The 143681-nt window shown below is 39.6% G+C and overlaps 8 protein-coding genes across 14 annotated transcripts; 5 read left to right on the top strand and 3 right to left on the bottom strand.

Moving 5' to 3' along the window:
- The first annotated feature begins 63129 nt into the window (after positions 1-63129).
- Positions 63130-74970, top strand: sncb (synuclein, beta). 2 transcript variants are annotated; one of them, XM_085177099.1, is made up of 6 exons: positions 63130-63289; positions 64297-64430; positions 68649-68678; positions 68923-69008; positions 72705-72791; positions 74247-74970. In XM_085177099.1, the coding sequence occupies exons 2-6, from the start codon at positions 64310-64312 to the stop codon at positions 74274-74276; spliced, it is 354 nt and encodes a 117-aa protein (XP_085033225.1). In that variant the 5' UTR covers positions 63130-63289; positions 64297-64309; the 3' UTR covers positions 74277-74970. The 2 variants fall into 2 exon arrangements, with proteins under 2 accessions (XP_085033225.1, XP_085033234.1); XM_085177108.1 differs by having other exon boundaries at positions 63131-63289; positions 64300-64430.
- Positions 74971-75088: 118 nt separating this feature from the next.
- On the top strand, positions 75089-76692 carry adirf (adipogenesis regulatory factor). Of its 2 annotated transcripts, none has more exons than XM_085177124.1 (3): positions 75089-75560; positions 75725-75787; positions 76238-76692. In XM_085177124.1, exons 1-3 carry the CDS (start codon positions 75482-75484, stop codon positions 76339-76341), a joined length of 246 nt encoding a protein of 81 aa, XP_085033250.1. In that variant the 5' UTR covers positions 75089-75481; the 3' UTR covers positions 76342-76692. The 2 variants fall into 2 exon arrangements, with proteins under 2 accessions (XP_085033250.1, XP_085033242.1); XM_085177116.1 differs by having other exon boundaries at positions 75089-75581.
- A 1079-nt stretch (positions 76693-77771) lies between these two features.
- On the top strand, positions 77772-83155 carry gprin1 (G protein regulated inducer of neurite outgrowth 1). Its single transcript, XM_085177020.1, has 2 exons — positions 77772-79030; positions 79433-83155. The coding sequence occupies exon 2, from the start codon at positions 79463-79465 to the stop codon at positions 81803-81805; it is 2343 nt and encodes a 780-aa protein (XP_085033146.1). The 5' UTR covers positions 77772-79030; positions 79433-79462; the 3' UTR covers positions 81806-83155.
- cdhr2 (cadherin related family member 2) lies at positions 82840-97886 on the bottom strand. Of its 2 annotated transcripts, none has more exons than XM_085176996.1 (31): positions 97623-97886; positions 96970-97015; positions 96632-96688; positions 96490-96549; positions 96250-96389; positions 96113-96166; positions 95940-96029; positions 94402-94491; positions 94188-94310; positions 92984-93130; positions 92659-92734; positions 92476-92585; positions 91360-91575; positions 91083-91232; positions 90809-90970; positions 90648-90709; positions 90300-90543; positions 88004-88243; positions 87830-87899; positions 87164-87748; positions 87000-87074; positions 86824-86873; positions 86581-86732; positions 86283-86379; positions 86095-86183; positions 85910-85981; positions 85593-85728; positions 84477-84598; positions 84278-84391; positions 84108-84185; positions 82840-83777 (listed from the first exon to the last, which is right to left on the bottom strand). In XM_085176996.1, the coding sequence occupies exons 1-31, from the start codon at positions 97731-97733 to the stop codon at positions 83594-83596; spliced, it is 4002 nt and encodes a 1333-aa protein (XP_085033122.1). In that variant the 5' UTR covers positions 97734-97886; the 3' UTR covers positions 82840-83593. The 2 variants fall into 2 exon arrangements, with proteins under 2 accessions (XP_085033122.1, XP_085033132.1); XM_085177006.1 differs by having other exon boundaries at positions 96970-97095; positions 97623-97714.
- A 6105-nt stretch (positions 97887-103991) lies between these two features.
- Positions 103992-126107, top strand: rnf44 (ring finger protein 44). 4 transcript variants are annotated; one of them, XM_085177062.1, is made up of 11 exons: positions 103992-104230; positions 108450-108642; positions 108828-109050; positions 109246-109413; positions 109834-110007; positions 110126-110287; positions 112281-112396; positions 113119-113206; positions 113451-113572; positions 113657-113756; positions 113851-126107. In XM_085177062.1, exons 2-11 carry the CDS (start codon positions 108536-108538, stop codon positions 113911-113913), a joined length of 1323 nt encoding a protein of 440 aa, XP_085033188.1. In that variant the 5' UTR covers positions 103992-104230; positions 108450-108535; the 3' UTR covers positions 113914-126107. The 4 variants fall into 4 exon arrangements, with proteins under 4 accessions (XP_085033188.1, XP_085033182.1, XP_085033173.1 ...); XM_085177056.1 differs by lacking the exon at positions 103992-104230 and adding an exon at positions 105315-105829; XM_085177047.1 differs by lacking the exon at positions 103992-104230 and having other exon boundaries at positions 108274-108642.
- Positions 118023-124134, bottom strand: faf2 (Fas associated factor family member 2). The gene is made up of 11 exons (XM_085177033.1): positions 124019-124134; positions 123114-123182; positions 122883-123017; positions 122530-122606; positions 122296-122434; positions 122099-122184; positions 121782-121873; positions 120925-121102; positions 119769-119940; positions 119539-119682; positions 118023-119276 (listed from the first exon to the last, which is right to left on the bottom strand). The coding sequence occupies exons 1-11, from the start codon at positions 124079-124081 to the stop codon at positions 119094-119096; spliced, it is 1338 nt and encodes a 445-aa protein (XP_085033159.1). The 5' UTR covers positions 124082-124134; the 3' UTR covers positions 118023-119093.
- pin4 (protein (peptidylprolyl cis/trans isomerase) NIMA-interacting, 4 (parvulin)) lies at positions 125302-128075 on the bottom strand. Its single transcript, XM_085177089.1, has 4 exons — positions 127916-128075; positions 127675-127742; positions 126493-126612; positions 125302-125840 (listed from the first exon to the last, which is right to left on the bottom strand). The coding sequence occupies exons 1-4, from the start codon at positions 127950-127952 to the stop codon at positions 125682-125684; spliced, it is 384 nt and encodes a 127-aa protein (XP_085033215.1). The 5' UTR covers positions 127953-128075; the 3' UTR covers positions 125302-125681.
- Positions 128076-128523: 448 nt separating this feature from the next.
- On the top strand, positions 128524-135417 carry nek12 (NIMA-related kinase 12). Its single transcript, XM_085177079.1, has 2 exons — positions 128524-129712; positions 131745-135417. The coding sequence occupies exons 1-2, from the start codon at positions 128614-128616 to the stop codon at positions 131939-131941; spliced, it is 1296 nt and encodes a 431-aa protein (XP_085033205.1). The 5' UTR covers positions 128524-128613; the 3' UTR covers positions 131942-135417.
- Positions 135418-143681: the final 8264 nt, after the last annotated feature.

The raw sequence follows: 143681 nt of genomic DNA, 5'->3' as shown, positions 1-143681 counted from the left end.
CTACTCCAAACATTTTTATCATTGATGAAGATAAGGAATAAATGAGGGACAGCATTCTAGGCCAGAGGGTGTATTTTGTAGACGCTCTTATCACTGTGGCTCACAGGGCTGGAAGATACCTGTGATATCTATGTGTGAAGATGATGAAGAGAGGCTGAACGAGTGGCAGGCAAGCATTTATATGGTTACAAAGGGGGAATGCGCCCACTCCTGAATTTCCCCAATAAGTAATAATGCTGTTATACACACAGCTTTATGCATAATGTACACAAAAACTAGTGTTTTTAAGTATGCCATGTACTTAATGTTGTTTTTGAACGTGACCCCCGTCAAAAGAGACATTTCTGGATTATATATTAATACCTTGAATCCTCTGTGAAAATGGCTAATATCCACCAGTGTGCCAAAAGCCATCTTACAGTTTTTACAAGATTCTCACTTTCAAAACCGTGACTTTATTTATAAAGCGTTAAATGAAATGTAACTCACAGAACAAAGGAGATGTTTGTTTATCAAGCATCCTTTGTTGGAGATAAATTTCCCTAACTTGTTACAGTCTGTAGCACTAAAAGGACCGCTGGCTGCTCATCTACTCATCTACTCATCTATACACCATCTGTTGATTCTGGGGAAACAGCTACCAGGTTATCGCTCTCTTTTGGGCCGGGGATTTGTGGAGCTTTACTGACTGCAGGTTTTTGACAGTTTGTATAGCTTTATGGTTTGTGTATTCATTTTTTGGTGAGTGAAGAGATACATGTTAGCTCACACTATCGGCAAGCTGTAGCTTGTTTGCAGAGATCGGTGTCAACACACAGCCACATTCATACTGTACATATATACACACAGCCTCAAGTCTAGTTGCAGATTATGTGATCCTACTCAGTGCATAAGCCCCCAAGTGGCACCTTGTATTAAAAGCATTCCTGGCACTGCCAGTGAGCGTTGTCAGATGTTCCATAAACTGGAAAAGTTAATGTTCCCCAAAGACACATCAGAACAGCTTCACGAGGTAACAGAAAACCGCTTTCCTGGGATCTTAACAGTGTGAATAGAAGCAGGATATGAAGTATGGAGATGGTACCTTTTATCTCCATCGGCAGGAGCAGAGTTATTAGGTAAAATGATGAGCATGGTGAAACAAAATTGCTGGTCACAGTGCATACGCTGTGCACTGTCTGTTCACTGCAAAAGGGCCATTGAACCTTAACAAACATGGACAGTGGATGTTGGCTCAAAACCTCTCCCCACCACAAAATCCCTTAAGCATATACTGTTTGCAGTGTGTGTGTGTGTGTGTGTGTGTGTGTGTGTGTGTGTGTGTGTGTGTGTGTGTCTACAGTGGGCTCAGATGTTGAACTATAAGTGCGCACAGATTTTCCAGTGAACCCAAACAAATCCCAGTACTAAACAAAAATCATACCACGCCTGCTGCCCTATCTTCTATTCATGGTCTTTAAACATCAGATTGAAATGCTGTCACTAGTCAGACTAAAAGAAGCCCATGTTCTTGTATAATCACCTCATCAGCAGGAATTTCACAAACATTGCGATAGAAAGTAGCAAAAGCTGGAGGCAGTGTACTGTTTCCAGATCCATGTCTCTACTCCTTTTAGCTCGCCTCCACAGGGAGTGGAAGTGTGACAACATTGTGTTTGTTGTTCCTCCCCACCTTACAGCCTACACAAGCTTCCTATGTTACTTTTGGGAGGTTCGCTAGGCTCTTTTAACTTTACCAGACTTTATTTTACTTTAATTGTCCTGTCCCTGAGCACAGAAAATGTTCCCTTTCTTCTCCCAGATGCAATCTCAGTTGGTTTTATAGTTTTCATTGTGCAGGCTACAGTGGCTTCCACTCCAGAGGATGATTAAAGAAAACACTGTCTTTAATAGCGTTTAAAACTACTTCTGACACAGCATCTTTTTGAGGAGAGCAGCCAAATATCAGTAATTTAAGCTGCCTCACTTTATTAATGTAATATATAGAAGGTTGGAAATATACACAGAGGAAACAAAACGTCTAAAACGAAAAGTCTTATTAACCTTTTGTGTGTTTTAATTTAACACTTACAAGATGTACTAGTCTTAAACCGGAGTCCCTCTAATGGGATAGAGTTTCTACAGTCTAATCATGAAATCTTTGCATGATTACATACTTTAGTACGCCCAGGAAATAAAACTGATAGTCGTTTAGTCTTTTAGCCGTTTACGGTCTGCCTCCTATACATCCTGAGAGCTTGAATTGCACAGGTAAAATGCCAATTGTCTCTTTCCGCCTCCTGCCTCAGAACACAGTTAAAGTTTAGCCATTTGTTTCCACACATGACCTTTCTTTTTAATTGGCTAAATTAGAGGAGAATGAGGAAGACTGGCTGGCTGCTCGCTCCTGTCCAATTCTAATATTGAAGAAACAAATGTTATTTACAGTGACAAATAGCACTGGGGAGCTATGTCTGTGTCAGCTGCTTTCCACCTGGCCATGTTGAACACCTGCCCAGAACCAGTTTGGTTCACTGCAGATGGCTAAGGTGAGCGTCCCACCTTCAACAACCTTTCCTGCAGGCAGGATTAATTCCTGCTCTCTGATAATAACTTCCTGGAATAATCAGATATGAGTATCTTCAGAGTTTAATGAGAAACAGAGTTGATGACGATAAACAGAGAACATTAGATTCATCAGCAACACTGTTATGTGCTTGCATGGCTAAAAGGCAGGATTTGTTGCCTGATGTTGCTTATTTGTTGTTTCAAATAATAGCTTATTTCTTGCAGTAATAATAAAAACAAACACATGGTCTTGATGGAACCTATATAATCCTACTTCATTCAGGCTTCTGTGCTGTTTCCACAGAGGTGCTGTGCTTGCTGTGGCAGCTAATCATGCGGCTTTGTATTCACTGCTAAATCACTCTGGAGTTGTCAATGCGACTTTTGTGATTTAAAAAGAATCAAGGATAATGCTCTCACACTGAAAATCATTTGGTGTCTTTCAGTCCTCTAATTAAGGCACTGTTAGGGTAGCATTAATGCACAAACAGATAGGCAGCTATTTATTATAAACTATTCATCTGATAAGCTTGTTACTGTACACAGGAGATTACGTCACAGCGATCGTGCTTTTTAACCAGAAATTTGTGTTTAAATGGTTCTCAGCAAAACACAGACACATTTACAAAATGCAGTAATTACATATCATGGTGGGAATTGGTTCTATTATTGACACCCCCCCCCCCCCCCCCCCCCCCCAAAAAAAAAAAAAAAAAAAATCAGCATGGGCTTAAAAATTTAAGGTTGCTGTCTGTGGTTGACCTAGTGATTAATCCATTTGTATGTAATATATTTAATTGTCTATTACAGTAAATGATCTATTTTTATATTAAATTAGTTAATCGTAGGTCAAAAATTCTCAAAGCAAACCTGGTTAGAAAAGTTTGTAAGCATTTATAACCTCAGACTTCACTCCATATGGCTTGCCATTTATAGTTTAAATTCTGATGTATTTTCATCATGTTTGAAGGAAGAGGAATCCGGGGAAATGCCAGGAGCCACTGTTCTTTTGATAACCAGACAGCAACAAAGCTAAGACAAACTCGGTAACAAAGCAGAGCATCTCCTGTGTTCCTTCTTGTTGTTCTCCTTTCATTTGAAACAAGCTGAACCTTATGAAAAAACATGGGGCTTGCAAAACAAGTGTGACACCTTCGAGGAGGCTTCATGAAATACTCAAAGACAAAAAGCTGCCGCCAAAATTCCGATCTCATTATTTTATTGCCAACAACTGTACTTGGCTCAGAAGAGGTTGTACCGTTGTTATGACTGTGGCTCGGGACTTAGCTACTATGTGTTGCTAGTGGGCAGAGGTTTCAGGGTCACGCATGGACATGCCTCAAGGAAGGTGCGCACTGAAGCATTAGACACAGCTGGTGCTTGCCAGGGCACGCCTCAAGTTACAAGCAGGAATGAGAGGTCATTTTTGGACTAAAACTGGTGGAGATTAAATGTGTTTTCCGGTGCTTTGGAGGAGGTGCGTGCGCTAGCGACTGGTAAGTATACTGTAGATTAACCTTGGTTCGCAGGCTAAAGACTAAGAAAGGATGACAAATGACTTTGAAAGACTGCTCTTGACCACCAAACCCTCTGTCAATGTATCCCCTCAGAGCACCAACGAGAAATACAGTGGAAAGCATGGCAAATCAGATCTCATCAAGTAATGTATAGCAGCAATACAATGAACGATGAAGGGTAGCCCAGGGGTAATCGATAATTTGAGCCACCAATCTGTTCCAGGTGCTTTATGATGTGACTGAGGTAATTATCACCAGATCAATGAAAGAGTTTGTTGTACACACGAGCTGGAGAGGAAGGCATAATTGCTTTCTGCTACTGAACTGATTTTATTTATGTATTTTTCCAACCTGGGGGAAAGGGGTTAAAAATGATTCTCTCTAGAAGCAGGAAGATAGTGTTTGCCCCTTGCTATTTGTTCCCTCAGGGTTCAGGAGCAATATTCTGCGATATCTGTGGTTTTATTTGCATTTGCATGCATCATTAAGCACTCACAAAGTGGCCTTTGGTGATTCTTGGAGCAAAGAAAAATGCCCAGAGTAAAAAAACGAAGGAAAAAGAGAAAAGGGAGTGAAAGGAGAGGATGTCCAAAGAATAGGCAGTTCATTTAAGAGAGGGAGAGTGAAGCTCGTTCTTTCAACTTGTATGTCTTTAAAAGAAAGAAACATTTCCAGCCAAACTATACAGGGTTTAAGAAAATGAACAATTTGTGAATTGTGAATAAAAAACACAATGTAGAGAGACTGGATCAGCTAAGGGATTGTTTTATTGTGACTGACTGTTTCTCTGTAAGGCAACTGATGACTCTGGGCATTTGAAAGGTCATGCAGCAGCTTAATGGGTCAGTTGTGAACTTGCTGTTTGTTGTTTAGCAGGCTGGGGATCAGTAAATCCCAATCAAGGGGTCCAAGAACCAACACAGGAGCTCCTTTTGCATATGCCAGAGGGAACGTGAAAAGATTAGCTCAACTGAAAGAAAAAAAAAAAAAGAAGAACAGAAAAACTGAAATTTTCAGTGAACTTTCAGCAGAAAGGTTAATTAGGGGTAATGGATAACTAGCAGAAACAGACAGCCTGAAGATATGCATAAATGATTAAAATAGATAAGCTGAATGTGGTCCAGAAATGGTTAAATAGCAGTTTAGAAGGTGGCTAGAAGTAATTTAATGGACATTTTTAAACCTGCATTAACAAATAAATAGCTCCGCTCAATGCAGCCTAAACAATTCAAGGAGATAGGTGTTTTAACGATGTCTGCTTTTATAGAGGAACGTGTTAAATAGGGACTATTTTAGTTCAAAAGAACATTAGAGTTGGTGTTAATGGAGGGCCCATCTGACAGGCCTGTGCGAGCACATAAAAATGAAAAAGGTTTGGTGCCACTGTGTTAGACGGTTGGGTGAGCATTTTCAGATGCTCCTAATAACTTAATAACGAATCATAGTAAACAGTCTTTCAGCCCAGCCAATCTTGTGCTCATCACGCAACAAGCTGTAAACACAATACTGACATTAAATCACCGCAGTGACACTGCTGATTAAGTGAAAGTGTTAGCAAAAAAAAGAAAAAATACAGAGTTTGTCTATGATGCCTACATCCTGGAGAAATATCTGGCTCATGAGTAGTTAAATGTTCCATTATGTTCATCATCTAGTGACAAACTGTCTGTGCAGATTGTGATTTTTTTCTACTTTTTTCTCTCTCCTTCTCTATTTTTTTTTTTTACTTTTTTTAAACAGCTCCCTGTTGTGGAAGGAAATTAGGTTAATGAGAGCAGTGAGAGTGAACCAAATCATCCCATTCAAAACAATGAGGTGAAAAAAGTAAAATGGTTCATATAGCTGAGAGGAACTCTAGTCTATCATGTGGTCCAACTACCACAAAAGACCTGTTTCATGTCGTATTGACACTGAATCAGTTGTTTATGTAAAATACAGATTACTGCAGCATTGAAGCACTGAAACTCTCGACTTCACTGGAGAAATTAAAGTTGGCTACTGTGTGGACTTAATTTGAGGTTATGTGCGGGCTAGATATTTAAAAAAAAAAAAAATTTCTGAAAGGAAGGATGAAAGATGACAGGAGCCATGATGAGCTCAGAAGGCGTTGACTTAGAGGTGAGAGATCGGTAATAGAGGTATTTGGGTGGTGGATGACCCTGAATGGGTGAAAACATCTGAATTTTTTTTCTGTCAGACTTCCTCTAGATCAGGATTTTCATCAGGTAAAAACATATTCCCTTTGATGTGCATTTCTAATGCTGACTGACCTTTTATACCTTTACCTAATAATGTTCTGTGACACCACAGCTCCCCAGCATCATACTGCTTTGTTGCAGATGATTCCCTCTGCAACTTACCCTCCTGTCTGTCCTCAACACTAATTCTTCTGTTGTTAATATTGATAAGAGCTTTAATGTCTTGCCTGAGCCAGAGTTCTCTAATATATATCATTCATTATTGGATCCTGCCAGTGCTCACATTAATATTTAAATAAGCTTATTATACACCAGGTGGCATCTAAAGTATGCTTATGATGTAACCTATGGAACACATCTGCTTACTTGAGTGGAGCCATGCGAAGGTGAGTGACCATATATATATATATATACATATATATAATTTAACCTGTTAATATCCAACAGGTCAGTGGGAGCCCATGTAGGGTTTGCTTTATGCCAAGCACTAAATAGGTAAATTTTCAGAAACTGGAAGATGTTACTTTTCAAATGATGTTTTAAATGTTCCTTTTGATCTTGAAGTTTTTGTTTTTTTAATTGCAAAATAGCAAACACTCTGTAATTATAGGATCGTTAACCTCAAAGGTCAGCAATTCAATTCAATTCAATTTTATTTATATAGCGCCAAATCACAACAAATGTCGCCTCAAGGCGCTTCATAGATACAGAGAAAAGCCCAACAATCATATGACCCCCTATGAGCAAGCACTTTGGCGACAGTGGGAAGGAAAAACTCCCTTTTAACAGGAAGAAACCTCCGGCAGAACCAGGCTCAGGGAGGGGCGGCCATCTGCTGCGACCGGTTGGGGTGAGAGAAGGAAGACAGGATAAAAGACATGCTGTGGAAGAGAGACAGAGATTAATAACAGATATGATTCAATGCAGAGAGGTCTATTAATACATAGTGAGTGAGAAAGGTGACTGGAAAGGAAAAACTCAATGCATCATGGGAATCCCCCGGCAGCCTACATCTATTGCAGCATAACTAAGGGAGGATTCAGGGTCACCTGGTCCAGCCCTAACTATATGCTTTAGCAAAAAGAAAATTTTAAGCCTAATCTTAAAAGTAGAGATAGTGTCTGTCTCACGAATCCAAACTGGAAGCTGGTTCCACAGAAGAGGGGCCTGAAAACTGAAGGCTCTCCCTCCCATTCTACTTTTAAATACTCTAGGAACAACAAGTAGGCCTGCAGAGCGAGAGCGAAGTGCTCTAATAGGATAATATGGTACTACAAGGTCATTAAGATAAGATGGGGCCTGATTATTTAAGACCTTGTATGTGAGGAGCAGGATTTTGAATTCAATTCTGGATTTAACAGGAAGCCAATGAAGGGAAGCCAAAACAGGAGAAATATGCTCTCTCTTTCTAGTCCCTGTCAGTACTCTTGCTGCAGCATTTTGGATTAACTGAAGGCTTTTCAGTGAGTTTTTTGGACATCCTGATAATAATGAATTGCAGTAGTCCAGCCTGGAAGTAATAAATGCATGAACTAGTTTTTCAGCGTCACTCTGAGACAGGATATTTCTAATTTTAGCGATGTTGCGCAAATGGAAGAACGCAGTCTTACATATTTGTTTAATATGTGCGTTGAAGGACATATCCTGGTCAAAAATGACTCCAAGGTTCCTCACAGTGTTACTGGAGGCCAAGGTAATGCCATCCAGAGTAAGAATCTGGTTAGATACCATATTTCTAAGCTTTTCAGCGCCGAGTACAATGACCTCAGTTTTATCTGAGTTAAGAAGCAGAAAGTTAGTGGCCATCCAAGTCTTTATGTCTTTAAGACATTCCTGCAGTTTAACTAATTGGTGTGTGTTATCTGGCTTCATGGACAATTTATGGTTGCCTGGTTTACATCTACCAGGCAACCAGCAGTTGCCTGGTAGATGTAAACAGGTTAAAGCACTTAACCTAACTCAAATCCATAAAACTTAAAAAGACGTTAAACAATATCCTGATGGGCCAATATTACTGGGCCCTATTACCTTTTCGCCCATATATCCGTATCTGCATTTATAACAGCCAGTAGGGGAGGACTCTGCAAACTCCCTTTTTGCAGCACACCTGTATGCCACAAACACAACAATCAGCTCGTCCAAGCAGTGGTGCAGAGTGTCACAAAGTAATTAATGACCTATTGCTATCAAAAAAGGTGTCTATTTAAAGTGCATTGTTATATTAGTGAGGACTCAAAAATAACTACACCTAACAAATGTATCTGACAGAAAAAATAGATATTGACCAACATATCTGATTTTGAAATCACCAAACAATTCACACATGTTTCCCAAAAGCAAAAAACCTGAGAAATCTTCATATATATGCTTGTTAATTTCAAAGGGTGCAGAAGTCCAAGCATTAACTATTTCGCACATGTCCCCACAAACCATCAACATCCACATCCCCCAGTGATGGTGACATTGTCTAATTGGTGAACATGGAAAAACAGTTTAATAATTTCACTCCAAAATATTTGAGTTTTATGAAGCAAATATGCCAGAATAGAATAACTAATGTTAGCTTAGAGTTTAAGTCATCAACAACAAGATGGAACCACAACACAAACTCCAACAAACCCCATGTAAGCACGGGAAATACAGAAAAGTGTATTTAGTTTAACAGCCACAGGTTGCAGAACAAATCCACTGTGACTATGCAAATTAAATGTGTTTTCATTTCTCACACGGTGTAAGACTTGTAATGTTTATGTAACAGCGCTATTTTATTTACTTTTTTTGTAGCACATAAGAACACTAACACTGACTGACACTTTTGCAACATATCTGCCCAATCTGATGATTTTCATTTTATTCCTCACATTTTTTTTTTAAATCTGAAATTGATGAACAGTCCTTATGTTGTTTACCTTAACAGTCCCAAACACAACAATATAATTTCAGTTGTTGTGATGAGTCCATCTCTGTCTGCTCTGCGTGGTAGAAATTTGCAGCAGTCCCTGTAATACATTGTAAATGTGATTGATGCTCACAAAAGCCTTCTAAGACAGTAGTGCAATCAATTATGCTTGATTTATTGTCTTTGAAGTTTCAGTATGCATTGTGTAGCATTTGTAACAACAAAAACTTTCTTTGCAGACTTACACACAGAAACATAATCATTCTTCAGCCATACACCCCCCCCAACACACACACACACACACACACACACACACACACACACACACAGTAGAATCAACGCTCCCAAGCTGCACTCATCATATTTCATTACTATAATTCACAATGAAGTCATTCTTTTGAATTGAGTGAGGAAAGGCCGGTTTTTGTCCTAACTTAATTAAAACTCCGGCATATCTTTCTGGGCAAGGCCTTTTTTTTTCTTCCTCCATGACTCAATAATCAACAGAAGTAAATCACCTACAGTCTATTGCATCAGTCGCCAGCAGGCTGGAACAAATGCAAAAAATAAATAGACCTACTCTGGCATGCCCTGAGTTACTGGCAGGAGCTGCAAGGTTACTCTGTGACACACTCAGAGGCACCTTTAGACTACACGGCTAAAATTATCAGAGAGAAAGTCTGTTTAAAGCGCTATGATCTATGGCGGGCTGGTCAAATGTTGATGCTAGCTGGTATATATTATTGTGATGGCAACAGCTGTGGCCAGAGAAATTATGTTTTTGATTTTTCCTTCTGTCAGCTGGTCCCATTCTCCTGAATGTCGTATCACTTTAATGTCTTGTGGGACTTTCTTCTAATCTGGCACTAAAATTCACTTGGACTCAAGGATGAAGTGATTGCATTTTGCTAGTCAAAGGCCAATATTACCACACATAGCCCCCCAAAATATGACCATGACTCAAAACCTTGCTCTATAATTATGGCAAATTTTCATATAAATTTCTAAAAAAAATTATTTGAAAACATCTGAGCTGATGAAAGTGTAATGGAAGTGTGCACATTACAGGTGAGGTAATATAAGAATTATATGCCAAAAATGGCAATTTCATAAAATGAATGTGTAATATGTAAAATATACATGAGATCTCAAACTTTGTATCCAGCCGTTATAGCCATTACTCAGTGCTATAACTCATGAAAACAAGGAGAGACTGACGACATTTCACATTTTTTTGGGGTGAATTGCCGACACTAATCTGAGTTACCCATCAATTAAATTGATTCAAAGTCTTCCCCAAACATATTATAGGAGTCTGGACAGACATGAATGTAAATTGCAACTTAATATGTTGGCAAAGGCAAGCAAACATGAGGCAATAATTGTAGTTTCTTCCTATGTCCTCCTATGATTATATATACAATGTCCTCCGTGCTGCCAGCTACAGTAATTGCTGAAGGTGATTTAATGGAACAATGTGACCATTTCCTCTCCTGTGCAGGTCCCATTCCTACAATGTTGTCCTTGTAAATTAGGTGTGCACCCGAGATTAATGGTTAACAGCAACTATTCCAAGAGAAGCATCATCAGTAAAGCATGTAATTAAATGGTTGTCTCATTTACTTAGCAAACTAATGTAGCTGAAACACAAGCTAACTTCATTAAACCATACGAAATGTCAGCCCTTCTGATTTTACAGAGGTTTTTCACCAATATTCAGATACTAATGTGTGCAGGTGTAAAGTCACATTAATTCCAGATGTGAAAGGTGTTGTTAGGCAATCTAGACTTATTTTACATATAGATATATATTTCCTCTAAAGTAGCACGTACTGTACAGTTTGATGGCAAAACAATCTTGGATATTTTTAGAACCTGTTTTTTCTGAAATAAAAAAAAAAAACAATCCTCAAATTAATTGCTTCTATCAGCTGGTTCAATTCCTGAGCTGCACTGCAAAAGACAAAGTGCCGAGCCAAACACGGTGCCCTGTTCCATCAATCATCGCTCTGTATTAACTACCCCACCTCCCATCGCAAAGAAAACAATTAAAGTTAAACTTGTTGATTTGTTATGGAAGGCCATAAATCACGCTGGTCTGTGGAACCCACCATCTCCTGGGGCCCCTTTTCAAGTTCCTCGATCAGCGAGCCGAGGTTAGAAAGCAACGCTTTGAACTAGTCTGATGGCGTTTGGTTATTTATTTATTTCCTTGTTTGTTTTGAATAAAACTATTGTTGCTTCAGTCACCTTAAAATATGCTGAATTAAAGCTCCTTACGTGAGCTCATAAGTACTGTACGTGCACATATAGATAAAAAGCTTACATTTTGAGGGGGGGGGGGGGCAAAAAAAAGACACTTTTCAGAGAGACACTGAAGTTTTGAAGATTATGGCATCTCTATAGCTTTCTGCTTCTCCTAACTAAAGCACGGTGACAGGGGAGAAATGTCTGTTTGTCTCAGCAGGTTGTCATTTTGAGAAGTATAGTGACACATTGTTTTGAAGAACCAAAACTACTGCGGCTAATGAGCTGTTCTCTTTTCATAATGTTTGATCTTTTCATGGCTGGCTATTGTTGTTTTTGTGACCCTGTATTTAATCATTTTTTTTATGTACAAACACACTGTTCATGTGAGATTTTTCCATCAATTTTGGACATTTATCAATGAGCTAGTCTGGTCGTATTGGTGTCTTTGTCTGCCAGGATAAAAGTGGTGAGCACTGTGATAACGTCTGTATATCAGATGCATGACTTGAAGTGAGTCACAATTTCCAGCGCTTTGTCTTGAAAACGTTTATTCTTTGGCTACTACGACTCGCTGCATGCATTATTAAGAAAGGAAATGAGAGGGATCCTTTACCTCTTAGAAAAAGTGGCAGGCTTGAATCACAGAGCCTGTGCCATTCAGCGATCCTGCGGGGAGCAGAGAAACTCTCTGTCTGTAATTTTAGAAAAAGAGCAAGAAAAGCCAGTTTGATAATGAGATACAGGACAGAGGTTGTCCGTGGGTACTCAGCTTCAGCTGCACAGGAGACCTTGTTATTGTCCGGGGCAGGCAAGGGGTCAGACAGTCTCTGTTGGAATTTTTTATGGATGGAAATTTGTCTGAATAATATCAAGTGCACTGAGTCTGCACAAGTAATGAGGCTTTACACGTGTTTTGTCATCTTAAAATACATCAGAATCAAAGTCTGACCTTGTTGAATTGTCAACAAATTAAGTGGATTCAGTAAATTACAAGACCCCAGTAGCTTTATAAATTACCGTATCATTTTAAAATCAATCCATGATGCTGTATGCTTCTTCTGGTGTTAAATCTGCTGTCTTATGGAGTTCCTTTTCAACTCGTAATTGAATAAAAACATTAAGCTCATTATCGTTCTGGTCTCCAAAACTAATCTAACACTGACACATTTAGGACTCTGTGGATGAAAAAACAAATTAAGTCGCTGATGCTGTATATTCATTACAGCCAGCCATTAAAAAAAAAAGTCACTGGTGTGGATTATAATTGTTTTGCTTCTAACTATTAATCGTAAGGTTAACTTTTGAAATAAATTAAGTTCTGTGCAACGAATTTCTTTGCGCTGAGAAGAAACAAGATAGGGAAATCATGTCCATTAAAAAGTCATTCATTCTGCTGTTCCACCTAATTAAGGAAGCACTGCTATTTTCTGTTTAGATAACTTTACAGTGGGTACAATCACTACAGAATGAGTGCTGGCAAACTGACCAAAGAGACATGTAATGTATCTAAAAAAGTTCCCAGTGTTAAGAAAACCAGAGTGAACGAAAGACAGAGAGGTCACAGAGGTGGTCAGAAGTCTTTGCTGTCATCAGTCAAACTGCTGGTTGAGGTACTGACATGCTGGATACATTAGAAAATAATCTGAACCTGGAAATTATGCCCACAGGAAATGAGCATGATGTAATAATAATGGTGTAATAATGCTACTAAAAAGGAAATGAGCATAATGTATTTTCAGTTATCCTTTTAAAGTAAATCATTTAGCTTGAAGGAGATTCATCTAGTGGTTGAACACAAACACAGCTTCCACATCTAAGCCAACTACCATGGTGTGAACATATACTGAATAGCCGGTTGCCAATAAAGTCACTTTAGCTGGTCCTGACTTTGATTTTTGGCGTGTTTTCAGAGCTCTTGCTCTGTCTGGCAGAAGCATCTTAACTAATGAGCTAACCATGAGAAGTGTAAAAGCCTACCTGCTGGCTTCAGAGCCCAGACTTTCAACTAAGAGCTAAGAGCCCCGCTGAAATGCATTTCTTTCAATTAGACTTTGAAGACGCCCCAACTCTCTTTCACTCAGCCTCGCTGTTCATATGGCTCAGTGCAACGTGCATTAATATCATGAATAAGCCCAGGTTTGTTATTTGAAAGATGACAAATCAAACCCGACTAGACTTTTGTTTCAGGACTTTGATTTATTTCGCACCTACTCACTGTTCAGAATGATTAGCAGCTAATCGCATTTGTGTGCCAACATTGCTTTGGTTTTATCAGTTGTACATCAACTGAAGTGTTTTGTTTGCTCCGGATTTTACACAAAGTAAAATCCAAGCGACTAACTTCTGAAAGTTTAAGAGCTCCACAAACAGTTGAGATGAGTAAATGTGTTGATGTAAAGCCATAAAAGCTTTGATTTGTGGGGAGACATTGGCACAATCTTTATGTACTTTTGCCTCATTGATTCACTGTGCTGCAGGGGTCTACAGAGAATGTTGATTATTTGGAGCTGCGCAGCACTCCACAATAATAGGGACTGACTATCAGATTTTGTGTGAGTACTTCTGTTGGTTCTGAGAGTGTATTTGAGCTGGCCACATTCAAACAATGTTACCCAGAAGGCTTTTTTGTCTCGGTACAAAAAAACAAATGACAGTATAGTATGGCTGCTCCAATTTTAGTAAAGAGATGAGGCGGAGGATGGGGGGAAGGCTGGTCAGCCTTTTATGGTGGAGCAGTGATTATAGCATCTTATGACAGACATGGGGTGAACTCAAAGAGGGCCATTACACTGCGTGGGGAGAAACATGCCACATAAGTATGATGAGCTTGAAACGTGTGTGTGGTTTTTTTTCTTTTTTCTTACACGATTTTGGGACTGCAGCACAGAAATGTGAAGCTGTGTGTCTCCGTGCAGCACAAATATCTCCACTCTCTCTCTCCTCTCTGTGCTGTAGCTTTCCCTGTTCTATTGGTATTCCACCAGATTCATCACCAGAAGGATGGCATTCTGCCATCTCTTCTCAAAAATAGCTGACAGATAATTCTAAATCACCTCCTGCTTTAGGGACTGCTGGGTGCTGGATTGTTTTAATCACAGATAATTGATTTTATTTTAACAAAGCATATGAGAGAAGAAATCCTAACGCTAATAGATGAAACTGGGAGCGCTGAACAAGATGACAATTAGTTAAACGTTGTGCTACAGTGTTCTGAAGAATCGACAGTGCTGGGAACATGTGTCGGCTCCATTCTTGTTTTCGTTTTTTGCATATTTGTCACACTCATATAATTCAGATGATCAAGCTAACCTGAGTATATACAAATGCAATGCAGTTTTTTAAATGGTGACTTAATTTATTAAGAGAAAAAAAATGAAAAAACGCCATCCAAACTTACCTGGCCCCACCTGGGAAAAAGTAACTGCCCCCTAAAATCTAAAAAACTGCCTGTGCAACCATTGGCAGCACGAACTGCAATCAACCATTTGCAATAACTGGCAATGTGTCTTTCACATAGCTGTGGAGGAATTTTGGCCTACTCTTCATTGCAGGATTATTTTACCCACACTGGAGGCTTTTCACTGGTCTTTTTAAGGTCAATGCCTAACATCTCAATTAAATTTAAGTCCAGACTTTTACTTGGCCATTCGAGAACCTTCATTTTGGGGATTTTTAACCATTCAGAGAAGGTCCTGCTGGTGTCCTATTGTTAAATCATGAACACTGACTTTAACTGAGGCAAGTGAGGCATGCAGTTCTTTAGCTGTTGCGCTCAGTTCTTTTGTGATCTCCTGGATGAGTCATAAATGCATTCATGGAATACTTTTGGTTCTCCAGCCCCTCCTGGGAAGGTTGACCGCTGTTCCAGACTTCCTCCATATGTGGATAATAGCTCTCAAATAGCTCCCAAAACCTTAGAAATAGCTTTGTAACCCTTTCGAGACTAATAAATGTCAGTGACTTTGTATCTTATCTGTTCTTGAGTTTCTTTAGATCATAACATGATGCTTTGCTAGTTAAGTGATTTCTTGATTTAAGACATTTGGGGTGTGGATAACGCCACACTTCCAAAACTGCTTAATCAAAGTTATTTCATGGTTTAACAAGGGAGGGAGGCAGTTACTTTTTCACAGTGGGCCAGGTCGATTGTTTCCCTTTATAAAAGAAATCATCTTTTTAAAACGTCTACTTACTTGGGTTATCGTTGTCTAATTTTAAAACTTGTTTGATTATCAGAAACACCTACGTCTGACTAATATGTAAAAAACTATGAGGAGGATATCAGGAAGGGGGCAAATACTTTTTATAGCACTGTGTATTCAAAGGCATGTGACTTCCTTTTTCTGTGTATGCTGCCCTTATGCTCTGTGAAGGAATGAAGGATTTTAAAAAGTTAGTGAAGATTAAATCAAAATGAATAGACGCATTGAACATGGGCTTAAAAAGACTTGGAAATTCCATTTAAAGTGACAGAAAAACCGTTTCATTACCCTCCATGTGGTTCAATTTATAAGAAAAATGCTTTAAATATCCCCAAGAGGGTTATTTGAACAAATGGCCTCCCAGGAGCTAGGGTCCCCTGTTTTTATCATTCATTTTGTCATTCATTTAATGGGAGGTTCTGCTGACCTTGGTCACCTCAGTAATTTCTACTCCCACTTGAATTGCATATAATTGTCGCAAATGCTACACATGACAAAAAGCTGTGTTTTGCTAAATGTAATGTTTGCTTTGTGGCATGTTGTTTGTACAATATCCTCCTACTCACGAGGCTGGTCTCTGGATAAGCTCCTCGGAGCAGAATGGCTGTGCTACAGATTTACAGAAAAGATTTTCCAGCACCTCTTACCCATCCGCTCAAAATATGTATGCATTTGGTGTTTTATATTCTCTTTACAATGCATGCACATTCAATAACACAAATTCTTATGTGAGTGGATGAAATAAATGCATCTAACTAATTGCTGCATTATTGGGAAAATATTGATAAAGAGCCTGAAATAAAGCAGATTGATAACCTGTCTCTGTGCTTTTGTTAAGCCTCGCACCATGTGGGCACAGGCCTGTGTATTGGCAGGCAGTCCATGCTTTGACAAGATAATCCCTCACTGCATAGCGGACATTATCCACCTCTGATGCTTTCACCAGTTGATCCGTATTCTGGGACTCGGCCATGTTAACCACCATGGAGGATTGCCCCTCTCCCCATTTTTGGTCTGCTTTATTCTGCAATTTGAGCATTGCATGTGGTTAATGATCATTTCTATATTAGCCTATAAATGATGAATATTCCTTTTCTTTTCTGTTTTTCTTTAGGGAATAGATTGATGATAGATGACTGTGTATCAAATCAGCAGATACAGATTTGTTAAATCTCATTAATTAAATGACAGGCCCATTGTGAGTTTGTCTAAATTAGCAGAGGAGTAAAGTCTCCAAATTACTTATGCTGTCTTGTTCTTAATTGCATGAACTACTGTATACATTATGAATTATCCTCATAACTAGACCCCAAAGTGCTGATATTACAAAACCGCCTCTGATGAAACTCTAAACTCTAATCCAATATTTGGATTGTCAGTTTATCCTAGCAAATCTTATCTTATAATAATACTGACTAAGGATGCAAATTCAGGGAATTAACTAGTCAGTGATTAAACAGACTGAAGTACTGTTTTTGCAATTGTGCTTGAACTAATGTCTGTTACCCCAAATCACCTCAAATTCCAAATACATTCGGTATTTCAGCGATATAATGTATAAAAATCTAAAAAGAATGTAAAAAAAAAAAAAAAAAAGATAAAATAAAGAAAAAATATATAAATGTATTGTATATGACAGCGACTGGGTAACATTGCTTTTAACCCGACCTGTTGCACTCAGGTACTGCTACTACAGTGTATTGCCCCTGACCACTCCATTGCCTGCTTAGAAAAGCAAGCTGTTAGAGAACTTTTTTGCTTTCCAGTATAAACGCCACTTTGCAGTTTCTTCCACATGTCAGTTATAACTTCCAGAGAGTTTGGAGGCGATTATACATCAACCTTTGAATGTATTGATTCACCCTGACTACACAGCGGTTTGGTGTTCTTAGCTTCTCTTCCACCATATAACCAACAGCAAGCTGGTTAATTTCCCACTGAGTGACAGCTACCCAAGCTAAAAATGAACCCCAAAAAACTAGCTGTTGCTGTAGTATGGTAAGAACTCATGCCATAACAGCTTAACTACCCAGGATTTAGTCCTATCCCAGCTTACACTCGGCAAGTGACAGGGTACACTCTGAACAGGTTTTTGCTCCATTACAAGGCTGGTAAATGTCCACTCAGTGTATACAGGCTATTATTACTGGACTGTGTTCATTGTGTGTGTGTGTGTGTGTGGGGGGGGGGGGGGGGGGGTTGCATTGTAGTTTAAGGTTAAAACCCTTCCCCTCTGCCATTTCTATGAAGGCAATTCAAAACATCTCCATGTGTCTGTGTATATACACTGCACTGATGCTGCACACTGTGATGGGTTTGTTCAATTCCACCTGGGATTGGATCCTGTCCTGCTGGCCTTATTTAATCAGCATATTTGCCAGATTGTTGATTTTGGTCATCTGGGTGCAGGGTTCTGGGACTGAACCTCCAGAGTCTTAAGAAGTTGCAGAGAGCACATTTTGTCCCATTTAAAAAGCTACGTCCAGACGAACAGAATCAAACTTTCTAGGATTTTCTTACGTGTAAGGCTGAGCATTCACCAAGACAAAGGTATATTTATTTGCTGTCCAAACAGTTTTCACTCTAAAGAAGCTGCTCAGGAATACTAATACTATTAAATCTTGATAGAAAGTGTTTCTTGGCCAAACTATTTCAGCACTATAATGCAAGTGTTCTAGTTTTCTGACTGACATGCAGCTATTAAAAGGTTTTTCCACTGAAGCATGAAGTTTATTATTATATTGCATTATGCCATTTGAAGCTGCTGTTGCTGTATATCATTCATGTAAACACATACATTATAATTACATTTGACAAGCTCATTAATGAAGTAAATGTGAATGTTTTACTTCGGCTGAATACTGTCAGGGTCCCTGTGCCTACCCGGTCGGCTCAGTATGGCTACAAATGTTTTTATATTCTTTTTTGTTCCTGCTCTCTCCCTTCCCCTCTTTCCCTCCTCCCTCTGCCTGGGCGGAGCTCACCTGTGGGCTCCTGCCCTTGGCCCACGCACCTGGTCGCAATCACGCACCTGTGGCTTATCACGAGCGTTCCAGCTCCTTTATAAGATGGCAGCTCTGTGTTTCTCGTCGCTGGACCGTTGCCGACCCTCGTCAGTGTAACCCCAGCTCAGTTACTTCTAGAGTGTTTTCACAGCGATTTGCCTTATAATCCCTTCGTGTCTCTGTGTACAGATTCCCTGGACCAACCCCTGTGTTACCTGAGTGATTTGAGTGTGAGGAGTGGACGGAGTGTGTGTGTGTGTGTGTGACTTTCGGCGTCTTTCCCGTTCGTGTGTGGACCCCCGGAACCCGGCTTTCCCCTCACTTTTGTAAATAATCACCTGGTGTATCATAATAAAGACTCTTGTGCTTTCAAGACCTAGAGCCTGCGCGTGAGTCCGTTCAGTCCCGTTGTGACAAATACTGCCATTCAGTGTCATTAAAAACCTGCGTCTCCATGTGTGAACGCAGCCTAAGCACATTCAACACCTAAATAAACCAAACCAGCTGTAAGACAACAACTTAATGATGTTTTTATCATGCTGCTTTATGTTCAAGGTGCCAGTGGAACATACCAGCTGTTACCTAGTTAGTTTGGTTAGCTAGCTCTCAGAACAGCCACTGAAAACACCAAAGTGATTAAATTTAGCTTTAAAATAGGGCCACTCATTTATTTAAAGTGCGCAGCCCCCACAAGTGGTTATAATACAATTACCTACACCTCCATGTCACTAAACGGATAGATGCCACTTTTCAATTTACCACGAAAGCAAATGAAGTCATTAACAGCAAATGAATTATCCCTTGAATCCTTAATATTACCTCATCCACAGAGAGTTGTAAGAAAAAATCCACTAGTCTATGGATTCAGCTAAAAAAAAAAAAGAAATGAATAAACCTAAAAAAGTGCCTGAAAATGTTCTGTGTGTTCTTGCAGCTTGAAGCCACGAACCATGGATGGACTATAACTCAATCATTAAGAAATGGCTGCTTCATGCACCCTATTTCCTTGGTCTGCCCCTTCACTGGCAATTATCCCTGTCAAGGTCATGGCCATCAGCCTTCAAGCAGCTATCAGTCATTTCCAGACAGAGTTAAAGATATAATAGCTAATCATTGATTATCGTCTCTTGACACTGCTTCTTTTTATTATAATTTGTGACAAAGGAGAAACCGATACTGTTTTAATGGAATACACTGAATTCTCGATGTATGGCTGACAGTCCGTTTGCACTAAGGAGAGACTTTAAAATGGCTCTTGTTATCCACAGGCAGTGAGGTTCACTATGTTTTGCCCAATCCATCCCATCGTTTTGCTGTTCTTTCACTTAATCTGCAGGTGCAGATACTGTCAACACGATTGTAACTCCTGGCACGAGCGAATACTCTTGACACTGACATTTTTTAGATAAATATCTGTCTACTTGAGAAAACACTTTTAAGCCTGAAGCTCCGGCGAGATTAAATGGCCGGGCAATTATTTGTGAATCTGCAAATGATCTGAAATAAAAGAGCAAAAGATCAAATATTTATATATTTGCCTCTTCCTCGCAAAGAGAGAGGTGGATTTACTCGAGGAAAAGATCGAAACATGGGCTTCTGCTTTAACAAGTCTCAGAACATCTAGCACATTTCATGCCTCTGCCAGTTTGACATACCTGTTCCCTTATTTTGATGGCCAGTTATCTTTCCAATGCAGCCAGATAAATTAACACGTTGAATGAAGGAGAATCTGTGCCGTGACTGATGAGCTGACTATTTCGTGCCAGAAAAAATGAACGTCCCGTGTCATCACACTACTGTCATTATCCCCCCCCCCTTTTCCCCATTATCAAGATGCTTTAACAGCATCTTGATAATTATCAAGATGCTTTAACAGCATCTTGATAATACTCTTGTATGGCAGGCCATACTAATTACGCTCAACCTGTTCTCATTTCCAGAGTGTCAAACACTGCCATTTTGTCAAACTGCCGGTGTCTCAAACATGCATTGAGGTGTCTCTTTGGTGTTGGTGACATCATGTGCTGCCATGGCAATACAGACGCAGAGGAGTAAATCACAACAACATCCCTCAGAAGACTGCAGCTCATGTCATATTAGAGATTGTTTTCTTCAAGTTCTTTAACTAAAAAGCTTCAATTTAAAATGATCACCCTGCATATTTGGGGAAAAAAAACTGACATAAAAGGTAACCTAGTGTGTGATATGCTGTGCACTTATACCCCGCCGCATTTTGTAAGTGCAGAGAAATAGGTGCGACAGAAAGAAGGTCAGCCTGCCTTATGCCTCATTGCCAATGTGCGTACATTTTATTTCATTTGGACGAGACGGAAGAGGAGGGAGTGAAGGATTTGGTATCGATTAAAAAATCCACAACAAAAAGTGGCAGACGGGCGATAGAAATGAGCATGAGGGATTGGAGAAGAAAGAGGGAGTGAACTAGAGAAAATGGGCGCCCACCAAAAGTGAAAGAGTGGAGCGGGAGGAGGACGAACTCGAGAGAGGGTGTGTGTGCGTTAGAGGGAGCGAGCAAAGAGGAGAAGCAGTGATGAGAGAGCACATTAGTACAAGAAAGAGAGAGAGGAAGACTGAGGAGTGATAGAGTCGCAGAACAAAAGGAAGACAGAAAATGAGGATGGAGAGCTGGGAAAAAAGTGGAGATGGAGGGAAAGAGAGCGACAGATGATGGGTGAAAGTGCTGGAGTGCCCCCCACAGGCCTGCTGACACAGCAGCAGTGCAGCACCCACTGATCTATGTATCATTGTAATGCATTGCATGTGTAAATTGAAACATTACACACTGATCACCTGAATGGCTGCAGTCATTTCCTAATAAGATAAGTGCAGTGAGTGAAATGAATGCAATTTATTTTTCTGACAGACTTGTTTTCTCATTACATAAACTATTAGAGTTCTTCAGAGTCATATGCAGGCAGAGAAAATTAACTAACAAAAACGGCATTTGATGGTCTGTGTTCCCAAACGGCAAGACTGTTTCCTTGCAGACGCCCAGAACCTCTCACCTTGCAGCCAGATTCACGTAGGAAAAGGAAACTCCACATCCCCAAGGTCAATCAGCACATCACATTCTGCTACTGTTACCATGAGAACAAGAGGCCTAGCAGACTCATTTATATTCACAGTCACACAGATGTACATTTGCAATAGCAATTAAATGCCATTTTGCCTTTGTTGGCAGAAAAAAAAAAAACAGCGGTGTGATTACAAAAACCACTGCAATGCATCTGCAGCAAATTGTGATTTCATTTTAAGTAACTCTGCTTTTCATAGATTTTTCATGCAACCCTCAGAAAAGCGCATTTGAGTTGCTGTGACAATATGCAAGTTTTATTATTGCCATTCATTTACAAAAGTGTAGTCAAATTCAAATTGAAAGTGGGTGTTAAAATGCCAGGAGCACATTTTAAATAATTTTATGAGTGAGCACGAGTTGAATCAAGCTAAAAGCAAAGGAGGCTCTCTTTTGAGTGTGCAGACAGTAAGTGCCCTCCATCTCTGTCCCCTGTCTGTGAAGTTTGCTCAGCACCGTGGGGTTGCTGGTAAACCTGAATATACTGGGGAGTGAGGTCTAAACCTAAGGTTCAGACAAAGGCAGTAATACAAACACACGCCTCAGTGGGTGTTGCAGTTTCCAGTGAACGAGCTCTGCCAGGAGTTGGTGGACCTTCAGGGAGAAAAAAGGTATTGTTGAAAGAGTGAGAATGTTATAAAAAAGACTGATAAAGAAAAGGGAAAGGTGAAGGACACTTTTGCCCTTTTAAAATGTACATTTTACTCACCTTATCTGTATGAATTTTACTGGCCTAATGCTGCTGCTGTTTCAAAAATAAAAAAAATTTAAAAAAAAAGATACCAGCAAATTTTCCATCCTCAACTCAGTAGGCTATGATTTGAAGGGTCAGGTTTTTCATGACTAAACATGCTGGGACTCTTTATAAATAGTGCAGAGCAAATGTTCATAATGGCCTGGGAGAGCTGGGGAAGCATGACTGACATTTAGCATGTCCATATATAACAGAAAATCCCCAGACCTGGCCATAAGTTGGTTGTGCGGCAGGGTACTTATTGATCCGGAATTGCAAACGCTTTTCTCAGCAAATAACGAGCGCAGCATAAACGCCTGTGCATTTATTCATCCCGCTCGTGACCCGGCTCACCCAGAGCGCAGCGAAAACAGGGCTTTTGATCCAGTGATCAGACAGATCTCTGTAATGCATACTAAGCACACCTTGTGCGTTGATCTTGACTTGTGCTTAAACATTTTCTATAATCTAGCTAGCTTCATCTGTAATTGAGCCACACTCTTGCTATTCAGAGTGAGTTTTCAAGGAGACTCAACAAACTGCTACCATCTGCAAGGTGAGGGTTACACATCGGCGTAGGTTTGGTTTGAGTGCTGGGGGAACACATTATGCGGGGTTGTTCGGGTCTTCTTTCAGGACATTTTGACACTTTATTTCCTGAATTTTATGGTTGGTTTTATGCATCAGTTTGTGGTAGAAATGGCTTTATTTATGTAAAGGAAACACAAATTCAAACACACCTGATTAAGAGGCACTGGAATATAATGCAATGAGACAGTTGGACATTCTGTACTGTTTTCCAAATTATTATTGTCAGTTTTTCTTATTCAATACTGAGTCAACACAAATATTGACATTATGTACTCTCCTGTTAGTTTTTGTCTGGGTAAAGACAACTGGAAATTCTATCTGATATCTGCTCTATCTACTCTAAAAGCTCAGATTTCTGCTCATACCCTACCACATCGTGTCTAACTGTGTTTTGGGATGATTTTTAGAAATCATATACCTCAGCTGTATTACAGAGGCTAAAAATAATAAAGGCAGGCAACATGTTCTTGAGATTAGTTAAACTAGAGTTTCAAATTTCTTTGAACAAAAGCTATTTCCAGAAACTTCCTTTTCAGGCTTTTAACCAAAAAAAGTTAGATATCAGACTTCAAATCAAAACTACACAAATATTTGGATTAGAGGGTGGAATGCTGTGTTCTTATTTATTAAGGTTTTGCATGTGACATCAGGCTGATGTGGCTTCAAGAGTAGTTTGCCATATTGAACTTGATAGAAACACCAGTCATGAGGAGAAATTATTATTACCGGACTGGTTGGTGAGTATTTCTTGATGGCTGTCGCTGGATAAAATGGATTGCAAAGCTTAGTTTGGGGTGGCTGTAACTCAGAAGGTAGAGCTCATCAACTAGTAATCGGAAGGTTGGTGGTTTGGTTCCAGTCTGGATGCAAAATATCCTTGAGCAAGATATTAACCCCAAGTCTGAATATGTGTTAATGTTAGATAGAAAACACTTAAAAACATAGGGGAAAGTGCTTGTATGAATGAGGCATGTTATATAAAGTGCTTTGAGTGCTCTTACCAAGAGGGCGCTGCACCAAAAGTTTCCTTATGATTGCATTTGTATAGAGGAATCTGACACGTCTGCAGACACTCACTAACAATTCTCTAAACTGGAGATGTAGCTGAAGCCAAAATGTTGTAAAAAACATATTTACTTGGACAATAACAGCCCTCAAAATAACTCAGTTAGCAGTTTCTGTTGCTCTTTTCTAGGGCTGCCACGAACGATTATTTTGATAGTCGACTAGTCATCTATTATTTTTGCGATTAGTCGACTAATCAGATGATGCATCCATTGGACGTAAAATGTACAACTTATTGCACCAGCAGCATCTGCTCTTATATAACTATCATTAGCTTACAGCTTTAAGTGTTTAAGGTATGTGCTAACGAAAAATAAAGACAAGATGAGAGTTTATTAAATTTTAATGAAATTTGCAGATTGTTTTGGTGGAGTTTAATAAACTCAGCCATCTGCTCCTTGCTATCTAAAATATAACAGGACACTGGAGTATATTCTTGAGCATCCCACACTTCTGATAATCAGTTGTCTGCTTGACATTTATTCAGCTGTGTAAAAACTATAATTTTAATTTCAGCCAAACAGATTTACTCAGGAACAAATAAAATTATAATAATTTCAAGTTATCTAAGTGACTTATATATCATGTTTAACCTGAGTAGCAAAAGACGGCAGTGGGGTTGAAAACGATTTGCCGGGAGTCTGGTGTTCTCACCAGCTCTAGTGAGCATTGAACCCCGGTTAGCTAAAGAGCTGGTGGGTAACAGACGTCTCCGAAAACGTCGGAGCGCTTTTGAAAATATGTGGTGTCTTGATAAACTGAGCAGATATTTGAGGTTTACACAGCTACATTCTTGCCTGAAAATATGTTAAACGTTTATTTTGTGACCCAGAAAAAATAATAAGAGTAATATTAAAACTAATTAGCGTCCGCCATTGTTGGAAACTGAGCTGGGCTGCGCTAGGAATTCTGGGACACAGCTTCTTCTTCTTCTGGGTTTAACGGCAGCTGGCATCCTTGTACATGCAGTGCTGGCATCTTCTGTTTCAGACCGTTATTACATGCTTAAATCCTACTACATATTCTTACAAAGCTTCAAACGAGGCGTCGACTATTAAATTAGTCCTCGGCAATTTTGATAGTCGACGTAACCGTGACTAGTCGACTAATCGTGGCAGCCCTACTCATTTCACAGTTCCACTTTCGCACAGACAGTAGTTGTCGAGTGTTTGCAGAATTGGAGGTTTTTGCCAAGGGAATACACATCTTCTTTCATTATGTCACATGGCTACAAAACATTATCAAACTGTTTTGTTGCATTGCAGAGACAGATACCTGCTAACAGTGCTAACATATACATTATAATAGAATCTCACTAAAACTGTCTGAATTTGTAAAGCAGTTTTATTGTATGAAGCCTGACTGGCTGTTTGAGCCAGTCTCAAGTGGCTATTCCGGAACTGCAGTTTTAATTGTAGCACTAGCATTAGCTCTAATAAACTAATAACTACTATTAGCTATGCTATCTAACAACACTACCTGTTGTTTTGAAAGGTTTGCTGTTTTTTAAATTGGAAAAATTAGTAATTGGTAACAGATTCTTAAATATGGTTTTAAAAACGTGTGTGAACGCAGCAGCATGGTGGCACTGATGCCGCATAACAAGAAGGTCCTGAGTTCAATTCCGCCATCAGGCTGGGGTCTTTCTGTGTGGAGTTTGCATGCTCTCCCCGTGTTTGCGTGGGTTCTCCCCGGGTACTCCGGCTTCCTCCTGAATGTGAGAGTGAATGTGAGAGCGAATCGTTGTGTGTGTCTATGTGTAAGCCCTGTGACAGACTGGTGACCTGTCCAGGATGTACCCCGCCTCTTGCCCTATGACAGCTGGGATAGGCTCCAGCCCCCCTCCACGACCCTGAAAAGGATAAGCAAATTGATGGATGGTTTCAAAAACGTATTAACTTGTGCATGTTAATGTTGTTTATGGTCACATATTCTATTGTGTAAGTATTTTGAAGGAATGTTAGCTTTCTAGAATATATGTATTTCCCACGAAGAACCTGCCATATACAGTTGTTCTTCTACAAACTACAAACAGACAAGGTTAATGTTTCATTATGACACATATACACACACCAAAAATTCAATACTGTTTGTCACTTAAATGTTACTGATAAGTGTCTACAAGCATTGTTTAATGTAAAGCATTAATGCCTTAAAAGGTGCTGCCAGTCATCAGTAATAATACATAGAAAAATAAATCGTTTCAAAGTAGCTGCTGCTTCCACCCAAATGATTAAGTCTGCAAAAATGGCACATCCATGACTCTATATCAGTTGCCCCAGCAAGGACTTGACAACAATAGCCCACCTGGACTCTGCCATTCCAGCTCAATGTAATCAAACGCTGTATGCTCAGAAAATGCAGACATGTTAAAATCTGAAAGGATGACATTAAGGATGAGAGATGAACAGGATGACAGAGGGCTGTGTGAGACAATAAAATCAAGGCCATCCAAGAACCAAGATGGATTGATGAGTCCATTGAGTGAAGATGGCAGTCAGCCAGCTAGCACAGAGGTCAGTGCAGAAGGATATCTCTTGGAAGAAATGATGCATTTAAGAGGGCCAAGGCTGCCAGGGTGGGCTCACTGGTGGGGAGAGAAGAAGGAGATATGAAGTGAGCGATGGATGGGGAGGCGGGCAGAGGAGGTTGGTATGTAGATGAAGTGGGGACGTGAGAAATATTTAAAATGAGAACGAAAAATGATGGAGGGCAAGATCGATTAGAGAGAATACGGAATCAGTAACTATAGAAGCAGCAGTGAAAGAGAATAATGAGGGGTTAAGTTGAAGACAAAAGGCGAAAGGTGGAGAAAACATCATGTGGGGAGCCAAGTTAATCTGAATTAAAGCTCTGAGCATTAATGATGAATTTGTCACATTATTCGTAGCGGTGTTAGAGAGCCGGAAAAACAAAAAGAATTCATCCAGCACATGAACACATAGTGTACCACAGAGGCTCCCCCCTTACTACAGAAACACTCATGTGAGCCAAATACATTATGCCTACGGTGACTGGTTTTATTAATCAAACTGATTATTCAATGAGTCAGGCACTCACAAACAAGGAAAAATAATGGGTTTGAGCCTTAGCCACCAAAAATGAAAAATATCACCCTTCTGCCTATTGTGATTTGCTGCAATGGATCCGACTAAGTGTCTGCTAACACCCCGGCTGGCTAATTGAGTTAGGTTTATAACGGTGAGTTCCGCGATGAAATTTATGCAACCCATCTGCCACATAAATAAACAATGTCGATCGAGATGAAGTGAATCAGTCAGAAGTTAACTGTCTGACTTTTCAAAAGGTCTCAGCTCTATTCACTATTTGGCATGCCGTCTCAAGACCCTGCCTTTATTCCTTTCACTCTCTGCTCCTTTCAAAGTCTCCCCCTCCTCGACACCCCCCTCCTTCTTAGCCTGAGGGCTGCGGAAATCCATGGTGTAATGTGAGCAGCTCTACAGGTTGTCGGCCTTCATCATTTCTCTCCTCACTTTCCTGACACGGAGATAAATGCTTCTCAAGTTATTAGTCGACTATGGCATTTTAGAGTCTCCTCTGTGGAGATCCTGAAATGTTACTCTTTTCTTCCCGTCGGAATTCAAGGTTACCAGGCTAATAAACAGCGCTATTTTCATAGTGTTGTCACACATAAAGCTGTCATACGCATGCAATAATAGTGATTAAAAAGACTTGTGTATATTAAACTTGATATTTAAAGGTGCAAGAAAGGGAGTCTCATTTGATGGGGAACAGGAGATCAACATGTGCTACAGTATGAATGGCTTCACTGAAAAGGGTTCAGCAAAACTTCAAACCATAGAGGTAAACATAAAGAGCTTAACTCTGCTTTTAGCCCTCCATGATAATGTTTGATGTGTCAGCTCATTGCATTTCTCTCTATTTAGAAATGCAGTCATAGAATAAAATGTATTCCCTTAAGATGTCCCCAAGGGAAGTTCTTCATTTTTTTTTTCCTCCTCCTCCATCTGTCAAACTCATAATCTCACTCCAATACACAGCCTGCGGAGTATATGAAGCAAGAAGGTTGTCGTAATTGTATATCGAGCTTTTTAGAAAAACAGTTGACAACTACCAAGGGCTAAATTGCTCAGCTGAAGCAGAACCTGTTCTCAAGCAGGACGCAACATCCTCATAATCCAGGTCATGGACAAGAACAAATTCTGATCCACGGGGGCCGCAGACACAAATGCATGCATTCAATGGAAAAAAGAGAAAAATAAGATTTTGCTAAAGTAATTACTTTCCCTTGCAATCAAGGTATCCTACAGGCATATTGCTAGAAAGAAAAAATAAATTTACATGGTTAAAACACAAACTGATTACATCTGGACTAATTGCTGACTAATGCAAACATATTTACCACCTACTAATATAAAAAATAGACAAAATTCTATTTTGGTCTGTTTTTGCTAATGTAAGACTTTTCTGTTGTTCAAGTTTTAGCATCATGAGCTCATAATCTCTGTTGAGTTTTTGCACATTTATAAGAAAATCTGAAGACATCACCTTTACTTGTGGGAAGCTATAGCTTTGATACTTATTTTGGAAAACTTTAATGACCAAATGAAAAATAACTAATCATGAAAGTGATTAAATTATACAATTAGGCATCCAGTGCAAGCCTTATTTAAAGATTAAGCTTTTTATTGTGAGCTAAACTGTTGGTGTACTTTGGGAGAGTTACTAGGCCTGGACTTACTAGCAAGAGTTGGATTTCTTTAGCTGACCTTTTGTTTCTCTGCTGTGCTTAGATGTTTGCTACCAGCCAGCAATGTCATTTTTGATGACTTGCCGGGTAGGCATTGCTAGTAAGTTTTGGCAGGTTGTGTTTTGGTTGTTACTTCAACCTCTCTTCATTGGGCGCACGCTCAATCTGCCTCGTCTATCAGCTTGGCAAATGTCCAACAAACCGTGGGTAAACACTGCTTTTGCTGCCGCTGCATCCATGTGGGAAAGACATACCTACAGCTGTGCTTTGATATTTTCCTTAAGGCACTACATCGACTTTCTTAGGATGTGAAGTATGATAGAGATGATGCACAAAGAGCTTGCTTCCCTTGTAGTAAATGCTGGACAAGGTATACTCACCTCGTTTGACCACACTATCCTCTGTGCAGTCATCAGCCTCCTTTCACTGTGACAGTCTCATCCCAATTCAGCTGACAGGCCTGTTTGCATCAGGTTGCGATCTATTCGAGGAGAGAGCTTTAACCTATCTCGCTCAAAGAAACGTCAAACTCCAGCTCTGACCCCATCTTTCTCACTGAGTTGTAGAGGTGTGAATTCCCTTAAGGTAGCTTGGCCTGCTGCCCCATCCAGGGCACAGTGCTTTCTTCCTTCCATTGCAGCTCAACTCTTTGTTGAACCCTTCTAAGATCCAACTATTACAGACAAGCAGATTTTACTAGGACGCTAAATTCTTCCAATATTCCATGTCCTGATTCAGTCAGGTGTATTGGTTAATGATCATATAGTTATCAGCTGAATCTGTCAGCTTTTATAACCCAGGTAAGCTTGTCAACATGAGAGGCCAACATTATTCATACAAACACTGCAACACCTTAACAGGATTCCTGCTCACAGCACCATGGAGACAACATCCCTTATTATCACCTGCAGGGGAAGTAGTTTAGATGCCTGTACTCTAATAAAAATATCTAAACCTCAATGCAAAATCCTTCACTTTTAATGCTCTTTCCATCAAAACCATAAAAACAGTATAACTAGATTGTTAAAAATATAAATACTGATGTATCAGTGTGTAAGCAGCATCCTCCCTATGTTTTGGATCATGGCTAATTAACTTTTTTTGTTAAATGTTGGATAATTTTACCTCTCTGGCTACACACAGTTTAAATATAAATGTTCTGATGGTGTGAGTTGGATTTATTTACAAGTCTCACACGACAATATGTACTAAATTAGTCTTTGAACAATGAATTGTTCTTTAGAGAATCTATTTTAAAATGAAATTATGGTCCGTAAAGTGCTGTAACTAGTCACAGATACAATTTATTAGGTTAAGGTACTACAATATTTCCCTCTGTAATGTGGATCAGAGGCAGAGAATAGTAAACATGAGCATGCTGAATCAGTAGGGGAAGGATGCGTGAAAATGGTGAAATGAGCAACACGCTCAGACAAAAACTGGTTCACCCGAAAGACAAAACTCCAAAACACAGACTTAACAATGTGGTGTATGCTGTACAGTGCAGTGAGGAATGCCCAGACCTCTACATTGGAGAGACCAAACAGCCACTTCACAAGCGCATGGCACAACACAGAAGAGCCACCTCCACAGGACAAGACTCAGCAGTTCATCTGCATCTTAAGGATAAAGGTCACTCTTTCGAGGATGCCAATGTTCACATTTTGGACAGAGAGGACAGATGGTTTGAAAGAGGAGTGAAAGAAGCCATCTATGGCCACTGTGAGCGACCATCTTTGAACAGAGGCGGTGGTTTACGACACCAACTGTCTGCCATCTATAATCCAGTTTTGAGTTCCCTCCCCAGACGCCTGAACGCCCACTCACATCCTGGGCCATCTGACCTCAGAAATTTGCATGATAAGGTGGGGCCAGGTTTCACAATGAGCTCACCCGAAACTCTGGCTGATTGGGACCCACGCCCAGCTTCACACCTTGGCTCAGGCGATTAGAGGATCATTAGGGGGTCCATTTGTCCCTCTGTGGGGGGATACTCCCACTAGGTTTAAATCTGGGACTCCCCACCATTTGACCTTAGAACTGATGAAGCTTCTCGGATGAGAGGTGAAACGTCTTCAAGTAACTTAAAGAAGTCCAGACGCTTTTCTTTGCAAGCTCCTTTGACTACGATGACCTGGATGACTGAGAACCTTCACAGACATACTGATTTAAAATAAACTTGAAACTCCAGTGCTTTAACTTGAAATGTCATTAATAACTTAATATTAGGAAATCAATGATCTAAAAACCATATTATAAAATTAGGTTTCCTAGCCATCCTCACAGTTTAGTTGGCAGCTATCTATGTTTACCGCATCATGTTTTATCGGTGATCCCAGCTGAGTGTCTCCAGACTCTCTGGGGGTCTGTCCTTATTGAGTCACAATATGAACCCCCTTTTGAACCACTGGATGCGGCAGGTCTGCTTGAAGTATCTTAAAAATGCCCTGTTCTTGGCTCGCTGCTTTGCCAAGACAATATTTAACTTTCATGCACTGTCAGTTCATACTTTCTCTACCAGTTCCCAGCTGGGGTATATGTTATGTTATACCCTAAATTGAGTGTATGAGTGTACTCATAAGGCTCTTAACCTGTCTCTTGCTTTTGATGTAGATGCTTTTTTCTCTCTTGTGTCTTTAAAGAGCCGAGGAAACTGACTGCATGGTGCACGGATTACACGTGAGGCACATATCAAGGCCCTCAACCCATGCAATCAGCTGTTTACTTGCTTTGTAAATCCGGCTCAAGGCAGCACACGGCTGAAACAGTCTTTGTCCCTTTGGATCATGCATACTATTACCCCAGCCTTCAGTGCTAGGAGGGCTGATTGCCTGGCAACTCACATTTGCTCTTTTGGGAGGAAAACGACATCTCGGAATTATTTAAATGACTTTCATTGAGAGATGCCACTGATAAACTAATAACTGTGTTTCTGTCTAACACATTTATTAGATACTGGCATATGAATGTGAGGGGTCCCATTAACCTCTTTTTTTCCCTGCTAAGCTGCTGTCAGCATTTGTCAGGGTATTACTTAATATCCTGCACGCACTCTGTGCTACACTGAACTGACCAAAATGGAGCATGAGCTTATCTGCATAACCCCACTTTGCAGAGACAAAGAAGTTAAGATACAACAAGTGTTGGCCTTCCACCATCCCAGAGGACTTGTAGCACTGAATTAAATTAAGAAATAGGCCCGAAGTAAATATGCAGTGCGAAAAGACATTGCTTATGCCAGATGTATTCATCAATTCAGGAAAAATCCCAAAGGATTTAACTTGCAAGAGCAGATATTGTATACCGTGTAAATTACTTCATGGTATTTACGGAGTTACAGCAAGAGGATCTTGCACATGAAATAATCTGAGAAGATTAATGTATAGCCTAATGCTAACCCTGTAAAATGAAATTGGTTTAAGTGCGCTTGTCAGGTTGTCCTAGGTTTCAAGGATTATTAAGTGAATTTGCACTGTCGGGGCCATGCTGTACTGAGGCTGTTATAAATGGTGTGTTTCACTCACACCCCAAGTATCCTATCAATCTAACACTATAGACTATCATCAGTACAGCAGACCTTGGTGTGTTCATCAGCGCAAAAGAATTGAGTGTCTTCCCTGCTGTTGGATCATAACGGTGCTTCTTTTCTTAGCCATCCATTCATTATATTTCTTTAGAAGTGCCGTGCTGTTTTGTCATATGTTTTCCCATCCCAGAATAGCTATTGTTGAATTACTCATGTAATTTTCCACCACGGCAATCCATTGACTAATGTCTTAATGTATAATACGTGATTTCTATGCTGCTGTTCAGAAAGGCAAAATACTTGTGTTTACTGCTGTAGAATCGGTTTAGTGTTGGATCTCAAAATAGATATTTCCTTTGAAATCCAACAGCAGTGCCTTCTGCAACTCTCCTCTGGTGAGGAGGAACATGTAGTGTGTATCCTGAGCTTAAACATGGCCTTGTGAAGATTTACAGTGATGTCAAGGTTGTTTTAATTCACTGACCACTGCTGCATAAAAGGGCCATTTGCATCATTACTGCAAGAATAATGAATTAAATATGCAATAACTTAAACAAATACAAATTACAAATGTAAAACAGGAAAACTGCTCTAAATAGAGGATTCCTGCATGGAATTATCTGACTGAGACATTTGATCTTCCAGCTGAGCTTTGAGCTGGTATCTCTTTGTACAATGACACTTAAGAGCGTATTCGTCTCTAGTGCCAGCACTTCCTGATACTGTTTTTTTTTTTTTTTTTTTGGATTAGCGATGTCCTCTGAGTGTTAATTAGATGAGCTCCTGATCAATTGTGAGTGAATTGTAATAAAATATGTGAGTGGTGAGCGTGCCCACACACTGGCTACCGCACTTTGTATCTCCCTTTAGATTGATTTCTGTTCTGTGCAGCAGCAGCAGAGGCAGCTAAATCTCACTGTAATGATCATAGTGTATGAATGTATGTCTCTTCCCTAACTCCTACTAGACATGTTAATCAATCTACATGAAACTTACCATATAAACTGCCTAGAGTACCAAGATTATTAGCATCTATATAGCTTTTGGGAATTGTTTTTATGACACTCAAATCCTTATAAATTATATATATTGTGTGTAGTGGCTGATATCAAATCAAAAAGTGATGTTACGTGTATGTTACATGAACTTTGTGACATTACATGTTTTGTACATGTACGTTGTTGTTCGTAAATACGTTTTGCTCAACAGTTTTTAGTGAAATGTTGTCATGCATGCCTGTAGTGTAGTTATAAGTGCCAATAGTACCTGTAATTGATCATTTTGTCTTGTCACAATAAACATATAGCTTATAAAGTCAAATCATGAAAATCAAAAGAATAACATGTTAAATTAACAAACAAGTCAGTTGTTCAGCGAAGCGAATAAGTACCGCAGGCCTGATAAAAATCACCAGAGCTGTAGATATCTGCACAAGTACGGGAAATCGTGAATGGATATGTGATGAGAAGACTGGATTTCAAGCTGTCACTGCAGGACGCGCACATCTGTGCAATCCAGAAATTTCCTAAAGAAATTTTAGCCAAAAGTGAAAGACAAAAGTTTAGTAATTACTACAAAGGAGAAGTTAGAGTAGTTTTGTACATACTCAGATACAAAGGTGGAGCCTTACAGAGAGAACTCTGTCGACAATGGTTGTGTTGCTGACAACACTTTTATCTCATAATGAAACAAAAACACAATCTGTGTTGTACTTGTTAGCGTGTTTCTGCACACAAGGTTTCAGTTCCCATGAGTTCACGATCAGATCGCTGCTGTTCATTAATGATAATTAACTGTTTGAGTTGGTATTCATGACACTTCTATGTGAAGCTGCATTACTGTAGTTGTTGCATGGATGGTAGCACAGCTGTGCGGGGGGGGGGGGGGGGGGTCAGTGAAAGAAAGGAAAAAAATATGGCTCTGCTGCATGTGCACATAGTGTGATGTACATAACTTCTCAGTGAAGTGAAGCGCAGAACTTGGAAAAACGCGGCCCTGCTTTATGACAGACCTTATTGATACAACGTTATGAATATCGATTTTTTGACTCCCTAAAGATGCAGTTCTTTGTTACACGCTTGAGAAACATGGACTCTGTTCCTTAACTGGCAAAAGTCCGAAAGAAGGCTGCAATATCAAAGGCAGACCGAGGTGTTTTGTGAATTCCTCCTCCACACTCAAGTGCTTTCCCTTGTTGCTGAATAGAAATGCTTTTGATCTAAAACTTGAGGCTGCAGTGTTCTCAGATGACAATGAATATTACATGGAAACAGCCTTGAGATGCAATCCGGCTTCCTGTCCTCTACAGTGATGTAGCATTTGTCAACAGGAGCCTAGACCACAAGCAGGTCTGCAAAAAAAAAAAAGAAAGAGATTGCAAGAGTTTCACAAGATTAGCACTGCTAATGGTTTAACTAGCCTCAGTGACAGCTGCTGTCATCTAATTGAATTCTGTAATTCATCATTCATTCTTGTTTACTGTTGGCACAACAGGTGACAGGCTGGTGAGACATCTCCAAAGAATTAAATGATAAATGAAACCTGGAAATCTCAGTGTGTGTATAGGCCCCCTGCCTACCAAAAGACAGGATGTCTGTGGAGTCGCTTACATCAAAGTCACACTGGAAGTAACAGGTGAAATTACACAAATCTTTTGAAGCTGCTAAACACCTTATACATCCCTTTCTGCACAGTTCTCCATTAGGTACCATGCCGACACAAAAAAGAAGTAAGGGGGAAGAAAAAACCATTGTGAAATGCAATTGCAAGGTGCTCAGGGGTCCGAACACAAACAAATTGCGTAGCATTAGGGTAAATTTTATTTTGCCACGGTAAGTGGTTGCTTATACATATTGCACTAAAGAGATAATATGTTGATACATTTTCTACAGGCTTTGACATTAGTTCACAGCAAGTGATAATGCTCAAAATCATTCATGCACTTTGACTCAGCCAAATCTAACACCAAAGAACTTTCTCAGAGTGTCAAAGTTCAAGTTAAAGATTAAAAAGAAGTATTATATATGAGCAACAGCGCTGCACCACCTACACACTAAACCTATGGGAACTGCTCAGCCATTGGAAACCCATGCCATGAAGCTAACGGTGCTGATGTTAATGCCAGGAGTTATTTACTCAGCAGACCACAGGCAGTTCTTACACACCAGTGTTAATTTCTTTAACCTATATAGACATCATTTTCGTCAGTGACCTTTTTTTCTGACGAAGAAAAAATGACAAAAATGATGCACAAGGACAAATGTTCATGATCTTATTAAAGTCAGATAATAATATTCTAGAGAGACAAGAGCCAATTAGAAATAATTAAGTATAGAAACAGTAGGGGGTGTAACAGCAGAAGTAGCTTCCATGCTCTCTGAAAACTCAACAAACTGTCAACGCTTGGTATAAAGAGTAGTAGAGGAGATGGGTGCATTTCACTGTTGATGTCAAGGAAAATAATGTAAACTTTGTGGATCAACTCTCGCAAGTAAAAAGCAACAAGCTTTAACACTTTACATTTTAGACACTGTCTTGTTGCAATGGTGACATATTTTAATGAATGTTTGCAAACTGAATAGCTAGGCCAGGCAAAAGGCCTGAAAACACCTGAATTCAAAGAATTCAGTGGGAAGAAGTGGTATTTCCCAATATTTTTGTCTATATAGTATACACAGAGACATGGATTACAAAGTTCACACAGAGATGTACAGAGCAGTGAGACTGACTGCTCTGTGTTCCAGCTAGCTATAGATGTATATTAATAAATAAAGAGATGTGATATTTGTATAATAGTATATGAAGCATGCTGGCACTTATTTAAATAGCTGCTCAAATTAGCTCACTGTGCTGTAATTAGCTTTTAATGTTGAAATGACTATTTGAAGAGCTTGTAAGGAATGCATTCAGTGTCTGAGCTCCACCTTAAATTCTAAATATAGACTCATTAATAGCACGCCTCCTCTTAGGCTTTATTCTTCCCTCTAAAGCTGTGAAGATACAGTTCCAGCATCTTGAACGCATCTGCAAATGCAGTGGCACCTGATTACTTTCATCAACTCTTCATTAGTTATGCCTTAATCAGAGATCATAGCAGCTGATGCACCTGGGAGTGGAATGGTTCTAATATGGCTGCTGGCAGAGACGAGCTCTCCAGCTGTTTGCTGCCCTCCAAAGCTGTCAGCCCTCATTTGAGCCAATTGCCCTGTGGAACTCAATAATCAAACCTGTAATAACCTCACACAACCTGAAATGCACTCGTGTGCAGGGCCAGCCAGAGCACATCCCCTCCCCCCCCTCCCCCCCGCCCTCTTTCTCCCTCTCACTCGCTCTGTCTCACTTTGTCCAAATGTACATGTGCATACTGAGCGTGATTAATTTCAGCCTCAGTTATTTGACTTCAAAGTGTGCACACCTGCAACTATAATTTTCAAGTTAGTTCACATGGCAGTTCAATGCAGCAAGGTATGTTGCCAAGTCATTAAAAGTAAGCTATTATGTAAAATAGAGTTCATTTGTGTCATCGGAGGCCAAAAGATACCTTTCAGCTTGCCCACTTTGGTGTACAGAAACAATTTTACACAAAAACATCTTTGTGAAAACCGACACTGTACACAATCTCAGTAAGACACGGGTAACTTTTTATGAACCTGTTTGTGTACCTACCCTGAATAAACATCTGTTGTAAATCACGCACTAAAAGGATTTGTTTATCTCCAGAATGGTTTCCAGTAAAAATGTTATCATCAGCCTCAAAGCAGATGCTATAATGTGTATGAATGTGCTTTTAAGCACTAAATTTGACTGATTTCGCTGTCTGTAACTTTTCAGTGCTTCGGATAGAGAGAGAATTTATTGCTGCGAAGAAATAAAATGTCATAGTGTAAAAGTAAAATCATGCGCAAGGACTGCTGTGGGGGAGATAACTTTGAAGATTTCGCATCGTGCTCCTTTTTAAGGAGCGTCTCATTATGGTGATTTTGATGCTTTATGCAGCCATTACAGTATATACGTGCAGGGATGCTGTAATTCACATAGGAATTCTTGTAAAAGTTGAATGAAAAAAAGAATAACGAATAACTTGGTGCTGTTTTCTTTCTCTGTCCATTTCCCGCGTGGCTCCATGACTCGGAGGCTCCCTGCCTTGTCCTGTAGAATTCTTAATGAAAAGAGTTTAAAGCTAAAACTTTTCTGGACAGCTTCCCTTTTCTACTTTGCTTAACAAGCTAGGTATTCCATTTCACCTGGGAGCTTTCAGATACATTTTAGTCTCTGCAGTGTGATGAGGTGCCAAAACTACCAGGGGAAGGTAACTCTGTGGAGAGTCTGTCAGTATGCTGAGGATCAAAGCCATTTGCAAAGAGCACACACACATCAAACACTGCCATGCAACGTGTTACCTAGCAACCCAAACCAGGTGTTGCAGAGAGTAGGAAATATTAAAGCCTACATTCTTCCTGTTTACTGCAAATACAATTTTAAAGGAAATCGATAATGCTGCGAATGTGTACTGCATGCGAGAGGAGTGGGGAGGCTTTCTTTTTTTCTTCTTCTTCCTTTTTTTCCCCCTGAACTACGGCAGACAACAGGCGCGAGGAGAAGATAAGAGTGTAATATCAAAACATGAGAGGGTTGGAAAGAAGATATGAAGTAGTGACGCATATCCTCTGATGGATAACACTAATAATGCCCAGTCTGTCCATTTAAGGACATATTCTTCAAGCACACTGAAGTGAATGCTGTAAAATTGTGAGAGACACACACCACGCCAAGAAGAGGAAGGTGATACGTGAAGCTAAAAAAGGTCTAATTCCACTGAGTGGCCATGTCAGAATAGAGTAAGGCAATTATGTGTGATGCAGCATAGCTGAAAAAGGAAAGAGTGCTTTAAGCACTAAGGTAAGACCAGTGGGTCTTCACACAGCTAAGCCAGCTCTTTATCATGATTAGAACGCATCTGTCATATTAGCAGGGAATTAAGTAGTGCTATAGCCTACTGTACAAGACTGAGCAGAAGACATCCATGCCTGCTGCTGCTGCTGGCAACAACTTTACGAAACCGCTGGCAGTGTGTGAGGTCACACCCTCCCTCTCCACAGCACAAGTCAACTATAACAACATCATGCTATAATGTTGTTCTGGACCACATCATCGCTGCAGGTGCGGCTGAATTTATGATATAAGGACATTAGAAACAACAGTTTCCTCGTTTACTCGCTCCACTGTCACACCGAGTCAGGTTAGCTTTATTTACCCATAAGTGGCGATGGTCATTGCAGGGTGCTAATGTGAAAAACATCAGGAACAATATGTGTGGGTAGCCCACACAGGAACACTTGAGAGAGAGAGAGCGCAGAGAGTGATGTGGCACAACAACCGTCCCAGCTTGCCTGTCTTAGCCAGCAGAAACAGGTGTAAGCTGCGAAAGTGCTTGATGAATGTTCTCTTTAGTGCCGGTGACTGACTGCCCTTATTCAAACAGCAGACAGCTCCTCTGGCTAAGTACTCCGGGAGCAGATACTGTACATGGCTCACACAGGCATATTGTGCAACCGGGCAGATGCACTCACAGATACACGAACACGTGCGCGAACAGACACGTAAATACATTTTTGGAGCGCTGCTGTGTCAGGCTGTTTAGCCTGCTTCGATAAGAGAGACGCGTGATCATTAATTGATTTTTGTTTGTTGATGATAAGTGACAAGAGCGACCCACCTGTAGCCTCGTGTGTATGCATGTGTCCTGATAATTATTGCTCTGCAAGGTTGAATACGCCGTGAGAGACTACAAGCACCTTCACATGACAACTTAACAAAGCCTCAGAAGGACAAAAATAGGTTTAAAGAAGGCAAAAGACAAGCGCACAACATCTCTCTTTTCATGATCTATGAATAGAGTCTGAAACAAAAGGACAGCAGTAGATGGAAGGCTTGGATGATGAAGACAGACTGTTCCCCTCCGGGCTGAAGAGATGACTGACAGAAGCACGGGGTCGCGATCTGACTCCCCCTTGACAAAGGAAATCAAGAATTACATTTAAACAAAGAGCACATCCAAACACGGCTTTCATCTCGTTTACTCCGACTATGAGATGCATGAAAGGAAAATGTGAACACACACTTGCATGCACTCCAAAAGCACAGGCAAACAAGTCAGTAAACACCCTCCTTTAGAGCTGTGCATCCTTTATTATTTTTGCATTATTGCTGGCTTCTGAATCCATCTGCCCCAAACTTTTATCCTGTTTCCTTTTGATCTTTTTGATGCCACACGCAATTATTTCAGATGTAAGAGCTAAAAGTGAACTGGCTGCAAAGTTGCCGCATTAAAGGAAAGTTTCCGCACGGAGGGCATCTGAAGGCATTGGCTTCTCTCGAGTCACCTGTGGTGATATTGATGAAGTGATCAACATGATGTGAATGGGAGATGATGAGGGCTTCTTAAAAACTGTCACTCGTGTGCTGGTCTGGGGAGTTGCATGTCTGATGGCCGCTTTTAACCTTTCAGTTGACACCCTGCCACATGTCCCAAAGAAACCAATTAGTCCCTTGTCTGAAGCTTCTCCCCAGCTCGATATGCCAACTCTCATCCAAGCACGCTTTGGTCCGAGCCAGTAGTTATTCACTATTAAACTTTTTATTTCTGATTTCTCCACTTTATTTCTGACACTTTTTCTGGATTGTACTGTACATAACAAAATGAAGCTTGCGTTCATTTTCCCTCATGTACTAACAAATATAAAATCTTTCAAGACAAGAAAAAAGACATTAAAAATAATAAGCAAAACACAAAATAACCGTCGAGTGCTTTACAATAAAAATAACGAACTGTGGGACAACTGAAGCACAGATAATCTACTAGCACTGATATATAACTGGTTCACTTGGCCCAGCAGGACTGACATCGTGCACAACAAACCAGAGACTATGTTGTCATCGTACATATGGTGTATACGTTCAGCATTCTTACGCTATGTGCATCCATGCAGCACTTCAAATAACAGGGTGGTGAGTATGCAGCAGCACAACTACGCACCATTAATCACACTTATGTCAAACTCATTCCTGACACACAGAAGTGTTTTCCCTGTGGGGTAGCATGAAAAATACTATAACAGTAGTTTTTGCAGCAAATAAAGAGCTGCACATCACAAACAGAACACGATACACGCACTAAATTTCATTGCAGTCAAACGCTTCTTGAGGCTGCAACACTAAGCCCTTTTGAGGAAAGAAATCTTCTTGATCTGTCTTCATTCAGTTAGCGTTGCACTGGGGAAAGCTCTGTATGCAAATTTAGCTTCGGTTGTCACAGATTTAAGAATTTTCAACCAACTGGCAGCATGCTGTTTGGCAGGATGGTCTCAGTGGGTGTATGTGGGTGACTTTGATTGTAAGCAATCTTTATAACTTGAAGAGGAACCAATACAGGTGGGGCTCAGGAAACTAGGTATAAAATGAACACAAGCTGAGTGAATATTTGCTGATGTTACTGCCACAGCTTTGAAGGAAGAGTCAACCGGAGTCCTTTTTTGTTGTTTGGTGTGTGGTTTGTGAACCTATTCAGCTTCTAAAGTAGTAGTAGTTTCAGGAATTCCAGAAAGAAAAAAATGGGAACTACTAATATATATGCATACTTGTATTTTTCATGATGTCATTACATAATTAACACATCATGGAAAAAACAGTAAAACAGTTTCTTGTTTAGTTCTAATGTTTGTTTGTTTTTTATCTAGTAAGTTTGCATATGTGTATGTCTCACTTTAAACCTGTTACAGCAGACCTGGACATCATATAGCAGGCCACATCCAGCCCATTGGTTTTTACTGATTAGCCTGTGTGTGATCAATACAAAATTAGGATTTAACAATAAATAATTATACATCATTCAGTTTGTCCCATTTCAGTCTTCAGACAAACTCTATCAGAGAATGGCTTAATGGGTTTCTTTGCCATTTTGTGGGAATTCGCAATACAAGATTTTTGTGTTTACTTTGAAGAGGACTGCTATTTTTTGTTAAATGTACAAATGCTCTTGTGTGCAACTGAATGCAGCTTCCCATTCAGTGCAGCCAACATGAGGAGGTTGCTAGACCTGATAGATGTCAGCTGACATTCAAAACAGAAAGACTGATACAGAATGTGGAGTTTCTAGCAGGACATGGTTTTCTATGTATTTATTTGCTGAGGTCAGAGGTAAAGCTGTGTGCTTAGTTTGTGGAGAGCAGTTTGGTGTGTTTGAGGATTACAATTTGAATCCTTTGAATCCTCACCTTTATAAGACTAAACATGCAGAGAAATACAAGAACCTGACTGTTACAGAGAGGGAGTATCTGAACCTTTGCTAGGAAAGCTTCAAAAGCAGCAGGACTTTTTACCAAGCTTTACACATCCAAGCAGTCAGGACCAGCTTTGTAATTTCCCACAAAATCACAAACAAACAGTAAGCCATTCTTTGATGGGGAGTTTTGGTGGACACTGCTGTGCTAATATTCCCGGAGAAAAAAGAAACGTTTGAGAATATGCCCCTCTAGCTAACCATGATGGATCAAGGACATTGTGGGAAATCTGCAATTTAAGTTGAAACAAAGTGGAAATTTTGTGTTTTTTCTTCTTGACTTTCAACAAGAGCTACGATGTCCACAGCACAGCCCCGTTTTCTTTGTATGTGGGATAGCGAAAGAGTTTGAGATTACAGAGGAGCTGGCAGCAATGAAAGGGACTACGACAGGGAGTATTTTGTTCACAAGGGTAACAAACCACTCCCTGTTGCCCCATTTTACCCCCATTTACCCCTATAGGTTGGGCAGAAATGGGGGAAACTGGCAGGTGGTGCAACCAATGGCCATCCAAATCTGCCAGAGAAATATACTGGATTTTTCAAGCAGCTGCAAAATAAAGTGACTGAAATGAACCCAGAACTGTAATTGGTATTTTTCCAATGTATCATACACCAAGGGAGTGTGGTGTAAGTCACTTCTAAAAATGAACCCTTTTGTTGTTGCTCAAATAGTTAACTTCATCAGGGAAAGAGCACTGAATCACAAACAGTTTGTTGCACTTTTAATTCACTAAGCAGAGCACTTCAAATCAGCTTCACTGCTAGAATTTTATTCTTTTCTCAAAGAGGAGAACTTTCCACTCATATGAGACATACTCAGAAGCCTAGATTTCTCCCTGAATAAGAAAAATGAATTTAAAAACTGCAGATGAGTTACACTACAAGCAACATAGCAACAGCACTTTGTTAAAAGTTAAAAGTCTTTGAAATTTTGCAAATAGTTATAAAATATTCAAATTTTTACTTAACTGTAACATCTACTCATACCAGAAAGAGTTTTTAAACTGTATTTGGTATGAGTTTATAGGACAAAATACGTGAGCCAACATTACACTGTGAAACCAAAATGTTGATATAAAATCAAAAATATATTTCAGGTAAACAGATTTTTGTTTTTTGCTGGGTTTTTTTACTTGTTGACCTTTCAAACATTACAATTGTTCATTACTTCAGTCTTGCTAAAATCTGTGAGGCTTCAAAAGAAGAACATCACTCCTGTCTGTGCCGTCACAGGAATTGACCTGCACTCCTGGTGTCACAGATTCATTGATTTAATATGAAGCAACCTCTGAAACAAGAAGACTTTGGCTGCATCTGAAACTCATGATCATCTGCCAAACATGTCATATATAGCTGTTTTTTATGGAGGACCAGAAGTCTTTATGTATATTTTATGTACGCTTAATCCGATTACTTTTTTCAAGTATCGAGTAAAGTAAGGGATTACGATTGCAAAAAAGGTCATTAGATTACTGTTATTTTCTCGTAAGCTCACTGGGTTACTGCATTACTAAATCGTGATTTTGTTTGCGAGAGTGTCTCATGACAATGACGCAAGCGTGTGCGATGTTCGTGGTAACAGACGTGTGCAGATCAACAATGGATGATATATCGAGTGTGGGAGAGAGCATGACCGTGCAGCATTTAAAGCATTACTTACTTTGAGTTTGATTCTGTAAAAAGTGACAACAACATTAGCGTCCGCTGTATACTGCAAGAGATAAAACTTCTTTTTACAGTGAAAAAAAACCCTAAACATCCGAGCGAGTACCTAGCAAGCAAATAGACATTTCTGTTGTATGAATAAAGATTTTTGCCAATGCAAGTATTGCGTTTCTGTATTTCTGTGTCACTTGGGCAGAAGCACCAGTGCAACAACCCCAAAACAACTGTGAGCAGATGCATGCTTCATCAAACTTTAATCACTCCCAAGTGCTGCGCTCTTTTAATCGAATACACTCAAGCCAAATGTCCTATTTGTCACTGAGGTAGTGGATAAAGTATAAGTGTGATGTTTGACCCTCGTGGAATCAATTGTTCCTATATACTGCAAGCAATTTACAATTGATTTAATCAGTAATGTCTCTCATGACTCCTTTATCATACTCTCTGTTTTCCATGATAAGCTCTCACCACCATTTGACTCAAAAGCGAACACAGCTTATGCTACAAAAGCACACTGAAAACCAGAGGGATTTTATTTCTTCTGAGTGACCATGTGATTTATTGTCCAACACAGAAGCCAACTGGCAACTTCATTACAAGCTAAGCTTTTCAGCTGGGTGAGACACAAAGCAACACAATGCAGATGTGCACAATTTTTCATATTTTATTGTATAAAAGCTTTACTTTTTCCACATTTCTGCAATATCCAAGCCTATAATGTATATTTAGCATTAAACCTTCATCTCACACTGCAAGAAGAAATGTTTGTTTTTTTTTACCTTTTTTTAAATTTATCATGATTTGTACAGGATGTACTATACCTACAGGCAACGATTTCAGAAACTCTGGGTAGCAGAATGATATAGAAGAAGGAAGGATGTTAGAAATCCATGTGCATTAATTTGATATGTATCAGTCACATCTTAAATGCAGTCATACCTGATGGAGACTACATCATTCATTGATCGGTTTTAAGTAATGTTACATTATTCAGTTGCTCTCCAGAAAAAGTAATTTGCAGCACTATTTGTTTTGTCACTTTTGCATTACTCTATAACATGCCCCCGAAAGACACTGTCACGTAATTACCACTTTACAATATAAGCCTTAGGTTACACACTGACAAATCCCTAATGAAGGTTCTAATGAGGACATGCATACAATCTTTCTAATGCAAAGCAAAGCAAAGTTTTTTTTTTAAAAAAACAAGCCTATAAAAGCCCACGAAGCAATCACCACCACAATTCTTTGTAGAAAGACAGGTAGAAACCAGTTATAGATCAGGCTGTGACTGCTGGGATGGGGTCAGCATAGACTCAGCTTTAACATCACCCTGGGCTCTTGGCTAGCTTTGTGTTAGCATGCTAGTATATGTACATGCTTATAAAGAGCAGTATAATGCAGTTATTTCAATCCTGGAAGCACTCTGCGCTTTACTGTCGCACTGCAATAAAAATAAAGGTGAAAAATAACAAAAATAAAAATAAAGATCATTCGTTCAATGCGAATAAACAAGATGTAAGCCACATCACCATTTTCCTCCTTCCTGTACATAAACTGATTGTAGTGCAGGTTTTTCTTTCAATCCACCCAGCCTGCAGATAACTGAATACAAGTAATTGCATATTTGTAACTGTAATCAAATTTTTACTGAATTACCAATTTTGGCACGATAATATGTTACATAACTGTGTTACAAAAAAATCTAGCGCGACTGCTCTGCGTCTTCCTTAGTTTCAACATCATAAGAGGTAAGTCTGTTAACTTTGCTAATACTTCGAAAGAACCGATGCTGTTAGGTCCCGTTTGCGTTTTACCTTCTTGTCCTTTTGTGCGATAAAAAATTAAAAAATGTGCAATGTTCATGTCTTCATATCGGCTCAAAAGTTTTAAAACACTTTATATTTTATTAAGTGATGTGATTATAGTACAGGAAAAGGGAACATTTGATGAGATTTTTTTTTGCCCATCAGTGAGATAACTGAAGAGCTCATGTAACACAAGGCATGAATCAAACAGTCGTTTGATTAGTAGATTTATGTGTGATTACTGAACTTAGTAGAGTGATGTGTTAGATTTGCTGCACTGGAGAAAAACTCACTTTGGAAAGTGTTACACACAATATCAGTCCAGGATCATATATGCAGTGAAAACTTTGTATTAAATGTATTTATTTGTAAACAGTAAATCTAATTTTGATGAAACACAAATATATTGCTATGACAATAGTATCAGACCAAATATTCCCATATATTATCATAAATTCCTTTCTTATCTATTTAAGCAGTTATAAAACTGAAAAAATGTCCATAAATCGTGGCCAGAAAGTGTTCTTGTGAGGTCACAGTGACCTTTGGCCTCTGATCACCAAATGTTAACAGCTTTTCATTAGGTCAAAGTCAACATTTAGCCCCAAAACAAAATGCCTTTCACCGTGGTCCTCAAAAGCGGCAGATGCTACTGACCCCCAAAACTAATTGTTGTCAGTCTTCATTGCAACCTTCTCTGAAAATATTGAGGAGGAAATAAGAGACACTTGCAACTGTAGAGCGGTGAGTGGGCTTCATGTGGCTAGTTGATTAAGAATGGTATTGTAATCTCTTTTGATGGTGGTTAATTGTGCATCGGTGCTAACTGTAAATAGATGAGCCACTCAGAACACAAAGACACACAATGGACATATGTGTGCCTCCCCAAGCCAAAAAAAAGCCCAGCTTCTTGACACTCGGGCTACGCGAAGGAAAATAACCCAAATGGCCACTTGTGACCGTGCAGCGACACCGTACAATGTCAACAATCACGTCTGCATTATGCAAAAAGTGGGTAAACAACAGACTGAGGGACACAAATTGGCTCAGCACCAGCTGTCTAATTATCTTTGTGCTGCTCTTGAAAAGCAAACAAACAGTGAAAGCGGGACGGTCTGAAAGCCAGCCAGGCATCGGTTCTAAGTGCTCTGTTTCCCCCAAATCAGATGGGGCGCTCCAATTCTGCTTGCATAGAGAAAGAAGGAGGTTTCAGATAAGACATTAGATTAGATCATAAGTTAAGTCCCCAGAAGGCCTTCGCGCAGTTATTTTGGAAGCACTGTAAAGACTCACAAGAGGCCTAGATAGAATTTACATTTTAATGAATCCTTAGCTGATTGCTGTTATGCAGAGTATCTTGTAAGCGCCTTGTTTAGGCTAACATACATGCATGCACATATACACAGAAAAACCTGCCTGATGCTCTAGCACAAGCCTGCAGATACAGGTTTGTATCCTTGTGCCCACTAATTTCCTGCTGAGAGGCTGATGCAGAAACACACTGTCCTGTACACATAGCAAGGGAGCAGAGGGGACACAGGGGTGCATTACACGACAAAAACACATTCACACTCATGTGAGAATGTGTTTTTGTGGCTGAAAAATAATACAAAAATTGCAATATTCTTACCTGCTTTAGAAAATGTACAAAGCAGAGGCCTGAAGCGTCATGTTTTTCAATGTTGCCTGTTCATTCTGATGTATTTTCATGAACAGGATATCTACTGAAAGCCTCGAGGGATTTATTTAAATTCGACACAAAAATGTCCAGTTGGACTCGAGAATGAACTGCTTAGATTTTGGTGAAATGGAACTATGATAAATGATCTGCACTTATACTGCTCTTTCTAATTTCTGCTAGGTCCCACAGAGGGCTTTTAAACATTCGACCATTCGGGATTCAGGACTGCGTAATTAGAGAACACCCCACTCGACTACATGAGCCCATCAAGGTCAAAGGTTAAGGTCACAGGAACTTTATGTCTTCACCTCAAATCCACATTCATGTGAACATGAAATCTCTGTAGCACCTTTAGGGAATTTCTTAAAATATGAAAACTTTATTAGATGTTAGTTGTCACAGGTCACTGTTATGTGTGACACCTATAAAATTGTTGGCTATGCATAATAGCCTATATGTATGGCATGTGCTGCCTGACTGGTTGATGTAGGTATGTCAGAATGGTACAACATTTTTGTATATTACACAGAACATTAGGTGATACAGTGAACTATATATACGTGGAGCAGGGAATGGGGTCGTCTTTTTATGTTGCAACATCACAGTGACAGGCACAGCGCTGAGTAGCAGGAGCACAGTGACAAGTGGCACTGTGATGGGTGTTACTGACGAATTTGGCTCGGTGAAAGACGACATGTATCATGTCAGAATCGTCAGGACTCGTCACTTCACTGTCATTTAGCACCAGCCTGTGTGGGAGTGAAGACAAATCCACATTCCTGCGTCGTTATCAGGCACACTGCAGTCGGAGGCGTGAGTAACGATTAGTCACGTACAGTGGTGGCTGCTATTCACTAGTCAATACTAAAAAAGATGCCAGCAATGGCAGCTCCTGCCGTTAATGACATTTTTGGTGAGTGACATCAAACGCGCTACAAAAGGCTGATCCTGGCTGTGAAAAACAAATCCAGCTTGTGCCGTGGGACCCGGAGTGAAACAGAGTCCTGGCAGTTCTTACACTGCTTTAAAAATGATCAGTTCCCTCCCTTGTAAATGGCAGGGGCTCCTGGCATATCCAGAATAGGAAGCATCTTATCTGCAGCACCCCTCTTATCGCTCAGCCCCAGTGGAAACTATTGCCAGGTAGCGGGTTGTCATATGACACACAGCTCTGTGACAAGCCACAGCTCAACATAGTTTGCCACACCACTGGCAGCACCCATGTGATAAAACACAACACAACAGTACTGCAGGGTCTTGATAGCACTGAGGGGAAATATGAACTCAGTGATGATTTATATCTGTCTTATTAAAGAGCTGACCTTGACCATGGGGAAAACTGGATTAGTTGGATTTATTTTTAACAAAGAGATGGGATGGTGTTATGCAGAGCCTCTTCTTTTTCACATTCTCTATTATTTGCCTCACTCTTTCCCTGTCTTGTTTTTACTAGCATCCAAAAGCATGTTCATTGTCCTGTTAAACAAAAGGAAAGGCTGATGCAACAGTCCGTGGCCAGGCGTCTCTCTCTGGCACAACATTAACACAGCAGACACTGACTCGGCACTCGCTCTGGGGTAACACTGCTTGAGCAAACAGCACACACAATGCCAGCACGCTGCTTCATAGACACAGCCCGATGAAAGGATCCTGGAGGTGATTGAAAGGATGAGTGCACGCTCCACCTGCAACTGCAGGTATACATCCTGCTTTTTTCTTTCTTTGACAGAAATGTAAAAGCAGGTCATTTCTTATACTGCTATGCATGGCCTTTATTAGCTGAGACTATAATCATTTAGATGCACCCGAAGAGGCATTTTACAAACATAAAGTAAACTTTAAATGCCACTTGCGACACCTTTTGGTGTTCCTGAGCTCACAGAAACAAACCCTTGCTAACATTAACCTTGGCGGTCGTGACCGGGTACAGTTAAAATCCATTTGGAACACTAGTATGTCCGAAATGAGAAATGATAGTCTCTGAGGATGAAGACCAGTTCTTGAATAAATGAACCGCAAGGTATTTACATCGCTGAATTGGCTGGGGGACATTGAACTGACCTTACATTATAAGGTCACTTCTCCCCTCTCACTTTTCCCACACTCAACATTAGTGCTCCTTAATCTCCTCCTTCCTTTTTCATTCCCATTTTCTCCTCTGCCGTCTACGCAGCTCGCTCCTTTTCCCTTACCGTTAGACGTTATCTCAAAGACCAGATCACCATGGCAACAATTAGTCACATCGTCATCACCCACACTTGCGTTTGATGGCTGTTTTTATTTTTGAGGGTTCGTCGATGCACCCCTACCTCACTGGCAGATCGCCAAGTAACCTGTTCTGGTGAAGAAGGAACAATGTTGCCATCTGTTGGATCCGTGTGTTTGCACACAGTCAGTGACACTGAAAAACACCCAGCATTTCCCGTGATGACTCATGACAGGCAATCACATGCCAATTAAGACCTTCGGCTCCAACCAGGAGCTGTGTGGCTCAACCGTATTTAACAAGTGTGAAACACATCTAGTTCCTCTTCAAAAAGGTCAGCAGACGTTGTAGTATTTTTTTTTTCTGCCTTAAAAATAAGAGAAAAGAAAAACAAAGGCTCTCTCTCTCTCTCTCTCTCTCTGGTGTTCTGTTATATATTCTGCAGGCAGCCACACGTAATGGTGGTATGATACAAGTCTGACTCAGGTTAAAGTAGAGCATGAGTAGCCTGATGACAGCTTGGTTAATTAAACACAGAAGATATTCAGGCTTACGACCAGGACTCATATTTATTTGTCAGGGCCTGCCATATTGTATATCTCTAAAAGAGCGCTCTCCTGCAGCAGGGTACCAGCTAATGTGAGAGATAATGTATTGGCTGATATTTTGGCTGAGTGTTACCCTTGAAATCTTGGATCTGTTTCTGCTCTCTGGAGGCGCTAATTAAGTTTTTTTTTTCTTCTTCCTCTTTTTTCCCCGAGTCTCACCGTTAAGTGATGTAATACTTCATAGTCACAAATAATTTTCCATGTGGGACAGATCATTGCTCTTGTTATTTATTCTGCTTTCTCAAATCCTTGCCAGGGAAATCTTTACCTCCATATCAGGATTTCTTCAGCAGACAGTGCTAAGGAACATGCTTCTGAGAGCTAAAGAAAGAGGAAAGAGCTGATTGTTTGGGTTGTAGATCATCCAATATTGGAGGTGGCTGAACTTGTGTCTGCTGGGGGCATTTCTACACTCACACAATAGGTGGGGACCCCTGCTGAGACACGAGCCCAGAGCTACATTTTAATTATTATCCAGCAGAGCTGTCTTTGCAGCGGGTTAGAATAGTGCTTGTGCACCAAAGATGAATTTTTGCGTCTCTCTCTGACCAGTCACTGGCACACACGTCTCTCTGTTTTCAAGTTTGCATCAAGAAAAGACAACAGCTTTCCTGTTCTTGGACCGTAAAGCTCTTCTATGGCATGCCAGACTCTAGATGATAAAAGAGACAATTGGTCTGCAGATGCTCAGTGATATTCTGTAAAAGTGACTCACTATTGTCTTAAGCAGATTTGCTCAGTGAATTTTTAGCAAAGTTGGCAAACAGCTCTACATCCATCAGCCACAACATTAAAACCACCGACAGGTGAAGTGCAGAGCGTCTGTCATCTCGTTACAGTTTTAGTGTTCTGCTGGGAAAGTCTCAGGTCCCGGCATTTATGTGGATGTTACACTGACATGAGCCACCCACAAGAACATTGCTGTAGGCCGAGAACACTCCAACATACTGTTGAACAGTGGCACGAGGAACACAACAAAGACCCCAGTGCCTCCAAACGCTCTTAGATTCCAATGCAGTCGTGCAGCCAAAAAAGATATGCAGGAACAAACTCCATTGACCCTGCGAGCTATAAGATTCACTTGCCAACCCCCTGCTGCTAGACCCCCCTGACAAGTTCTGGTTACACAGGGGGCACCTACACAAAATTAGGCAAGTTGTTTTGATGTCGCAGCTTTGAAGTTCAAATTTTTTGAGAATGAATACTCAGAAAATGGATATTGGATGCACAGATGAAAAAATAAAATGTGCACATTTCCAAAAACCTTTTTACTCGCACTTTAGATTCTGCATCCTTCAACTCAAAGCACACTCAGCTATTCATCTTAGTTTACATTTGGATTCAGCACTGCTCCTTTTAAAATAAAAAGGTTGTAGAATGCTTTCCATTTCATTTAATGTCAAAGTACGCTGCATTTTTAAAGTTTCCAAAGTGCTGCTATTTTTGGCTGCATATTGTAACACCCCGCTGCGAGGATAATGATCCCACCCAAAAACCTTGGCTTAAAAACTGTGTGAAATATTTTCGCATTTTATGCTTTGCAAATTAATGCAAGCACCTCATTTCCTTTCATTATTTATTCATTGGGAGCAAATGTTTTCCTCTGTATCCATGCGGATGCTTTTTTCCCCTTCAGAGGACAAAGATACAGTAACCTAGGTAGCATTTCACAAAATTTAAAAAGATTCTAAAGAAAGACTTTTTCATGTTTCCTGTAACAACATAACCTTCCTTTAAATACCAAACTGAAAGAATTATCTTGACAGAGAGGGATAAAAAATTGTTTTTCAATTATTGCTGAGTTTTCCATGTGAGGCCTCTTTTTTCTCCAAAGAGATTTGCATAAAGTTTTATGGAGATTACAAGTACAAACATGCTTCAGCTGTTGATCTCTTGCCAGCCTTGCCAGATATCTTCAAACATCCTGAATATCACTGTGACATTATATAACTGATAGAAATCCACATCAAGACAGCTTTGAGTTAAACCTTATTTCGGTCCCCGAAGGTTGCAGACATTCATTACTGTGCCTGTTTTTTGGGGGAGGGGGGGTTCAAAGTATTGAACTGAAGCTGATCTGAAGAATGAGTTTCCAAAACAAACATGTAGAAAATGTTTATGTGATTTTAATGAGCTTCCAGTCAAATTTGCATTCTCTGGAATTGCTGTGCTTGCCAATTATCTACAGTAGCTCGTCACACCAGTCACCAGACCTCACACAACTCCATTTAATTAAGTTGTATTCAGATCCTAACATAGCCAGACTGCGCTCATTGTTAAGCCTTTGCCAAACCTTTGAATGTCTGTTGTACTAGACGTCCTCGAGACTGCATTGATCCTCTCGGGTACATTAACCTATCAATGCAGTAGGCACTGTGCATTATGATTAAGCACATGGAAAGGATCCACGTTCCTCACTCAGAGGTCACAGAGAGGCAGGTATCACAATGTCCTGGCAGCAATATCGATGTGATGGAGTTCATGCTATGCCATATCTATCATGGAGTAAGTATACTGTGATTAACTGTGGCCAGCAGTATCGTGGGGGCTGTTAAACCTATATGGCAAATATGGTAAGTGGGTCTGAGGTATTGATAGGAACACATGGTTATATAAGGGGGGCGAGAGGACAAGGAAATGGCCATCCATCGAGATGCAGAGTAATTAAAGTGCAGGGAGGTGCTTGTGGTTATGACGGGCTCCTTGCCACGTTTCCCACTGACTTTCAACTGGATGAGGAAGGTCAGCACTAAGGTGTTTAGAGCAGTCCCCACAAATTGTTGGACTGAGGCTTGATAATCTCCAAGGCTTTAATGGATCTGAGATCTGTTTACCAAGTGAGTGCACCTTACAAAGTCGTTTGGCAATTGTTTTACCCTCTAACACAATAATAGAACTGGAATTGGCTTCTTGATCAATGACATCAGTGGTTAAGTTGATATATTCAATAAGCGCAACAACCTTGAGCTGCATAGAATCGCCACCCGTGTGTGTGTGCGTGCGTGTGCTTGTCTCTGTGTGTGAGTGAATCCATCGCGCGCCTGATCTGTGCAGAAGAAATCATAATATTTTACGGGACATATTTGTTATAATTTCTCTTCAAAATGGCTTTAAATGATTTTTGAGGGTGCCTCTCTTCAGTAGATTGACCCGTAGGATATTATATTTGTGAATGAGCATTTATTTGCATTCACAACAAAGTGCATAGTGCTGAGTAACTACTGTGTGTTTATCTAACGCCCCCCCCCAACAGCTGTTTATTTCATCAAAACAAATCTGTATTTCTGTGGGTGCAGGAGATTCCTGTAGTGAATCTAGTGTATAAAGAGGATATGAAAAATGTTCTGCACTGTTTTTTTCACTACTAAAGCTGGGGAAAGGAAGCAGTTAGCATGAGGAGGAGAAGGAACCCTAGCCTATCTGCCTGAGAGTGGATCTAAGGGCTGTAATGTTTCCTCCGGTCTACTCTTGGGCATTAATGGTTGAATGGATAGGATTGGACATGCCTGAAGACTCAACCAGCCTCTAGTTCCGCTCCCAGCAAATCTCAACAGCCCCCATCTTAAGCTCAGATAAGCACTGTGGTCACTGCCCTCCGTAGACTTTGAACAACTCTCGAGTGTAAAAGCCCTTTCTAATTTGTAGCTCATTTAGAAGATACAGCAGTTATGTGGTCTGCTAAGGCACCAAGAGACCAAAACGTGAGAGGAGGGAGCGAGGGAGGGAGAGCTTTTATGACAATAATTTTGTTACTGATATACGCAATATTAGAGCAAACTAATAACTAATAGTTATAGGTAATTATTGTGTATAAGACTGTATGTTTTCAGGCTCTCTGTCTAACATAAAGTGAGAACAACGGTGAAATGTCTATATGGTTTTATTAGTCTTTAACAAGAACTACTTGTCACTTGTTATGCCGCATTGCAGCTCAGATGCAGTTGCAAAGTGTCCACTCTTTAGAGCCGTTAAGACAGATTCTTTTTTTTGCATGCCATTTCTTTGTCATCTTAATTTCACTGCAGTAATATCCATAATTCACAGAGAATGTCTCCTTGTCTTTCCCATAAGAAATGAAGAAAAAAATTCAGAGATGGATTCCCCCTAAGTTTCATGAAAAAAGTGTCAGATTCTCAGGCGAACAATGAGAACACTATTACAAGACTTGGCACAGAAAAGCCTCAAAGGCCTTGGCACAAAAGCCTGTACAAATTGAGAAGATAGAAGTGCAAACTCATTAGCTTACCAGGTTTCCAATCACAGCATGTTTTTATGTGCTGTATGGCTCCGTCTGCAGAGCTCTCATCTGATGAGAGCCACTTTGCATGACTTCAAAGGACACAGTTATGCCTCAGAACGTAAAGGCTGATGTTTCTGTATTGTGTCAGAACATACAGGGCAAGATATGTTTCACCTTAATGAAAACTTCCATCAACAGACCTTGACATCTTATTTCCATTTATGTGTGGGGTGGAGGGGAGCACAGAAAATGTCACATTGTCATGTACGAGCACTCCTTGCTCTAAGTCGAGTTTTTTTTTTCTTTCTTTCTTTTTTGTGCTTCTGCTACAGTGTGATAAACTTCCTTCACCACACTTTCTTCAAGCACCTATGAGAGGGTGAATCTATCTGCTCCTGTTTGATATTTCCCAAATGGAATACAATACAGCGCAGAAACAATACTTGACTTTGTGTATAGGGGCAGAGACTATCGGAATCTCAGATGAATCAGGCAGGTTGATCTCACTTCTGCATCATGCACTTACGTTGTGGCAATTTTGAAAAGGCCAACTCGCAAATAGTAATGCGCTTCAGGCTTACTTTATATTTGACTACATAATGCTTGTAATACCACAAGCAATACTCCAGCAAAGCAAAGTGTTTGATGACACAGAAGTCGCAGTTGCAACAAAACAAAAACTCTTTGTTATGCAAATGAAGCCATTATGGAGATTTTTTTTTGGGGGGGTGGGCTCATCACGTCTGAGCATACTTGATATTTGCTCTGGTCCTAGTTTGGTTTTGGGTTTACTTTCTGCTCCTGCCGAATCAAGTATTTTATCTGCTGTTTGAATATCTTGCTTGCACTCAGTCAGAGATTCATTTGCGTAAGTGAGCGGATACAAAGCTACAGCAACACACACACACCCTGTCTCCACTTTTAACCTTTACGTACTGTTGACACTAAATTAATTTTTGCCACAAATAAATCTATTATCACCCACTATCATGTCCCATTATGTCTAAGACATGAAAATATATCAGCCACATTGATTTAACTACATGAAAATGAAAATGAAAATCACATTCTGGAACTTCTAGCATCCATTATGTAACCATGTGTAAACATTACAGCTGTTATCAACACTGTGCTCTCTGATGTATGATTTTAAAAAACCCTTCTCATATCTAACATGTAAAACACAAAACATAAGAATCTGTGTATTGCAAACAAGGCTGTGTGTTCACAGTGGATGCGTGTGTGGGACTTGTGCATGTATTTTTCTCACTCACTGAAAAGGCAGCTTAGGTGGTTTTATAATCTTATAAAACAACCCCTCTTTTGATCTCTGCTTTAATCTCAGTTAGCGCTCAGTGAGTTTAATCTCAATTAGCTTAAAATAAATCTCAGTTACATCAGAATAAATGGATTTGGTTTGTTTGGGGGGTTTTTTCCATGTCAGATCGACAGGGCTTCAGCTTCCTGATCCACAAAAGCACAGAACCACTACAACTCCTCCTGGGAGTGTTGGTCCATCTTGTAGCTTTTATGGTTGGGCCCAGTCAAGGTCCACTGGCTAAAGCGTGGCCACCAGGTGCTGTCCCTTGAGCACCCCACCAAGGCATATCATAAGAGGGAGGCCATGCCCAGTAATCTTCTCTTCTTCATATGTTTTGTGAATACAAGTTAATACAAGCAAGATATGGACATTCAGGAGAATCTCAGAGATGGGACTCTACTCCTGCACATTAAAAGGAGCTGGTTGAGGTGGTTCAGGCTTTTGACCAGGACACTGGACCCCACCTTGGTTAAGGTTTTCAAATATGTCCTACTGTCAGGAGACACCAGATCAGACACAGAGCAAGCTGGAGACATTATATATCTTGGCTAGGTTGGGAACAACTCAGTGTCTCCCGCGATGGATGGATGGATGGATGGATGGATGGATGGATGGATGGATGGATGGATGGATGGAAGGATGGAAGGATGGATGGATGGATGGATGAAAGGATGGATGGAAGGATGGATGGATGGATGGATGGATGGATGGATGGATGGATGGCAGGATGGAAGGATGGATGGATGGATGGATGGATGGATGGATGGATGGAAGGATGGATGGATGGATGGATGGAAGGATGGAAGGATGGATGGATGGATGGATGGATGGAAGGATGGATGGATGGAGGAAATTTGTTTATTTTTAGGTTATTTAACGACATTGTCGGTGCTTGTGCTTGCAGGTACAGATGTTGTGTCTGTGTTGAGTCACCTACTGACCTCCGTGTGACCTCTGTTCCTCATGTGCACCATAAATGATCACTCCTGAGCTGTGTTACTGTCTCTTTCGGGATACCCCATGACCCCGCAAAGGCCATTCTCTGCAAAACCTGGACAAACACAGAGGGAACACAAACACTTCTTATGTCAAGGTTCCCCATGACCTCTGCCACCACTGTCTCACAAAAAATACACACAAATCCATAAAACCACCATTTTCCTTTATTTGACTTCAAACTGGTGGATTTAAAATCCATATCAAAAGATGCAAATTATCAAATTCAGTCCAGAACAGCCTCAGTGTACAAAAGTCTGTAGCATCTAGACAAAAGTATACAATCTTTAATTCTTTTCATTTTTGTGAAATTTGAGTGACTTTGGGAAAAAGCCAAAAAAAGAAGAGATTTAAGATATTTTTGCTGCCGTCAAATATCAAAACATGTCAAATATGACCTGAACAATATGTAAGGGTTAATCTTCCCCTTGGGTACACCATATGGGAGATACTGAAAGATACACTGCTGTCACTCGTGAGTCTGTCTATTTTTGTACAAATATGCCATCTTGCAGGGTGTGTGGGTAAGACATGATCCTATTGACATCATGTCTTACCCACATGATGTCAATAATGAGACATGACATTATCCCATTAATGTCCATGCCTCAGAATCTTTAGCATTCATTTGCAGACTGCTCATCTCCCTACACCACTTTCATGCTGTTCTGAGAGCAGCTCCTCCATGATGCTGCACTACCATCTGCTGGGGGAACCTACAGGCAGAGTCGATCGCCGCTCACTGTCCCTCTTCCACATCTCTCTCTCTCTTTCTATAACAGAGATTGATTTCTCTGTCTGTCACTGATGACATTGTACGACTGCTGTGTTTAAATTAGCAGCAGTCTGATAAGAGAATGTAAATGAATCAAATCTCCTCGGACTCAAAATCTTACAATTCATTGACATAATATATTGAAGTGCTGCAGGAGTTACAAAAGACCTATTGATATGGTTTGAGACTGACAATGACCTGTGACAGCTTCCATTTATGATCAGACTGTTGTCTGGGACTGTATTCAAGGAGAGAGCTTGACTCTATGCACAGCAGAGACAGCCAATAGCCACAGCTGTTCGAGTCTTTTTAAAAGGCAGCATAACACATTATGTAATGCAATTATGCATCACAATTAATAGCAGGCAATTGTGCAAGCAACCAGCCAGCTGTGATGGGTTTATATAACTGCCCAAAATTGACAAGTCAAAAAAGGAAAGTGAGCAATGTTTTTCCAGTCAGGAGGAAAATTCCTTCCTTACTGGAGGCAGTAAGGCACGCACGAGACACAAGTTCTCCTTTGCCGCTCATGTGGTCAGCCTGGAGACAGTTTAATAAATTGCTATGACATAATATTGCTTCCAGTATGTCACATCGTTAATCTGTATAGCTTGGCTTACGTTCAGGTGCTGTATATGGAGTTCAATCATTGGTGAAAGTGCTCTCACACAGATTCATCGAGCCTGGGCGCATAAAGAAGATGGAGAATTGCTTTGAGCACTTTGTATGTATAATTTGCATAATGCCTTTAATTTTAGCACGCATGCTATTACACCCAAAGGATAGTTCAATCAGCCGACTATAGGCAGCGTGTGTGTAATGTACATAGTGAATGGAGGCTCGTCAATACAAATATATCATGTTACATAAATTAACACACATTATCAAAAGCATGGGTGTATTCTTAAGAGATATGGACAGCTATAGGTGATTACTGGCACAGTTTTTGTATAACAAATACAAACCTGTGTGATAAAAACAAATAGAACATAAACCCTATCCAAGAGCTGTAAACATGCCACAGTGTTACACTATGTGTGATATAAACAAAGCCATTCGAGCCGAAGGATGTGCTTTCCTCTTTCCGTCCATCTTGACTGTGAGGCAAGAGTTTATCTTGTGCCATTTTGGATGTTGACGCTAAACTTGCTGCTCTTACACATGCAGATGTGAGACACAGAGAGCCAAGGCTTTTCAAGGTGATGTCAGCAGCATCGCCGCCACATCTAACAGCTGCGCATCCTGGCTGCTGAGGACGAGTGGCAGATACAAGGAAATATTTCATTCCTTGCAACGGTGCATATACATTAGAATGAATCGATTCATGCATGTCCTGAGCTGATATGCTCCCTGGTTAGTGCCGGGAATAGTAATCACAGCCCTTGAGAAGACAAACAGTCTCTGCTGCCACCTAGAGGTGTTGCCACTCTGCTTCGTGGATTTATTCATCATTGTTAAAAACATCAAGCTTTTTTTTCTCGACTCAGAGACCCACAGCAAACACTCCTACTTTTTTTTACTGACAGTTTGTGGCAGACTACAAAATATCCAATGCGGTAAATGTACACAGTCATTCACAGCTGCTTCAAAGAAGGAGTAAAACTCAGAATTGAAGACTTTCACATGCAGTCTTTTATTTTCACTCAGCTTGAGAAGGCAGATGCAGCATGTAGGCGCATGCCATAGGGAAATGACTTGCAGTCTAAACAGCTGTAAATTTCAACTGCATGGTGGCCTCAGTCTATGTCAACATTTTATTACTTAGATTGATTAGAATTATATAATGCTTGCCGTGACTGACTGACTCTACTCAATGGCTCTGTAAAAGGAAAAGCATCGTGCAGGAGCTGGAGTCGTAAAGAAGCCGGGTTCACTGGGGGCTGAAAGGCCCGCTGCCCACTGAGGCTGAGAAATCTGACTGAGCTAGCGATTTTGGAGCTGCACACAGCGAACATTTTATGTCACAATTTATTTCGCAGGATATAACGCATGGTGAGTCACCTTTATTTTTGGCCTGCTGGGTCTGTAGAGCTTGCACAGTCTACTTCAAACACGGCCTGCTACTCATTCACATAAACTTGTGGGCACTAAAGCTGTACAAACACAATGTTCTGCGAGCAATGAGCATGTCTTCTGCAACATTTACAGGCTAAGGAGCAGATATTATTCAATTTCCATGATTCTGAATTCAGATAAACTGCAGCGAAGGATGAGAGCTGTTTTCTTGAAAGTGTCGTGCGAGGTAATGTGGTGTAGTAAAGGGGCATTTGTTAAATGGATTGGGAAAAAAACATGTTAACAAAAGCTGAACACTGGAACCTTATTATCAACAAACAGCAAGCTCCTCCTATTTAAATAAGGTAAACCTACCGAGAGGAGACTTTACATGCTGCTGTTCATTAAAGTGCAGTTAACTGGAAGGGTTTTCAGAAGTTTTCACTGAGGGGAGCCAATCAGGAGTATATCCAACCGTGATGTGTTTACTGGGATAACTGAGCAAAGCTGGATTAACAAAAAAGCAAAACAGACACCTTCCCAGGGAACCCAGATCTTCAGGTTTCACTCCAGATCACAGATGTACAACCCCTCATACTCAGTCTTTAATTGGTTCAATTTTCAGAAATCTAATTTTAATAATACATTCGTCATTTAGGAAGTTGCATCAGTTTTGCTATCAAGTAATCAAAACACGGAAAAACTCAGGTAAGGTCCTACATCGGGTAATTATTTTCTTTTATATGTTCCATTGTTTTGTCTTGTTTTGTTTTTTGCTTGGTTGATTGGGGTTTTTCATGTGTGTGTGTGGGGGGGGGGGGGGGGGTTTGGGATGATCAGTCAATAACAAAACAAGTAAAAATTGTGGAAGAAAAACATGTTAAAAGTTAATATTTACATTTAAAAAAAAAGAAATTAACTGAAATTAACAAGTTCTTAATGTCATTGTGCCTACCTTATTGTGAGCTTAAACGACAGGGGCATCTGTGTCTTTTCCTGTATGGTTGAGTGGCAGGTCTTAAATCTCAGCATCCGTTTTAACAGTACGCCTACAGTCATTAGTCACCACGACCACAGATGTGAAATCTGTTCACAGTCCCAGTCTGACTGTATCTGTTAGCATCACAGCTCAAGTGGCACTGATTAGCTTTTGTATTTAAAAATAATTAATTATTGCAACAACAGACCAAATCTGTCAAGTCAGCATGAAATAACAGTTGCTGGATGCTAATACCCATGAACCAAACATGTTAGATTGATGATGAGTCATTTTAGAAGGTATATGAGTGTATATGAATCACTAAATGATCAGTACTGACATACATAGTTAGTAATGATCACCTCCATTGTTATAAGAAACATGTATCAGCCATATGACCTGACTTAAATCCTCTCTGTGCATTTTATTGACTGTGTCAGTTGATTTGGTAACTTTTATAAAGCCTTCAGGGACTTTAAAAAAAGGAGCCTTGCCTCAAATCTGCCAACTCCAACAAGACCGTCTTCTCTTTGAAGAGATGAATCTCAAGTTGTGCTGCTCTCTGTGTTTGGGGGCTCAGCTGTGTCCAGTGGCTGTGATGCATGAAGCCAGTCCGATAGAAACAGATGTAACTACATAAATTGTATTATGAAAACAACATGTTCACTTGTTATAAACACTTAGTGTAAAAAAAAAAGCCACCTTAATTCTTTGGTTTGATTTACCTGAAAGAACTGGATTTCTTTCTTTCTTTCTTTCTTTCTTTCTTTCCTTCTTTCTTTCTTTCTTTCTTTCTTTCTTTCTTTCTTTCTTTCTTTCTTTCTTTCTTTCTTTCTTTCTTGTTGTGGATATTTGGACATGAACTGCAAAATCTAAGCTTTTATTTTTACACACCACAGAGTGACATCTATTTTACCAGAACACTTTTTAAAAAACTGTCTCCCAGTGATCTGTAACGAACTGTTAATGCTGAATGTAACTTGCTTACATACTTTTATTTTTAAGTGTACATGCTAATTATTCCTACAGTCTAGATGTTTGCTGCTGAAAATATCCTTAAGACCACAAGAGGGCAGATGTGGCTTACATTTACAAACAGCCATGTGCTGAAACCAACATGTGAGTTCCTCTGCTCAGCCTCTGAGGCTGAAAGCAAAATGGAGAAAAAGACATCTGGGCTGACTGTATGTAAAAATTATTGAAGTGTGTTTGTGGATGATTGGAAGGGGGGTTATGTCCTCTTTTATGTTGCACCAAGTCCTCCGGGATGGGTCAATACTGACTGAAGCAGCTCAGCACCATGGACAGAGATTCCCTTCAGCACCACGGACAGCACCGTCCCGTGACTCTTGAACATAAGGACAGGATTTTATTTATTTGTTTGTTTTTTAAAACTGAGGAGTAGATCGCACATTAAATGGTGTGGTTTGTAAGTTGTGGGAGGAGATAACCTTACTGTTTGATTATGCGTTGCGGGCTCTGTATGGGTCACCTTCTCACACAAGCCACAGCCGAGAACAAACGTGAGAGAGCTGGACGATTCAAAGAGATGCGGCTATGTGGGATTTCCTCAGAATGGGGGTGGGGGGTTCTCGGGATGAAGAAGGGGGGAGGAGGATTTCGCAATCTTTCTCCCATTACAACATGAATCGCGTCAGCGCAAATACGTCAGAAAGGGGGTAAAAGGGGAGGGGTGGTGTTTAACCCCTTCCCCCCTAAATTGTGCCTGTGAATTGCCTAAATATAATATACTGCTCGAGGAAAATCATGAGTCCATCTGAGGTCATCGTGACTCTGATTGGCTGAGGATCTTTTGCTGTAGTCATAAAATCCGAAGATCCATGATCAAATAAAAAATAATTGAATTAAATGAAAAAAAAAAAACAGTTACACTAAGACACACGTGATAGTCGTCCTGTTGAGTTACTTTTCACAGTAATTAGTTCTACATTAAAAATGTTTTACTTATGAGAATATCATTAACTTTATTCTTTATGTTTCTGGTAAATAGGGCACGATCTCATTAAGCATCACCACGAATCAGTCCACCCCTACCTCTCGCACAAAGTGGTATCACCCTGATATCACACTCGTGTTGCACATAGCATGCCAATATGCCAAAGAAATGGTTAGATTACAGACAAGAGTCTAGTCTTATCTATCTGAGATCATCTGAGATTACTGTAAGTGAGCTGAATGCAGAAAACAGTTACAGCTGAAGTTACAGAAATCCATAAAGCACAATATGTGGTTACATTTGTCACTTAAGGCATTTTAAATGGTTATATGCCAGACTGTGGTGTGTAGTACAGCAAATAAAACACTTGAGGTACATGTTATAGTTTAAACAGTACAAATAAGAGTACAAAGGCATGCACATTGCATAAAAATATTTTGACATATTATATATAAAGCTCATATATTAAAATGGGTCAAACCTACCATTTTCCGGTAAGATTATGGCAGATTTTTAAATTTGCAGGTTAATTGCATCCAAAATATACAAGCCAATGGTTCCTCTGCTTAACATGTAGAAAAAACAACAGATAAGCAAAGGTTTTATTTATTTATTTTACATATAACAATTTTTTAATATTCAAATTGTATTTGATTAGCCATGTTATTATTTAATCCACTGAAATTTGCATCATATTGTCTTGTTCTTTATGTTAAATATGTGTAATTTATAGGGAATTAAAAACATATTCTGGCGATTATTAACTGGGTATTAATACAAGTCAGAATGGCTCTTGGATAAGTGGAAGGTGAGATATTCCAGCAGTTAAATTAAAAACGGAGACCAGCTATAGAAAAACTGAGTTCTAGCAGTTTTTAATTTAATTAATTAATTTATTTATTTATTTTAAAAATAAAAACAGATAGATAGATAGATAGATAGATAGATAGATAGATAGATAGATAGACATGCTCAGCAGAGTATGTAGTATGTCCAGAGAAGAAACGTAGATTTTCATATATTTATAGTCCTAATGACACATGGTGTAACTATTGCAAAAAAAAAAAAAAAAAAAAGTGGGCGAGGTGACGTGGAGTGGCCCTTTTTTCCTTGCTGTGACATATGAGGGGATCAATAGGCAATGGTGGAGAGAGGAGAGGGGGAGGGGTGTGTGTGTGGGGAGGGGGGGGGGGCGTGATCGTCTCAGCCGCACTGTGAAGGGGGCCGTCCCTGTTGGTGGAGATCTGCCCGAGGAAGGCCCACCTAGTGATCATTTGAAGATATCTCCCATTTAGACGGTAGTTTGACTCGACTGTGGTGACTGCAACGGAAGGGGACAAGTCGAAGGCTATTTGTAAATAGGTAAGAACACGTTCTTCTACTGCTTAATCCAGTATTATTATTATTCCTGAACATATAGAGGTCACCTCCGTTTGAGAGCCATGTATGTGAGCGTCGTCACTGGAATGTTTTCACCCTGCTTGAAATACTATTAAATGCATTAAAAAAAAAAAAAAAAAAAAAAGAATACTAGTAATGATCGTCATGTTGTTGTTTGTTTGTACGTGGAAGATAATGCAAACGCAAAGACACAAAAGCCAGGGGCGGAATGTAAACGTGGGAATCGGTCGACGTGAACTGGTGCATATTTTAAATCATGGATGTTGCATCCTTAACCTGCAGCATCCAGGATGGGACTCGGAGGGACGTGTTTAATGCCAGAATGAAGAATGCCAGCTGTTAGTCTTCTTCTTCGCGATGTGCCCCCCGCGTGTAATCGGGCAGCCTCGTATCGCTTCCACACCACACAATTCGTCGCTAAAACCGTTATTCGTGCAGAAATCCTATCTTACACCGCGTTTCCCTTCCCCCAGCAACGCCATGTAGCTCTTGAAAATAGATGCCACCTTCTATCGTAATACGCCGTGCAGTCATTTAAAAAAAGGGGGCCTGGCGCAGTCATCCTGTCATCTTTCTGCCACTAAGAGTAGCGTTACAGACGAGAAATAATTAATGAGCTGCCTGCTGGGTTAACCATTTCATTGAAATATTTTTACCTCTGAATATTTCATGCATCGAGGAGGGTGTGAGGGGGAGAAAAATGGGGTTGAATGCATGAGTGAACAGAAGGTTTTTACTACAGCCTGATGGCTGGAGTGTGGCTGTCACGATCCACCACAGGAGGCGGTGCTGCCTTCTCTTCTCATAATGTATGCTCTAATATTAGACTGGAATATATAAAGGTTCATAAAAAATGGATGGGAATAAAATAATGACCCTCCCATATTAATAATGAGGCTTTGAATGTATATAAATAAGACAAAGGCTGCACATTGACTGACATCAGCTAATGGTGCTTCTCTCCACAGTAGCTTGGCCAAGATGGATGTGTTTATGAAGGGTTTGTCTAAAGCGAAAGAGGGGATGGCTGTGGCTGCAGAGAAGACCAAGGAAGGAGTTGCAGTTGCTGCTGAAAAGACAAAGGAAGGAGTCATGTTTGTAGGTAAGATGATCACAAATGTGCTTTCAGATTATTTGCATGCAAATTGTACACACGCCCGTTATCGTCCCGCTACATGCAGGAGCAGTGGTAGAAAAGCTCAAGGAATATTTTATGACTTAGATCGTGCAGTATACATCCTGAAACAGATGCTTGAATTATACAGTAGCTCTTACTAGCTGTGTAAATCTCTCATACAGGAAACAAACAAGCAGGAGGCTGAACACATTGTTTGCCTATATATGTTTGTCTTTGTTTGTTCTCAGTTCACAGTTAGGGGACAATATTACAGCTATTCATAGCTCATTGTGTGCAGAAAGTGCATCCAAGTGCCTTCCTATGATAAATCCAGTGTTGTTCACTTGAGTGGCGGCAGTATCATGAACCAGCCAGCCTGTGAGCTGATCAATATTTTTGTTCTAATGTTGCAACCCGATTTGGTGTAAAATACCACAGTGTATCAAAAATGAGTAATCCAGCCCTGACTCTCAATTTCAGCAGAATAATAGTAGTGAACTCGGTTTCAAAGTATTTCGTTGTGACGTAGAAGTGTGTGATACAAGGAATCTGGGTGTCCTTGTGTCCTGTCTAGGTTATGGGAAGGAGATAGAAATAGGAGTGGGGGTGGGGCAGCTGATGGTGGGAGCAGCTCCTGCAACATGCCTGTGGATTGGATAGCAGCAGATTGTAAAACAGTGTCAGCAGTCTCCTCCTAGGGACAAACAGACCAAAGGTCTCTGCTTTTTGTGCTTTTCAGTGCTGGCTAACTTGTCATTGACAGCCTGCAACTAATGAGCAAATCTGTCTGCTGTTTTAAAGTGTAGTTGTCAGATATGCAGCTTGCATCATTAACCCAATCTATATCACTTGGTTTCGATCATTAATTAAATAGATGTAGCAATGGAGGATGATAATACGGTATTTCTCAACATTTAAAACATTTAAATCATTTTCTGTTATGCTGTTATGAATTACACTGATTACTTGAGTAATTTATTAGCACTACCTGCTAATAAATTACTCAAGTAATCAGTGTAATTCATTATGTACTGGTGTCGGTTAAGATTTAATATCCCAGCATTTTTGCTGATTATCTGATGATTTGATGTCTCAAAAAAATGTATCAAAAGTCACATTTTCAGCAGTTGTTCTTATTTTACTCATTTGAGTTGTACAGTTTCTATGATCTTTTATTCTAAAATTTACATTGGTGTCTTCAGATTGGCTGCTTTCTTTTAATCAACATACCAAAAACCAGAAAGTGTTCTCTGTGTGAATACATAAGATGAGAAGAGCAGCAAATCCTCACGACTGGTAGAGGATGCCACAAGTGACTCGCGCTGTTAATCAAAAGAGTTGCTGATGAGTTTCCATTGATCTACAAACTGATTTATCAGGTGCACTTCAGCAGTCTTCATTTGCAACTTTCCCCGTCTTGTTTGTGATGACAAATAGTTACTTACGTATTAGTCGGGAGATCAGTGTGACTCAGGAGACCCGGAGCAGGCCTGCTTGGAATTTATTTTGTCAGCTGCTGAGTTGTTGTGAGAGGAACCAAATTTCAAGTGACAGGCCTGCTGCTTGTTTTACAGTCACCAGCTTGTATAATTGATTCCGCAACAATATGATGGGTTACAGCATCGAGCACACATCCAGCACAGGTTGTCAAATGTGTTCGCATTTTGGTGGAATCTCATTATCTTACACATTTAGCATAGTGTCCCTGTCACTGATCAGCACCACCAAACGTATCAGGCTGTAGTCAAAACATGTGCAGAACCAATTTCATCATGTCCTTGTTAACGCAATGGCAGGAAAGGCTCACTTCTGTGGTGTCTCCGTGGTTCTACATGCTGCTGTTGAATATGGTGGTGCCCTAGAAAGCTGTATGTGATATGCTTGACAGTCCCTCATGGAGGAGGGGTAAGAGTGATCTAATAGGACTGTGGCCCACCTTTTGACAGCTGCTACTGCTGCTGCAGCTGCAAACCACCCAACCACCTGAACTGAGCAGTCAGGCTGAGAAAGGCAAGCAGAGTTGGGAAAGAGAAACCCCTATAGTATAGGATGCTATTCATAATGCATCTGTTTCCTATTTCTTTTATGACAAAGGAGTATATTTTTACAGCATCACATTAAAAACTGTTTTTATTTTGCAGACCCTTGCAGTCACACAGCATCAGTCCGACCATATGGAAATTTAGTTTACACAGTTATCGCTTTTGCTAACATTTGCAGTTCAAAAAAATAGCGTTTATCTGTAATCGGTTTCAATTATATCATCTCATTAGTGCTAATTTGTTCCATCCTTCTTTTCTTTTTTTTACTTAAACACTACAAGAAATCATTATCAACCCTTTTTTTCTGATGATGGAAAATGTTGCAGATGTTTTGTTGAATCCGTAGTCTAAAAATATCCAAAGTCAGTTTGTGAAGAAGAATAATTCTAATATCTTTTGGCAATCACACCTGCAGCTATCTTCCATTTGAGCTCCATTGTGCAATAGCTGCAATTTACCAAAGCCAAACTTAAATGGAGGCATCACTCAGATGTACTGTATGCTTTGCTTTGAGGCTCGCCTTTTGAAGAGTGGCTTCTGTACTTCATTATTTCTTCTCTTTTTTGTTGGTTTTTAAAGGCCCTCGGGGACCAATAAGTCCACTGACTGTTGCACAATAAAGAGGATGACAGGGCTTGAGTGATCAGAACTGGATGGGGCCTGCAGTAGATTGCCCCAATAGCATGATGGAGTACAGCGTGTAGATGGATGACAACTGCCAAAGAATATGGATCAGAGGACTGAACAGTGGCTTGGTTGTGGTTTAATAAGTCCTTACAATAAACCAAGAAGCCCGACTACTGTAGCCAGCACTGTTCTCCAGGACCTGAGACAAACAGTGAAAGATAAACAAAAATGATATTACAGTATTTATGAAAAGTAATTGGTTGGCAGTGATGGTCCAAATGTAATCATGTTAATTCAATTTCAGTTTATCACAAGAGGTTTTCTGGACTTTTTGTCATGTCGACATATAGCACTGGAGCAACAGTATATTAGGAACTGTGCTATCAGGTGGATGCTACAGTCACAGTTGGAAAACAGTGGCTGGAGACTGCAGTGTGACCAAATTAGTGCAAGCATGTGCAGTGAACCTGGGATCTCTTTGCCTTTGCAACAGTTGCGTTGACGACCAGGAGCAGGTCTGCGACCAGCTGCAGTCAGTTGCTGTCTTCAAAGGGATCTTGGTGCATCAAGATGCAATAAAAAGAGAACAGGATGGAGTCAGTGTGCTGTTAGTTCGCAAATGTGGTCAAGTTAGCAACTGTGTGCAATTTATTTGTTATAATATGGCAATTAAATCAAATAAACAATCAAAATCACACCTCTGTTGCCATGTACAAACACAGAGACTCAGAATCTTCCACAAATAGTGATTTAATTGCTGTAAAACCGCGATTTAATTGCAAAATGATACGAATGATTGTTTCTCTATAGGAATATATACAGAGTACGGTCAGCTGGGTTGAGTGCCCTACTGAAAAGAGATGTGTTGCAGATGAGTTGCGCTCATCAGTGCAGACTGATTGCAGCATGTTGCTTATCTGCCTGCTTTTATTAAATAGGTAAAAATGATTTGCAAACAATTGCCAATCTGTCTGAGAGTGATTGCAGCCAATCTGAGTCACACCACAACTGTTTGGAGGGAGGTTGTTTACCACCAGCTGATCTGTGCAATCGCTATGTTATCAAAAGTTAAGGGTTTTCACACAAATACAGTTTAACAGTTGGTCACCATTTTTTTTATTTTGCCAAATGCAAAAAGAAAAAAAAAAAACAATGCAATCACTGGGCAAACACTGAGCTTACCTAGTTGCAGAGACATTGCCCTCTTCGTTTTTGTTGTTTTTTGTTGTTGTTGCTTTGTTTTTTTAACTTTTCAGTAGTAAAGAAAAGTACATCACTTAAAAATGACAAATTTTAACAAATAATAAGGGCAGTCAGATTCAGACTTGACAATCATTTTGATCATTTCAATTAAAGCCATTTGTTGCATTGCTTTTGTCATTAGCATCAGAGAAGTGTAAAGTTATAGCACCTACACACGCATACGCACACACACATTCACAGGAAGAAAACTAATCTCCAAATTTCAAATAGTTAATTATTTGTTAAAGAATCTGTGCCTTTTCTGACTACAGTTTGCTTTTTCTCAATTCAGGTAGCAAGGCCAAAGACAGCGTGGGCACAGGTGAGTTTCCCATCTGCTCGTTACCTCTTTAAATTTCTGTTAACTGGAGTTCGAAGCCTGGTTTCATTACAGTAGTAAAATACTACTGATAACTGGAAAACGGCTAATTTGTCATGTGTAAGTGGTTGTTATGTCCAGTAGTGACATAAGAAGCAATGGGGGACCACGGTCATGCATCTTTTTAATCTATCTGCATTTGTCTCTCTCTCACTATGTGTATGTGTGTTTGTGTGTGTGTCTGCAGTGGCTGAAAAGACCACCGGAGCTGTCGGGAACATCGTCGCTGCTACCGGCTTGGTGAAGAAGGACGAGTTCCCAGCTGACATGAACGTATGTGCTGCACGTCCTTATAGTGTAACACATTGCTTTGTTGCCTGCAGTGAGGCAGAATAGCAGCACTGCATAGTGTTTAGACACACAGGAAATAAATTACCTGTGAACTTGAATTAGGAGTACAGCATTGTTGCCTTATTTGGGATCAGTATTGCATTACAACGAGTGCTGGAAAAAAAATTAAACTATTATATGAATGTCATAAGTCTTTAAATTAATTTTTTTTTCATTAAAACAAAAAAAAACTTCAGCTTACACAATTCCTGCAAAATAAAGCATAAAATTTAAAAAAGAAAATAACATTTGCATTTAGAAGGCATCCATTATAAGATTAATAGGACACACTTAAAACATTTATTTATGATATGCCTTACTTTTTATGTTATTCTTTATCAAGCTTTATTGTTGCAATACAGCAGTGCATTTCTACAATATTGGTGGACTTAAGAGACTTGGACTTAAAAAGGAAAATAAAAGCAGAAGACATCATTCTAGTGTCCAAAAGTACGGAAGCCTCAATTTTCCTATGATGCATTCTCTTATCCATGTATGTCTGCCAACTTAACTTTGCTTGGAAAAACTGACTTTTTATGGAAATTTGACCTTTGAGCACAAGCTGAGATTTGATATCTTTAGAAGGAATTCTGTACAGTTTTTACAGGTTGTTTGGCATTCAATGAGTAAATCAAACTGAACGTGCATTACTAGTGGGGTGCACTCTTAAAGATATTCATATTATGACAAACTACCCAGTGTGCGCTAACAATGCAGTGACTTACTCTTATAAGTGACCGGGCTTTATTTAGGTCTGCACATGTGCCGGAAAACAAGTGGGAAAACAAAAATCTGTTCCAAACGTATGCCTCAATTAGAGCTGGCAACTTGCGCCAAGTTGCACTCATAAAAGCCTGGATAAGATCGTGATGACAGCAGAGCCAGATTTAGACAGCAGGGTCTAAATCTGATGAATCTGCATGTCACTTCAAAACAGAATTACTAGTGTGCATTTGGACTGTTTCATTCTGCCGCTGTCAGCAAAAGCATGCACTGTACTAAATTTATGTTTCCTGTCTGCACGAGTTTGCTTCTGTCTTTGGTTTAGAGGAATAGTTTTCCATCTGCTGAGGATGAATATTACACTGGCAATTGCTTTTGTACAGTTATTATAAAAGAAAAAAACTTGAGATGACTGAAATAGACTTGGGCTTTGTTGCTATATACTCATTTCATTGAAGAGGACTTCTGCAGTCTGCTCTGCACACAGAGCTGCATTCAATGTATATTAAGGATGCAGATCACTGTTCAGGTGTCTTATGACAGAAACAATCTCTCTGTGGGACTATCACCTCTCTTAAAGCAAACACTGCTTTTCCATTAATGCCCTACCCCCACTAACATCACCGAATGCTCTTGCCCACTGACCTCAGTGTCACCCCTTCTATCCCCTGCTTTTATCATTTTTTTAGGCACTCTGATATTATTATGCAAGGAAAGGCACAAAATCAAGCTGACTTGACACAGCAGCGGTGAAACCTGCTTATAGCAAAGTTTGGACATTTGAGTGGCACATGCTGTGTTAAGATGCTTCTTTTCTATTGTTTTCCTTCCCTTTTAATGACCTGGAGATGCGCTGTCAGTATGTTGACATTTTGTCTATCTCTGTCAGACTGTCAGTGACACAGTGAGGTCCTCATCCGGTCCTAAGCCTTCATCACTCAGAGCTGGACCCTCTCCACTGACTCGCTAATCTAGTAAATCTGACAGCCTGCTCTAATAGGCTTCTCGAAGGCGTTATCTGAGTGATAAAGCTCCTCATTTCAGCACCCTCACAACAGACTGCTAAACTGTTGACACTGTGATCAAATGCACACAGCTACTTTTTGAGTTCAGTTTTAGCTCTGTTGGCCTCTAATCACAAAATTTTACTTGCACAACCCATTCAGGTGTCACATTTTATAACATTTTATAAAATCCTTGCCTTGTCTTTAAAGGCCAATCAGAAAATACAGATGCAAACAGTCTATTTCATGTTCACTTTTTCTCATGCAATGATCCATCTGATTAGGGCTGTCCTAGCAATAGTTTTCCCATTGTGCAACCTCGACCATGCTAATCGTGTTGGTGGGCATACAGCAATAACAAGCCTGATACAGCACACAGGATTACAGGCTGTTCTTTCCTGACCTAATTGACTTGATTAGTGCTGGGTTTAAAAATAAATGTGTGGTGCTGACCCACTAGCTTTGTTTCAGTGGAGCTTTATCTGTTTAAGAAAGCTCTCAGATGCACTCATCACATGTCGTATGTCCACACAAACCATAGTGTTACACCTGTGTTATACATATTTCTTTTCTTATTGCTGGTAAAACAAAACAGCAATGATCTGATCTTACAAACAAGTATCGCTCAGGTGTGTGTTCCCCACAGCTGAAAATAATCCCCATCAAATTTGATATTTTTCTCCTGTTTTGTTCCTGTTTGAGTGAGTTTACTACTACCCACCATCGAGAAGGACTGTTTTAGAAAGTAATTCTTTTTTTGAAATTCACTTTTAAGTGGAAGAAAGAGACAGTTTTGTTTGTGCCGCGGGGTGGCTCCGTAAGAAGGAAGTACTGACAGATTAATGGACTGGATTTCTATCTGCACACTGTGCCAGCCTTTTCCTCACACTCCAGTCACACAGCTCAGTGTCTGCAATAGATTTGCAACAAGACCAAGACTTTAAATCCATACTAACAGCTCTGTATGGCCAAAAAGCTACAGTCAGAATCATGCCACAAACTCATATATAGCACATACTCTTTAGAATGTGCTCATTTCAAGCAGTTGATCACCATCTTCGTTTAGGTTTCTTAAATGTTATGCTCACACTGTCAAACAAATCTCGCTCACATTTCATCTCCAACATCACAGAGAGTGCAAAAGTTACGTGCCAAAAAGGCCGCACATACTGATCAGCAAAAGGTTTATGAACAGCATTCACCAAAAACGAATGCTGGCTAAATACGTTAACAAGACAAATGTTTTGTTTGTTGCTTTTAGCTGTTTGTTGGAGTCTTTCCTATTATATTATATTATATTATATTATATTATATTATATTATATTATATTATGAAGGTTCTGACTTTCCAGAAAGATTTTTTTTACCTTCAATACCACTGTCACAGGGTTGTTTCATGAAGCACAGCATACGACTCAGATTGATGTTTTTTATGGGTTTCTGTCAATCTGTAGGGGACAAAATAACTAAAGAAAACTCTATTGCAGTCCATTAAAAAGTTTCCAAGTAGTGAGTCAGGCAGAGCAATTGTGTCACCCATAGAGCTCTTCAGTTAGCTGAAATCCCACAAGGTTGTCTAATTGTTCAGAAGTGATTTCTAGACTCCTCAGAGAGTTGAGAAATTGGACAAACCAAGAAATGTAGTTTTTTCAACCTTGTCTTTTGCAGAACAGACAACCAAAATTGAGAAAAAAATGGTACTGTACGGCTATACTTACAGTACATTTTATGATTTAATTATTACCAGTTTAACTGTGCCTTGAAAGAGCATTAAGAAATGTAATTTTTGAGAATTCCCAGGTGGTAAAACAAATAGGCTGACAGTGTATAAATGATGACGTATCTGTATGATTGCTTCTGTTTCTGTAAATCTTTCCTTCTCTGTATCTCTTTATGTTTGTCTCATTTTCTAGCCTGAGGAGTATGGGCAGGAGGCCATGGAGGGCCAGGGAGAGGCAATGCTGGAGCCAGAAGGGGAGACATATGATGAGTCCCAGCAGGTAATCAGCCTACAATACGCAAAGTGCACGCATGGCTCTGCTCTGTCATCAAAGTATCACAAGAATCAGCTTTTGAATTGGACTATAATTACATTACAGATCATTTTTGTGTAAAACCCTTTAAAAAAAACTGTGGAGTAGTGGACATCAGGCAGAGATGAGTCCATTCACTTACAGTAGATTGAGGTTCATCAGTATTCACGAGCTCTGCATGGATACACATTTTAGCTGTATTGGATTTCAATGGCACTCCACTTTTGCCCTCCACTTGTGTCCCACACAAACACTACAGCTCACGCTGAGGTAATTTTTCCTTTCTGTGGAAATGATAACGGAGGACTTAACAAGCCAATTGCCACGCAGCTAGTACAGTGAATATAGCACCACCTACTTTCACTGAGCGTTGGGTGTGTGTCCGTGTGCACGAAGGAGGTATGTGAGTCTGACACAGATGGTTATTTTTGGAATTTGGCTGTCAGGGGCGAGACAAACTGTGCAGAACTGATAGCTTTGAGTACAGATTTTAAATAGCGATGGTAGCATATAAAAATATCATACAGCGTACATAATGTCAAAGGGCTGATCGTGCTAGTATGAGAGCACTGATCCTGTGTTATTGCCACTGAATATATACATTTTCTGAAGCGGGTGAAATAAGACTTATTTTGAGATTTTATGTGATTTCCAATGATAATATATTCTGTGCGTTTACTTTGATAGTCCTTTCCATCAGTGGAGTCTTGCACTAGTTGGGAAAAGAAGTAAACCCGAGGCGTTCCCTGAGATCCAAATTCAAAGTGAATTTCTCCACGGATGTGTATCATCCTTGTCCTCCTCTCTCCTCCCATCTCTCTCCTACTCCTCCGTGTCTCTTTCCCCTCCCCCATCTTTTGCTACACCAGCGGTGTGCAAGCTCGGTCTGAATGGGTGTGGTGATGACGCTCTCTGCCTTCATGCATTGTGGGTAATGTCAGGGTCTCCCTGCATTGCTGTAAATATGGAGTCTGAGTGCTGCAGAGTGAACGAAGCCATCACTGGGAGGATCTGAAAAAACTGTGTCATCCAGTATCACTCAAGGCTTTGTGAATACATTAGATGACATAAGACTGTTGGAGGCTGTGTTATTTTTATTTTTTTTTCTGATCATGTGTGGTGGAGGCGTGTGCAGGCTTGCAAGGATATGGAGAGTGTGCTCACGATGCGTGTCCTCGATGTAAGTGCAGTCTTGTGCTGCCCTCTGCAGGCTTGAGAGAAGCACTGAAGGAACAGATGAGCTCAGCTTCAACAAAGTGACTTCATTACCATCTGCTGAGACTAATAAACTCTGTATCATATATTCTGCTAAATCACATTAAAGCTGAATATTATTTTAGATGTAGATTTACCTTTAGAGCTTCTGTGTGCTGCAAATTTTACTGGCCATCCTCATAAAAGACTTGCTCTTCTTTTCCCCAGGAGAGCCAGGACTACGAGCCAGAAGCATAAGAGCATCAGTCGAAGCCACCGTCCAACCAGCAGCACAATAATATTTCTAATAATAAAAAGGACAAATGCTGAAACTATTACAATTATATTCCTGTTGCAAAAAAAAAAAGAAAAAACAATAAAAAAGACAAGCATTCCCACTGAAAAATGTTCTTCCTTCAAGACAAATCTTTTATTATTATATATTGTAAATGTCATGTTCTTAATGTAATGTGTTGGGTGTAGGTATTTATTGAGATGTAGGATTTGTCCTCATGGTCTCATTTCCTTGATTCCCTCCCAATGAAATGAGACCAGAACCAGGGCTTGTGACTTTGTACTTGTGTGTATCTGTATTTAGAAATGTGCAATAGATGTTCATCATCTTCCAATGAGACATTGGGAGTGGTAAAAAATAAATATGACCGGTTGCAAGCAGATATGAATACAATAATATCCTCCTAAGTGTCGACAATGCCTGTTTGTGGAATTCTACTTTTCTTTTTGCATTTCTTTGGAAGTTTAATTTGAACGTTTCTTGAAGTAAGAGTTTTTTACATTGTATCTTTATGATTGCTTGTGAAATCATTCCAGTAAACTATCTGTTAGAAACTGACAGAGTGTACACGTTTGTTTGTGTGTGTGTGTGTGTGTGTGTGTGTGTGTGTGTTTGTTTGTGTGTACTGAAGATTTTATCAAGTTAAAGTCAATATATTACGTCTTGGAATCATAATGGTTGTCATATCAATATGTGCTTTAAATTGCAGGACTTGTCAATATAAAGGGTTACATGTTAGGCCAGACATACAAATCCTCTGTAAATAAAAGGTTAAAAAAAACACACATTTGTTAGCGTTGTTTAATAATGTGCAAACTCATTTACTGCACTGATCGCTCATCACATTTTAAATCTTTTCTAAAGTTGACCTCAATAAGAATCTATTATGCGTCGCCCTCGCATGTTTATCTTTTTTGCTCACTCTTGTCTGGGGTTTGATTAAAGGATGTGTAAAATCTGCTGAGTAGGCTCTGGCCATTGGCACAATGGTGCCATATTTGGGATTCCAGTCTGATCGTGCCTCTTTGGGTGGGTTTTGTTTTGGTTAATCCAGCTGGAACGTGCAGGCTCGGTGGTGCCGGGCTCAAGCCGAGGGTATTAAACAGCTGCTCCTGCCGCTCTCAGATCAGAAGGGTGTGTGGAAGCTGGAGGGACAAAGACGAGAGCCATGGCATCATTCAAGAAGTCCTTTGAGGGCCTGAAAAGCACGAGCCACTCAGCCGCTAAAGGAGTCACAGACACTGCAGGTACAGACCGGTGGCTACAAGGTGATACGATCGACATCAGACCTGGAATCAAGAGAGTTGTACTGCAATTAATACAGCATTTTATTTTTCTTTCTAAGAGGTTTTGCAGTAAAATGAAGTTTAAAAACTGTCAGTCACTTTAAAAACCTGTGATGCGTTTCCAGTGCAGGCAGCTGAGGAAGCCGTGCAGCAGGTGGCAGACTCCTCCAAAGAAACAGTCAACACAGGTAAGGCTCACATTCCTTCTTTCTAGCATCATATACTGTAATGCAAACATTAGTTGGTGTTTATTGAGGCATGGATTGCAGACACAAACTGTCAGTCATATTACTGCCAAATTAGATGTTTAATTGCTAATAAAAGCAGAGCAGTTAAAAGGAAACATGAATTGTAAAAATGAATGCAGTCAAAATAGAAATATTGGAATTATTATAACAGTATGAATAAAATGCAAATTTTATATTGTTTAAAATTAGTTTTAGAACTAAATCCTCAGGTTATTAGAAAAATTTGAAATGTGGAGAAATATCATATTTGACAATCATACAAATGAATGCACCGTGAAAATATTAGTTGAATATTTTTTTATTCAACTCTATCCAGTTGAATATTAGCTGAATATTAGAGGATTTGTTGCTTAACTTACTTCTCTTCTGTTCTGCTCTGACTTATCAAAGCTGCGGAAGAAACCAGCAGGCAGACTCAAGCAGCCATAGGAAAAGCTGCGGGCAAGGCCACGGACACCATCAAGGAGTTTGGACAGAAAATGGAATCTAAATGATCCCTAAAGAATGGACACTTGTAGCTGAAAGTTAAGCCAACTTGTCTGATCATCCCCTTCAGGCAGGGGAAACTGTTGGGATGGAAGTATGCAAACCATATAAACTATTTTTAAAAAGATATAAACTATATGTATCTATATATATCTATATCTATCTATATATATATATCTGTATGTAACTATATAGATACATATATAGAGAGAAAGAGACATATGGCTTTACGTAGCTAACATTCCAGAAGAAATGTTTATAAACTGTCTTTTCTAATTTTCCATTTGTGCTTTTTTTCTTCTTTTTCTTTTTTGCTTTCTGCCTGTTTTTGCGAAATAAATGAATTCCAACACCTCTTACGGGTTCGTAAAATGTGATATCCTGCCACACTCCGGAGACTTAACATTGTTAGTTGCTCTGCAGGCACGGTATCTATGATGCATCCTGTTTTTTTGCTCTGTGGAGCGCACTCATCAGTGAATCACCACGGTCATCATTATTACCAACACACACAACAAGATTCATGCATTTATTACTTCCAGGCTGGACTACTGCAATTCATTATTATCAGGATGTCCAAAAAACTCACTGAAAAGCCTTCAGTTAATCCAAAATGCTGCAGCAAGAGTACTGACAGGGACTAGAAAGAGAGAGCATATTTCTCCTGTTTTGGCTTCCCTTCATTGGCTTCCTGTTAAATCCAGAATTGAATTCAAAATCCTGCTCCTCACATACAAGGTCTTAAATAATCAGGCCCCATCTTATCTTAATGACCTTGTAGTACCATATCACCCTATTAGAGCACTTCGCTCCCGCTCTGCAGGCCTACTTGTTGTTCCTAGAGTATTTAAAAGTAGAATGGGAGGGAGAGCCTTCAGTTTTCAGGCCCCTCTTCTGTGGAACCAGCTTCCAGTTTGGATTCGGGAGACAGACACTATCTCTACTTTTAAGATTAGGCTTAAAACTTTCCTTTTTGCTAAAGCATATAGTTAGGGCTGGACCAGGTGACCCTGAATCCTCCCTTAGTTATGCTGCAATAGATGTAGGCTGCCGGGGGATTCCCATGATGCATTGAGTCTTTCCTTTCCAGTCACCTTTCTCACTCACTATGTGTTAACAGACCTCTCTGTATTGAATCGTATCTGTTATTAATCTCTGTCTCTCTTCCACAGCATGTCTTTTATCCTGTCTTCCTTCTCTCACCCCAACCGGTCGCAGCAGATGGCCGCCCCTCCCTGAGCCTGGTTCTGCCGGAGGTTTCTTCCTGTTAAAAGGGAGTTTTTCCTTCCCACTGTCGCCAAAGTGCTTGCTCATAGGGGGTCATATGATTGTTGGGCTTTTCTCTGTATCTATGAAGCGCCTTGAGGCGACATTTGTTGTGATTTGGCGCTATATAAATAAAATTGAATTGAATTGAATTGAATTGAATTGAACATTGCTGAGAAGATGGCCTTTGGCAGGCTGATGGCCCCTGATGAGAGTGTGATCAGAGCCCGTCTACCTTGGTCCTCAGCAGCACACCTCCCCTGCATCCCACTACGTGGTTGCTAGGCAACAGAACTCTGTGGCAGCCTTCGAATTAACGGCGAGAATACTTATGTCAGTACACGGTGTTCTGGCCAAGCAGCCCACTGCCATGCTACAAGCAAGTCGGTTAGAGATTCTCAAAAAAAATAAAAAAAATGAAAGAAATGTAATCGTCCTCAGTCCCACTCAATCACTAGAGGTGAGCAGAATTAGAGAGGCTCTAGAGAATATGTGTCGCAAAGCAGGGAGGTTGGAGGGGAATGACGAATGAGTATAAAAGACTTGGTGATTTACAAGTGTTTGTTTGTGTGGGAGGCGAAGCTGCTGCTTCCAGGCTCCTTCAGCTTAAATTCTCTGTTGTGTCTTTCATGTACAGATGCTGCAGAACAACCACTGTTACTAATATCGCTCTGATGTCCTCCACAAGCTTTGAGTTTGCATAGACTTTTTGGAAGTCCTGTAATGAGCCTGTGATTATCTGTCTTCCTGAAGTAGGACATGTTTTAAGCATTTATCTATTTATTTTTTTTATTTTTTACTAAGCTTAAGATTCTGTTAAACAAACAAATGGGCAAATGTGGCCTTGACGCACACATGTACATGCACACATATACACACGCACACAAAGACAGAGACTGCTGTTTTAGTTCAAAACACTGCTTCATTATTGCTAAGAGAAATCCCACTTCTGCATACTTCACCCTCCCTCCCTCATGATCATTTGTAATGACGTGAGAGGTTTTATCACCAATTTATGCCTCCTTTAAAATTTCTCCAGATTAGCCAGTTCACAGGTTTATCTCTGTGCACGTAGCTGCCATTGTGTTTCTATGAGAACCTGAAGTTAATTACTATGATTTACTGCTGATTAGAGAGCTGTAGAGAGATTTTGCCATTACATTACCACTCACTGCCAGAAACCCGACCGTGGTTTCCAGGGAAACTGGAAATGTGAAGCTTTTCAATAGACACAGCCACAGCCTAAAGAGCGAGGATTGCCTAAGATAGATTCTTCTAGAGACAAACCTGTAGCCACTGCAATCAGCATCAATCACCGGGGGGAGATGCACGGACAGATGTTTGTCGCAATCGGTGCTGAGATTTGCAATGTTTGACCCAAATCTGAAGAAGAGTTGTGGAGTGGCTTCAGCCTGACTTTAGACTGCTGAGGTATGTCCTAATTTTCTGAGATCTCCTTTTGTAATCATGCTTGTTTTATAGTTACATTTTGAAAACAACTCTGAATTCATGTGCACGCTGTTTGTGTTATGTAATTATGGACTAGAATAGAATTCAGACAGGAGCTGATAATGAGATATTTTTGGGCATGAAGATTTGACTTTGTCTCTTTTTAAAGTATTTAAAAAGATAGTCCTGCAATATTAAAGTAAGTGTGCAAACAATTCTGATCAAGTAGTAGCAGTGATGCTCCTGTGTCTATTTGAATAACTGAATAATATCAATTTAGTTTCATATCGCATGACAGAATATTTTTATCTTCCGCTTGTGCTTGGGCTTGTTCCCGATTATAAACTGCACGGACACTCTCACACTGCTGTGTTATTCCTGCAGGTAATTCTAGCCCTTTAATGCGGAGACAGAATGGGAAGCCTTAAGGATGAGATGAGAGGTGTCACGGAGGACCACCAGCCTTGCGAGAAGACGGATAATGGGGGGCGTCCGGGAGGCTCAGATAGCACTGCTGCGCCTGAAGGACCTCAACTGTACAGGAGTCAAGAGTCAGCCACTCAAGGGGACTATCAGCCGGCACTACAGGGGAATGTCAGCTCTGTTGAGGAGAAAGAGAAAAACCTAATATCTAAAGATCAAGTCCTTTCAGGGGGGGATTATGGCAATGCTGACCTAACAGACACTGAACGAGTTAAAAACTGCACACAGATCGATGCCATGCCTGCAACGGAAGAGCACAATAAAACAACGACAGCAGCTACAAATAACGATGCAAAGGTGACGATCAAGTTTCTGAGTGATGGAGATGGAAAACCTGAAATTCAAGAGGAAAACTTTGAAGATCAAAATCTCAACAGAGGAAAAGATGCAGGAATTGAGAAAATCTCAGTTGCTGTCCCATCAACTCCAGACCCTTGTGACCCACGTTCCCCGGCCCCTTTTGGGCAGCACCACATGCGCACACAGGTGAGCCTCGAGGTGGTGCAGTGCTGCTCGGCAGCAACCAGCCCCATGACTCCTCCAGAGGGCAGCCATTCCTTCTTCTTCCCAAGTTCTTTTGGGAAACCTCAAGCCATGGGCACTGACACTAAAGATGCAGAGTTGCAGGTTGGTCAGCAAGTGGAGTTCTGCTCTGTCGCCACATCCCCCATGACCCCAAAATCCCCATATAGCATGGCTTTCCAAGAGGTTATCGGGAGAGAGCCAGTGCAAAGGGATGAGAAAGTGAAAAAGAATGAGGAGCAGAGGGAGACTGGTCAGCAGGAGACAAAAGTTTCAGCAGATGCTGCGTCAGAAACAACTGAAAGTTTAAAATTTACTACATCAAAGGAGATGACTGAGAGTTCCACCAATGGAGTGGATGCTGAGTTAATAGGCGCACATGTAAGTGTGGAGGATAGCAATCAGCAGTGTAAGCAGCAGAGGATGGGAAGTATGGATCAAGACATTACAATCTTGGTGACCCAGTATGGCAACAATGAGCAGGAAGAAACGGATGAGGCTGAGTCGTTTTTTTATTCTGTTGAACCGGAGATGGTCAAAATAGATGAAGATGAGGTTGGAGAAAGCTGCAGTGATATAAAGAGGAAGGAAGGAAAGGGAAAGTCCCTCAGTGAAAGTGTTCACGGGAGCACAAACGATCCACAAAGTAAAGTACCTTCTGCTGCTGTCAGCCAACATCCGAAAACATGCACAGGATCCGAGCAGTCAGAGGTCGAAGACAAAGATGCACGTGAAGAAGAGAGAGTTGTTTCTGCAAAAAAATCCCCCATCCCTGAATCACCGGCTCCCTTTGGCTGCCACAACATCCGCACACAGGTGAGCCTGGAGGTAGTACAGTGTCAGTCTGTGGCCACCAGCCCCATGACCCCTCCTGAGGGGGACCAGGCCTTCTATTTCCCCACCTCTTTTGGAAAATGTGGGGCTGTGGGCACAGGGACTAAAGATGCTGAGCTGCAGGTGGGTCAGCAGGTGGAATTTCGCTCTGTCGCTACCGCACCCATGACCCCGAGAACTCCCACGATTATGACTTTCCCTCAGGTCATGAAGGAGCCTAGTATAGAGGAGAAGATAGTGGAGGAGGAAGAGGAAAAGAAAGAAGAGGCAACAGAGGAGAAAGAGGAAAAGAAAGAGGAGGCGACAGAGGAGAAAGAGGAAAAGAAAGAGGAAGCGACAGAGGAGAAAGAGGAAAAGAAAGACGAAGCAAAGAAGGAGAAAGAGGAAAAGAAAGAGGAGGCGATGGAGGAGAAAGAGGAAAAGAAAGAGGAGGCAATGGAGGAGAAAGAGGTAAAGAAAGAGGAGGCGATGGAGGAGAAAGAGGAGAAAGTAACCCAAGAGAAAAAGGTGGAGGGAGTTGAAGAGAACACAAAGGAGGAAATAAACTGTAAGGAGAAAGATGAGGAGAAATGCGAGGAGCCAGTGCAGGAGGTGAGCTGGGATGAGAAGGGGATGACGTGGGAGGTGTACGGAGCTGTGGTGGAAGTAGCCGTGCTGGGCTCTGCCATCCAGAAACACCTGGAGAAGCAGGTGAAGAAGCAGAAGAGGCAATCCTCCATGCCACCGCCTCCTCCACTCAACCCCTCAGCTACACCCCTGACCTCAGAGATAGCCCAGAGGGGTTCAGGTAAGGGTCGTGCAGGGAGAAGAGGGGAGCATGATGGGAAAGCGGGCCGACGCAGAAGAAACCCCTTCCGCCTGCTGATGGAGAACATGCAGCAGCCACACTGTTGCTCCAGAGCTCATACCACTGAGTGACAGGAGAGAAAGTTTACATAGGATCTGCTACACGTGGTTGTTATCCAGTGCATCCACTGAATGACGTCGTCTCGATGGTGTGAGAAAAAGAAGGACAAAATTCACACCTTCACTCAAGACAAAAGCATTTAATATGAAGTTTGCACCGAGAAGCATTAACCGCTGAGAAAGCAGCCATAAATTATGATTTCTCTTTTTATCCCCCACACCCCCCACCCTCGCTGATTGGTATCTTATTCACAAATTCTCTGCACACACCGACAGAGTGATGATGGACGTTTGGGGAAATGAGAGCGATGCGTCAGCGTCATCATCAGCCTGGCTCTCCTCCTTTAGTGTTTTTCGCTGAAACCATCCACTGACTCATTTTAGCTGTTGGTGCTTTTTTTGTTGTTGTTTTTTCCACTCACCTCACACAATGTGAAGCCATGGCAACCAGCTTTTCTCCTGGTTGCTAAAAAGCTTGTTAAGCTTTGACAGAGAGAGAGAGAGAGAGAGAGAGAGAGAGAGAGAGAGAGAGATATGATAGTGTAATGACAGGTTTTGAGTGTGATTTGTGACCTGGTGGTCTGGGGGATATTTAAATCGATTAAGTGTTGCCTTGATCTCTTTGTAAGAGGAGTCTTTACTGTCAGTGCAGGCTTTTGTATGTCTTATATATTGCTTTAGATTTGGCACAGTGTTTTGACTTGTTTGTATTGTGAAAAGTGTAAAAAAAAAAAAAAAGAAGAAGACAAAAAACAAAAAAACTGATGACGTGTACAATCACCTTTCGAGGAAAGTAATGACTCCTGATATCAGGGTATTTTTAGTCATGAGTGCTCACAGTATTTTGATGCCATAATCTGTGATCCTGTTGTAAATTACGCGAAGGCAATGATTTTAAATGTGTTTTAAACAAGCGGTTGTTACAGTGTCAGTGAATGTCCGTGTTCACCAGCATTAACTTCAGATCCACATTCGAAGGATCAGAATTTATTCATGGATTGCACTTGTGTTACATTCATTTAGGTGTCAGTAAACAGTGAATAATCTTTTCAATCTGCTGCTTGTTGGAAGTCACTCTGCATGAGTTTTTTTTTTCTCTTCATCAAGAATTTCATAGCAAACACTGACAAATGAAACAGGGAAAGAGAGAGCGAGATTTTGTCAGACAGACAGTTATAAATAATGGTTTCATTTATACACTGACATTTTGAAACCTTTTTTGAAATTTATCTGTTTTCCTTGATTTCTGTGTTGGCATAACTTTAAGAAACAGTTTCTTTCAAAAGCAATTCAAACCCTTTTTAAACCACTGCTTATTATAATAACAAAAATAAAGTGATTCACATGTGCATCGAGCAAGAAGTTTGTGTGTTTAACCACTGCTGCTATTCATTTTTTTATACTGCATGGATTGAAACTGTCTCTACAGAAAGATAAAGGCAGAGTTTGATATTTTTAGGCCATCGATATTGATTTCACTTTCATACCTATGAACAAACTATGAGGCTACAGCAAACAAGCAATTCGCATACTTCAGCTCTCTGACTGGATTAGAATAAGGTCTTTGAAATCATTACACTTTTATACAATTAGATCTTTTTCACAAAATAGGATCCCCCTTTTGGTTCGGTTTTATGCTTGTAAAGGGTGTTTAGGCTTCAAAGTTAAATCTGTAATACAGAGAAGGCTATTTGAAGATGAAGTCTTCATCAAGAACTATATAATAAGTTTGATTTGGTATGCCTGATTACAAAGAAGCTACATTTGTCTAGCTGAGGCATCTGGCGTTCACTATTTACATTACAAATCTGTGGTGTCAAATACAGGGTTGCTGTACCCCATGAGGGGGTTGTCAGTGCTTTGGTTTTGGTCAGCCAGGGTCAGTGCTTCATGCAAAGGCTCAGTGTACCCCGGTGGATCCTCTTCCTGATGTCGAGCACTTTCCGAGTCAGATTTCGAGTCGTCGGAGTTGAAGCTTAGGTGGCTTTGGTGGAAAAACAAAGAGAAAGAGGGAGACAATATGAACAAATGATCATCTCAAGGTTTTTGACTTAAAAACAACAATCACATGGCATTGCTGGAAGCACAGAGCCAGCTCTGTCACAACATGCTGTAGTGGGCACTCTGTGGCAAAATGTTCACCTGGAAATCATCCCGGTTTATTAACCAGCACAGCTACAGAGTGGTGAGCGCAGCTGCGTTTCACCATGAGCCACCTTATCAAACTGTGTTGATCAAGCCAGTAACTGCTCTCTGTAGGCAGTGGACCAATTTACAGACAGGGTTCTTTGTTTCCTTGTTGTTTTTGTTTTACCTGTGTTTGTCATCATCAGAGCTGCTCTCTTCTAACTCGATGGTTGTGTCGATGTTCAGGTTGAGCACAGGATTAGCACTATCAGAGAGAAGTGACACATGTTAGAAGGCAAATTTATAGATTAGGTTTCATACCATTTCATTTATCTGAATAAGATTTTGTCTCCTCACCCTTCCATAGTGTACTTGTTGGTTCCAGGTAGCATAAGACCATTTTTCTGGTTGTCATAATTCATACTGGATGCAGATTCTGCAGCTTTAGCGGCCTTAAGCTTCCTTCTGTAGCTGTAAGGTGGAAGGATGAGTGGTCAGTACACAGACTCCCTGCTGGTCATAGATGTTTGAAATAGTAGGCATCACATTTTCTTACTTTCTGCGAGTGCAGAGGAGTGAAGTGGTGAGGACAAGAAGTACAATGACAAGGCCTGCCACAATCCCCAGCAGGACATATTTTACTGTGTCCACCGTTTTTTCTTCCTCGGGAGCAGTCCCCTAAAAACAGAGGTTTCAGGTTTCGAGTTTCATATGTAGATTATATTTACACTAACTTCACAATTTTTACATGTCCTTTAATACCGATCAGACTTATCAGACCTCTTACTAATCTGGAGTTAATTGTTTTGTAAAATGAACCAAAGGGATTGCTACTGCTGTCTCCTTTAACCAGATATTAAATGTCTTTATCCCTGTAAAATATATTTTACTTTACTTTTCTAAATCTACACTCAAAAATTGTTTTTTCACCCTCAATATACACAAAGCAATAATTTTGAGTAAAATACAACTGTAATATATATAAATTTATAAAAAGGCTTATTTATTCAAATAATTAAAAAAATGTGACTTCATTTGACAAGATTCCATTAAATGTAGCATTTTACATTGTACTTACATAATAAAATTCCATGAAAAGATGTACATGTAAAAAATCTGTTACATTTTTTTTATTGTTGTTTTTTTTTTTTTGGGGGGGGGGGGGCTGTTCAACATTTATATTAAAGTAATTTAATATAAGTAATTTTTCCATATAGCCAATATCATTCAAATGCACCATCCCTTATATACACTGTGATGTTACATACACAAAGTCATTAATCTTAACGTAGTTACGGCTGTTTCTGAAGATCATATGATCCACCTTTACGGGAAATCAAATGCCTTTTAACATTTAATAAATATAAATCCTAAATTATTGAAAATTAGGCATGTTTGTTAAAAGTGATACGCATGAAACAATTCTGAATTTAACCTGCTGGTGGAGCCAGAGTGCTTGTTGGAGCACACATTGAACTTGGTGAAAAGAATCAGTGAACTATCCCCTACCCCTGTGCTGACTCTGAAATACTTTTTATTAAACTGCCACCAGCAATTTATCAAAAAAGAAGAATAAAAAAAATGATGACGAAATGACCAAGAAGATATAAAGAAGAGGCAGAAAAATCTTTTTTTTTTTTTTGCCGTGTTTAAAAAAGAAAACCGTACTTACAATGTTATCTAGCCCAAGCTCTATCAGCTTAGGAAAGTGTTCCGCATCAGAGAGCATTATTTCCACTTGAACAGAGGTAAGGGCCGTTCCATTGGCATAGACAAAATAAGCTACCACAATAGTTTTCTCTGTAGCCCTGAGAGAACCATTAAAACACACACACACATACACATAAATTAAATCAACACATTTCAGCTGTTTAAAACCTAAAACCTGGAGTTGCTGCCATTGTCATTTTGTCTACATGTGCAATTGCACCACCTAGTGAGGAAAAACAAAGCATAGGAGTAAGCAAGGAGATGTGAAAGGGAACTTACCTGGATGTCTCACCATTGTAAGGCCTAAGAGCAACAATTTCAACGGCAGCCTTAGTGGCAGTCATAAGTGCTCTAAGCGTCCCAGAAGATGACGGGGGGGAGAAAATGGATAGATTTAAGTGGTGACTGAATGAAAATTAGCAGATTAGATCAGATATAGTCTTTACTAATGATTCAGACATTACCTCCTGATCTCAGTGAGCTTTTTTTCAACCTCAATCTGATTATTTGCAAACCTGAGTTCGACTTTGTAGGATTGATCGACTGTGAAAATCTGCAGTTATAAAAAGAATGCAAACATTGGTGTGTGCAGCAAGTTTTATAGCCTGTTTTCAATATACAACACAGGGTAAGCAAATCCCACGTCACTCACATCCAGCTCGGTGCTAGAGGACAGGCCGCCGGGATCAGTCGCAGAGACTGTTACTAAATACTTCCCCTTCAGTGTCAAATCAAGTGTCTGTGTAGATCTGTGGATAGTTGAAGGGAAGCACACCCATAAGAACCATAAAAATGCACCCATGACAATATCATTGTGGAAACAACATGGGCTCCTATTATCCCTGCTCAAGTATAAATCTAAATATATAAGTAAAAGTAAAAACACCGACACTTGTGAGAAAAACCAGAGCAGACCGAGTTGTGACTGCAGGAGACGACTTTGTACTCACTGAATAATCCCAACATAGCGATCATTTTGCTGTGTGGTGACAGCCTCAAACAGTGCCCCCTTGTCACTTATTTCATTGTCGGTGTTTTGGAATTTCACAACTGTCACTTTAAACTCGATCTCACTGTTTATGCCACTGTCACGATCTGTAGCCTATGAAAGACATAAAGTAGAGCATCATGCTTCATGCATCGTTACCTTGTCGAAATGAGGTCAGGTGTTTTTGCTTTTCAGTCGTACTCACAGTGACCCCTGCAACTGATGTCCCTTTGCTTGCACTTTCTGACACCACAACTATAAAAGAAGAAGAAAAATCAGCATTGGACTCATATAATGTTTTAAAAATTTAGGGCGATATGTGAAAGAATGTGGCCCTGTTGGTAAGTACTGCAGACGAGTGGTTATTCTGAGAGGACTCACCAAACACCTGACTGTCTGAGAAAATGAATTCTGGGGCATTGTCATTGATGTCTTCAATGTTGATCACCATTAGGCCTGAAGAGAAATGACAGTGAACCAGCTTTTATGTAAGCTGTTTGTTTTAATGGCTTACTCTTATTATCAGCAAACAACCCATTACTGACCTGTCGTGGCGCTGTTGTTATATCCCTTCTCTGTGTTAATGTCCACCACCTGAGCCTCTACAATCGCCTGGTCGCATTTTTCATAATCCACCGTGACCTTAGGGTTGACCCTGACCTCTCCGTTTGGATCCAGGACAAACCAGTCGCAGAAATCCAGGCTGTTATTGCATCTGCATTTGACGGATTCCAGCTCAAAGACCAGAGAATGACTCCCATCTTTATCTTCCGCTTTAAAACTCCCAAAAGCTTCCACTACTGTGGTGTTCTCCTTCACTGTCATAGATGCTATTGGCATGAACTCAGGTCGCTCATCATTTACATCAAGCACATCTACGTCCACCATCACTGTAGCTTTATTTGACTCCAGATCTGCTGCCTCTACCCTCATATTAAACGTTTTGGGGCCTTTTTCATAGTCCAGCTCAATGTCTGGGTCCACAGTGATGTTTCCCATGAAACCTCTTGTGGCAGCGGAGGTTCGAATGATGAAGTTCCCAAAGCTCCCATCAACAATGCTGAAAGAGATGCGATTAAACTCTGCTGTTTGGTCCAAATCCTCAGCTTCAACAGAGCCAACAAATGCACCTGAATGAATGATAAATATGAATTAAAACCCTGACATGCTGCTGTAAACACTTAAAACATTTTGCGGTGTGAAATACTTGCCTTTTTTTCCTTCTTTAACAGAGAATTTGTAAGATGGGGCAAAAATTGTTGGCGTGTTATCATTGATGTCCTGAAATGGATCATAAAGAAGAAGAAACACTGGCAGTCATCAGCTGTACCAGCCTTTACACCATCTCTTGTAACTTGGTACTGTCAACTTGCTAAAATACCTACCTGTACATTGATGGTAACTGTGACATTGGTGGATAGCGGGGGTTCACCCTGGTCTGTAGCAGTCACTACAAGTTTAATCTCCCCTTCCAGCACTGGATCCATGGCCTCACGATCCAGTTCAATGCTGTTTGTCAAAACACCGGTTTCACGGTCTATAGTGAAGTTCTTACTGTATGTGCTTGACACGATATCATACACAATTTGGCTGTTTGGAGTATTGGGCTCATCTCCATCAGTAGCCTGTTCAGCAGAGAAACATCAAAAGAGACACTTTTAGAAAGATGATTTCTTTGCTGATACTGCAAAAATGCAATAAAAGCCTGAAAACAAATATTTATGGCCAAAATGCTGAATTTAATCCAGTAATGCCATGTATCGTATAAACTTTTAAGGCTACAAAAGTACAATATTGACCAAAACCTCATATATGTAACCTGAAATGTAATTTCTTTTTTAATATAATTTGTCAGAAGGTCCAACAAACACTCCAGTTTCAAAAAAATACAATTGTCTGGAAATGATTTCATGGATCAGCCTTGACAGGGTTAAGTCATTTGATTAAATGTACATTTTTGATGTAATGTTGTTACATTGTGTAAAACAGTGTAAAACATTTATTGGAATCTGGTCAAATGAAATTTACCTGATTGGTATACATTTAGTTTATACCAAGCATATTTTCCTTAATAATTAATAATTTATATAAATAAACCTTTGCTTTTATTTATTTCAGTCACATTTAAATTATTTTTTAAAAGTGATGTTTCATATTTATGATGACATGTTTTGACTGTGTATGCATTTGAAAATTATAACTCCTGTCAATTTCTTGGAAAGTTTTTTTAAAATAATATTTTAGGCCTGGCTACACACTTCATTCACGTCACATGACAGGCCATGATATTGGGTGATGCAAATTTCCCCAGAAATATATGTGTGTATATATATATATATATATATATATATATATATAATTATTATTATTATTATTATTATCATTATTATTATTATTATTATTAAAAAGCGCTGAACTAAGAGTTTAAGGTCAGATACAATGCACTGTAAAAAAAATTCCTAAAAAAGTAAATGCTTAAAAAGTATTTTAATGTGGATTTTACAGTTTTGTACCGTTCTTCTAGAATATCATTAAATCTACATCAATAGACTGTGATTTCACATTTCAAATGTAAATTAACGTAAAATCACTGTAATGTAATAAAACATAATTTTCTTGTTTTTAAAATGTATTTGTCTGTCCATATGCATATTTAGATTGTTAAAATACATTCACAAATATTTGTCTGTTATTTGAAAGATTGGTCTGTTAAATTCAAATGTAATGCAATGGAAAAATATATAAAATGATTCTTATAAACTTTTTTTACATCAAATAATTATTATTATTTTTGCTTTTTAGGGCAATCGTGGCTCAAGAGTTGGCAGTAGGGGGGAATTATAAAGTGGAATTGTAAAGCGCTTTGAGGGTCTCAAAATGCGCGATATGAATGCAATCCATTATTATTTAAACCAACTCTTAACTGTATATTTCTGTACATTTAAGTATTATTATTCATATTGCCGCATTCATTGACCTTGTTTATAGGTAATTTCATTGTTTAATCACATTAAATTGTTCCTAATTTAATGTTTAAAAGCACTTGAAAAAGGCAAAATCCCATGTAAAATTAGGGCAACAAATTGTATTTTCATTACTGGAAATAACCATATTTTTATGAGTAAGTTATTTTCTGTTATTTTACGGTATTATTTTGGCGCCCAGCTGCCGGAATATTACTGGTTTTTTAAGATGTTTTTTCTAACAGTGTGACTGTTGTTCCATATAAACCCTTCACTTTAAAAATGATGACCATAGCTGCAGCCTCATGAACTTTTTGCTGTCTCTGCCTACCAACATTAACATGCACAATAAAGCGCTTTTCATTTTTCAGCAACATGAAACCTGTTATTTGTGTTCATGTCTTCTAGGCTCTTCAAAGTAGAAGTGATAAGTAAATGTATGTATGAGAAGTCTTGAGGCGACTGTTGTTGTGATTTGGCGCTATATAAATAAAATTGAATTGAATGGAATGGAATTGAAGTCATTGCCTTTAAGCAGTTAATTCCTGCCAGCGAATGGGGATGCCTTTATTAACGCATATACGGACTATACTACACTATTATTGATAGCCCCACCACCACCACCTGCTGCTGTTTTTCCCCCCCAATATAAAAAAAATAAATTAATCAAAATTAATTTGACAGCTATTGTCCTTAGTGCTCACCCTGCCAAACTTACCTCTATTTTGACTTCAAGCTCTTGGCCCTCTCTAACAAAAGCCACGTAAGAATCTCTGTTCATGACTGGAGGCTTGTCATTAATGTCAGTCAGTGTGATCTCCAGTACTGTAGAGCCAGGCTTGCCATCTGTGTCTCTGGCCTGTAGAGTCGCTGTATACAGAGATCTGAGCTCACGATCCAGGAGCTCTTGGCTTTTCACATAAACTTTGCCTGTGTGTGACTCCACGTCAAAGTAGGGTAATCTGAAACATAGCGCAGACTGTTGGTGAGGTGCTATGTGCAAGACATAGACAGCAGCTGCACAAAAAAGAAGAATTACTGCAGCAGGCCACAAGTGAAGACATACATGCTATCGGGAAAAAGTTTGTATGTCAGGTTGCCTTTATCCATTGTGTCTGGATCATCTGCCTAAAAGAGAGAAAAACAAAACAACGTGTGAGAGTTTCTGAAATAAAAGAATAAAAGCTTCAGATGTCTGAGAGAGAATTCAGACTGCAAGGAACTTACGGTAATTGTGGCCAATTCTGTCCCAATGGGTGAATGCTCTGACACATTTAACCTGTATGTGTCCTGTTCGAAGGTTGGACTGTTGTCATTGGCATCCTTGACGTTTATAGTGACTTGAGCAGTGGAGCTGAAGGTGGGTTTATATTGATCTACAGCAGTCACCTGCACCATGATATGAGCAACTCATTGGAATTGTAAAGAGTTTTAAAAGTCACAAACATGGTTGGCAATGGTTTGTATGTATATATATGGCTTATTTTAATTACATTTTTACCTGTACAGTCATTTGCCGTTTTTTTTCAAAATCCAGATTTTCGGGTTGCCTGATCATGATCTGAACGATGCTGTCTACGTTGGTAAATTGAGGTTCCACAGAAAACACGGCTTTGTCCTCTCCATCCAGGATTAGCTGAGTGTTGGAAATCTGTAAAATCCCAGGATCCAAAAGTTTTATGTTTGATCCATAATGTTACACAGAGCTGATATTGGGGGGGGGGGGGGGGGGGACTGGAGACCTCATCCTATAGATGATGAATGGTCTGTTTCCTTACCTTGTCGGGATCTTTGACAGTCATGCCGATGTTAATAAATCCCAGTGAGTGCTCCAAGATCTCACCAGTGAATTCAGTTGCTGTTACACAGTCGTCCCCTGAGTCTCCACACTTGTAAAACTCTGGCTTATTGTCATTGTCATCAAGGATGTTGATCTGCACAGTTGATGTGACGCTGGCACGGACCCCATGGATGTTTTCTTTAGACTCAGTGGCCTTAAATAGGCCAAAATGAATTTTATTCTTTCAATATTCAAGATATTGTTAAAAAGATTAAATATATTTAATATTTCTCAATATTTTTTATGATTAATTATAATAATAATATTAAATTAAATGGTCTAAAGAAGAAGATCATAAATGTATTTGTGGGGGGTTTTCTTGCATCATTGAGAAGTTGCTCCTGTGTAATGGTGGGTTCCACCATGACACCATCTGCTCTTTGTTTTCAGCGACCCTGTGCTCAGCCTCCCATTCTGCTCACACCAGTTCCCATCTGTATTTTGAATCTGCTCTCTAAGGTCACTGTAAACACCTTCAAAAACTGCTACTAGTGCAACTTTGGTGTAAAACTGTTATGCAAAGTAAAAAAAAAACCAACCCCAAAACAATGGGAAAACATCATCACCATTAGTTTCATGAGTTTTGTGAAGATTTGTCTTCCTCAACCTTCAAAATGGTCTTATCACAGTTTATGTCATGTTTGCTTGAGTTGAAAAACAACCTTTGATTTGGGTTCTAAAAGAAGCTCCGTCTTTAAGGAAGTTTCTGGTGCTACACAGAGAGGTTCAACCTGCCTTTCATTGCTGCTAGGTCTTATTAAGATAAGAGAATTTTATACTTGCTGGTCAATACGTCATAATGATTCTAGGGAGTGGTATTGTTCTGTGCTCAGTCTTGACAAAATGTTGAGCTATTCTTTTAAATCTTAATACGTAAAACTAAAAATTGAGGGACTGAAAAATGCCAGAGAAAGCTCAGTTTGGTCACAGTGAAACTGTAATGTGTTGTAATCTGTATGAACTTCATGGGATAACTTTAGTTAGTACTAATGGATAAGCTTACTGTAGTAACATACACAGAAAGAAGGAAATTGACAATGAAATAAAAATGTACCTTCACAGTCAGAGTTACAGTGTCACCAATAACTTCTCTGTCAATTTCTGACAGTACAGATATGACACCATCACTCGTTGAGATTTTAAACAGGCCATCTGCTGATGACTCTGTAAAATAATGTGGAAATGATATATTATACTACCACTCACAAGCTAAAAGCAACAACATACTGTAGCTTACCTTCAATGGTATAGCTGATTGCATCACTGACTCCTATGTCTGGGTCCACAGCAGTCACTTTAAGCACAGATGTGTCCTATCAAAGGAAAGAAAATGTTTATGAAATGTGAAGCATTTGAAAGTCTTTTTATATGCATAAAAAATATGTCAACTCAAAGCAGGCTCAGTGCTTTTAGTTCTGTGTGGTAATAGTAACAAACAAACGGTAACAAAAAGTTGTCAAAGTCTTTGTATACACTGGGTCATATATTGTACTATCAGAAAAAAGCTTTGTTTGCCTTACAATAATTCTTTGAAATCATTGGTCAGGTTTAGCAGCACTCACCACAGGTGAATGCTCTCTAACACTTCCAACATAGGGAACGCCGATGAACTGAGGGTCAAGATCTGGGACATCCTCAACAGTAACGAAGGAATAAACAATGCTCGACAAGTATTCTGGATCAGATTTATAACACTTGCCTCCACCATCCTGTTAGAAAACATTTATAAAAAAATCTCTTAGTTTTTTTGATGATCAGATAAATCTAGAATACATTAAAACAGATTATATAACAGATAAACATGACACCTAAACTCAAAGATGCTGAAAATGTGTTATTCACTTTTGACAGTGCTTTCAAATTATAAAAACAAACAAAGTAAGTAAATAGTATGACCACTGTTACAATACGCAAAGGCTTGTGACTGTGACTTTCACAGAATTAAATTAATAGTGAATATTCATCACTTCTCTTTATCAAACTGACAAAGCAACATAATTTTTTATGCCTGAATGCTCTAGCTTCATTTATACTTTCTTATTAGGAGTAAATAACAGGGCAATTCACTGCTTAACAAACAAAAATCAGACTCTGGATGTTACAATATGCCCCCATGTGTTATGTTACGTTAGCAGTTAGTTGTTTTAGTGTTCTTAGCTGCAGGTTTATTTAGGAGGACACATATAAAGTTATGTTTCAATTGTTTTGGAAACATCTCCAATCGATTTCTTATCAAACAGTTATATAAGAAAAATGGCACCACTCTTATATCTGTTTATTATTAAGTTTCAGCAGCACCAGAGTGGGTCAAAGAACCAAAGCAGAAGTAAACAGCTAGCGTGCTTCTCGTTAAACCAGTAGCAGTCTAAAGGTCACAAAACTGTCAACCCATCGCACTAAAGGTCACTTAAATTGTGTACTTATTATTTAATAATTTACAATGTATTTATTTTTATTTATTTATCTACTATCTACAATCTAAAATGTAAAAATAAAAAGCTGCATTTGTACAAGGGCGTAGGGCTATTTTCTTGGCCAAGAGTGATAACTTTGGGAACTCTTGTAGAAACCAACAAAAGACTGGCTGATACAGATACAAGGAAGGGAAATTCACAACATGCCAAACTTTTCCTTTAAGAAATTAGGAACCACAAGAATATACAAAGCTGCTTTAATGTTAGGGCAACCTTTGCTATTTACACTTTTCTTTAACCAATATTAGTATCATAAGGTGACGCATGTTTAAACTTGAACAATCATACTTACACTGGCATTAATCTTCAGCCGATAGTAAGTACTCAGTGAGGTATAATTCAGGGGCTTGATCAGTTTGACATCACCACTTTCTCTTACAATGCTGAACAGACTAAACCCATCATTTGGGATTACCTGGAAAAAACAGGTAAACCGTGCTTTACAAGTTCATGGAACACCTCTATTGAATATCATTACATTTTATGTTTTCCTAAAGGAAGCTTACTTCATCAATGGCGTATGTAATAATGCCAGCAGTTCCTGTATCATCATCAGTGGCTGATGCTTTAAACAAAGTTGTGCCTACAGGAGTATTCTGTTGATAAAACAGAAAAAACAAAACAGAATTATAAAAACAGAAATGATTCACTTCGTAAACAAATGATTGTGTTTATTTTTTCCTTGATGATGAGCCAGTGGTAAATGGACTGCTTCTTTCATAGCACTTTTCTACTCTATCTGAGCACTCAAAACACTTTATAAAACATGCAACCCATTCATACAAATACTTTTTTCCTATGCTGCAGTGCAGTCACACTGAAATGAATGAATCAGAGAGCTACTTGGGGTTAGCATATTTGCAGTGTTGGGAAGGTTACTTTTAAAATGTATTCCATTACAGAATACAGAATACATGCCCCAAAATGTATTCTGTAACGTATTCCGTTACGTTACTCAAAGAGAGTAACGTATTCTGAATACTTTGGATTACTTAATATATTATCATGCTGTTTACAACTACATGAATGTACTATTGCTGTGATTTATTACTGTTACTGAAGGTCCGCGGCTCCGAACCGTAGTAAAGGGATCTCTGGCTAATATGGTGGGTTCTGTGTCTGCTCGTAGCCGAAAACTAGCCTTACTTTGTTGTCTGGGTCAACCTTGCTAGCGAGAGACAGAGAGAGGCGTTGAAAGGCTGCTCCAACGGAACTTATTGTTTTTGGAGGAAAACAAGAACACGGTGTACAGTCGATACTTAATAGCTCACTTACAACTGGGCTTGTCAGGCACTCTTCTTGGCTGCAGTGGTTATTATTATATTTACATGCTTCCAGCTCCCGTTTTTGCTCGATGACAGCTCATACTTTTCCTTTTTCTCCCTCCCTCGCTCACAGACACATAACGGGTATGGCAGTCCATTCTCCCTGCAGCACGGACTACACTGCCTATGATGCTACATTCTTTAGAGCTATACCAGTAGCATTCTGCCTATTAGCTTAGCACAACAACAACAAAAAGGCCTCTCTCACCCAGGAAACACGCAGAGAGAGAGAGCGTCACCCTGTAACCATGGCAACCGTAACGCTGCCGCCTGGAACAACAGAACGTAGCTGTCAAACAAAACCCAAACAGTCCTGACCCGCCACAATATGAAACAGGAAAGTACCGCCGTGTAATCCATTTATTTCAACAAAGTAACTGTATTCTAAATACCACCTTTTTAAACGGTAACTGTAACGGAATACAGTTACTCATATTTTGTATTTTAAATACGTAACTGCGGTACATGTATTCCGTTACTCCCCAACACTGCATATTTGGCATGCAGCCTGAAGCAGCCAAGGATCCAACCAGTAAGCTTCCAGTTAGGAGATGACCTGCTCTCCCTCCAGAGCTAGAACAACCCCAAAGAATGCTTTTCTCTCACAGCAACATGAAATGGTTAAATGGATATTATTTACTAACAAGTAAGATGCTGTGACAGAAAAAAAAATCAGAAAACCATTTGTAGAGTAATTCATTTAAATATATTTGCCTTACTTCTGGAACACTTGTGTCATAAGAAGGGCTCTGAAAGTTGGGTTTGTTGTCATTGGCATCAAGTAATATTATGGTTAAGTCTCCGGTTCTCTGTAACACATGATGCACTCTGTGAATATAATGGACAAACTGGCATTAAAGAAATAACTTTTACTAAGTTAGATGTCACTTACATAATTAACGCCATCAGAAACACCAGCTTCAAGTGTCAAATACCCCTGGGAACTCTAGAAGAGAGAATTGATCAAATGTATAAGTGCACATGCTTAACCGTGCAGTTTTTTCCAATAATCCTCTATGTCTGCCACACCTCTCTATCAAGAGGCCTTGCAACAGATGCAACCCCTGTAGATTCTTCAACTCTGAAGTTTGGAGCATTGGTCCCAATGAGTGTGTAAGTCATTGTGTCACCATCTGGATCTGATGCAGTTATAGTAAATCCCGGTTGACCTGAAGAACAACAACATGTAAACATAAAAAAAATGGGCAAAAGAGACATATTACAAACATGCTAAAAAAAAAAAAAAAGTAAAAAAAAAATTTAACATACCAACAGGGGTGTCTTCACACACTTCATAAAGAGTTCCGGTGATTTCAGGACTGCTATTTGCTGCATAAGATTTGAAGGTTAAATGTTGACATGAAGATAAGAAAAGCAAAAATGAATCATCAAACATCAAATGAACACACACCATTAGTTAGGCTGATCAGGCAAAATAACAGTATGCTTCCTGCAATCCGCTCCATGCCTGCGAATCAAAAGAGACAATTTCATAAAAGTAGCAAATATTTGATTTTTGTTCTTAGTGTCACCATGAAATGGTAAAACCTTAAAGACAATTGCTCAGTACACTTATCAGTATGCTAACAGGTTCATAATGACAATGTTCAGTTATTGGTTTTTACACTGACCACCTTACTAGTTATTAGGCCTAATCGCAAATTCTAAAAAAAATTTAATCTTTATAAAAACAACAAAATCATTAAATGTCATGATGCAAACAGAAATATAAGAAGGGGAATCACATACTGGACGACGCTGGGTAGTACGCAGCTCTTGTCCTGATTTTTGTAGCCTGAAATTCAGCAGCCAATTGTTATTACAGCCACACCCAAACTGTTCACAGCATAGCAGGTGGTGAAAACACCTGGAAATCTTTGTTTACAGAGAGAACACAGCAGAACCTTTTTATAATATGAAACCTCATACACTTACATTTCTGCTGTCCCCTTATATTAACAAAAAAAGTGGACACCGTATTTTGATTATTTTTTAAAAACCTACTTTGGAACTTTGCATTAAGCTTTAAATAATTTTACATACATTTAAAAAAAAAGATGCAAAGACAGTTTAGTTCATTTTCAACTGTTAGAAAATTTGGATATAAAAATTAAGAATGACCTCATATAAACAAGTCTTTACTTTATATGTAACCCCTTTGTTTTAAAGGGCTTTACCACTTTTTTCACTACTGTTCTAGGAAAGAAAAAACACCAAAAAAACTGATCAGCTTATTTCAGGTTTCAGGTGTTCGAAGCAACACACTGGATTGATATTACGTATTGTTTGTTATTATCTTCTTCTTTTCTTAATTATCTAAACATTATATAGTAATTACATAGTAACTAAATCCATATACTAATGCTCTAAAAAATAAATCCAAATGCATAAGACAAACTTACCAGCCAACATTCACAGAGGGCTTCTTCTTTACTGATGTCTGGATGAGACCTTTGACTCTTGTTCCTCTTAGTGATTGTCGTCTCGAGGCAGTAAATATAAATGATTAACATGCGCCAGTGATGTCCAGCAAGTATGATAGCATTTTACTCCACTTCCTTGTTTGCTTGTTAAAAAAGAAAAAAAATGTTTTAACTGTTTTCTAATAAGTAAAACAGAAAAACTTCACACAGTTGAAGCTGGGCTCAACTATGACTTCACGCAAGCTGTTTAAGCGTAGAAACAAGCTCCTCACCAGTAACAAATGGCACTGAGCCATACTGGGCCACAAGCATCCAAACAAGAACCCCACAAGGATCTGAAATGCCCTTTTGTCTAAATAAGTGGTGCTGCTGTCATGGCAACAATACTCTTCTGATTGCTTAGGTTTGGAAACCCAGGGCTTTCTAATGCCCATGCCTTCAGAACCAATCAGAGGTTCAGTCCCTTATCCAGAAACTACAGTTCCAGGCCCTAATGAGCTCTTCCCAGTGAAGCTCCACAACCCATACAGTCTACTCTACTCATTAAAGGGTATCACACAAAGGATTATGCTCTCTTGTATCCACTGGCTTCATTCATAATGAGGCAATATACTGAAAACAACATCTTCACTGTGACTGTAACAAATGCCAGCAAATTAAGTGTTGAGAATGGGGCTATTAATATAAATAGATTTGAAAAACACTAGCATGAACAAATGTGCAGAATGCTCAAAAGAAAATTCCTGATATACATGTTATATATATCAGACAAGTTTCTTATTTGTTTCTGTCAAAAACAAATTAAATTTAAAGAAAAAAAAACACACAGCCTAAAGATATATGTTACTTGTGGTAATATCTAATGTAACACTGACTGAATTGCTTATTCAGTGGTTTACTGAATAAGCAAAAAAAAAATTGCATATTAATACAAAAGAAGTTTGCTACAGCTTTCCAAGAGTCATTTGAAAAGTAACATTTTAAAATAAACAGCAACTGAAATTTTTAAGATATATAAAGGAGAAAAGCTTTCCACCAAGACTTGATTGCATGTTTTTTCAAGAAGCTTACCACGGCCACCATATTGATTTGGCATGTTATCATGCTAGTACTGTCCCTAAACTCACTGTCTGTGTCTACTATTAATCCACTGGATCCACTGAATTACTGATGCTTACCAGTAACTATAAAAACATTGATGAAAAATTATTCCAAATACTTGGTTTGCTTTGAGCTAAATGATAATGCCAGTGACAATAGTGATGCTAAAAATGCTAATGCTAAGCAGGTATTGTCTTCCGCATATTATTACAAGGTGTTAGTTTTGTGGTAGCTTAAAGGTTCACAAAGTGTATCCTGTATGCCACAAGAGTAGCTAAGCCAAATCTGGTAGAAAAGAAACACTTTGCATTTTTATTTTTTTACAGAAAACATAAATATCAGCCTCTTGATAGTGTTATAAGAAGTCAGTGGACAGTCACCAGAGGCTGAAAAATAATCAGTCCTCCAGGAGCTGTTCTCAGTAGATATAAATGTGAAGATTTATTTTATGATGAAGAAAAATGTGTGGAACTCTTCATTTAAGCAAACGTGTAGTCAAATGATTATATGCAGAAAAAAATAGAGCAATATTATAATTCACAGGCTGACATAAAGTGATTAAGCAACAAAGAATTTGTTCCAAGACTCTTATCCAGTTCGACTTTGGTTTATGACTTACAGCATTTAACACAGCACTGCCACTCCCTGAGCAGCAATAGAAATATATGAATGGGCGGTAACAGAATAAAACTCTTCCTTAGCAATTCCAGTAAACAGAAACATTTTTTTTTAAAGAAAAAAGAGTGATCTCAGGGTTACACAAACTGTTGAACCCACACAGTCCAATACTGATAAGATAAACGTTGCCAACTAGATCATGATTTAAGGCATATGATTGTGTAACAAAATGGACAAGAGAATGACTGAATTCCAAAACAAAAAAAAAATCGATTTGCAGTGACAGGTTTCTAGTAAATTATATGAGTATTGATAAAAATCTGACAAATCAGCCCTTTCTTCTCACCTACTTTGATACCCTCCACTTCGGATGAATGGTGTCCTATTTTTCCCCCCACATTTTTCTGACTTCTTGTTTCCTCGTTTCCTCAAGCAACAAGACCAATGTACCACAGTTTGTTTTATTTGATTTTATTGTGTATGTTTTTAATAACTTTACTTTTTAAAAATGGAATAAGACAAATTGTGATTTCAGGGTACTTGGACAAAAAAACACTTGGGGACAAACAAAAAAACAAGACATGATGAAATTGGTATGGAGATTAGAATAGGTACAGATGTGAGTGTGTGTGTTTTTAAGAATTTTTATTGTAATTGCAACATATTTTCACATCTGGTGCAACCAAATTTTACATTCAGGTCCGGGGAAAATATCGTGTGGGGGGAGTCTGAGAATACTGTGAGAATTGCTGGAATTAATGCAATAGGGAGGGAAAGAAAAAATGTGAATGGAAAATTCAACTTCAAAAAGACACTGGGAAAAGACATATGAGTTATCTGGAAGTCCAGCCCAGGTTGGCAGGTTGTTGTGATAAAGAAATAGCCAGAGCACTGGACATCAAGGTCAGCCAGCAGTGTTGTTCTGTGGTTAATAGGTGGGATTTCTCCCCTGTTTTGTCTTTTTAAACCATTGATTAAGAGCTCTGAGTCACAAAAACATGATCAGAGGCAGCCAAACCAAACGGGAACAACAGGCTACACAAGCCTCATGCTCAGTGTAAAATAGTCCCTCTAGTGGCTCATAGTTTCAAAGTGAAAGGGTTCCTCTTTCCACAGATGGAGTCATAAATTGAGTAAATATTAATACAACTTTTGATCCCTGTGCAATACTTGGCAGTTCTGAATCATGTATGTATGTCTGCTTTCATAACGACCCTGCACATGCTTTAAAACATAGCACTAGTAAATATATATATATATATATATGTGTGTGTGTGTGTGTGTGTGTGTGTGTGTGTGTGTGTGTGTGTGTGTGTGTGTGTGTGTGTGATTTCATGCTATTTAGTTCCTACATCAAGCCACCCTTCATTTATTTATATTTTCCTTCCCAGAAGCCAGACGTTTTTGATAGTTGTTTAAAATGGTCTTGAGCAATAAGTTCCCAAAGGTTTATGAAGGTCTTTCAAACATTTCCATGGGCATTGGCTGATTTTCACTTAGTCCAGTCCTTCTTTTTGACAATTTTCAATAATTTTGTTTGTTTGTTTGTTAAGCCAATTTATACTATAAAATAGTCAAAGAACTCAAAGAATGAACTAGTGTTGTGCCTACATGTGTAGACATATTTCTTCCCTAGTTCAGTAACAGCACTAGGGAAGAACTACAGTGGGGCAAAAAAGTATTTAGTCAGCCACCGATTGTGCAAGTTCCCCCACTTAAAATGATGACAGAGGTCAGTAATTTGCACCAGAGGTACACTTCAACTGTGAGAGACAGAATGTGAAAAAAAAAATCCATGAATTCACATGGTAGGATTTGTAAAGAATTTATTCGTAAATCAGGGTGGAAAATAAGTATTTGGTCAATAACAAAAATACAACTCAATACTTTGTAACATAACCTTTGTTGGCAATAACAGAGGTCAAACGTTTACTATAGGTCTTTACCAGGTTTGCACACACAGTAGCTGGTATTTTGGCCCATTCCTCCATGCAGATCTTCTCAAGAGCAGTGATGTTTTGGGGCTGTCGCCGAGCAACACGGACTTTCAACTCCCGCCACAGATTTTCTATGGGGTTGAGGTCTGGAGACTGGCTAGGCCACTCCAGGACTTTCAAATGCTTCTTACGGAGCCACTCCTTTGTTGCCCGGGCGGTGTGTTTTGGATCATTGTCATGTTGGAAGACCCAGCCTCGTTTCATCTTCAAAGTTCTCACTGATGGAAGGAGGTTTTGGCTCAAAATCTCACGATACTTGGCCCCATTCATTCTGTCCTTAACACGGATCAGTCGTCCTGTCCCCTTGGCAGAAAAACAGCCCCATAGCATGATGTTTCCACCCCCATGCTTCACAGTAGGTATGGTGTTCTTGGGATGCAACTCAGTATTCTTCTTCCTCCAAACACGACGAGTTGAGTTTATACCAAAAAGTTCTACTTTGGTTTCATCTGACCACATGACATTCTCCCAATCCTCTGCTGTATCATCCATGTGCTCTCTGGCAAACTTCAGACGGGCCTGGACATGCACTGGCTTCAGCAGCGGAACACGTCTGGCACTGCGGGATTTGATTCCCTGCCGTTGTAGTGTGTTACTGATGGTGACCTTTGTTACTTTGGTCCCAGCTCTCTGCAGGTCATTCACCAGGTCCCCCCGTGTGGTTCTGGGATCTTTGCTCACCGTTCTCATGATCATTTTGACCCTACGGGATGAGATCTTGCGTGGAGCCCCAGATCGAGGGAGATTATCAGTGGTCTTGTATGTCTTCCATTTCCTGATGATTGCTCCCACAGTTGATTTTTTCACACCAAGCTGCTTGCCTATTGTAGATTCACTCTTCCCAGTCTGGTGCAGGTCTACAATTCTTTTCCTGGTGTCCTTCGAAAGCTCTTTGGTCTTGGCCATGGCGGAGTTTGGAGTCTGACTGGTTGAGGCTGTGGACAGGTGTCTTTTATACAGATGATGAGGTCAAACAGGTGCCATTCATACAGGTAACGAGTGGGGGACAGAAAAGCTTCTTACAGAAGACGTTACAGGTCTGTGAGAGCCAGGGATTTTCCTTGTTTGAGGTGACCAAATACTTATTTTCCACCCTGATTTACGAATAAATTCTTTACAAATCCTACCATGTGAATTCATGGATTTTTTTTTCACATTCTGTCTCTCACAGTTGAAGTGTACCTCTGGTGCAAATTACTGACCTCTGTCATCATTTTAAGTGGGGGAACTTGCACAATCGGTGGCTGACTAAATACTTTTTTGCCCCACTGTAGGTGTCTGTTATGCATTGCAGACAATGTGTACAGAGGAGGTCAGGAGATAGGTATTTTCACCTTGTTGGTACAAGCATTTGGAAGATTCCCAAAGACCTATTAGCTTCGGGTCGTTTCCTAACTTCAGCGGGACATGAAAGTCATGTCCTTAAAAAAGATCCAACAGAGAACTGATACAGAACCTCAGAGATGGATTTGAACCCTCTGTTGATCCATCTACTGTTCACTGAAGCCTCATCAGAAATGATGTCAGTAGAAGGGTGGCTGTCAACAAGCCATTCTTAATGGAGGGAAGCAAGGGGGTAAAAAAGCTAATGTATGCCTTCTTACACAAGAACTGGACTGAAATAGGTGCTAACAGGTCTTATGGACTGATGAATCCTTATTTGTATTTTATTTATTCAAATCATCATTAATATGTACAAAGGAGATCAGGAGAGTGTCTACAGCCACTTTTAAAACACAGATCATGGTTCAATATTGTCAGATTGAGAGCAGCCTTATTTGTCAGCATGGCAATGATCCCAAACACACTCTCACTGCACTAAAAGCATAGCTGGATAGAAAAACACACAGTGAACCACTGTCAGTCATGGATTGGCCTCCTCGGAGCCCAGATCTCAACATTATTCAAGTAGTGCAGGATCGTCTTGAAAGAAAGGTAGTCAACATCCAAACACCAGGTATAAATGTCTTTCAAGATGCCTGTAGAACTATTCCTGAAGACTACTAAAGGATATTACTATTAAGACAGTTCAGGCTGCATTGAAGCGTAAAGATGGTCAAAGTAAATACTAACTCTCAAAAGTGTTAGAATTGTACAAACTCTGTTTTTGCCTTATAACCTGTATTTTCATGTGTGTTTGCACGTTTCGATAAATCGCTGCACCTATTTTCATTTTGCTAGGAAAATATAAGATGGGTGAGTCAAGACTTTTGCAAAATGTTGTATATAATGAACAACTTTTTGTACATTATATACAAAAAATTATTCCATACTACTTCTCTAGGCAATTTTGCTTGCCCCAGGCTAAGATGTCTTAGGTTATGTAAAAACTGAAGGATAGAGTTAATTAGTTATCTTAAGTAACTAATTAACCTTTTTCAGTAAGATGATGAAGATGTCTTTCCCCCCTTTTCGCACAAATCCCAGAAGGCAAATAAAACACTTTATGTAGGGAAACTATGAACTTCCTAGTCAGACTGGCACACTTTTTTCTGTCCATTACGGTAAAAATGGCAGCGCGCCGTGTGCTCTCTGCTCTTGAAATACGCAAAAATGGGGGTGTAACAGGGAACTGCAGAAAGTCAAAACAGACACGGGGCTGGACTGCCACTTCCAAAACGAAAAGGTGGCTCCAACGGAATCAGTCTCGACGGCTGAGAAGCCACAAATGCGCACAAGATATACACAGAACTTGCCGATAATGTGAGAGTGTAATGTTTAGCACCTTTTTTTTTTTACAGCAGTGGTGAAATCCACGGAATGTTCCACACGGGAACAGCTGACCACAGGATGCCGCACTTAGCCTAACGAGATGTGAACATTACAAGGGACATATCAGTCATAACTAGATGGTTGCATATTAACAATCAGGTAACGACACATCTCCTCTTCTTATTGCTTTCAAATTTGAAGATTTGCGCTGCTTTTTTTTAACGGGAGATGGTTAGACGGCTTATTAGGGCTGTCATCCTGCTCAACCTCCAGCCCCTCCTTGTTTTGCTGCTACCGAGTGCGATGTTGTAATGTTTACATTTAGTCTATGTTGCATACGGCCACTGCACTCTCCAGTCAGCTTTGCATAGGTGCACCCTTCAAATGCATGCAAAATGTCAGAAATGCTCCGGTACTGTGCCTTGAAGCACCCAAAACGCCCTGTATTATTTATTAAGTCTTACAGTACAAATTGGGCCTAATAGGTAGCCTGTGAGCCCATTTAAGCTTGGTAATCTTAAAGTGCAGCATCACGTAAAATGTTTTGCAGCTGCATTCAGTGGCCAACAAAAACATAAAATCCCTTATAATGTCTGACTTGATCATGCAAGTGCAATATTACATAACCGGCTGGGTAGTCTACAGTAGGACATGGTGGCCTCCAATGAGAATCAAAACAGACTGTGTGCAACAGTGCTGTTGTTGAGTTCAAAAAGTGTCCTCTACAAACAAAGACAAAACAAACAAAAAAAACTATTAGTAGACTAAGTTTGATTGTAATTTGATTCTAAATATTCAATCATTTTTAAGTGAGGAAAAGTGAGAAAAGTGGAAAACTGACGTATGGAAATTAGTATTTCCTACTACTTGAGTAACATAAATAAATAAATAAATAAAAATAAGAATAAAAGTCAGCAATACGCACTGACAAATAATAGCAGGTCGATGCAGGTACCAGATATTGCTGAATTATTGCGAATGCATTATTAAATGAGCAACATGTGGAGGTCGAGATGGGGTTGCTGTATTTACTGGTGGGTAGCTTAACAAATAGAAATGAATAGATCATAGTTTTTAGTCAATCTATATGTAAAAATCTTTGAACGTATAGTGTAAAACCTCAAATTTGCACTTAATTGTAACACTTAATTTAATGTTTCCGGTCATCTGCACTACTTTCCCTGCGACCCCTCCGGCGGCGTTTTGTTTATTAGCTACAAGTAAGAAGCACAGCTGCTTGTTTTGATACATTGTAGCTAAGACTGTCAGGATGTCTGCCGTCTGTGTTTGTTGTATGCTGATTGGCCGCTCGGCGAAGGAGGCGTGGTTTCACCATAACAATGCATTTCAAGGAACATACACGCGCCAAGGAATGTTTTCTGTCTTATGGTAGCTAACGTTGTCTTTGTTACACAATTAACGGTATTTCCTGCTCGGGTAAACGCTCCCGTTAACCGACGGGCCATTTTAGCGGCTTCTGGGGAGAGACGGACTCCTTATGCAGTTGTTAAAAGCGTGTGCTAGCTGGCTAACTTTAGCAAGCTAATAGCAGCTTCGTCGGGCTCAGTGTCAAAAAAGCTGTCGGACAGAGAAGATTGAAAGTCCGTTAACGTTGGGTTTTGTTTTGTTTTTTGCCGATGGTAGTGGTCGTTTAGAGGCAGTTACGTGCAAGGATAACTTGATGGGACACGACATTTCGAAGGCTGAAACACCTGACATCTCCCTTTCTCGTCGAACAAGCAGACTAGCTAAAAAAAAGTAAGATATGGGCAGTGTGTTGTGACCAAACTCATTGCTGAATAATACTTGTGTCTGTCTGTGGTGTAGAATTGTTATGTGGGTTTAGATGTGCAGTTGTAATAATATCTATCCAAATCTTGTAATAGCATGCTAGCTAACAGACGTTATTTGCAGCAGCTGCAGTATTGGACAAAGCGTTAGCCTAGCTCGTCTAAAGTTAGCTGTTCTCCTTCAGCAGGGGACATCTGATTTGCCCGGGTTATAAGGAACTGGTGGATGCCCCGATATCATTGTTTCTCATCTTGCAGCAATGCGTGTAGGGCTTTTACCTAATGTTGTGAAATTATGTTGTGGTGCAGTGGCCTCACAAGCTGCACAGTAGCGAGCTTACCCGCTTACCTACCACATCTTTTGTTGTTGCTTTGTCTTATGAGCACATGGCTTTCCATGTTTTTGTTCATGCACGCTGCAGCGACCCCTGTTTATCAGCACCCACAATGTAATCGCATCAATTACACCGCCGCTTGCACATTCCTTAGCTGTTGATATTGCATTATTGTAGTTTAACTCAAGTCATGTCCACGTATAATGCGGACAATGCAGTAAAGTCGGAATAAAGTAGTGTATATTATCGACCTGGCTTTTTAAACAATTCATTATTAGTGGCAATACCGCTGGATGTAATTATCCAGTTCCTGTTAGTCCAGTTAGGCACCTGTAACTAGCAACATGATGTGTTTGTTACAATTTCATATGTCGGAGTAGGCAACAGTAAGTGAAACAGACAGGAGGCCCCTCAGAGAAGAGGTGTAGTTTAGAATTTACTATTTTAAACAGATTTTTTCTTTTCTTTTCTTTTTTTTCTTTTTTTTTTTTTTTTTAGCTCAAGTGATATTTATTCGAAAATGTATAAATGAGCTATAGAAATGGTCAGTTTTAGTGTACAGCCTGGTAGCAAATTAAAGGGGAAGGGGGAAAAGGAAAGGAACCTTGAGCCTTACTTTAAATTAAGGGGATCTGAGCATTCTGATGGTATGATTTTTTTTTCCTTTGGCTCTGCTTGTTCACTTGGAAGGTAGGGCTGCTGAAAATCAATATAAAGTTGTTCAGAATAATATCTTTTATTCTGGGATGAAACCTTGTTGATTAGATGGCAGTGCCTACGAAAGCATAGGACAGTTCTAGGTATTTTTTAAAAAGTGGCTAACAATCCAAGTTTAAAGTCATACATTGATGTCATTAAGTTGGAAATCAATGAGGAAAAATAATTTGGTGTGTGTGAGGACAACATACTGATTTATTTAGCATCAAGAATGACTGTGTAGGAAAGTGTCAGTGAAATTGATGATTACTTTTGCACCTTCTCACACAACACTGTGTTTGTGTGTGTTACATTTGCTATTAACTGGTGGAATCTGTTGTGTAGATGTGCAAATTAAAGATGAATTTTCTTGACAAAAAGAGGGTAAAATACTTTTTGTGGGTTATATCTTATTTTATTAAATCTGAAAGTAAACTTTTTTTCTCAGAATATCAACCATGTGTTTATGTTTTGTTATTGCCCACCCCCAACGACTGTAATATAAATGTGTTGTACCCCTCTAGAATTTTTTTTCCTCCTTACCACAAAAAAGATCATCAGATCTGTTATAAAATTATCTTTTTGAATTTACTCATTTCAATTTGCATTTTTGTTTATCGAATAGCTATGAAAGCAATCAAAATGCATAAAACGCAGTTAATTAAGGTAACAGAGACTTGTTGCCTTAGTAATATGAGGACCAATCTTTCTTATCTACCAAAGGCCCATTTTGAGTCTGGAAAAGCACTGTTCTGTTGTGCTGCCAACCTGACAATGGCCACATCCAATAGGCACAAGGATCACTGAATGGTTTGAGTATGAAAATGATATGACTCATAAGCTTTGGCCTTTGCAAACACTAGATCTCGACACAGTGAATGCATGTTACACAGCTCTCTCACTAAAATCATCAAAACACCAGATGAGGGAAAATCTTTTGGAGGAATGTTTTTCCTTTAATCTATTTGTTTCGGGGACTTGTAGAATGGTCACCAAACGTGCACGTGGTGGCCCAACACCCTGCTATGTTAGCTTTCCCTTTAAATTTAGCACTTAAATAAAGGGAGCTGCGGTGAATGTACTTTAGCTCCTTTTTCATAAATTCTGAGTCCTGAATGAGGTCATTAAAACAAAGCAGTGAGATATGGGCCTAGGAGCAAATAAATCCTCTTGTGCCTTAGTAAAACATGAAGTTACAGACACTTTCTTAAGTCATATATCTTGTTATGTTACTTGTATTATGAAATTTACAGGGTAGTTCATAAAAATGCTCTTGTTTCATATTTAATCTAACCAAAACAATGTGCAGATAGTGTCAGTGATCCAGTTATCAGCCTTCTTTTTTGATCCAATTTGGGTTAAGATCCTGGAAATCTTTGTGAATCTTACATAGAGGGTCCTCTTAAAAAGGTTAATATTCATTTTATTTTCTACCCATAAACTTCACTTATCATTGGTGCATGCTCAGTTAATAGACACAGCAATAAGCACTGCAGCATAATCATGATTATTAACGTGTCAGTTGGCGTTGTTGTTGGTGTTTTTTTTTTTTTGCAGGGTTAAGACAATCAGAGGCAACATACAAGTGCCTCCACTGTACGATTTCCTTCCCCAGAGCGTGACTCGTCTGCACGACGTCACCAATGCGACCATGGGAAATAGCAGTAAATAGGCTGCCACCAACAGCCCCCTTAAACCCGAGGAGGTTCCTTGGAGAGCCCTGCAACGCCCCAGTGCACCTCAGGAGAAGGTAAACTCTCAGCCCTGTCTTTCCTTCCAGGATTGTTGTTTTGAGTTATTTTGAAGTATAATTTTGCATCAAGCATGTCAAATGGTTTCTACAACAATTTCAGACCATATACCTTCATACAATGTACTCAGTGTTTGTAGCAATCACTTGTTGTTGTTTTATTTTTTCCCTATATGGACATATAGCCCACCAATAAGACGCCAGTGGGGGAGACGAGACAGACCTGTACTGCACACTTCGCTGGTCCAGGATGAGAACTTCCATCATCTGCTTTTCTCCCAACACCACCAACAGGTTCCTTTAGATGAGTCCAGACAGTACAGCCACACCAGCACAGCACCACGCATGCTTCACCCTGCTGCTCACCTGCCCCAGCAGAGCCCCATCATGGTGGATCTACATGACCAGGTAACAGTGAAAGTAACCTGTTTCTACCATTTGTTAAATGTGTTAAGCTGTGCTATCTAACTGGATGTATTCACAGTAATATATTATTTTAAGTCTCTTGTGGGTTAATATATAATAAACGTTTTTTAACAGACAGACATGTTTTGTTTTTGTTTTTTTGCCTCATCTTGCCCCCTTACTTTGTTCCCTTAAAAGATGCACCAGGGATCGGTTCCTATATCATACACTGTTACGACGGTGACGACCCATGGATTTCCCATGCACACCGGGCAGCCCCTTCCAGGGTGCAACACTCAGCAGCTCCCAGCATGCTCGGTAATGTTCAGCGGACAGCTCTCTCTGCTCTGCTGCCTTCCTCCTCCTGTGAGTTTGAAAAGGAAGAGCCCAAATGTCAGTGGCATCCATGTAGCACGCCATAACAGCCATGCAATCTGTCACTGTTCATGATTAGCAAACAAGCTTCTTGGATTTGTAATTTAGTGTTCATGTTAGCATAAAAATGAGTCAGGCAGCGTAAAATAAGATTTTTGGCATATTTAAGTATTTTTTTTGTTTGTTTGTTTGTTTTAACTGTTATTAAGCAGACTGGTGTTGTGTTAGTAATGTCAGTGGTGTGGCTTTATGCAGCACATTGCTTCTATTCACTACACGCTTTCATTATAGCTGCATTATTGTGAATATAAGGAGCAAATTTGCTTTGGTTAAGTGGAGGCTTATTCAAAATACTGGGTTTGATTCTAAATTGACTTAAATGTTTGTTCTTGTGGTGTTTTCTCTCCTCAGCTCATACAGGCATGTACCATGCAGCATATACCGGTGTCTTATCAAGCCTTCCCACCCCTGATCTCCAGCGAACATTTTGTATTGCACCCAACCCCATCTGTACCTCCCCACCAGCCACCGCACCTTACTCCTTTGAGCCAGTTTGTCCCTTTACAGCCTCAGCACCCACGCATGGTGAGTACTTCACTGTATATATTTGTTCTATAATAAAAATTTAGAAAAACAGAATATTGTTGCTTGTTGGTCAGTCTGCATGTTTGACCCAATGCTGACCTTTTCTGTCTCCTGGCAGCCTCTACAGAGGGTAGACAATGAAGTTGACCTAAGAGGGGACCAGCACCCATTAGGCACCTTCTCCTACCCTCCCTCTCATCACCCACCAGCGCTGCCTCCTTCTTTGCCCCTTCAGTATCTTCCTCAAGAGCCTCTGCATCAGGAGCTTCCCTTTGGAGTGGTAAGACAGCCTGTGACTCACACAGTTAAACAGATTAACAACTGGAGCTCTATTTTTCAGGGAACTAACATTAATGATAGCTTTACTGCTGCAAAAAGTTGGATGAGTCCTTCCAATGTTACAGTTACATTCTCTTGATTGAACGTTATGTACTTTTTGCCTTTACCAGCTATATTTATATTTATAAGTCAAGATAAAGTCAGTAGTTGGTAAATGCGTGTATTCCAATTGAGTTAGAACAAACTTGTCTGTTTAGAAAAACTTTTTTCCCACTTTGAAAATATGAATCCACTGAATGATCTCCCAGTTTTTAGCATGCCCTGATGGTTTTGGGTTGAGCAGAGAGCATGGAAAGCGTCTCAAATTCACACGCCAGTGTGCTCTAATCTGAGTAGATGCATACACACTGATGCATTTAAGTATGCCAGAAGCTTTACAGAAAATTAAGATTTTTGAGGTGTGAAATTGAAGTTAGAAATCTAAAGTTGTAATACTTATTCTGGTTACAATTTGTTCATGTATATATGAAAAAACAGACACATTGTGTTCATATTTACAGAGTAAGAGTCTGAACTGAAACAATCCTTTTTGAGTTTTTGAAATAAACACATTTTTGCACACATTTGTAAATTGTATTTTCTTGTTTCTCCTCCTCCTACTGTGCAATGTCTTGAGTCAACTCTCAGGAGCCAGACTTTCTGTAGGTCTTTCAAAGCTGCTCCTTTTTCACTTGTTTTCAGTCCATTCCTTGACCATTTTCAGATGAGTTTGTTTTTTTTGACCTATGAAACATTAAAGCATAAGGAAAATACCTAACTCAATACACATAATAGAAAACTTGGCAAAGAACCATTTTTAAATTTTATCTTTAGCTATTTTGTTACTAGCAGCCTGTCACAGAATGAAAACACAGTTTTACAGGCATAAAATAGCACTTGTGCCAACAAGATGCAAAGAGCTATTAGTTTAACATTTGGCATTTCTTGACATGTTGTCCAGTGTGTCCTTAAAAATTAAGGGCAATTGGAGGACAAAAAAAGTGTCATGCCTAAAAAACTATCTGCAGCAGATGAACAGGACAAGTTGTGTCCTTAAGAAATAGGAAAAAGCAAAGAACAGACACCTGAGAGATGCATCTGGCCCTTCAGTTGATCCATCTACATAAGCGTCACCAGAAGTGGTGTCAGTGGAAGGATGGCTGTCAAGAAGCCATTCTTAAGGAAGCGAAATGGGGAGAAAAAACAGAGGTATGCCAAATTACACAAGAACTGGACTGAAAATCAGTGGCAACAGGTCTTATGGAGTGATGAACCCAAATTTGAAAGATTTGGTATAATACGTACACGGAGGTCAGAAGAGTAGCAGTACAGTGAGTGTCTACATCAATCTGTAGAACACAGTGGAAGCCCTGTTGTGATTTGGGGCAGCATTTGAGCCTGCGATGTTGGTAATCTTGTTAACTGATGGAATTATGAACAGAGAAAAGTACTGTCAGATATTAACTCACCATATGCACTGTAACTACAAATAAATATTGACCTTCAAGCCTGTTAGAATTGTACAAACAGTTTTTTTTTTCAACATATGTTTGCACATTTTAATAAATCACTGCATCTATTTCCCATTTTCCTAGTGAAATATAAAGAAATGGGGTGTAGCTCAAGCATTTTGCACTGTACAGTGATTCATGTTTGCGACTGGTATGAGAATAATTTCTCTGAATAATCAGCAGTTTTAGGCACATTACTTGCAAATTTTAATAATTGGCTCCCTATTTATTTGACACAGAAAATGTAATATTATTACTGTGCTTAAAAGTAGCTGGTCACATTCTGTTCCAGCTGTTTCAAATGTTGCTTTACATCAACTTTAAAGCATGAAAATCTATTTCCGTAAAATATTAATACTGAATTTACTGTCATTTGAAGGTAAAATGGAAGAAAAGGTACAACTTTAAACACTGAATTGTTTGAAACTGTGTGTCTTTCTGCAGCCATATCCACACATGCTGCCCCGGCGAATGAGTGGACAGAGATACCGGTTGCAGCAACCTCTCCCCCCACCTCCCCCTCCCCCATCTTACTACCCAGGCTTCCTCCCTTACTTCCTGTGAGTATCTGCAGGAAAAGCACACCTCTTGATGAAATATAGCAGTTTTAATCATATACTTTTTTCAATAAAAACTGCCTGATTACACTGATTTTGATGATTGACAGCAGCTACATCAGGGTTAAAGGGGACATGAAATGCTACACATATGAAGGAGCCCCGCTCTCAAAAACTAGCATAGATGCAACTCTGTGAAGCTGGATTTCAGAAACAAGTACTTAAAGTTATAAAAACATGTTTAGTGCCATCTTCTGTCAGTTTGGAGTGTGACGTCATGTGGTTGGTTGGTTGTGGCTAATAGACTTACATTTGTTTATATTAGCTAACTAGTGACAGATTTGATAACTCAGAGGAAACTAGCGACACTAAAGTAAAAGTCAGCTGGCTCTGGCTGCAACAATGTGTTTTATGTTGAGAAACTGAGGATATACTGTCCATGTTCACCCACTTACTCTTTAGCTGTAAGTGGCTCTACATTGTTTGGCTAGCTGCACTCAAACGGGAATATGTTTAGTGTTTCATATCCTTTTTAAATTTATGCGGATATTGATGATGATAATGACTTTTGAATCTCTGCTGTCTAAAAATAAATGGAGGTTCAATGTAGCTGCCACTCGGTGCTAGTATTTGCACAGCATGTGCTGCCTTTTGTCAAGGAGAAATTATGTGTTTGGGTTCAGTTCTTTCTTACACCTGTTGTCTCTGTGTGTTTGCATGCTCAGGTCAATGCTTCCTGTGCCTCCAACAGCAGTGGGCCCAGCCATCAGTTTAGACCTGGATGTGGATGATGTGGAGATGGAGAACTATGAAGTTAGTGAATTTGTTAATCGCTCTCACATGTAAACTTGTTTCCACGATGAATTGACGGTACATACCAAAGGGTTGCAGTAATACAAATGCATCATATAGCGCTCATTGTTCTTGAATTCTGACTTCATGTACAAGTGCTGAAAAACACCTATAAAATACAATTCTCATTTCTATATGTGGATCAAAAACCTAGAAGGAACACCAAAAACATCAACATAATTTCCCTCTCTCTCTCTCTCCTTAGGCATTACTGAATCTAGCAGAGAGGTTGGGTGAAGCAAAACCACGAGGACTCACAAAAGCAGATATAGAGCAACTTCCGTCCTATAGATTCAACTCAGAGAATCATCTATCTGAACAAACGCTGTAAGATCATCTCTCACTTTTCAGTAGGATTCAGTAAGTGTAGATTGGCTTAATGATACTAACCAGTCCCCTCCATCCCTTCAGGTGTGTTGTGTGCTTTAGTGACTTTGAGTGTAGGCAGCTACTTCGTGTATTACCGTGTAACCACGAATTCCACGCCAAGTGTGTGGACAAGTGGTTAAAGGTAAGCGGATGTCTGCTTAAACCTTTAAAAAGCATATTTTTAGCACTTTGTTTAGAAGACTTTGTCTTTACACTGAGTGTTGTTTGGCTTTCAGACCAATCGCACTTGTCCTATTTGCCGAGCCGATGCCTCGGACGTACACCGGGAGGTGGAGTGAGAACTGTCTCTGAGTGCTGAACTGGAAAGCTGCACACACCAGAGTCTGCCCCAAAGCTGGGGACACCTGCCCTGCGTCCTCCAGTAATTATAGCTTACCAATCCACTACTCCTGCCCCTTCCTAAATAAAAAGCAATCCAGGATTGTTTCTGGAGCCTGTTGTACCTCTGCTGTGCTTCATCGCCGAGTCACATGAAACCCACTGCCTATCGCAGCCTATAGCCAGAGTTCTGGGATCGCCAGCCAGTTCTTTCTCTGCCCCCTCGTTGCAGATTCCAAAGATTTTTCCCTACAATGCATTATTTGCTGCTTTTGTTTACAGGGTTTCTTTTAAATTTGGTGGATTTGGTTGGGGCGTTTGTGAAAAGTGGGGGTCCTGCTTTGGAAGAGGTGAGTCGGAAGCCTGGATAATGATGGCTGGACACCTTGTGCAATTAGCAGAAAAATAATAGGAGTACTTCCACATGGGTATCTGTGTTTGGAGGCGACATCTAACCATCATAGATGCATGTTTGTGTAGGCAAAGTGACTTGTTAATAATGTATGTTCTGCAATAATGTATTGATCCTTTTAACGGTTTTATCCATTATTTGTTTTTGGGGTTGTTTTTTTGTTTGTTTGTTTTTATTTTAGTTTTTTTGCCGATGCTATTGTGAAAGTGTGACTTGCTGTGGTTCAGTGCAGATTCTGTTAAGCCTGAGGTTTATGGACTGCAACCATGGGGTATCCTCTACCCCAGATAATCCACTCTGGAACACGGATCTGTACAAAAAGCAGTCGTAGATTAATGGACTGCGTCTTTTCGAGGTCATCCGACATAACTGCACAAGTGCTTCATCCACCCTCCACGTCAGCATTGTTCCTCTGGCAAAGTGTGTACGCGTGTGTGCATATTGTGCGTGTATGTTTGTCCTGTTCACAGAGCCAATGCATTGTGTAACCACTGGATACAGGGCAGCATGCTAGGATTTGCATGAACTGTTGATTCAGACTAGCAATATTTTAATCAAGCATTGCCACCAAAATTATCAAATTTTAAAGAAATAGAAGAGACAAAGAAGCATACTAAATGAATTGCTTGCTTGTTCAGAAAGCGCCATGAGAGAAGACTTAGCATGTGATTACACCATGACTGTGTATTTAAAGTATGGGAGCACTCTTCTGAGGGGCATGCTGATGCCATAGTGCTCTGGAGGCCTGTGCAGAAAGCAATATGTGCAGTGAGTGGCGAGTTTTAAATGAACATTTTTCTTCCCCTTTTAGGAAGACTGGGCTTTTTATTTCATTGTTTGTGAGCCAAATCCTATATACATCTATAGCCTACTGTTGAAGATTTCAGATCTGCCTTTTTATGACCTTGACAAGCACAAACCTGTTACTAATCCTGAAAATACTATGTCATTTCCATTTGTTTTGAAAGTATGCTGTTTTATTTCCTTTTTTAAAGGTTTATTTATTGGTTTTACGTTCTAGAGAAAATGCATTGAAGAAAACAGAGCACTAACAATGTTTGTGTAAGTGTTATAATCTGGTAACTCGGTCAGGTCATTGTCTTAGGCCATGGTAATGGTGTTGTAAAAGAGCCAACTGTATGTATAGCTTCAGTGTGAAAGCTTTTAGATAAACGTTTGAAGACAGAAGAATGTTGACAAAACCTTGTAGAAGTCACTGATGACACTCCACCAGCTCTACAGTGATCAGAGCGGGCTTCAAATGACACAGAGCTGGAGTGTTCAGTAGTGTAGAAACACTGTTTGACTTCTAGTTCCCTGCTTGCGTTGATGCTAAAAAAAGAAAACAGGATCTATTAGGGGTGGGAGGGAAAAGAGCAACAAATGAACTTTTGCTTTTAATTCTCTCTTGCCTCCTAACTGCCCCACTAAGCACTAACAGGCGGTTGTAACCTTTGCTTTTATGTGTAAAGGGATCTTGCCTTTTTTTTTTCCTTTAAATTTTGTTTCTTACGTGAATGTGAGTCGTTGATGTGTGCCACCTTCAAGAGAAAAAAAGCCATTTAATGAGTTAAACCCACAGCTTTGAGAATTAACCTATGTGTACATATCTATTCGCTGGCATATATTGTAAGTTTAAAAAAAATCACTCAGGGCCTCTCGGTATATAAAAATAAAGGAGAACAGTCCATTTCAGATGGAAAGGATGCCATGAAAAGGGTATATCTGAATTTAGTTTGGTCATTTTCCTCAGACCATAAATAATTTAATGTAATCAATTATAATATTCAGTTTTGTCTGAAATAGTAGATATTACATCATTTAAAGACAGGCATGCAAGAAAAAAAGATCAGTAAATATGTTAATAATATTCACTGAAAAGAGGCAATGTACACTGCAACTCATTTACAAGTGTATTATTCAAACCTGTTTGACTTTTGTTCTTGTACTCTAACCATATGTTCAGACATAGCGGTTGTGATCCCATTTCTAAACGTGCCACAGTGCACACTATCCTACCTAATTCACTCCCAGATCTATTTCAGAGGTGTTTTGCATGACTTTAAAAAAAACAAGAAGAAGAAGAAAAAAAAGTAAAAACAAGTGTTACAGTGGAGGATCTCTCAAAATCTGGTCGGGACCTATTTAATGGTGCACAATATGCATGCTTGTCAACCAGATCCCAACTGATTTTTAGCTTTAGTTGGCTTCGGGTTCTGGGGGTTTGGATCTTAACGCTCAGCTGATAACTGCCATGCATTGTACTGCACACATTTGTAATAGAACTGAATGACTACAAGATTTTATTGCGCTAACTTCATTTTATAGAAAAGAAGAAGAGAAAAAAAAAAAAGACTGGTCTTGAATCCAGAAATTCTTACATACATTGTGTTACTGTTCTTGCCCTGACGACTGAAAATTACATGCTCTGAAACTACTGTAGTTTATCAAAAGCCATAGTGAAAAGGTGCTAGATGTTCTGCTTTTAGGTATGAAAACTCACTTGCGTGAATGCAATAGTTTGTCATGGATCCCATGTATTCTTAAAGCATGTTATACCAATACCCCTAAACAATGTAAGTGAAAACCAATATAGTTTAAGGGATTTAAAAAAAGAAAAAAGGAAAAAAAGAAAGTGTTGTCATACTTATTTCAGTGTAGTACTGTACCTGCCTATCAGGCTCTTGCTCTCAGTGTATCAATATCTTAAAAATATATTGTTCACATATAGATTACCTTAATTCATGTTAATGTTAGCACTGTTCTTTTTGGAGTAAATATTTAATTGACAATATCCAGTTACCCTATTAATTAAAAAGAACCTCCCATTAAGGCCTAGGTAATGAAGTAATTTTTAACGACAATTGAGAATAGAGTCTTGTAGTCTTTCTGTTAAGAGTTATTGAATAATCTCACAGCTTGTGTGGTGGAAAACTGTGTTCCAATAAGCAGCTAAAATTTATTTAGGATTTGTGATCGATTGCTCCGTAGACGCCATTTATTGTTTACCAATGATTTTTCTTCTTTTTTTGCTGTGGTGGGATAGTGGTTTACTGTTCTTACTCTCCTTGGCCTCTAGGGGCCCTCGCCTGAACACCAGACTACCCACCCACCAACAGAGCCAGGGGCATGTGTTCTGTGTTAGGCAGATATTTTGCTTTGGTACTTGCACATTTACAGTTACCTCATTTTTTCCATGTTTGTATTGGGGCGGGTGGGAGGGGGAGAAAACAACTAATATATATTATATATAGGAAATGGTTCTTATTAATGTTATAATTTTTCATTCCATTGGAATCATATTGTTTGTAGCATTTAACATAACTAGTTAGTGTATTATATATATACATCTGTATACTGTTTGAAATTTTTAAGATTTGTACTTTTTTTAAATGAAAGTTGCTAGTTATGCTTTACCAAGTAGTGCAATCATATTTTTTTTTAATTGTTGTGGCTGATTTGAGAGGGTTGTTCACTAATAAATGTATGATGTATACCAATATCACAACTGTCATCTGACTCGCTATTCAAGGTTGGGGGATATATGGCTCATTGTACTTTAAATAACATCAGGTTATTCTAAAAAAAAAAAAAAAAAAGAGAGAGAAATAAGATCTCATCACTGCATGCAAGTGTTGTTCATTCTCAATAAACCCACATTTTTAAAATGTTTTTAATTTATAGTTGGAAAATTACATCTTTACATGAGCCCATTTAGATGTTACAGGCGAACAGGCATCTATGAGTAACCACAGGCACACTATGAGCAGACTCGCACTATACTAGATAAAGCCACATGTAAAAGCTGTGGCTTCTTGTTAAATAATGTATCTTTGAACTTCATGAGCTTGCGGCAGTCTGCTTTACATAGTAACCAATCTGCATTTGGTCATTTCATGACACAAAGGAGTCAAACAAAACATATGGTAAATTTAGGGATTTTAAATAGCTAACTTATGTACAGGTCATGGCTCATTTATAACAGGGTTCCCATTTATCCTCAAAGTCCAAAACCACTAACCTGCTCCCTGAAATAGGTACATTTGTTCTTCAAACCACATGGATTAACAATCACAGCGGTAACAAACCCAACTCAGACCGATTTTGTTGTGCTCATTAGTCAGTGTGAGGGAAACATAAACTCAAGGCGAAAGGATGTTGGATGGGGACAAGGATCAAACATCAAAACTTTGACCAAAATTACAAAAGAAAAAAAGTTAGCTAAGGAAACACACCATCATAGAAATCTCCATTCTGCATCCTCAATATAACTATTAACACATTCTGGTGGGTCAAATGCCCACAAAAGAACAACTCTGGGTTATGATTCTGGTGTTGCACAAAGCTATTGTGCTGTTTCAGAACATTTCAGTAGATGATTAATCTGGTGCTGCAGCAAATACTGGTGTGAAAGAACACGAATTAACCGGGGGCAAGTACAAGTGATGGAAATCAAACTCCGTCCACACATAGATGAGTTCAAGGAAGGACTTCAAGAAATATTTATTTGATAAAATTCAAGACTTTCCAGGCTATTGGGAACCCTGTAAACACAACCAAACAAGGACTAGAGATGTAGGGTGGTTTATTTTTTTTTTCCAGGTTAGGGTTTTATCTCAATGATCCCTTATGCATAATGGCCATTGAACAAAATATGAAAAAAGAAAAAAAGGATGGGTTGGTGTCAGAGGAAAATGTTTCCTCGCTGTAGAAGAGGTATGTTATCTATTAATCGTCTGTAAGGTCCTGAACAAAAAGCACCTCGGAGCGGCTGAGTCCTGCCTCTTTCAGCGTGGGTGGGTTGGGCTGCTCTTCAGTGGGAAGGCAGGGCAAGACTCGGCGAGGGAAGTTTGTAACTATCTGAAACTTCTCTGGAGTTTCTTTCAAAGAGAATAGGAAATCGTGTATTACCTGTGAAAGAAAAAGAACAAAATGACGCTTTCATAATGAAACAAGAGAAGAAACTTTTTTCTAATAACATGAAATTATGTAAAAATTAATTTGTTGACTATTGAATCAAGACTACAATTAGATGAGAAAACCAAATAAGGAAGCTAAACCATGTGGCTACACAACATCATTTACTAGAAACCTGACAATTTGCCAAAACAATTATTAAAAGTAAATAAATTAAGCAAGGGCAAATGGGAGTGTACAACCGAGTGATGCTCACCGTCAGAGACTGGCCAAACAGGAATCGCCTCTCTACTCGTGTATCGTTGGGCAGCTTGAACACTATTTTGACACTTTCAGGATCATCTGCAGGAGGCTCTGGAGGAAGACATTCCGACTTCCTCTCCTTCTCCTCTTCAAGTGTCTGGAAAAGTGACAACATTAATCAGAAACTCAGAATTCAACCACGAAAAAAATCTGTTATTTCCATCAATGCAAAACGGGACTCACTCGTCGTCTCCGCTCTTCAGCAAGAGCACTCTGTCGGACCTTCTCCTCCTCTTGCCTCTTCTGCTCCTGCTCCTCCCTTTTCTTTCGTTCCTTCTCCTGGTCGGCACGGAGCGAAGCCAGATAGGCCTCATCCTGCTGCTGCCTTAGCACTTGGGTCTGGTTCCTCTCCTCGCTGAAACAAAAAGGTGACGTCTTTATCCGACACAAAGTGTGGCATTAAGCAGTGAATGATATACTATTGTTTTTGTGTATATCCGCAAATGCCGGCCATGTCGATATCTCTGACTACCACATCTACATCTACACATCACTGTCCATGCCATAATAAGCTGTGGTCATTAAATTAGCCTTGTGTCCTGTCCTTGCACTTCAATTAAATTAAACAATATGGGCCTCCTACCAAAACAAACATGGGTGTTTTTCAGAAATTGAACTTTTCCATTTTCATTCATCTACTAACAAAACTGACCTTTGGAAATCCTTCTAAGGCAAAAAAATGTGCACACTTCTCTGTATTAACATTATATTTTGGGGTTATATCACCTCCTACTGGTTGGACATGGTCTGAACAACATCTAAGTTGTGTTTTTGGATTCTCATGGGCACACTTATTTGAGAAAGGGGAAACAGTTTTAAAAAAATATTAGTGTATGTGTGGACTAGGTCTAAGGCAGAAGTACTTCACACACCAGTGATTGACAGCTGGCAAACAACCAATCAGCACTCAAAAGCTGAACCCACAGGGCTTCGATTAGCTTTTACGATGAGCTTAACTAGTTGCCTGTTATCTTTTTTCACAAACATCACAATGGTCAGTTTTGCTTTCAGTAATCAGGGGAAAGAAAGTGATGAAATAATTTGTGATGGTCACACTTCAATCAAAACTATCACACAATTAAAGTTAAACATAAACAGAGAACCGAGAGCAGTTTTGCTCACGGGGTGAATGGACGACCATATGTCACAAGGCTGAATACAGCGGCTTAGGTTCGAGTCCAACCCAGAACCCTTTACTCTCTCTCTCATTTCCTGTCTACTCTCCACTACTACACTGTCTAATGAAGGCAAAGACCCCAAAATATAATGGGTTTTTTTAAGTGTCGAGAAGATCTTTTAAAGTCATGCAAGTCAGTGTTAGTTAATCAATTTTCTGTACCGTTCAAGGCGCTCTGACATTAGATATGTTTGGTTAGCCTCCATGATGAACGTCAGCTGGTTGATAAGGTCCTCTGGCTGAATGAGACCCTCGAGCCTGCCGACCACTGTCATCTTGCGATCCTTCAGCATTATCATGGCCAGGAACGGGTAGGTGTTCTCTCGCAACGCTTGGGACACTTAAAAAAAAATTACACTGTCAAATCTCCTGTAATAACAGTGACACTACATTTTAATTAAAAGTCAGTTCACACCAAGCACAAATGGACAAACAAATCCTACCTTGTCGAACATGTGGCAGCTCACAGGCAAATCATTTCTATTCAAATTAGGTTTTAAACCCTCCACTGCCAGCTCAAAGCAATAAAAGGGATTTTGCTGCTTCTCAAAGCATCAAAAATGACATTACAGACTCAGCATGTGACCGTTTCTAGAAACAACGTCTCCATTAATGATGATAAACCACATAACTGCCTCCCATCTGACTGATACATTTATGCTTTTCAGACCAAAATTCCATTAAACTTGGATTAGGGTAAGAACAGTCTTAAAGGAGAACACAAACTTGTAAAAAACCCAAACTATCTGCATGTCTGAAAGCCACGAGTGGCTTGTTATGATATGCTATATGCTCTACCCACCTATAAAACATCCATGTGCAATAAAACTGCACATGGATGTTCAAACTGAGCGTGTTTTTATTACAACTAGACCACCTTCACACAACAAAGATGCTGCTCTCTTTTCTTATCATTCTTTAAGTCAAAAACAAGGAGGGCACTTCCTCACTTCAACCTGTTTTATACTTTATTTCCCATTTATCACAGCAACTCAGTAATAAGCAACAAACATGCATACCTCTGTAGCCCTCAGGCTTGCTTGTTGAACATGCCCAAAAGAGCATTCGTGTGTTGAGGAAGGTAATGACCTCTTCAGTACATAATGTGGAGCTGGAATGTGACAAATCAGGACCATAAAAACATGTTTTTCATGTGTATATGCTTAGAACAAATTAATTGTTAATTAATTGTTAATAAACAAAGGATGTGTCTTTACATCATGCAGCAAAAAGCAAGCAGATGTACCTGTACACCAGCAACTGTACAACACATGCATCAGGCAGTATGGGACCTATAGTGGCTACAGGTGATGTGGGCATAAAAAAAAAAATATACCGGCAAAACTCGTCAGTGTCTTGATGATCGTCTCCGTGAAGGTACACTAATAGGTAGCGGAGCTCCCTTTTGGCATCGTTCAGTGCCTACAAGTATCACAATAAGCAAAGGCGGTTTTATCTTTTAAGCTGTCTTAACATCACTTCAGAAACGAAAATATACTTTTATCATATCATATACCATATCCATGTTCTCACCTGGCTGTATGTTCCCTGGTAAAAGACAGGGTGTGCCTGCCCATACTTCTCCTCAAAACTATGAATGAAAGACACAACGTCTCCAACGGGGTCTGTCACACGACCACGAGGATCAGGCCTGATGAACCGCAGGGCGAGCCTTGGAACAAAAAACATTTTATATAATAATAGTTGCAATCAGGAATTTTGCTTTATGCAGCAACTGTGAGTAAAAAACCTAAAGGCTCTAATTACCTGAATATGTCCAGAAGTGTGTAATATGTAAATCTGAATGGTAGCATTATCAAATAGTAACTCCATCCTAGTAACCCCTGAAAAGAAACACCAGTGCAATCCATCACACTTTAAACATTGCCAAAATGAGAGATTCTCTATCTTTTTAACTATAAAACACAACTAAAAACTACAAAATCACTTAGACTGAACATTTGTTCAAAGACACTTAAAGGTTACACACGTATTATTACACACAGCATATAAATAGCACTATTTCCAAGAGAAACAGGTGAGGTATGTGCAAGAGTTCAAAAGAATCTAGTATGCCATTTTTGTATAGTGAAACAATAGATACCAGTCTCCAGACCTACCCTGGGTTGTGGCCTTGACACGATGTAACTATATACTCTATGATCTGCTGTATTGACCTGAAGTGGTCTGGATGGTGGAGGGTTAAACACACTGGGCACTCCTTCCTGCTCGTTAAGCCTGTCTTGTACTGCAGCCTGAAATAAACAAATGTTTAAGCCAGTTGTTCTTATTTCAGTAGTCATATGTATATTAAGTCAATAGAAAATCATAAAAAAGCATGTCTCCTGTACCTCTATGTTCCAATTGTGTTGCTCTAATGTTCGACGACATTGGTCCATTGATTCCAAACCGGTTAAATCCTATTAAAAAACAACAACAAACAAACAGAAAAAACCCCGAAAGATTAAAAAGACCATAGGTGGACTATAAAAGAAGAAAATTGTCGTCTCTAAGCTTGGATTGTCTCTCACAAATTCTTCATTAAGTATGAGCAACAATGACACAATAATAGTCTGAATCGCCTATCTTATTTAGTGTCCTTTAACGGGGTCTGGGGAGGAATTTGACCTCGAAAACAAGATAAATCATCTAGAGAACAAAGCACGATGGTATGTAATGTTAATTCAAGTGGTTCCAACAGTTGGCTTACCAACGGCCAAAGAAAGCTAGAGCAGGCTACAAATGGAGATGGAGCAATATCGCATGTATTTGGTTTATTATCATATAATGACAGAGTGACTTCGCGTAGCTACAACTATTGTGTGGCTCAGAAACTTCAGTGGCAGCTGTGCTAATGTTAACTCAGCAAGTGTTATGTAGGGAGCGTCAATGAAAAGCTAGCCTCAGCCCAAGTTGACGTTGACTCAAAATGACATTAAACACCAGGTAATGGTGGAACGGACTGACCTAGCTGGAGTGTTTATACCCGCGTGAGAGCCGCGCGACAAACACATAAACGTTTCAAGTCTGCTAACTTGTTAGCCAGCCTAGCTAGTGTTCGCTAGCTTCGCTAACGTTAGCTCTGACTCAAGTTGACGGGTGAGGGCTGGGGGTAACGTTATCGAAGTTGACTGTGCAAAAAAGCGTTGAAACATGCGGGCCACACTACGTTCACACCCTGTTACTATCGACGACAGAGCATCGCCACACGAGGTCTCAAACGGACACGAGTTGAGGCGGAATATCAGCTGTCTACCTGAAATTGGAGGAGTTTTTCAGTCTGCGCCTGGGATAATTCTGGCTCCTCTGGCGCCGCCATCTTACCTCGCCAATCATCTAGCAAGGCCTAACAACGTCAACTGTCTTTTCCTGATTCCAGCCGTGCAGGCGCGAGCTGCGCGGGCTGCTGCCGCCTAGCGGTTTGGATGTATTTGAGCCCCTCATTATGGCACCCATGAAAGAAGTTTTTGTTTTCCATTAAAAGGAAAAGCAAAAAAACAATCAAAAGTACAAAAATGTTCATTTACTCAAGCTTTATTCCATTTATTTGTTTATAAAATACTAAAATTCACTGACTTCTTCATCAACATACACCACTGATGTGCAGTACAGTAATAACTCAGCCAATTCCATATGCACTAATGCACAATAACAAGTCAGATGGTCGCTCTTCTCCTTAGTCTGGAGGACGCCGGATCCATGTTTTCCAAAAGAAACTTGAAATTTCAATTAATCACAGAACAGCTTTCTGCTTTGCCATTTAAAATGTAATTTGGCACAATGAAGAATGTGCTGTCTCCGGATCATGTTCACATATGGTTCTTCTTTGAATGATTGAGCTTTAACCTTCATTTGTGCATGGCACAGTGAACTGTGTTCAGAGACAGTGATTTCTGAAAGTGTTCTTGAGGTCATGCAGTGATTTCCATCTAATGATCATGCTTGTTTATAATGTAGTGTCGATGCAGAGCTTAAAGATAACGGCTATCCCATACTGATTTTCAACCTTGTTCTTTGCACAGAGATTTTCCAGATTTTTTGATTTTTAAGACCTTATTATGCACGGCAGATGATAAAATATTCAAAGTCTTTACAGTTTTACAATGAGGAATTTTTTTGCTGAAACTGTTCAATGATTTGTAAAGTCTTTTGAAGATTGGTGAACCTCTGCCCCCTATCCTTCTGAAAAACCCAAGAAAATTTACAGCCTGTTTTGAGCCAAGAAACACCCTGGACTGTATATCATATATTTACAGTCTGTTCACATGAGATTTAGCATGCAGTCCAACTCTTGATGATAAGGTGGGAGTCTACCAGACTGTCCATCCATATACACTACTGATGTGCAGTACAGTAATAACTCTGCTTCAAGGGTTCGTGTTTTAGCATGCATCTTTTGTACATTTTTACACAATTCTGATGATTTCTAATTCATGTGACGTTCTCTATAATGAAACTCTTCTTCAGGAGACACAATACACAATAATAGAAACTCCTACATTAACACTCAATCATCCAATATTCACACCCACTGAAGAATTTCCTTTTTTACTATGGTAATTTTATTTATGGAAGCGAAGAATTAAAAGACATCACGTTAAAGAAAAAGAAATCCCCTTTTCTAAAAGATAATAAGGCATTAGATCTTTTTCAATAATGAGTCTAACTTCTAGCAGTCTTGTTATACCCTCTCAGTCATACCAGTAAACTTCTTTATTACATAAATGCATATCTTCTCCCTCAAGTTAAATTTTCAGTATGGCAAGCACATTTATCACAGACAAATCTGACAGAATTCTACATCAATGTTTTTTTATTCTCGTGTGTTTTGAAAAATATAAGAAAATCATCAGAAGTTTAGGAATATAGCACATTGGGGAATTTACATGTCTTGATTTCAAGTGTTGAACTGGCCCGAGTTACTTTTTCCCCTCTATCATAATGATGTGGTACCCAAATTTTGTCTTGACAGGAGGGTCTGTGTAGACTGGTTTATCCATGGAGCTGACAGGGAGGGCGAATGCTGCATCCTGGAAAGGTCCGACCATCGATCCTCGCGTCATCCACCCCAGATCACCCTGTGACAAACAAACATAAAAGTCAAGAAGAGATCACATGATATGCATCTGGGGAAATGTGTAAATAAAGACCATGCTGATGCTGTACTGAAGAGGCAAACTGATATTTTGACAAACAAATATAAACATTTTTTTTTAAAAAGGGGTGTGAAGCAAATGCTTGTTTGCAGCAACTCTTCATCATATTCCATACATCAGTGTAGATGTTGTGGTGGGATGGTCAGCCATTGAAACTCATTATCTGTGATGCTAAACATTACACATCCTGACAACAGTCAGGTTTTCCCTCACAGGACTTTGTGACACACAGAAAGATAAACAGCAGTGTAATAAAGCAATCTGTAAACATTTCTATTAGTTTAGATTAGATTAGATTTCGTTTGCTCTAATATAATCCAAATGTCAATTATCAAATGGTTAAGAGAAAGGACTAAAATTGATAGATTTCTGCCAGAGCCAAGAAAAACTCTCAACAATGACCTCATCTAGGCCACGTACTTTGTAATACGATAACTAAGGAATCATATGACAAATTTTCCATGGTTACGTTACTTCTGACTGGGATGAGTTCAGTTAAACATTATAAACAAACTGAGACTGTCAATAAAGGGAAACTAACACCGCACATCTGATTACGAGTGCAAGCGCTTACTCCTTGTCTGGCTTTGTCTTCACTATACTGTGTAGCTACTTCACTGAAACGAACTCCAGCCTTCAGTTTCTCCATTGCTTCCATGCATTTTCCATGTTTTTCACACAGGATATGCCGGACCTGCAGAAAAAAAACAAAAACAGATGATTCTGCTTGACTTGTGGGAGAGAAATGTTGTCCCACTCTTGTCTGATATAGGATTCTAGCTGCCCAATAGCCCTGAGTCTTTTTTATTTTTCATTTCAAATGTGTTAAATGTTTTGCAGTTTGCAGTAGTATGCAGTTTAGCATTCTCTTACAAGCCTTTCCCTCGAAAACACATTGTCGAGATGGAAGCACACTTTGGTCTAAAAACCTGTATATACCTTTCAGCATTGATGGTGCCGTTCCAGATGTGCGAGCTCCCAAGGAGTGCACTGTTGTACCCCCAAGCCATCAGAGAAGCTAGTGTTAGAGGCGAGTGATGATATAACAAGCTGGATGGTCGCTCTTTGTCTTTAGTTCAGCATCCATGTTTTCCAAAAATAAAAAAAATATTCATGTTCCTATTCGTCTCAACCCAAAACGGTTTTCCACTTTCCGTCGGTCCATTTTAAATGAGCGAGGGAGGTTCTGGATCATGTTCACATGACTTCTTCTTTGCATGACAGAGCCAGTGATTTCTGGTGGAGTTCCTGAGCCCATTCAGTCATTTCCATGACAGAATCAAGCCTTTTTTTCAACGTTATGCCTCCTGAGGGCTCGAAGATCGCAGCCCTTGTGCACAGAGATTTCTCCACATCAAAAGATTCAGATTTTGATATTATTGGTACTAAATTTTGATGTTTAGTTAAGTTTATGAAGTGCTTTTTTACAGAATATTTTTTAACAGAAAACCTTTTTTTTTAACAAAAAAGTTTAACAACATCTCTCTGAATGTACCTAAATAAGGCGGGAATGATATACTGTGCAAAGGATAATTATTAAAAAGACAAGGCAACAATTGTTCAGACATTTCTGTTAAAGCAGAAAGGTTTGGATTATTCTATTATTAAAATAGCATCGTACGGGACACTGCACGCGACATGGACTCGTTCATCTGTGCTCTCCTTTCAACTCCCCCAAAAGTCACATTTTTGTTGGGAAGGGAATTAAATCTGTCATTAATGTTGCAGTTTAGCTTTGTCTTCAATGTAACGTTACCTTGACAGCGGTCCCTCCCTTTGGGCCTTTTTCTTTCTTGTCGGTGTCTGCACTCCCTGAAGCAGCTCCTACATAGTGACAAGGTGGGAGATGAACACACCACAGCACCCGTTAAACCCATTAAAACTGCACTGTAGTAGTAACCGTTGTGATAAAGGCGCTTCTGGGATCACATGGAAAAGTTATTAGCTGAATTTAATTATATAATACATATACAGTTAATAAGTTATAGGACACTAACCTTTACCACCCTTTCCCCCTTTTCCCTTTGGTGGCATTTCAGGCTAACGTGCACTTATAACTCAACAATAATCAATGAGAAATAACAGTTATGGATCAAACACTTGCTATGTTGTGATTAGCATGCGCATAAACCTGCGCAGAGAACCCAAACTCCTCTTCTTCTTTCGCCACTCGTTGGTACATCAAAGATTCTTGACACAATATACCGCCATCTACTGGATAGAACCATAAACGCGGTTCATTCATGTACACGCTAATGAGATGCTTCTTCCTTTTCTTATGAGACAGTACCATGACTGTTTTTTACAGTCATTCGACGGCACTCAATGTTATCCCCTTTGCTGGCAACATAAAGGCTCACGCATGCACAGCGAGCTTTAATATTTTGATTTATTAATAAATTCATATTGTCGAACCACAGTTTAAAATAGTTTTAACGTTAAAAAGGGGTTTTAAAAAGTTTGTGCAGGGCAGAGGTAATGAAACAGGTGCTAAATAAAGAAAACAGTGTGTCCATTTAGAAACCACACTAATGCTTGGACTCGCATGTGTAACTCCCTGACGCCGCTGACTGGCCCCATACCCATTCTCACAGCGTCATGGGTCACTATGGAAACGTAATGAACACAAACGGCTCGTGACGTGCGGGCTGCATTCTGGGTGTTGCCTCTGTGTTTTTGTTTCTATGACACAAATATGGAGAAGTACGAGAGGGTCTTGCGGTTGGGCAGCGGAGGAGCGGCAGACGTGTTTCTCATGAGGCACGTAGAGCGGAAGTGCCTGTACGCGGTGAAGAGGATAAAGGCGGAGACCACGAGGAGGGCAAAAACGCAGAGGGCCATTCTCCAGGAAGCTGAAATTATCAAAAGGCTGGTGCATCCTCACATTGTGAAATGCAGCGAGGCCTTTGTGAACTCCGACGATGGGTTCGTTTACATTGTGATGAGCTACTGCGATGGAGGGACTTTGGATGACAGAGTAAAGGAGAGGAAGCCAGGGGAGTTCTTCACAGAGCACACTGTGATGGGCTGGTTTGTCCAGGTCGCTATGGCTGTAAATTACATACACACAGCCAAAATACTTCACAGGGACATCAAACCCTCTAATGTGCTGCTGACAAAGCAAGGTGTGGTAAAGTTAGGGGATTTTGGCATATCCAGAATAATGACTAACACAGCCGATATGGCTTCCACATTTGTTGGGACACCCAGCTACCTAAGTCCCGAGCTTTGCCAGGACATCCCGTACAGCTGCAAGTCTGACATCTGGGCTCTTGGTTGTCTCCTGTATGAGCTCTGTGCTCTCAGGCCTGCTTTTGCAGCCACAAATCTCCTGAGTCTGTTCAATAAGATCACCAAAGGAGAATACCACCCTGTGCCTGACTTGTTCTCAGATAGTATTTCCGCATTAATCCAGAGCATGCTCAACCTCAATCCGGACAACAGGCCCAGTGCTGCTTGTATAATTAGCAGTGCCTATATGCGAGATCACCTGCAATCTATCAAAGACACACAGACAGACTGCTCCACGCCTGTGGTTCACAGTAATGTGGAATTTAAAAAAGAAGACATCAACACAACACTTCAACCCTGTTTTGCCAGTCAGTCCTACTCTTGGGAAGAGAAAGAACAAAGTACGGATGTCAGTTTCTCCTCTGCAGATGCAGAGGAGGAAGATGAACAGAACCAATCCCACTACCCTGAGGATTTTGATGATGATGGAAGCTTGTCTTCTCTGGAGGGACAAAGTAAACAGTCTGGGTTGGCAATGAGGAGCAATTCTGCTGAGTCCATTGGTAATGCGTCCCTCCAATGTCCATAAGTATTCAGACATTGGGCATATGACATTTAAAAAAAACATTAAAACACCACAGTGGATTTTATATCCAGCAATCATGATGTGACTGACAGGCCAACTTTAGGTTTAAATCAGAGTTTAACAAAAAACATTAACTCTTTAGGAATTAGAAACATTTTTATAAACAGTCTTCCATTTTCAGAGGCTTGAAAGTAACTGGAAAATTCACCGATGAGTAATTTAATAGCCCAGTGAGGCTTTGTGTTATTCTATGACAAATAAATGACGTAAAAGATTCATAGGCTGTCATTCGGTTTAAAAAAAACAAAATATGTCTATAAACAAAAATTTGGGAATTGCCAGATCAATTATGTAGTACTGTCCTAACAAGAATTAATGTACTGGCCAGCTCAGCATGAGAAAAAGCCTGAGAGACCACAAAGAAAACTAAAGTGGATGATGACACAGGTCTTTCTGAGGTTGAGAAAAACTACTTCACAACATTGAATGACGTTAAGAATACTCTTGAGAGGGCGGGTGTGTCACTGCCAAAATCTACAATTAAGAAATGGCTTTGTAAATGGAAACACAAGCTGAAAACCTCTGGTTACACTCAAGGACAGGAATGCCAGATTAGAGTCTGTCAAAAAAAACCCCATCTAAACGAGTCTGCACAATTCTGTAAAAGGAATCTGTGGATCAATTACGGAGAAGGAGAGAAAAAGCTCATGATCCAAAGCATACCGCATCATCTGTCAAGCACGGCGGAGGTAGCGTTATGGCATCGACACATGTGGCTGCCGGTGGAATCGGGTCTCAGGGGTTTATTGATGCTGTGACTGCTAATGGAAGTAGCAGGATGAACTGTGAGGTGTTCAAATCAAACCAAAGCAAAGTGCAAAAGCAACCCAAGAGTTCAGTCACCTGATTTCAACTCAGCAGAGCAGCTTTTCAGTTAATGAAGACAAAGCTGAATGCAGATAAACCCACAAAAAGCAGGCCTGGCAGAGCATCTTATCATTTCAATGATGATATTCACAGGTTATGGACTTTATATACTCATTGGCTGTATTAAAAGTAAACCTTATATTTAAAGTTAGTTTGGGCCTTTGGAAATGGTAATATTGTGGCTAAATTCCTTGATTTAAAGCTGAATCACTTCAGTCACATATTGTTAATTGTTCATTGAACACCTTCTATCGAATCCTAAACTTTTTTTGTTAGATCTTATAGTGAACTGATTAGCTTAACATAAGAACTATCTGGGGCTATGGTTATTGTCTGAACACTGTCAAAACACATTTGTAACATTTATGTAGAAGTGTGTGTGTTATCAAGCACACATATTATTTCTTCAACTGTTTCAGCTTCTTAAATCTGAGAATTTCTGGTGGCACTTTAGGGATCAATAGTCAGTGTGTAGTTTCATGACAGCAGCATAGTAAAATTGGAATAACCTAGAAATTACCAAACAATACAGTGATTATTGTTCAAGGCCAGAAAAATGTGAATTCCATTTTTAGTTATTTAGTTATTATTACAGATCTTTTACAGCAGCAGCATCAAAGTGCAACATATCTACCCTTATCTGTTCCAACTTAATAATGTCAGAGGTGGTACAGTGGTTAGCAGTGTGGCCATGCACCAAAAAGGTCTTTGTGACAGCTGGGATAAGAAAAATATGGATGGATGGATTAATAATGTAGACAGTTTGGGGGGAAATTAAAACACTACAATGTGTTCTGAGAAACATGCTAGACTTTTTTCAGCTACTTACCAACATTGTGTTAAATAGCTGATTCCTCTGCTAAAGGGAAGATGAGTGATAGACTGAGGGAAAACCTGCTTTTCCAGTGGGACCTTCTGTTGAAAATGTGTGAAAACAAAACAATCCACTACTGGTGATCAAAACAATGTGTGAAAGATGTTAACAGCTCTTCCATATCAGGTCTGTTGAGAATAAACTGACTTACAATGCCATTATTAAAACCAAACGTGTGTCATCCCTTGAATCTTGTTTTTTTTTCCAGAGATCCCTGACACTTCAGAACATGTTGACTATCCAGATGACTTCGAGGAAATTGAGGACAAGGACGATGATGAAGGAGACTGTGTGCACGCTGATGCTGCTCAGCAGCCGCACGATGAAGCTCTGGTGGAAGAGTTTCAGCTCTGCGATGCTGGAGGTTTGACCATTACACTGAAAGTGCTGAAGGAGAAGGGGTAAAGAGACAATGCATTGTTAAAATGAAACAATGTTAAATAACGGGACCTTTGATGCTGAACGTATTTTAAAAGTGCCTGGCTTGATAAAAGCTTTATACGCCTCAGTTTGAAAAGGACGCGAGGCCTCCTGTCAGCGGTCTTATAGCACATTTCCCCTCCATAAGAGACCCTTTAGGGATAAATAAGTTCCTTTTACTGCTGGATGATGTTCAAAACACTTGGTGGGGCTAAAGAGAACAAATAGTTGCGTTGTGGCTGCTCAGCTGTGTGATAATGCTGAATGAATGTGATGCATTATGGCCACAGAAGTGAAGGTGAAGTTTTATAATTTTATACATTTTGTAGATGCAGTTTGATATTGTTTTCTTATGGAGGATGAAACACCAGCAATGACTTTTGAATGCTTTCCAAAAGCAGCAGTGGACGTTTGGAAGTGGATGTTAAACCTTAATACACAACTTCCAATATCAGGCTTCTATCTGTGTGTGTATTTGTGTCTTTATCCTATTACTTTCAATGCGTTGTCTTTTGTGTTATTACATAATATATGTGAAATGACACGGCCTTTCTACCAGCTATTTCTTAGCCTCTGCTTCATTATATGGCACGCATTTGTTCAGAGGAAGTATGTGGTGCACGATGCTGGTCATAAAGTTAACCATGATAACATATGAGCGCAGAAAATATTGCAGAAATTGCAAAGAGATATAATGGGTAAACTGCTTAGAAGTCAAAGGTCTGCAAATAACGAAAGACCTGCCAGGAAACATTATTATCATCACTTGGTGTGCGACTTTAAACTCCATTGCATTCAGGATTCAAAAGGCCCCACAGTGAATGTTAGAGCTCCTTATCTTTCTGTGTTCAACTCAATGAGCTCATTGTTTTTTGCTAAAACTGACTATGCAGCAAACCAGTAACTGACATTAAAAATATTATGTTTTTTTTTTTCCATCTCCGAATCCACGCAAACTCCTGTGACGCACACCATTTACGTTATTTGCCGATTTTAAGGCGTCTTTTTCCTGTCAGTCACAATTCTTAAGCAATCATGTTTACATGCAAATGCTCTTCACTCATCTTACATGTCATTCATAGCTTAGTCATACTGGCAGCGAAAAGAAAAACAAAGTGTGAGCCAAAAATGGCAGCATGAAAAATTAGTGGAAAAAAGGGCAACGCAAGTGTGGTGTTTATATTTGCTGAAAAGCTAGGATCTACCTAAAGCATTTGCTCGCTGTGGGTAAAAGCTGTAATCTGGGATGGCACTAAGTCAGCTTTCTGTTACTTTTTAATTTGAACATTTTAACCAAACGTTCAAATTAAAAAGTAACAGAAAGCCCAGTGCTGACTGGCAGAGCGCACACATAGCAACACCCTTCTTCATTGTCTCAGCATTATACCGAGCAGGCACTACTGAACGCTGTGTTTCCTGTGATCGTGTCTGTTAAGAAAGAAACAAAATAAAGTGAAACCGCATATCTAAGATTCGATATATTAAAAAAAATCATAATAAGGAGCTTCATAATGCTCGCACTTTATTTGACGCTTTCAAAGTCATGTTATTTTGTGTTATTATGGTGTGCGCAACATTATTACATCAACTTAGAATTGAACCTGGTGTCATGTGCTCACTAGCCACTTCATTAGGTACACATCACTAGTAGTGGGTGATTCTTCGTGCAGCATTCTTCAGCTGTTGCAAATTTGATGACTGGACATGCATCGTGTGAAATTCCTGTTCCATCACATCCCAAAGGTACTCAACTGGATTGACATCTGTTGCCCATTAAGGCCACTTGAGTACACTGGACTCATTGTCACATTAAACAAACCAGTTTGTGACGATTTAAGCTTTGTGACATGGCAAGTTATCTGCTGGATGCAGCTTTCAGGCGATGGGTACACTGTGGTCATACAGTAGCAGTAACAATACTCAAGTATGCTTCTTCTTTCAGCTGCTCCCTTTAGAGGTTGCCGCAGTCGATTATCTGCCTCCATCTCATCCTAGCCTTAGCATTCTCTTCTGTCACACCAACCCTCTGCATGCCCTCCTTCACTAGATACATGGATTTTCTCAGTGTTTTTTTGCTCCTGCCTGGCAGCTCCATATTCAACAACCTTTGTCAAAAATATCCACTATCCCTCCTTTGCACATGCCCAAATCATCTCAGTCTCAAATCTCTAACTTTGTCTCCAGTCTGCTCAACCGGAGCTGTACAACTGATGTACTCATCATTAAAATCTAAATACCTTCTACTCCGCAACCAAATTCCATTTTTTTTTGTTTGTGCAACAGTCTCCAGACCATACATAATAGCAGGTGTCACTACCATCTTGTAAACCTTCCCTTTCATACTTTCTGTCCCCTATATGACAAATTACCCCAAAGACTCATCTCCACCCATTCAATCCCACCTGCATTCTCTTCTTTACCTCTCTTGTTCCTTTGAATAGTTGAACCCAGGTATTTGAACTCAAATATTCAAGCTGTGAAGTTTGTTTAAATGATGCTTAGTTAGCCACCAGTGTGTGAATGCGAGAGTGAATGAATAGTGGCATTGTAAAGCACTTTGGGTGCCTTGAAAAGCGCTGTATAAATCCAATCCATTATTATTATTATTATTATCATTAGCCGTAAGGGCCCCAAAGTGGGCCAAGAAAATATCTCCCACACCATTACACTACCACCACCAGCCTCAACCATTGATACAAGACAGGATGGATCCATGCTTTCATGTTGTTTACGCGTAATTTGGATCCTACCATCTGAAAGTTGGATTTTTCCAATGGTCTACTTTTCACCACTGGTGATTGTGGGTGAAGTGTAACCTCGGTTTTCTTTTCTTAGCTAGAAGCAGTGGCACCCAGTTTTCTGTTTATGTAGTGCCCATCAAGGTGGGAAGCAGATGGGCTACAACAGAAGGCATGCAACTAAGTTGCCACTACAGAGTTGTGCAGAGGAAAATCTCGGCATAACTGTGCTGTAATGACTGGGTGTTGCATATCACCTCAAAGCAGTCTGCAACTCCTTAATTGTTAAGGAGTTACCACCATGTTTATACATAGTCCCCTCTTCTGTAGGCTGAAAGAGTGGAATAATTCTAATTTTTAGACAATTGATTTCTCCACAGTCGGATTATTATAGTGTGTTTTTAAAAAAACGATTTCTTCAACAATTAAGCTAGTTTGGTATTTGCATATGGAAGCAGTTGTGGTATCGATGCAAGTGAAACAGACTGTACGTGAGCTCCAAATAATAGGAGTGGCCAACTCAATCATTCGGTACTTTCTAAGGAAGTCTGAAGAAGACAGCAGGGACTGATGATCACATTTCCATGGTAAAGAAAGAAAAAAACACTTCTCACCATCCAGTCAAGTGAATCACAATCTCCAAAAGAATCATCATTTAAGAAATGAATATGGAAAGATTCAACAAAAAAAAAAGCACAATCAGCTTCAAAAACAGGACAGGCAGATTTTGTCAGAGCCAGAAAAATCTTTAGACAGATAATGAGGAGGTCAACCTCCTTTTGTTGTTGAAGGAAAAGAAATGTACTATTCTGCAGTAGCCAAGTCAATTATCTGATTCAAGCTGAGCAAGTTACCTTTTTATTTGTTGAGGACAAAACCGAAGACAGAAAGACAGCTGACGACAACTGCAGTATAGGTCTGGTAAAACACTACAAAGCAGGATGTCCAAATGGGTTTCATACTTTAGAGTCGGTCATTGTCTAAGAAATAAACTATTAACTTCTGATTAAGTTAATTTGAGCCCTAAGCTAAGTGACGAATTCTTGACATTTATCACCTCCTACCACGAGGAGGAGGCATCAGGACAAACCCAGCACAAGCTGGAAATATTACAGTTGGGGTCAGAAGTTTAGATTCTCTTGTCATAGGCATGAATGTAATGGGAATTTAGGGATTTTATTTTAGTAATTTCTTTGAACTGTTCTTTTTTCGGGTTGGAATGATTACACAGTGTATATATTTAGTGACTTTTAAAAAAGCACTGTGTGAACAACTTTGAATTTATTTTGGATTTTCTCTCATGCCAGGGTTAAAAGTACAGATACACGCCTAAATACACAAAGTCAGCTGCCCTTATGAGTCAGACCCAGATAAGCAGCAGAAAATAGATATAGATAGAGCTCATGAAACCTTGAATGACTATTGCAATCTTTCATGGATCAAACCATATATTGAACCAGTCGCAGCAGATGGCCGCCCCTCCCTGAGCCTGGTTCTGCCAGAGGTTTCTTCCTGTTAAAAGGGAGTTTTTCCTTCCCACTGTCGCTAAAGTGCTTGCTCATAGGGGGTCATATGATTGTTGGGTTTTTCTCTGTATCTATGAAGCGCCTTGAGGCGACTTTTGTTGTGATTTGGCGCTATATAAATAAAATTGAATTGAATTGAATTGAATTGAACAGAAGAATTAGCTGAATTGTCATAGCAGCCTGCAATTTGTGATTATTTCAGACAGGTTCAGTTTTGTTGCAAGTACAAATGAGGGACAAAAAACTGCCTTATTATGATGTTATTTTATCATAAGGGGACAAATCAACTGTCATGCCACAATAGTTCATCAATTATAGCATTACCATTCAACATGTACGTTTTTACATTGCATTTGTCACCTCTGTGTTTTTCCTCAAAGCAACAGTCATCAGAGCAAGTTTTAAAATTGAGGAATATCAAACACAATCTTAAAATGACCCTTTGGTGACCTATTATATAAACACGTCAAAAGCTAATCCTTTTTTGATATCACAAAGATGCTCAGGCGCTCAGATCATACGGATCACACTGTCATCGATGGTGCTGGGCCTGCTGTAACAGAGCAGACAGGTAATGTAAAGCTAACTGCCACTAACTCATTTCACTAATTTCATTCCACTATCTCGTTACATTTTCAAGAAGATGGTAGAGAGTGAGTTTTCCCCGCCATCTTTCTGAAAGTGTAATGAGCTTTGAATGTGCCAAATTCAAGGTGGAATGTTGTCTCAACGGAAAGATTCACCTTTTATCAGCACACGATCTTTTCATCAGCTAACCAAGGTTTTCCGAGCTCGCAGTCAGCAGTCTCAAGTTCACCCACAGTAACTTCGCCATCGCAACATAAAGGTCCCGCTCTGAGATGACAGACACAAGTGAATTGTTCCATTAGTAAATACTGTACACACAAATGCAGCGTTGGCAATATTTTCCTTTCAGAAACTCCACACCACAACAAAGGGGAGAACCAGGTAGACAGATCATGAATGAAGTCATGGGTCAGTGTTAAAAAACCTGCTACAAACCTTTTATTTTCCTCACACTACTGACACACAATTTGTTTATGAATTGGAACAATGAGTCTCGAAAGCCAACAATTTATGTATTTCATTTCATGGTTTTGAAAGGCATCTCGAAACGCATCCTCACTCTAAATATACTGCTTTAACCTCCTAAGACCTGGACTCTTTCATGGCTTGCGTTTTTAATTTCTTTTTGATATTTGGGCTGATTGGGACCTGATGAATGTAAAAGCAAAGAATTACCTGATTTTTTTTTTTTTACCTGATTTTTGTTTCTAAGAAAAATGAGAGCCACATATAAGGATATTCGTTTAAAACTTCGATAGGACAGTAGCAGTATAATGTCCTCGTAAGTGGATATCAGGCCCTGTAGAGCAAAATTTACTATTTTGGTCTAAATAACCCAAAATGTGATGTCCACATATGTGGACGCCATGTCCTAGGAGGTTAAAGAAGAAACTGCCTGGTGAATAATACAGTGAATATCATCTCAGGATCGACTGTTAGGATTAACGACATTAGAACACTTCTGAGAGGCCAGCCATGAGTTTCATCAGATCTATGAGTGCCTAACTATCAATGCTTAAATCCGCTTCCATTAACAACATTCTGCGGAATTGGGAATTTTGACTGTAAACCAAGAGTGCCGATTTTAATTTGCCCTGCATAAAGATTCCCCTCCTGTGCAAAGAAAGAGCTCTTATGTTCCCCTCAGTGCTCCTCACACTGACACCTGCACAGTCATCTCAATGTTAATTCACTGATGGTGTTAAGACAAAGGCGCCTCATTAACTTCCATGATGAAAGGTGCAAAACGCTGCAGCGGTATCATCACACATCTTAGATGCAATGAGTCATATCAGGCTGCGGCAGTACAAAGATCTAAAAAGATATGACATGTAACTTTTGAAAGATGCTTATTTTGTAGATAAATGTTTTTTGGAAATTAGACGATGTGAATTCTTCAAACTGTGATTTCTTCTTTGATTATATCTTTTGTTATCTTTCTTTTCAACCACAACCGCTCTCAGATGAATTTGCCAGGACTTGTGCTGTCCAGTATCATATTATGCAATCATTCACGCATGTTTCATAAGCTATTAATATGTTTCACAACATGCATGTGAGTGCACCATTTGCATGAGATTTTAACTGGTCTTTGTGGCCTCTGTCACAGTATATAGACTAAACTACCCAAGGAAGTGAAACTTGAAAAATGTCAGTCAATTTTCAGTTGACCTGAAAACATACAATGTAATGATGTAAATGATTAAATAGCTTTCAGTTACAACTTCAATAGTATATCACAGTATGACCACATCTGTCTTAGTATCCATGTGATATGTGTAACCTCATGTGGAGGCAATAAAAACAGGAACAAATTCTTAACAAAAGTGTCATTTTAAAGCAAGGTTTACTGAACAAAACCTAAAATTATCAAGGGAAACACTCACTTTATTTAAAAAGTATCCAAAGAGAGGACAGTTCATTTGACATTTCCACGTGCGACTATTAATATTACCATTGTTAACAAAGAAACAAAAGATCCTAGTCTATGAGTTAAACACAATATTTAATGTTAAAGCTGAAAAGCTGAAAAAGGGAATGAAAGGCCAGAACTCAGTTCCTACAATGTAGACTTGAGGCGTCTCCAAAACTAAGTAACTCCCCCATTAAAATGTCAAGTTTCAGCAGTGAAATGAACAATGTTACAACCTGGTTTCTTGCTATTTTAAGCCCTCATAATGCCAGGATTTGATGAGTTGATTTCCTTTTTTTGTTAGTTTTTTTTTTAAATAACATGCCTATTGGGGTTTTTTTAGGGCTTAAAATTGGCAGTGTAGCTGCTTTGAATTTACTGATACAAGCAGCTGTATCTAATAGCTGTCTGAATGCAGAGTGTGTACAAATTCTTTTGACTGGTAGCGGATATAAACATAAAAGGGACAAAACACTTCTAATCTCAGGTCATATCTTATTTTACTATTTTACTGCATCACCGCAACAGAGCGCTTCACTCTCCGACTGCTGGTTTAGTTGTGGTTCCTAGTATATTTAAAAGTAGAATGGGAGGCAGAGCTTTCAGCTTTCAGGCCCCTTCTCTGCTCCCCATTTGAAATTCAGGCATAAGACACCCTCTTTAATTTTAAGATTAGGTTTAAAATTAGGTAGCGCTTTATAATAATGTTACACTATAACGCAATATTAAGGTCAGTTCAGTTCAGTTTTATTTGTCATATGGAAGGTAGCACAGTGTCAACATTGCAATGACATGTATTTGACGAGCAGAACACAAGTCACTCAGCAGCTGCCGCGGACTGGGCATCTGTGGATTCTGGAGAATCACAGAACGGCCGGGGGGTACACCTACCTGAAAAAACATCCTACCCATTGTTTCTGCGCAGACTCGGCGCATGCGCACAACACCAACGCCGGCCCACCATTGCTCTCCACGCATGCTTACCAGGCCGCGAGAGTGACACTCGGGTGTGAAATGTATGATTTTCAGGGTTTTTATCGGTTTTTAGCGTTATTTTGTTATCGTTTTTTTTTGTTAACTCGGTTTTCCTGGGTCTTTTCACGTGTGTTATGAATAAATCTTATTTTTTTTCGGTACCGGTACTAGTTTTATTTTTGTTGTATTTAAAGGCCGGTCCGTGAAAATATCGTCGGGCACAAAAAAGGTTGGGAACCGCTGCTCTAGGCAAGGAGAAGAAGAAGTGGAGTAGGAAGCAAAGACGGTGGAAAGAAACGATGCAAAACGCGGCTGTGAAGAGTGGCTGTGGCTGTGATGGTGACGAAGAAGAGAACACAGATGTACTAAACAAACAGTGCAAATCTTGCAAGGAATGCCCAGTCTGTTGTTATCAGATTCTGAAATGATACAACCTCTTCACAGATGCTTAACATATTCTTGGCTGGGGATACAGGTACCTCCTTACTCTGCCTGTGACACAGGTAGCATGTGAGAGAAGTTTCTCTGTTCTCAAACACATAAAAAGTAGAATAAGAAGCACACAGTCACAAGAACACCTGTAGGCATTCATGCTTATGACTACAGAGAAAGACATCCTCATGTCCCTTGACAATGATTTGGTCATAGACAGAGTTGCAGAAAAAAGCGACCTGTTGAAGAAAATACTTATCCCCCAACATTGAGTAAGGTGAGTATTCAAGTTAACCTGCATGCTAAAACCTCTTTACTTTGTGATTTATCATAACTCATACAGTACTATGTGTTGTGTGTTTCAGATAACTGTTTTGTATTGGTTCAGCCAGAGGGACTGCAGTATGTTGAGACCTCCATTTCTATATGAGTATTCAAGTTAATCTAGCATAATATTCTTTTAATACAACATCTAGTCACTGTTGTTATAATTTTGATGGTTTGATAGCATAAGCCACAATTAAAGTCTTGTAACACTCATGCCAAGCATTATTGTTGCCGAGTTTCCGCATGCCGATTACTTTGGGCTGGGCCCAGTCAAAGTCCAGGGCTGTTTTTTAGTCCCAGTCTATCCTTGCTCAGCAGTATAGTACAGTAAAAAATAAAAATATTTATAAAATATAGTGACAAATATAGTAAAAATGTTAACAGACTAAACATATATATATAAATATATATACACACTTGTATAAATAGATAAAGAAATCTTAAATAGAAATGTGACCATTGACATGTATTGAGGGGTGGGAGGAGGCAAATTGGATATTGCACTTGGGATAAAGTGGCAGGAGTGAGCATCAGTACAAACTGAGCAGTAATTCAATTCAATTTTATTTATATAGCGCCAAATCGCAACAATAGTCGCCTTAAGGCCCTTTATATTGCACAGTAGATTGTACAATAATAGATACAGAGAAAAACCCAACAATCATATGACCCCCTATGAGCAAGCACTTTGGCGACAGTGGGAAGGAAAAACTCCTTTTTAACAGGAAGAAACCTCCGGCATAACTAGGCTCATGGAGGGGCGGGGCCATCTGCCGTGACCAGTGGATTGAGAGAAAGAAGATAGGATAAAAGACATGCTGTGGAAGAGAGACAAATATTAATAACAGGTATGATTCAAAGCAGAGATGTCTATTAACACATAGTGAGTGAGAAAGGTGACTGCAAAGGAAAAACTCAATGCATCATAGGAATCCCCGGCAGCCTACGTCTATTGCAGCACAACTAAGGGAGGATTCAGGGTCACCTGGTCCAGCCCTAACTATATGCTTTAGCAAAAAGGAGGCTCTGCCTCCCATTCTACTTTTTAAATACTCTAGGAACAACAAGTAAGCCGGCAGTGCGAGAGCGAAGTGCTCTAATAGGGTGATATGGTACTACAAGGTTATTAAGATAAGATGGGGCCTGATTATTTAAGACCTTGTATGTGAGGAGCAGGATTTTGAATTCAATTCTGGATTTAACAGGAAGCCAATGAAGGGAAGCCAAAACAGGAGAAATCTGCTCTCTCTTTCTAGTCCCTGTCAGTACTCTGCAGCATTTTGGATTAACTGAAGGCTTTTCAGGGAGTTTTTAGGACATCCTGATAATAATGGATTGCAGTCGTCCAGCCTGGAAGTAATAAATGCATGAACTAATTTTTTAGCGTCACTCTGAGACAGGACATTTCAAATTTTAGAGATGTTGCGCAAATGGAAGAAAGCAGTCTTACACATTTGTTTAATATGTGCATTGAAGGACATGTCTTGGTCAAAAATGACTCCAAGGTTCCTCAGAGTGTTACTGGAGGCCAAGGTAATGCCATCCAGAGTAAGAATCTGGTTAGATACCATATTTCTAAGATTTTCAGGGCCGAGTACAATAACCTCAGTTTGATCTGAATTAAGAAGCAGAAAGTTAGCGGCCATCCAGCTCTTTATGTCTTTAAGACATTCCTGCAGTTTAACTAATTGGTGTGTGTTATCTGGCTTCATGGATAGAGTTGGGTGTCATCAGCATAGCAGTGAAAATGTATACTATGTCTTCTAATGATACTGCCTAAGGGAAGCATGTATAATGTAAACAGAATTGGTCCTAGCACTGAACCCTGTGGAACTCCATAATTAACCTTAGTGTGTGAAGAGGACTCTCCATTTACATGAACAAATTGGAGTCTATTAGATAGATATGATACAAACCACTGCATCGCAGTACCTGTAATACCTACAGCATGTTCTAATCGCTCTAATAGAATATTATGGTCAACAGTATCGAACGCTGCACTGAGGTCTAGCAGGACAAGCACAGAGATGAGTCCACTGTCAGAGGCCATAGGAAGATCATTTGTAACCTTCACTAAAGCTGTTTCTGTGCTGTGATGAGCTCTGAAACCTGACTGAAACTCTTCAAATAAGCCATTCCTCTGCAGATGATCTGTTAGCTGTTTGACAACTACTCTTTCAAGGATTTTTGATATGAAAGGAAGGTTGGAGATTGGCCTATAATTAGCTAAGACAGCTGGGTCTAGAGATGGCTTTTTAAGTAAAGGTTTGACTACTGCCAGCTTGAAGGCCTGTTGTACATAGCCAATTATTAGAGAAAGGTTAATCATATTTAAGACTGAAGCATTAATTAATGACAGGACTTCTTTGAGCAGTTTTGTAGGAATGGGGTCTAAAAGACACATTGATGGTTTGGAGTACACGATTTTAGAGTGGCAGTTAGTACAGTATTGCACACAGTAAGGGTTTTTATTTTTATTTAAATACTAATAAAAATGGGGTGACCAATGCAGAGTGTACTATGTACCTGTGAAACTGTAGGACTGCTTCTGTGTGCATCCTATGGTGTGTGTGTTTAAGGGTTGTGGTTGAGGTGTCCAATGGCTTGGTGGTAAAAACTGCTTTTAAGTTAAGATGTTAACAAGGAGAACAACCGATGTGCTGGGTGGCTGTGGTCCTTGATGATGCTGTGTGCTTTACGGAGGCACTGTTGAAGATAGATGTCCTGAATGGCAGGAAGCCTCATGCCAGTGATGTGCTCTGCTGCTTTCACCACCCTCTGTAGTGATTTACGGCTGCTGGCAGAGCAGCTTCCATAAAAACTGTAATACAGCTCGTCAGCAAACTCTTGATCACACACCTGTAGAAATTTGAGGTGATGTTGGCATTCATGCCAAAGTTCCTCAGCCTCCTCAGAAAGTAGAGTTGCTGGCGAGCACTGATTCCAGTGTCTCTGTGAACTTATTAGCAAGGTACTGGCAGGTGCTTAACCCTTTCACGCACAGTGGTCACTACAGTGGACAGCTATTCAAAGGCTGTTTCCTTGTATTTGTGTCAGGGTTGATGGTATACTTACACATAAACCACTACATTGGACACTGATGTGTCACTTCATACGCATCAGTTGTCCACCTAAGTGGACATGTAAAAAACTCTTTGAAAAGTACATGTTTTTTAAAAAAAAAATTAAGTTCAAAAAATCTTTTTTTCATGCCTAAAGATTAATAA

This window comes from Neolamprologus multifasciatus, chromosome 2 (genome assembly GCF_963576455.1).
Source record: "Neolamprologus multifasciatus chromosome 2, fNeoMul1.2, whole genome shotgun sequence".
Lineage (NCBI taxonomy): Eukaryota > Metazoa > Chordata > Actinopteri > Cichliformes > Cichlidae > Neolamprologus > Neolamprologus multifasciatus.
This window is presented reverse-complemented; position numbering and strand designations above follow the sequence as displayed.

Excerpts from the sequence above, each read along its gene's own strand:
- sncb (XM_085177099.1), top strand. The coding sequence starts at position 64,310 with ATGGATGTGTTTATGAAGGGTTTGTCTAAAGCGAAAGAGGGGATGGCT. Across the intron at positions 64,431-68,648 it reads GGAAGGAGTCATGTTTGTAG|GTAGCAAGGCCAAAGACAGC; the intron begins GTAAGATGATCA and ends TTCTCAATTCAG. Across the intron at positions 68,679-68,922 it reads CAAAGACAGCGTGGGCACAG|TGGCTGAAAAGACCACCGGA; the intron begins GTGAGTTTCCCA and ends GTGTGTCTGCAG.
- adirf (XM_085177116.1), top strand. The coding sequence starts at position 75,482 with ATGGCATCATTCAAGAAGTCCTTTGAGGGCCTGAAAAGCACGAGCCAC. Across the intron at positions 75,582-75,724 it reads TACAGACCGGTGGCTACAAG|TGCAGGCAGCTGAGGAAGCC; the intron begins GTGATACGATCG and ends ATGCGTTTCCAG. Across the intron at positions 75,788-76,237 it reads CAAAGAAACAGTCAACACAG|CTGCGGAAGAAACCAGCAGG; the intron begins GTAAGGCTCACA and ends GACTTATCAAAG.
- gprin1 (XM_085177020.1), top strand. The coding sequence starts at position 79,463 with ATGGGAAGCCTTAAGGATGAGATGAGAGGTGTCACGGAGGACCACCAG.
- cdhr2 (XM_085176996.1), bottom strand. The coding sequence starts at position 97,733 with ATGTTAATCATTTATATTTACTGCCTCGAGACGACAATCACTAAGAGG. Across the intron at positions 90,971-91,082 it reads AACGGCAAATGACTGTACAG|GTGACTGCTGTAGATCAATA; the intron begins GTAAAAATGTAA and ends ATCATGGTGCAG. Across the intron at positions 88,244-90,299 it reads AGCTTGAAGTCAAAATAGAG|GCTACTGATGGAGATGAGCC; the intron begins GTAAGTTTGGCA and ends TCTGCTGAACAG.
- rnf44 (XM_085177062.1), top strand. The coding sequence starts at position 108,536 with ATGCGACCATGGGAAATAGCAGTAAATAGGCTGCCACCAACAGCCCCC. Across the intron at positions 110,008-110,125 it reads AGCCTCAGCACCCACGCATG|CCTCTACAGAGGGTAGACAA; the intron begins GTGAGTACTTCA and ends GTCTCCTGGCAG. Across the intron at positions 113,207-113,450 it reads TGGAGATGGAGAACTATGAA|GCATTACTGAATCTAGCAGA; the intron begins GTTAGTGAATTT and ends CTCTCTCCTTAG.
- faf2 (XM_085177033.1), bottom strand. The coding sequence starts at position 124,081 with ATGGCGGCGCCAGAGGAGCCAGAATTATCCCAGGCGCAGACTGAAAAA. Across the intron at positions 122,185-122,295 it reads ACCAGGGAACATACAGCCAG|GCACTGAACGATGCCAAAAG; the intron begins GTGAGAACATGG and ends TGATACTTGTAG. Across the intron at positions 121,103-121,781 it reads CAAGCCTGAGGGCTACAGAG|TGTCCCAAGCGTTGCGAGAG; the intron begins GTATGCATGTTT and ends TTTTTTTTTAAG.
- pin4 (XM_085177089.1), bottom strand. The coding sequence starts at position 127,952 with ATGCCACCAAAGGGAAAAGGGGGAAAGGGTGGTAAAG. Across the intron at positions 127,743-127,915 it reads AGGGGGAAAGGGTGGTAAAG|GAGCTGCTTCAGGGAGTGCA; the intron begins GTTAGTGTCCTA and ends GTCACTATGTAG. Across the intron at positions 126,613-127,674 it reads AGGGAGGGACCGCTGTCAAG|GTCCGGCATATCCTGTGTGA; the intron begins GTAACGTTACAT and ends TTTTTTCTGCAG.
- nek12 (XM_085177079.1), top strand. The coding sequence starts at position 128,614 with ATGGAGAAGTACGAGAGGGTCTTGCGGTTGGGCAGCGGAGGAGCGGCA. Across the intron at positions 129,713-131,744 it reads CAATTCTGCTGAGTCCATTG|AGATCCCTGACACTTCAGAA; the intron begins GTAATGCGTCCC and ends TTTTTTTTCCAG.